This window comes from Coregonus clupeaformis, chromosome 7 (assembly GCF_020615455.1).
Source record: "Coregonus clupeaformis isolate EN_2021a chromosome 7, ASM2061545v1, whole genome shotgun sequence".
NCBI classification, from domain to species: domain Eukaryota; kingdom Metazoa; phylum Chordata; class Actinopteri; order Salmoniformes; family Salmonidae; genus Coregonus; species Coregonus clupeaformis.
In genome coordinates, this window is record NC_059198.1 from 42,375,686 (window position 1) to 42,519,864 (window position 144,179).

The 144,179-nt window shown below is 43.3% G+C and overlaps 3 protein-coding genes across 5 annotated transcripts in view; 2 read left to right on the plus strand and 1 right to left on the minus strand.

The window, feature by feature from the left end:
* Nucleotides 1-1,736: 1,736 nt before the first annotated feature.
* Nucleotides 1,737-71,254, plus strand: LOC121569203 (apoptosis regulator Bcl-2-like). Its single transcript, XM_041879963.2, has 2 exons — nucleotides 1,737-3,221; nucleotides 70,036-71,254. Exons 1-2 carry the CDS (start codon nucleotides 2,664-2,666, stop codon nucleotides 70,168-70,170), a joined length of 693 nt encoding a protein of 230 aa, XP_041735897.1. The 5' UTR covers nucleotides 1,737-2,663; the 3' UTR covers nucleotides 70,171-71,254.
* Nucleotides 71,255-89,336: 18,082 nt separating this feature from the next.
* Nucleotides 89,337-144,179, minus strand: part of LOC121569204 (5'-AMP-activated protein kinase subunit gamma-1) — a 59,587-nt gene continuing 4,744 nt past the window's right edge. The window contains exons 2-15 of one of the 3 annotated variants that reach the window (XM_045221417.1): nucleotides 126,206-126,423; nucleotides 124,000-124,051; nucleotides 120,699-120,808; nucleotides 117,074-117,155; nucleotides 112,564-112,622; nucleotides 110,242-110,287; nucleotides 110,063-110,117; nucleotides 108,747-108,873; nucleotides 107,096-107,261; nucleotides 105,721-105,758; nucleotides 105,432-105,578; nucleotides 105,086-105,179; nucleotides 101,672-101,814; nucleotides 89,337-90,515 (exon numbers count right to left, since the gene is read on the minus strand). In XM_045221417.1, coding sequence (XP_045077352.1) covers nucleotides 90,510-90,515; nucleotides 101,672-101,814; nucleotides 105,086-105,179; nucleotides 105,432-105,578; nucleotides 105,721-105,758; nucleotides 107,096-107,261; nucleotides 108,747-108,873; nucleotides 110,063-110,117; nucleotides 110,242-110,287; nucleotides 112,564-112,622; nucleotides 117,074-117,155; nucleotides 120,699-120,808; nucleotides 124,000-124,051; nucleotides 126,206-126,423 — 1,343 coding nt within the window. In that variant the 3' untranslated portion in view covers nucleotides 89,337-90,509. Of the gene's footprint in view, nucleotides 90,516-98,874; nucleotides 101,815-105,085; nucleotides 105,180-105,431; nucleotides 105,579-105,720; nucleotides 105,759-107,095; nucleotides 107,262-108,746; nucleotides 108,874-110,062; nucleotides 110,118-110,241; nucleotides 110,288-112,563; nucleotides 112,623-117,073; nucleotides 117,156-120,698; nucleotides 120,809-123,999; nucleotides 124,052-126,205; nucleotides 126,424-144,179 lie in introns of those variants that run through there. The other 2 variants (XM_045221416.1, XM_041879967.2) reach the window with 2 other exon arrangements.
* On the plus strand, nucleotides 118,877-120,070 carry LOC121569206 (complement C1q-like protein 2). The gene has a single exon (XM_041879969.1). The coding sequence runs from the start codon at nucleotides 119,005-119,007 to the stop codon at nucleotides 119,704-119,706; it is 702 nt and encodes a 233-aa protein (XP_041735903.1). The 5' UTR covers nucleotides 118,877-119,004; the 3' UTR covers nucleotides 119,707-120,070.

Below are 144,179 nucleotides of genomic sequence, written 5' to 3' on the forward strand. Positions count from 1 at the left end.
AATCTAAATTCGATGGCTTGTTCTCTTGGTCTCCTATATGAAGAATTCACATTCATGAAATAATCAAACCAGCACTTCAGAAATGCACTGTGGTGAAAAACTGACTAAAATGTATACACTATATTAGGACAATATGATTGTATCTGCAGTGAAATAATGAGTGTAAAGGAAATACAATCCATAATCATCTGATTTTAGGGGAAACTTGATTGATCAAAGTTTCATAATAACTGGTCAGAGTTTCACATACAGAGCTATTTTGACAGGTGTTATTATGACAAATCTAACATATCGAAACTTGCTTAACTTTTTTCTGAATACTTGTACACCACATTACCTAACATGACTACAAAGGATGCAGAGGAATACGCATACCATGTAAATCAACCCATTACTTCCTATCGTGAAGCATAACAAATTAACACAACAATGACTACTACAAACCATAATGGGTGCATGTCCATAGTAGCAGTAGTAGTGACAGCCATGCCTGCCTCAGTAAACATGTTTACCAGCTCCATTCCAGTGGGCCCCACTTGGCTCTCTGGTCACATTCAGTGCATTATTTTCCAGCATGCCAGCCGCGCACTTGGGACAAGATTGCCATTGTCTCAGAACCCCCCCACCAGCCACCGTCCACCCCCATTCCCACTCCAAGCTCCCTGCACACGTCAAGGAGAAATTAGGAGACTGTTGGTGATCTAAAGGTAACTGCCAGTGGAGAGAAGGCTTGGGCCTATTGTTTCAAGAAGTTGGATACATCACTATTGTAATGGCGCCCTCCAATGATTCATGTCATTGCGTTCACGTTCTCAAGTAGGACAGGGGTTCTCATCCAGCCGATGTTAGACATGCACACAATATCTTTGTTGTCTCATATTACATACAGTATTCTGCAACAGGACTATATTAGGTTTCTATAAGGCTTTCTAAGTCGCCATCCACTACTACATGATTGGAGAATAGGGAATGATGAGTCCCACACACACACACACACACATGCACACACACACATGCACGCACACACACACACACAAATGCACACACGCATGCGCACACAGACTCACACACAAATGCACACACACACACACACGCACGCACAAATGCACACACGCATGCACACACAGACTCACACACAAATGCACACACACACACACACCATCTCAATAGACTGTGTAGAATAGTGATGAATGTGTGTGGTGCAAGACTCTAAAAATTATGTTTGAGGGATTCTCTTTCATGCGAGGAGCTATAGCCCAAACCATGAACATGGATAGCTAGGAGAGGAGTCAGTGGTAGGGGGCTGTAGTTAGATATGGGTCAGTGAACTGGAGGCAGGGATTTTTATAGTATCCAATTCTCAGACCTTTGTAACCCTCATATTGATAATAAGTTTAAACATATTAGAGTCACCTTTAATTTAGCATATTAACCATACATGTTGATGTCTATTTCATCCATACATTTTGAGGTTTATAATGTCTTATCTTTGCTGAGGCAACACTTTACTTTATGAAGACATTAGGCTTATCCTGTAACTACATTATATAATGTATGTAGATCTACTTTCAATACTTATTCCACTTTGTAGGCTGGCTACTCTGTTATAACATCTGTAACGTGTTAACGTGTAATACGCAAGCAGATGACCATCATATCATTCTAAGGCCATATTCACTGCACATAATGACAAGAAAAGCTTGAATGGGAGTGACGTACCTAGAAGGAAGTAGCCAACCTCCCCGAAAGGGAGTGAGTGGCTCGCCTACGAGAGAAAGCAGAGAGCTTACAGACAACCCTTGGATAGGAAGACCCTACTGGAACCCTGCTGGAACTGATTGCATGACGGAGCGTCGGGTGAAATCGTCTGCAGAGAAGCCACAAAGTAACCTGCGCTGTTCTGTTCTTATAAATCTTCTTCCTTGTGGTTCTGTTACTGTTTTTGTGTAAGCTGTTTCTCTGAAATAAGAGTAGTCTATTTCGAGAGCTGCCTTGCAAATGAATTCTCTTCCGTCTTTCTGGGACTGTGTAGTAAATGTCAGAGGATTGAACCCCAGAACGCATAAGTACAACTAAATCCACAACTACGTTTTTCCAGATAAATACACAATATTGATTGATGCAACCGATTGAGACACTCAGACGCTCGTGTTCAAGTGAGGATCAGCTCAAAAGATATCCAAAACGTATTACTGTTCGGTCCTGTTCCAATGGATTCCTGAAAAGGGGCGTACCATAAGCAAGGAGAACCAGACCTTGCGCGCAGATCATGCTACTACATGGACGCATGCTGTACTGTAAAGTTGACTTGCTACTGGAACTCGAAATGCATGTGATAGAATAAGAATAGCATAATTTATTTGAACTAATTAGATATGTGTATGTGCATGTTTTAACCAATTTGTTAAAGAAAACAGCGTTTCCACTTTCTTTTATTTGAGGCTATATGCCATTCGGAAATACTGTTTGATTTCTTTGTATAATTTTTTTGCAGGGCTGGAACAAGCGTTGCTATGCAGGTAATGCGCTGTTGCAATATGTTAGAAATGCAATTTATCGTCTGATACCATATCTAATTTTAGGGGATATCTTGTAGGTCTTCTCAAACAACCATTGAAATGTATTTTGCGTAAAAAGCTTGCTGGATATTAGGCTATAGCACCATGATGGCAAACGAGAATCCTTATGAGAGTCGCTATATTGTTGAAAAATACATCCATCACAAATTGTTGAAGAAGGGATTTGTATGGGAATTTCAAGCAGAAAACGATTATCCAAATATTGGCTTTGGGGAGCCCTCTCCCCCTAACTCCGCCGAAGTTTTTGCACGGAGGTCCCAGCCCTCCGCCGCAGGCGTGGACACCGACTCTCCGCTCCCAAACAGGATCCCGCAACCGGACCGACATGCCCGGCTCCATAGGGTCCTGCGGGAGGCGGGGGACAAGATTGAAATAATGTATCAGCGGGACTTTGCAGAGATGTCGGGGCAGTTGCATTTTACGCCCAGTACGGCACAGATAAGGTTTACTGCTGTAATAGAGGAGCTCTTCAGCGACGGGGTAAACTGGGGTCGGATTGTGGCTTTCTTAGAGTTTGGAGGGACAATGTGCGTGGAGAGCGTCAACCGAGAGATGACGTCCCAGGTGGACAACATTGCCCATTGGATGACGGAGTACCTGAACGGACCCCTGCAGAACTGGATCCAGGAGAATGGTGACTGGGTATGTCTGTTAATAAATCATTCCACATTTGTTCAGCCTCTATCCACCTATCACACCTTTGCATCAGTTGCAAATATAATCACTTCTCATCAGTGGCAAGTGCATACATATACAGCTTATGAATCCCTTCAGGTCTGCATGCACCCTACCCTACTATACCAAAAATCTGGCTACTAGCACATGTCCACCACCACCATTGTCTAACATTTGGGACTATATTTCAGCCAACCCTGTTTTAATGACTAGGGCAGTAGCCTAGGCCTACATGGACAATGATTGATTTGTTGTCTGTTTCTGCTGTCCTTATATCTCCTGGCCAATATTTCAGTCAATCTAAGGAAACCCTACCCTACCCCTATTCTGACTGAAGGTCAAGCACACACTCAGAAAGCCCACACTTAATGAACTTGACTGCATTCTACTCTGTCATTTGGTCGCCAGATGTTTGGAAACGCTGACTTCCTTTCTCTCCCCCAACATCTGTGGTTTGAGTGGAACTGCTACACAGTATGATGTCTCCAAGGAGAAAATTGGCATGTTTCCGCAATTCAAGTTTGAATGAATGAACACAGCGTTTCCCTATTTAGCATCCACATCAAATGGAGAAAAAAAGCCTCCCCTGTTTTAGCCTCTCCTCTTAGTTCATTACATCCCGTCCGTCTGTTTTACCGCATCGCTCTAGCATTGAATAATTTACGTCTGAAATTGGAACAGGCACAGCATGCTTTCATACACTTCCATCTTGGTGCAATAGATGTCTAGGTTGTCATAATAACAACTACACTCCTTATTTTGATAATTCACTCCTCTTTCTCATTTATTTATATATTTGCAACATCCCAGATGAGCAAAGGAACTGCTCAAATAGGGAAACAGTGGTTACAGGGACTTAACATTTAATTTTGGGTGAAGTGAATTGAAATGTCATGATATTGATGGGGCAATTTTACTGGCTCTTCGTGCCCTCTTTACTTGACCATCACTTGACCTGTCATCGTGGTTAAGGTGGCATGCATAGTTCCCAAGACACAGGCAGATGTTGCCAGACAAGCAGATACTGTATGCATCGACTGCTGTATAAAGGGAGAGTGGAGGTGGTGGCTGTCTGGACTGAGCATCAACTGGAGCAGAATAAATAGTAGAGGCCATACGCTTCCACCACCAGCTCCAGGGCTGCTAGGGAAATCACATTTTCATTCTATAGTTGTGTGGTATAGTGTATAGTTGTGTATAGTTGTCCGCAGAAACAAGAAGAACTGTGTGTGTGTGTGTGTGTGTGTGCGTGTGTGCGTGCGTGCGTCTTTATGTATGTTTGTGTGTCTTTATAATATATTATTGCATAGCAGTGGTAATTTCTACTTGTTCCATCAGTAAACTATTAGGAAGCAATCAACACTGAGGTACTTTCCCAATCAAAGTTTATTGGTGGCGTATACAGATTTGCAGATGTTATCGCAGGTGCAGCGAAATACTTGTGTTTCTAGCTCCAATAGTGCATTAATACCTAGCAATAAAAAAGAAAAGAAAAGCAATACACACATAATACAGAAAAATAAAGAAATTAAGAAATATCAGAACGAGCAATGTCAGAGACTGGAATATATATATATATACACATATACAGTGCATTCGGAAAGTATTCAGATCCCTTGACTCTTTCCACATTTTGTTACGTTAAAGCCTTATTCTAAAATGGATTAAAATAACAAAAATCCTCATCAATACCTGATAATGACAAAGCAAAAACAGGTTTTTAGAGAAGAATGGGAGAAACACCCCAAATACAGGTGTGCCAAGCTTGTAGGATCATACCCAGGAAGACTCAAGGCTGTAATTGCTACCAAAGGTGCTTTAACAAAATACTGACTAAAGGGTCTGAATACTTATGTAAATGTGATATTTCAGTTTTTTATTTTTTATAGATGTGCAAAAATGTCTAAAAACCAGTTTTTGCTTTGCTATTATGGGGTATTGTGTGTAAATTGATGAGGAAAAAACCTATTTAATCCATTTTAGAATAAGGCTGTAACGTAACAAAATGTGGAAAAAGTAAAGGCACTGTATATATATATAATGTCTATAAATATAATGGTGTGCAAAGACAGTACGGACAGTATATGAATATAAAAGGTGTACAGCACTAGTTATATAGGATGAGCCATGATTGGAATACAGTTTATACACAAAGAGTATACAAAACATTAGGAGCACCTTCCTAAGATTGAGTTGCACCCCCCTTTGCCCTCAGAACAGCCTCAATTTGTCTGGGCATGGACTCTATAAGGTGTCAAAAGCGTTCCACAGGGATGCTGGCCCAGGTTGACTCCAATGCTGGCCCAGGTTGTCTCCAATGCTTCCCACCGTTGTGTCAAGTTAGCTGGATTTCCTTTGGGTGGTGGACCATTCTTGATACACACGGAAACTGTTGAGTGTGAAAAAGCCAGCAGCGTTGCAGTTCTTGACACAATCAAACCGGTGCGCCTGGCACCTACTACCATACCCCGTTCAAAGGCACTTAAATATTTTGTTTTGCCCATCCTCTGAATTGCTCACATACACAATCCATGTCTCAATTGTCTCAAGGCTTAAAAATCCTTCTTTAACCTGTCTCCTCCCCTTCATCTACACTGATTGAAGTGGATTTAACAGGTGCCATAAGGGATCATAGTTTTAACCTGGAGGAACTTTAATCTTTTGACCCTCTCCACTGCGGCCCCCTTGATGTGGATGGGGGTGTGCTTTCTCTGCTGTCTCCTGTAGTCCGCAATCAGCTCCTTAATTTTGTTGACATTGAGGGAGAGGTTATTTTCCTGGCACCACTCCGCCAGGGCTCTCACCTCGCTGTAGGCTGTCTCATCGTTGTTGGTAGTCAGGCCTACCACTGTTGCATCGTCAGCAAACTTGATGATTGAGTTGGAGACGTGCGCGGCCACGCAGTCATGGGTGAACAGGTAGCACAGGAGGGGGAAAAACATGCACCCCATGTTGAGGATCAGTGTGGCAGAGGTGTTGTTGCCTACCTTCACCACCTGTGGTCGGCCCGTTAGGATGTCCAGGAACCAGTTGCACAGGTAGGGGTTCAGACCCAGGGCCCTGAGCTTAGTGATGAGCTCGGAGGGCACTATGCTGTTGAAGGCTGAGCTGTAGTCAATGAACAGCATTCTTACATTGGCATTCCTCTTGTACAGGTGGTTGTGCAGTGCAATGGCGATTGCGTCGTTCGTGGATCTGTTGGGGCGATATGCAAATTGTAGTGGGTCTAGGGTGTCGGGTAAGGTGGAGGTGAAATTATCCTTAATTAGCCTCTCAAAGCACTTCATGATGACAGAAGTGAGTGCTACAGGACGATTGTCATTTAGTTCAGTTACCTTCACTTTCTTGGGTATGGGAACAATGGTGGACATCTTGAAGCAAGTGGAGATAACAGACTGGGATATGGAGAGATTGAATATGTTTGTAATCACTCCAGCCAGCTGGTCTGCGCATGCTGATAGGACACGGCTTGGTAGGCCTTGTGAGGATTAACACGCTTAAATGACTTACTCACATTGGTCACGGAGAACGAGAGCACACAGTCCTCGTAAGCGTCGGCTCGATGTTGTTTTCCTCGAAGCGGGCAAAGAAGGTGTTTGGCTCGTCTAGGAGCGACAAGCTAAACACGGCTTATATTATTCAGAAGGCTCCAGCACTCCCGCTTAGGGCCAATCAATGATTAATTTTTTTCATTTCGTCATCAAAGTAACATTTATCATTTGTATTAGAACTATATTCACAGAGGAAGTCAAGTTCCAGATAAAATTGCCCTTTGAATTTAGTCCATTACTTACTCTTTCCAATAGTCACTACAATAAGCATGTGTTCAAACTTTCCTAGTTTTATACGTATATATAATATAGTTATTACTAATGACTGTATGCAATATACTGTATGTTGTATTGTTGAGACAGATGGTTGTTATATTAAATGTTTCTATGTTTGACACCTGTTCATAATGGGTGAGTATTGTCTTCATCTGGTTGGTAAATCAATACACAATAAATTAAAGAAATCCGTCCAAATGGGCATCTGGCCACTGGCCTTAGTTATAGTTTTTGCCTGTTTGGTATCAATTACACTAACCTCAGATTCTACACATGCTGTACAGCTACAACTTGTTCTCATTCAATGATTGCATCATTCCAATAGTGTATGGATGTTGCGGTAAGACAACTGAGCTTTTCCCATGCTCACTTTCTGAAGCATTAAATACTTTCGTCCAATTGCGAGGACTGTATGTACAGGTAACGTTGTATAGAAAGTTTTTTACTATCATATTTTGAGCTGATCGTGGTCTTTCCCTCAATTTCTCTGTCCATCTGGCACAAAGAAATCTTGAAACGATGAGTTACAACCAAATAATGTCGATATCAGTCAGATGGACCCTCTAAATTGGTCAGATGGATTAGTTTAGCTGTCAAGAAGAATTGTCCTTTCCCCCTATGGTTAAGCTGTTTTACCAGCTATTTGTTATGAGGGGAAACTGCCCCATAGCATGAATTATAAAAGCACAAAGTAAATGGACTCTCCTTGGGCACTCTCAAATGTGCGCTCAGTCAGAACTTCTGGGTCTGCTCTAGGTCCCTCCCAATAAGTCTCTCGCGCCAGACTGCTTACTTCCACACGTGAGACTAGATCTTCTCTATCAGGTACAGATGGCGCTAAAGCAAAAATAAAATTAGAATTAACTTGCAAATAAATAATCATAATAGTCATGGGAGCCTGGGACCCGAAACCGGACATCTACATCCAACAAGAGTCGAAGGACAGAGGGATACACTAGCTAGAACCTTCTCATCGTGGATCTGGTAGGACAAAAAAGCATGACGGTGGCTGGCCAATTTGAGTTTGGTTGATAAAAATAAAAAAATCAGCTAGCTAGCTATAGCTTGCTAGCTAGTTAGCTCTCATGCCAATTTCAAGTCTTTCTAAACTAATATCTGACTAACTCTGAAATATGAAGTTATTTCAGAATGAAAGTTAACTGGCTAGCGCATCATGCTTTGTGACATTATGTTAGCTAGCTATCCCCAGTTATATAATGTGTTTTCAGTTATTGTATCTGCATGCCTGTTACGTTCTCCCTGGTGCACTCGTTCGTTCGTGAGCTGGTTGCTCATTCTAAATAGTATAATCTAATTTGTTCAAAACAGAAGCAGCATGTGCAGCAGTGGTCATTCCGTTTTTGACATGCAAAAGTGAAATAGGAGTATTTATCCTGTTGTGCAAATGCACAGATCGTTTTATATATTTTCTCAAAGAAATTATCGGTAGTTCGAAAACTTGGCATCCTATTTCCTACTCCAACCACCCCGCGCCCCGGGTATTCAGCCAATCAGTGACCACCACTGGCTGTACTTATTATCCTTTCTTTTGAATCCATGTGATTAATTAATCCTTGGATAAAGCCTGACTAATAATTGCACCGTCTGTGGAGAGTACATGATTCAGCTGCGCTACCCTGTGCTTTTTCAGTACTACTGTTATTCCAGATCCCCTGCTGGGACAACCCCAGTTTACCAGCATGTGATCAAGACCCTCGTCTTGTATTAACCCTCTTTGATTTCTGTTTCATTTTGAGTTTCTAAAGAATTTCCTCTAGACATGTATTTTTGTATTTAGTCAACAGTCAACTGTTTGTGGTGACTTAACAACACCTGTGAAATAACACAGCAAGACATGATATTTCGTTGTTTATTCCCTTGAAAATATTTTGCCTTTGAATGCGTTTTTATTTTGGTAGTCTGATCATCTGGGGGTGTCCAGCCCAAACAAATCAGTGCTGATGACATGTGTTGTAAATAAGGAGGAAAAAAATGATGATAATGTTTACAGGCAGGAAAAGGTCACTTGACATCATGGTAACGGGACCACTCTTTGCCTCATGGGTGTCTTGCAATCCAGTTTGGATATTTCTATGAACCCCTTTACTAAAAATAGCCCAGAGCTACATTGCAATTATCCTAACGACAGCTTAGGATAAAGACTTATGTATTGTACTAGTATAGGCCACAGCAGAGAACATCCCAATTATGAACTCTGATTCCCTATCTCTGTTATAGCAAAGTAGCCAGAGTATGCTCTGTGGGCCTATTATGGAACGCACTCTCGCTGTTTGTCCAGCTTCTTCTATGCTGGGAAGATTTGCCAGCAAATAACAATTTCTGCTTTGTGCGTCAGAAAAAGTTTTCATCACAACCAAAGAGCTGCATATAGTTGTCTTCAATTAGTTGGAAGAGTTTTGACGTTCTTTAGGTCTTGGATTCGAGCTTTGTTCTTTGTTGATGTGAGGGGGAAGAGAGACAACGTTGCTCTTTCATGTCTAAATGTAAAAAACTAATAAAAGGCTTCTCAAATTTAAAGTCACACCCTCTAGTATTCTGTAGTTGGGAATGTGTCAAGGTAAGACATGAATGGCATGATGATTTGTACTTGCCTGACGACTCAAACTAAATTCTTCCACTGCTCTATCATTCACTACATACTTCAGTCTGAGACTGCCATCTTTGAAGTCATTTGTGGTGACGTCAAAATTAGGGGTGTTGTACAAAACAAAGTCATCAGCGATTGGATCATCTCTAACCAATCAGAGTATCAAAGCCAATTACACATTTTCAAAACGCTGCTATACCCACATGTGTTCTGGCTCTGGCCCAATCCACCGGTTTCTGGGACCAATCAGACGGTCTAGAATGGATTTCCATTCTAGAAATCATTGGGGAGGTACTCAGCTCCAGACTCATTGCAGAGAAGAATCTTACGTCCGTGGGCGTGGCGTAGCGCTTGGCTGGAGCAAGGAGTTTGGGTAGCCAGGCAAGACGGTCCAATAATTAAAATCAGTAAACTGGAAATATCAGTATCACCAACCAGATAAAACAATTTACACTTTTTTTAACAAAGTTTAAAAAATAAACATTGGCAGGAAACTACTTGGCTATGCAAATGAGGACAGGTGAAGGGTGTCGATTTGCAAGTGGCTGATTGCAGCTTGCCCTACGAGGTTTCTCATTACATTCTTAGTGCTAGTCTCTAACTCATTTAATATGTGTGTTTTTACCGTGCTACAAATTCCTGACTGCCTATAATGTGGATGAGGGAGAAATTACATTAATTTGGTTGGAATGAGCTGCTTGTTAATGTACTCTTCGGCTCTTACCTTTTGGCTCAGTTTGAGATTTACATTTACATTTTAGTCATTTAGCAGACGCTCTTATCCAGAGCGACTTACAGTTAGTGAATACATCTTTTTTTTTTATATACTGGCCCCCCGTGGGAATCAAACCCACAACCCTGGCGTTGCAAACGCCATGCTCTATCAACTGAGCTACATCCCTGCCGGCCATTCCCTCCCCTACCCTGGACGACGCTGGGCCAATTGTGCGCCGCCCATGAGTCTCCCGGTCGCGGCCGGCTGCGACAGAGCCTGGATTCGAACCAGGATCTCTATGATTGCACTTAGCCTATTGCTATTAAAAGCATTGAAATAATGTCCATTCAGTTGTCTGGACAGGGCCTTTGAGCTCAATCAAAACTAATGAGGGATAGCAAACCATTAATTGTGTGAGTTGAGCATAATAATCTCTGCAAATTTAATAGCAAATTTATTTTGTATGCTCAATCACTCAGGGTGGGATGCTCATGAAGTTAACAACCTTTCAGCAGTTTGTTTGAGTAGACATTCAGGTGCTCAACCCACGCAGCGCATACCTGTGGCTCTTGGTATTAGTTTGTCTCGATGAAGGACGCTAATTAGTTACAGTTGAAGTAGGAAGTTTACTTTTTGCACCAAAGGACGTTCATCTCAAGGAGTCTCCTTCCTGAGCGGTATGACGGCTGCGTGGTCCCATGGTGTTTATACTTGCGTACTATTGTTTGTACAGATGAACGTGGTACCTTCAGGCGTTTGGAAATTGCTCCCAAGGATGAACCAGACTTGTGGAGGTCTACAATTTTTGTTCTGAGGTCTTGGCTGATTTCTTTTGATTTCTTCCATGATGTCAAGCAAGGAGGCACTGAGTTTGAAGGTAGGCCTTGAAATACATCCACAGGTACACCTCCAACTGACTCAAATGATATCAATTAGCCTATCAGAAGCTTCTAAAGCCATGACATAATTTCTGGAATTTTCCAAGCTGTTTAAAGGCACAGTCAACTTAGTGTATGTAAACTTCTGACCCACTGGAATTGTGATACCGTGAATTATAAGTGAAATAATCTGTCTGTAAACAATTGTTTGAAAAATTACTTGTGTCATGCACAAAGTAGATGTCCTAACCGACTTGCCAAAACTATAGTTTGTTAACAAGAAATTTGTGGAGTGGTTACAAAACGAGTTGTAATGACTCCAACCTAAGTGTATGTAAACTTCCGACTTCAACTGTATGTTTAGTGACAGGTGGAGCTCAATGAAGCATGTTTGACCTTGTTGATATTTCTGGGGTTTTAATAGTAGAAAGGCGTTCAAAGGAAGAAAAAAGCTAAAGTGCTTCAATCAGTGGAACGTTACTCAGGTATTAATTTCCCTGTGTATATGCTCCTTACCAAGCGCTTTCAAGTGACATTGTTTATGAAAGCGAACTGGACACAGAGTTGTATGTGAAAATCCCCAAAGATGAAGAAAAGAAAGACCAAGGGGGAGCTTTTCTCTTTCTGACGTTTCCTCCAAATAATGGCTTCAAACGAACCCACTGCATATCCTGAAGCCGCCGTACCTACCCTCACCACCTCAGGCTATGAAGGCAGAGGAGAGAGAAGAAGAGAGGAGAGAACAGAGGGACAGGTGAAGAGGAAAGACATAGGTAAGAAAGGGGTGTGGACAGAAGAGAAGAGAACCAGGAAGAGTTTGAAAGGAGAAGAAAGCCAAGCTGATTGTAGAGATACAGCTTCCAATTGGCTCATTCATCCCCCCTCCCCTCCCCTCTAACTATTCCCAAGGTTGTTGCTGTAAATGAGAATGTGACTCAGTCAACTTACCTGGTAAAATAATTGTAAAATCCAAAATGTATCACCCTGTTGCAGGATAACTTTTGAGGTTTAAAAAGGCTTCTGAAGTTTGTAATTTCCACTTTGAAATGTCAGACTTGATTTTCCATTACAAAAAATTCCATTAATTATATTCCACATAATAATTCATATTTCCTCTTTCTGCAGGATTATTTTTCTGCTGTAGCAAACTGGCTCAAATTAACCCTTTTACAGTCGTGGGGTTTGGCCTATATGGATGGGGCTAAATTGAAATGTTTCTTACAAAGCATAAGCATGGTAGCAATTGAAACGGAACATTTTGGAGATTATGGGGAAATTATTAGACCAAAGTTGAGGACACAACAGTTCACCTGACAAAATAATGAATCCAAACGTTACACTGTTGATTTTATGTGCATTTTACATTTACTGTACTTTCTGCCGCATTTGTTGATAACAAAAATACTCCGGATACATTCAGTAGGTGCAACATAAAACAAAAAAAATTACAAGGGTTTGAGTGAGAGGACTAATTGGTGTCTCCAAGTGCCCACACGCCTCTCCAAAGTGTGCACAGTTCCTAAGTAATTTCAATGCACTTTTATGACTCAAAGAAGAGTCTTCAACTATAAGGTGCTTTTTTGAGCTCTCCTAGCTGTGCGGTTGAGGAACTAGAGCAAGGACACTTGTAGTTGTTTTGTTGGAACACAACCCTGTATCCCCGCCTTTACACAATTACTGTTGTTGTTTACGCAATCCAAAAACGGCCCATTGCGCAATCTGGGTCAGGTGGGCATAATTTGAAAGCTTGTTCTATTGCCAACATGACTAGCTATGTTATAAAATACAATCTTACAGTGTTAGGCTTTCACAAGGCAATTCAGAGAAACAGATCATAATTTTGGTGGCATAGAAAGGAGTCATGAGTGCATTCAGGTACGTGTTCCGCAGCGAATTCTCTTCACAATAGACAAACATAAACTCGTTCTGTTCAGAACAACCCAGGGTATGACACCATGTCATCTTGTAATTAACTGTACATCAAACATAGTGATCATAAACATTGACACTGTACAGTATTTGATTTGGAAATGTAAAGTGTTTCTTGTTTGGCTTGCTTGTATGACATCAAAGTGGTATTTATTATAATCCTCAACGTCTCATCTTTCAAAATATATCGAGTACTCTTAATTTACAGCATTTCCCTCATTCAGAAAACAAACAATTAGCAAAAGTTGCCCAATTAGCGGGAGGGATGGGGGCAACTTCTTGTCGCTTGCGGTGGTCAAGTTCAGAAAGTCTGTCATCAAAACCCATACAGCGCTGTGAAGCGCAGAGCCTGAGCTCTGACGTCATTTATAGCATGTTACTTTACAGCCACTGCGTTCCCATTTAGGTGCTTATCAGTGCCCAAATCTGCCATTTTCAACCCATATACGGGTACGAGCTTAAAGGGCTACGATCCTATATCTGTATAGGGAGACGAGGAAAGAATGAGAAACAAAAATGAAGAAGGATGGAGGAGAGCCGTGGGTCGGCAGTTGCTGTGTGAGCAGCTTACGATCCAGGCTGCAATGGCCTGGACTTATTGGCCTGGATAATACCAGGATTTTAGTGGAATACAAGGAACAGACACCTGTTAAGTGGTTTTGGAGATGAAAAGCACAAATCACAAATATATGACATAATTAATCACAGTGAAGCTTAGATATTTTTCTAAAGAAAGCATTTTGAAAATAATTCTGAGCACCTATTTTTCAAGATCACAGAGAGGGAGGAACTGTGGAACTGCTACAGTGGGAGGGCTCAGTAGAAAGTGAAAACTATAGGGAAATTACCAACAGAGTTACATTGAACACACATCTACAGATCCCCAAAACAGTCTGTGGTGCTAACTTTCACTCGCTTTTTTGTTGTTGTTGCTTTGAGTCAGCCGGCTAACTGTAAATGTGGTCACATACGGTTTCAGAAAGTTGGGTGTCTGGCACAGGAAGTTGGTGGCACCTTAATTGGGGAGGACGGGCTCGTGGTAATGACTGGAGTGGAATGAGTAGAATGGTATCAAATACAGTGACTTCAGAAAGTATTCACACCCCTTTTTCCACATTTTGTTGTGTTACAGCCTACACACAATACCCCATAATGTCAAAGTGGAAGTATATTTTTCAAAATTTTTACAAATTAATTAAAAATGAAAAAATGAAATGTATTGAGTCAATAAGTATTACAGGCGTCCTTCCTAACTCAGTTGCCGGAGAGGAAGGAAACCGCTCAGGGATTTCACCATGAGGCCAATGGTAACTTTTAAACAGTTACAGAGTTTAATGGCTGTGATAGGAAAAAACTGAGGATGGATCAACAACATTGTAGTTACTCCACAATACTAACCTAATTGACAGAGTGAAAAAAGGAAGCTTGTACAGATAAAAATATTCCAAAACATGCATCCTCTTTGCAATTAGGCACTAAAGTAATACTGTGTTATGTTTGGGGCAAATACAATACAACACATTACTGAGTACAAAATGAAGCTAAGCACAGGCAAAATCCTAGAAGAAAACCTGGTTCAGTCTGCTTTCCACCAGACACTGGGAGATGAATTTACTTTTCAGCAGGAGAATAACTTAAAATACAAGGCCAAATCTACACTGGAGTTGCTTACCAAGAAGACAGTGAGTGTTCCTGAGTGGCCGAGTTACAGTTTTGACTTAAATCTGCTTGAAAATCTATGGCAAGACTTGAAAATGGTTGTCTAGCAATGATCAACAACCAATTTGACAGAGCTTGAAGAATTTTGAAAAGAATAATGGGCAAATATTGTACAATCCAGGTGTGCAAAACTCTTAGAGACTTACCCAGAAACACTCACAGCTGTAATCGCTGCCAAAGGTGATTCTAACATGTATTTACTCATGGGTGTGAATACTTATGTAAATTAGATTTCTGTATTTAATTTTCAATGCATTAGCAAACATTTCTAAAAACATGTTTTCACTTTGTCATTATGGGGTATTGTGTGTAGATGGGGGGGGGGGGGATCAATTTAATCAATTTTGAATTCGGACAGTAACACAGCAAAATGTGAAATAAGTCGAGGGGTATGAATACTTTCTGAAGGCACTGTACATCAAACACATGGTTTCCATGCAGGGCCGGTTCCAGTCATAAGCCACATAAGCAGCCACTAGATCTCCCGAGTGGCGCAGTGGTCTAAGGCACTGCATCGCAGTGCTAGCTGTGCCACTAGAGATCCTGGTTCGAATCCAGGCTCTGTTGTAGCCGGCTGCGACCGGGAGACCCATGGGGCGGTGCGCAATTGGCCCATCGTAGGGGGAGGGAATGGCCGGCAAGGATGTAGCTCAGTTGATAGAGCATGGCGTTTGCAACGCCAGGGTTGTGGGTTCGATTCCCACAGGGGGTATGAAAAAATAAATGCACTATGCACTAACTGTAAGTTGCTCTGGATAAGAGCGTCTGCTAAATGACGTAAATGTAATGAACTAGGGCCCCTGGAACTTTTTGGGGGGAACTCAGTCGGGAGCTCAACTTACTATTGAGAGTAAGAATAGTAGAATACACCAGGTACAATTTCGAAATTTGGTTGTGCATCAACAGTTTTTCTCTAGTTATGTGTTTGATGCAATTCCATTCGCTCAGTTCCGGCCATTATTATGAGCCGTCCTCCCCTCATCAACCTACTGTGGTGTCTGGGTAACTCCCTAACACATACAGATGTACATTGACCTCCACACACACACTTTCTAAGCACCACAAATTACTATTTATGTATATGCCAAGCAAACCTGGGTTCAAATAATATTTGAGCGTTTGTTTTACACTTTTGTATCGGTTCCATTTCACCAGGCAAGCTGAAACAAATCCAGCTAAAAATATTAGGAATTATTTCAAATAGCATATGAACCCAGATCCGATGCCAAGTACAGTAAAGGACTGTATAGAATACAGCCGGTTGGGGCCACCCCAGTCTCAGCTGCAGGCTGGCTTGGGGGATCCTTTGTTGACCAAAGCAGATGTGTCTTTTGTGAGGACTGTGGACATCTGTAATTTGATCGTAACTGATTTCTATCCCATTTTAAAGTAATGGGATACTCGTATGTGTGTTGCAAGACTTTTGTCCATCTGCTTTGGCTCACAGCTACCAGCTTCCAATTTGCTTCTTCTCAGTCAGTTATTATCAATACTCTGTCTGCCTGGTTGTGTAAGCTTGAATGACAAAGGGTGTCCACACAGCATGTGCTACATTCATACCAAAATAGAGAGAGAGAGAGAGAGAGAGAGAGAGAGAGAGACATAACTCAGGATTGCCAACATAAAAAGCCATAGGCTAATTCCAGTTGCAGGGACTGTGTTAGGCTGTAGCCCTTTACACTTCTACCCATATACAGTGAGGGAAAAAAGTATTTGATCCCCTGCTGATTTTGTACGTTTGCCCACTGACAAAGAAATTACCTGTCTATAATTTTAATGGTAGGTTTATTTGAACAGTGAGAGACAGAATAACAACAAAAAAATCCAGAAAAACGCATGTCAAAAATGTTATGAATTGATTTGCATTTTAATGAGGGAAATAAGTATTTGACCACTCTGCAAAACATGACTTAGTACTTGGTGGCAAAACCCTTGTTGGCAATCACAGAGGTCAGGCGTTTCTTGTAGTTGGCCACCAGGTTTGCACACATCTCAGGAGGGATTTTGTCCCACTCCTCTTTGCAGATCTTCTCCAAGTCATTAAGGTTTCGAGCCTGACGTTTGGCAACTCGAACCTTCAGCTCCCTCCACAGATTTTCTATGGGATTAAGGTCTGGAGACTGGCTAGGCCACTCCAGGACCTTAATGTGCTTCATCTTGAGCCACTCCTTTGTTGCCTTGGCAGTGTGTTTTGGGTCATTGTCATGCTGGAATACCCATCCACGACCCATTTTCAATGCCCTGGCTGAGGGAAGGAGGTTCTCACCCAAGATTTGACGGTGCATGGCCCCGTCCATCGTCCCTTTGATGCGGTGAAGTTGTCCTGTCCCCTTAGCAGAAAAACACCCCCAAAGAATAATGTTTCCACCTCCATGTTTGATGGTGGGGATGGTGTTCTTGAGGTCATAGGCAGCATTCCTCCTCCTCCAAACACGGCGAGTTGAGTTGATGCCAAAGAGCTTGATTTTGGTCTCATCTGACCACAACACTTTCACCCAGTTCTCCTCTGAATCATTCAGATGTTCATTGGCAAACTTCAGACGGGCATGTATATGTGCTTTCTTGAGCAGGGGGACCTTGCGGGCGCTGCAGGATTTCAGTCCTTCACGGCGTAGTGTGTTACCAATTGTTTTCTTGGTGACTATGGTCCCAGCTGCCTTGAGATCATTGACAAGATCCTCCCGTGTAGTTCTGGGCTGATTCCTCACCGTTCTTATGATCATTGCAACTCCACGAGGTGAGATCTTGCATGGAGCCCCAAGCCGAGGGAGATTGACAGTTATTTTGTGTTTCTTCCATTTGCGAATAATCGCACCAACCAGGGACCCTCTGCACACATCGACAACAGTCGGGTTAACAGCATCAATGTAACAGTGTTGCTTCCGTCCCTCTCCTCGCCCCTACCTGGGCTTGAACCAGGGACCCTCTGCACACATCGACAACAGTCACCCTCGAAGCACCGTTAACCGTCGCTCCACAAAAGGGAAACAACTACTTCAAGGTCTCAGAGCGAGTGACGTCACCGATTGAAACGCTACTAGTGCGCACCGCTAACTAGCTAGCCATTTCACACCGGTTACATAGGTCTACAATCTTGTCCCTGACATCCTTGGAGAGCTCTTTGGTCTTGGCCATGGTGGAGAGTTTGGAATCTGATTGATTGCTTGCTTCTGTGGACAGGTGTCTTTTATACAGGTAACAAGCTGAGATTAGGAGCACTCCCATTAAGAGTGTGCTCCTAATCTCAGCTCGTTACCTGTATAAAAGACACCTGGGAGCCAGAAATCTTTCTGATTGAGAGGGGGTCAAATACTTATTTCCCTCATTAAAATGCAAATCAATTTATAACATTTTTGACATTCGTTTTCCTGGATTTTGTTGTTGTTATTCTGTCTCTCACTGTTCAAATAAACCTACCATTAAAATTATAGACTGATCATTTCTTTGTCAGTGGGCAAACGTACAAAATCAGCAGGGGATCAAATACTTTTTTCCCTCACTGTACGGGTTGAAAATGGCAGATTTGGGCACTAATAAGATCCTAAATTGGAACAAAGTGGCTGTAAAGTAACATGCTATAGATGACGTCAGAGCTCAGGCTCTGCGCTTCACAGCGCTGTATGGGTTTTGACTGACAGACATTCTGAACTTGAGCACTGTGCGCGACAAGAAGTTACCCCCATCCCTCCCGGTAATTGGGCAACTTTTGCACATTTTGCTGTCCGAGTGAAGGAAATTCTGTAAATTAAGATGACTCTATGTATTTTGAAAGATCAGATGTTGAGGATTATAATACATACCGCTTTGATGTCATACAAGCAAGCCAAACACCCATCAGTCCAAAATGTGCACTTCACGTTTCCAAATCATAAAACTTGTGTCATACATTATACAGTGTCAACATTTATGATCACTATGTTTGATGTACAGTTACAAGATGACATGTCGTCATACCCTGGGTTGTTCTGAGAAGAATGAGCAATTCGGGTCAGCACATGCACCTGAATGCACTCATGACTCCTTTCTATGCGCACCAAAATTACGATCTGTTTCTCTGAATTGCCTTGTGAAAGCCTAACTCTGTAAGATCGTATTTTATAACTTAGCTGGTCATGTTGGCAATAGAACAAGTTTTCAAATCATGGCCACCTAGCGTACGATATTACCACTCCTATTTGCCATATCTTCAATCAAAGCCTACTAGAAAGTGTGTGCCTTCAGGACTGGAGAGAAGCAAAAGTAATTCCACTACCCAAGAATAGTAAAGCCCCCTTTACTGGCTCAAATAGCCGACCAAGGAGCCTATTACCAACCCTTAGTAAACTTGGAAAAAATTGTGTTTGACCAGATACAATGCTATTTTACTGTAAACAAACTGACAACAGACTTTCAGCACGCTTATAGGAAAGGACATTAAACAAGCACGGCACTTACGCAAATGACTGAAGATTGGCTGAGAGAAATTGATAATAAAATGATTATGGGAGCTGTTTTGTTAAACTTCAGTGCGGCTTTTGACATTATCGATCATAATCTGCTGATGGAAAAACGTATGTGTTATGGCTTTACAACCCCTGCTATATTGTGGATAAAGAGTTACCTGTCTAACAGAACACAGAGGGTGTTCTTTAATGGAAGCCTCTCCAACATAGTCCAGGTAGAATCAGGAATTTCCCAGGGCAGCTGTCTAGGCCCTTTACTTTTTTCAATCTTTACTAATGACATGCCACTGGCCTAGAGTAAAGCCAGTGTGTCTATGTATGCGGGTGACTCAACACTATACACGTCAGCTACTACATCGAGTGATATCACTGCAACACTTAACAAATAGCTAAAGTTAGTTTCAGAATGGGTGGCAAGGAATAAGTTAGTCCTAAATATTTCAAAAACTAAAAGCATTGTATTTGGGACCAATCATTCACTAAACCCTAAACCTCAACTAAATCTTGTAATAAATAATGTGGAGATTGAGCAAGTTGAGGTGACTAAACTGCTTGGAGTAAACCAGGATTTTTAACTGTTATCGTCAAAACATGTTGATACAAAAGTAGCTAAGATGGGGAGAAGTCTGTCCCTAATAAAGCACAACTCTGCCTTTTTAACAACGCTATCAACAACGCAGGACCTACAGGCTCTAGTTTTGTCGCACCTGGACTACTGTTTAGTCGTGTGGTCAGGTGCCACAAAGAGGGACCTCGGAAAATTACAATTGACTCAGAACAGGGCAGCATGGCTGGCCCTTAAATGTACAAAGAGAGCTAACATTAATAATATGCATGTAAATCTCTCATGGCTCAAAGTAGAGGAGAGATTGATTTCATCAATACTTGTTTTTTTAAGAAGTGTTAACATGCTGAATGCACCGAGGTGTCTGTTTAAACTACTAGCACACAGCTCAGACACCCTGCATACCCCACAAGACATGCCACCAAAGGTCTCTTCACAATCCCCAAGTCAAAAACAGACTATGGGAGGCACACAGTACTACATAGAGCCATGGCTACATGGAACTCTATTCCACGTCAGGTAACTGATGCAAGCAGCAGAATCAGATTTTAAAAAACAGATAAAAAGACACCTTATGGAACAGCGGGGACTATGAAGAGACACACACACAGGCACAGACACACATACACATGATAAAACATGCACTCTACACACACGTACACATGGATGTTGTATTGTAAATATGTGATAGTGAAGTAGTGGCCTGAGGGAACACACTATATGTATTGGGTAAAGTGCTATGAAATGTAATGTCATGTCATGTAATATTTTACATTTTATGTAACTTCCTTAATGTTGCTGGACCCCAGGAAGTGTAGCTGCTGCCTTGGCAGCAGCTAATGGGGATCCTTAATAAATACAAATACAAATACCTGACCCAGATTGCGATTTATAATGGACCGTTTTTGGATTGCGTAAACAACAACAGTAATTGTGTGATGGCGGTGAAACAGGGTTGTGTTCCAAAGAAAACAACCACAAGTATGCTTGCTCTAGTTCCTCAATGGCACAGCTAGGAGAAGAAAAAAAAAAAGTACCTTATAGTTGAAGACTCTTTGTGTCATAAAAGTGCATTGAAATTACATAGGAACTGTGCACACTTTGGAGAGGTGTGTCGCCACTTGGAGACACCAGTTAGTCTTCTCACTCAAACCCTTGTAATTTTTTTGTCTTATGTTGCACCTATCCCACATTTTCCAGTAATAGTCTTATCATGTTACTCAATGTATCCAGAGTATTTTCAGATTTCGTTATCAACAAATGCTGCAAAAAGCACAGTAAATGTAAAATGCACATAAAATCAACAATGTAATGTTTGGAATTAGTGTTGTCAGGTCAAATCAAATCAAATCAAATCAAATTTTATTGGCCACATGCGCCGAATACAGTCTGTGGTGCAGACATTACAGTGAAATGCTTACTTACAGCCCTTAACCAACAGTGCATTTATTTTTAACAAAAAAGTAAAAATAAAACAACAACAAAAAAAGTGTTGAGAAAAAAAGAGCAGAAGTAAAATAAAATAACAGTAGGGAGGCTATATATACAGGGGGGTACCGGTGCAGAGTCAATGTGCGGGGGCACCGGCTAGTTGAGGTAGTTGAAGTAATATGTACATGTGGGTAGAGTTAAAGTGACTATGCATAAATAATTAACAGAGTAGCAGCAGCGTAAAACGATGGGGTGGGGGGGCAGTGCAAATAGTCCGGGTAGCCATGATTAGCTGTTCAGGAGTCTTATGGCTTGGGGGTAGAAGCTGTTGAGAAGTCTTTTGGACCTAGATTTGGCACTCCGGTACCGCTTGCCGTGCGGTAGCAGAGAGAACAGTCTATGACTAGGGTGGCTGGAGTCTTTGACAATTTTGAGGGCCTTCCTCTGACACCGCCTGGTATAGAGGTCCTGGATGGCAGGAAGCTTGGCCCCAGTGATGTACTGGGCTGTACGCACTACCCTCTGTAGTGCCTTGCGGTCGGAGGCCAAGCAGTTGCCATACTAGGCGGTGATGCAACCAGTCAGGATGCTCTCGATGGTGCAGCTGTAGAAATTTTTTGAGGATCTGAGGACCCATGCCAAATCTTTTCAGTCTCCTGAGGGGAATAGGCTTTGTCGTGCCCTCTTCACGACTGTCTTGGTGTGTTTGGACCATGATAGTTCGTTGGTGATGTGGACACCAAGGAACTTGAAGCTCTCAACCTGTTCCACCACAGCCCCGTCGATGAGAATGGGGGCGTGCTGAGTCCTCTTTTTTTTCCTGTAGTCCACAATCATCTCCTTTGTCTTGGTCACGTTGAGGGAGAGGTTGTTATCCTGGCACCACACGGCCAGGTCTCTGACCTCCTCCCTATAGACTGTCTAATCGTTGTCGGTGATCAGGCCTACCACTGTTGTGTCGTCGGCAAACTTAATGATGGTGTTGGAGTCGTCCCTGGCCATGCAGTCATGGGTGAACAGGGAGTACAGGAGGGGACTGAGCACGCACCCCTGAGCGTGTTGAGGATCAGCGTGGCAGATTTGTTGTTACCTACCCTTACCACCTGGGGGCGGCCCGTCAGGAAGTCCAGGATCCAGTTGCAGAGGGAGGTGTTTAGTCCCAGGATCCTTAGCTTAGTGATGAGCTTTGAGGGCACTATGGTGTTGAAGGCTGAGCTGTAGTCAATTAATAGCATTCTCACGTAGGTGTTCCTCTTGTCCAGGTGGGAAAGGGCAGTGTGGCGTGCAATAGAGATTGCATCATCTGTGGATCTGTTGGGGCGGTATGCAAATTGGAGTGGGTCTAGGGTTCCTGGGATAATGGTGTTGATGTGAGCCATGACCAGCCTTTCAAAGCACTTCATGGCTACAGACGTCAGTGCTACGGGTCAGTAGTCATTTAGGCAGGTTATCTTAGTGTCCTTGGGCACGGGGACTATAGTGGTCTGCTTGAAACATGTTGGTATTACAGACTCAGTCAGGGACATGTTGAAAATGTCGGTGAAGACAGTTGCCAGTTGGTCAGCACATGCTCTGAGTACACGTCCTGGTCAACATCAAACCCTTTGCCCAACAACGTCTAGTGTTTGGAATGTAGCCTGAAGATAAGCATGTTTAAGTGAAAACGTCAGTTTCGTTTCGTACAGTAGTATGTATTTTGGCAGCGCTAAGGTATCCGATGACTGTCCTGATCTTACACAGAGATGGGACAAAGCAACCTGTCAAGTCTAAAAAAAGGGAGGCTTTTTTTCCCCCTCCTGTAGCTGTGGAGTCATCTGTCCCCCGCACAAAGGGAAATCCGATTTTGTTTGACAAAAAAAACCTGCCGGTACCGTGCAAGCCATCCCCCTCCCCTTCAAAACACGGCTGATTCAACCACCCACACAAAAGTTGTCAGCCCTGACGGCTGGCACAAAGGGACACTTAACTGTAAATCCATGTCTCCCGCTCAAAGCGGGCACAGACACATACTGTACACATAAACAAACAAGTACAAAGACGCAACAGACTGCTATTTGCACAAAAGGACATACCGTACACACATGAAAATGATTCAGACTGGCATAGAACATAATACTGAATACACACACACACAGAGAATACACACACACACAGGGTTGAACGAGAAATGGGAAAAAGACACACATTCAGATCAATATAAATACTATGTATTTGGTGTGCTGTTTGCACCACGGGTCTTACGTGTGGGAGGGTGTGTGGGCAGGTTTGGGGGGCTTGCTAATGGAATTAGTCTGGGAGCAGGGTACGGATTGCTTTGTTCCCTTAGATGTGTTGCTTTTAAACAGTCTGTTCTGCAATTGCCTCAGTCTCAATTCTGTGATTTCCTCAATATACAACCAATATAAAAGTATTTTGGGTGTTCATGTAAATACTTGTTTGTGTGTTGTGCTTGTCTTAATGTTGTGCTGCAGTGCTGTGTGCTTCCTATGTCTCTCTGTTTCACTCTGTGTACAAGGACTAGTTTTATTGTCCATTTCTATCCTGTCTTTGGGTCTATTAAAACACAAGTAGGTGCGCTAGTTGTTAAAAGTTGAATGATTTTACATGCAATTATGAAAATATATGAGCATTTCTCTCTGCACTGATCTGGAATCAGGAAGGAATAACAAACTGTCCCTCTAAATCTAAGGGCTCGATTTAATCCGTATCGCAGAAGATCTGCGATGTAGCGCGATTGAAATTAAAAGGTCATTTCCGATTGAGCCGACATATAGTATGCAGTGTTTACCTTGAAGGCATTCTCCGCGAACACGGGAACATTGCCTTTAAATTTGTGTCACGCTAACTAACTAGTGTTTTCATTAACATGCCATTACAGACCAATTTGTCTCAGTGGAGGTTTGTCAAAAGTGTGGCACAGCACATGCGTCCATTCCAAGTTGTTTCTTCCCTTGGCTCGCCTTGTCTGGTTTCCCTTAAAGCAGTGAAGAGGGGCTGAAGCAAAGTGTTCCCCCTCTCCGGTACCTCCGGGTTCTGGCTCTGTCGCTCGCCATCTGCTGCACTGTTTGCACCCTTCTTCGCAGGGCCTGTAATCCCGAAAAAGCGCACACACAAAAAACTATCCAACGGTCCAAATGGAACTCAGTACACGAAAACATGAATACCCTTCTTTCATATGTCCACAGTAAGCTTCTCCCTCGGGACTAGAGATTGCCAGAAGACCAACAACCCAGCTCCCATTCATAACTGCAATGATTTTGGACAATATTAGCTTCCTTAGTTTCCTCACTGTGGTTTTAACATAATATATTCTGAGTTTTTTGTGTGCGCTTTACGCTGTTGTGCCCTCTGTTAAACAAAATGAGGAGGGCGATACTCCTAAAAAACAATGTTCCACCCAGGAGCCGTTGCTCCCTGCCATTGTTGAATGCTAATAAGCCGTTATTAAGAGGATTCAGCAAAGTTTAGGCAGCACTGATGTCAGATGTGACAGAATCAAAGTTTGGATAAGTCAACCCGTAATTATGTATTTTAGGTTCCTCCGATGTGCAATGAATTATTAATCATGCTGGGGAAGAAGGCAGTCTTGTTATGTTAACATTAAACATACTGACCTTCTGAAAATTGAAGTCGCTCATTAGCTAGCAATGAGCAAAATTCTGCTTCCCCTTGATCAAGTCTCTCTTGACTGGGTAATGCCTCTGGTCAGCCAATAGGCCTGAGATATTACTCAGTGCTTCAGTGGTGCTTTGAGTTGGGTCCATTTAAAGCTCACATTTAGGTTGTGTCGCAAACTCGAAGACATCTCCTATTAGAATATGTTTTATTAAGATTGTCTTAAAATTAACACTTGTGCTTGGGAGACTAAACTCATCCATGTTCCACTGAACTGCTCATAGGCACATGGCTGCATCGATTATGATTATATTAGCTGCATGTTATCAGTAATTTAATCAAATGAATGACGCTAAGGTTTCCATAGAAGCTAGTGGAAGTGCAAGATCATTGGCAGGCTTCGGTCTTATAAATAAATATTGCATCACTGCTCTCTTGTGCTCTGTCTGTCTCCCCCCGCCCTTTTTCCCTCCCTCCACCCTTTCCTGTAGCCAATTTTGTGTGTAAATTAATAATTAATGGTGATGTTAGTATCCAACCCTAAATGGACCGCCCTCACAACAAGAGGGCCATGTCCTCCTCTCTGCCGCCCAGTCATGTTCTTGCATGTGGACGCAGCTGGAAGCGAGGATGTGTCCACACCTCACAGATGCGTGTCGTGTCGTCACAAGACGTCATGGGGGAGGGTTGACAGCAAGCTAAACATAGAAACCCCTGCAGTGCAGTGTACACATCATGCACATCACATTTATGAATTTATTAACATGCAATGTACAGAACGCTTCCTGCTTTCCTCACATTGTCCTCCATTACTGACTGTAAATATAGGCTATATGAGAAAGCATCTAGTAATGCTCCGTTGATGTGCTAGTGTTATAGCGCTTAAGGAGCTAGGTTGAACACTTTGACTCTATGAATCAATTGTATCGTCCATAGGAATCACAATTGGAAAATACACTACTATTGTGAATCCTGGCTTGAGACTTCCATTTGTTGCTCAACCTCAGCGACCATCAAGCTCTATCACACGTGTCAAACTTAAGGCCTGCGAGCCCATTCAATCCGTCCTGCGGGTGGTTTGAGTAAAAAAATATTGACATGACTAAAACCAAATCGAAACTGTATAACAACCCTACATTTACAACCCTACATTTATAGTATCTTCTCTCTGTCCAAGAGTCATCGAAACAAAAGCTAGATAGTCATGTAGCATAGAAAATTCCATGAGCGATGGATAGAGAACAATTTTTTTTGCAAATGTTGATAGCGAGGAAATATTATACATTTTAAGTACGGCCCTCTGGACCTCAGTGAAGACTGAATTTGGCCCGCCTGGAAAATGAGTTTGATGCCGCTTCTCTATCAGAAGGGATTGTCCACTCATAAGACTGAGGACATACAGTACCAATTCCAACCCAACCCTACCTCACCCTACCCTCAATCTTCATTGTGTCCGGGGATTGTAGGGGGATTTCCTGGATCACACAGAAGCCATGGTCAGTGCAGCTAGATTAGTGAGAGGCACGCGCGCCAGGGTTGTCAGTTGTCCCCATGCCTCATTCACAAACCACCATGGGTATTATCCCAACAATTCGTAAACTGTGTCGTAATGGGATCGAGCCGTGGCCACAAGCAGAGTGAAACAGGAAGTTTTTGTGTGGGGCGCCATCATGTCTTCCTCCTATAGCCTCCGGGTTACCCCTGCCTTGGCAACACATTTTCACCATCCATGCCACAGCTGAGGCTTCAGAAAGGGCAACAGCTACATAGTAGGCCTTTTCAAAATATATATAACTACCTTAAGTTCAAGTGTATCCCCCTCTCTTGGGTATATTTTTTAACATCACATCATCAGCAAGAGACAAGTGACTTCATAAATATGCTGATAAGATCAAATTCAAATTAAGATCAAGATTCATTATGGCTACTAAAAAAGACCATTCTCATTCACTGCCTCTCCCAAATAAGAGCGTGAAGCAAAACATTGTCCATCTGATATTTCTTCTGCAAGGAGGACATAATTGACAGTTGCGGTATTGTAGTCTGTATTCAGTCAGACAAGGGCTTTCTTCAGAGAGAGGAGGAAGGCAGGACCATAGTGATTGGGGAAAAATCAATACAGTTACATATCAGGATATTATCTTTGACAATATCGCAATATTATTTTTGCGCTAGTTGGCTGCACCTGCACCAAAACTCCAGTATTTTTCCTTCATGGCTTGTTCTCCATCTTCTTTTAAATAGTGAGCCAATATGATTTCAGCACTTTTATTTCCATGACTGATCAAAACTAGGCTCTCTCTTGTCTCTCTGCAGCAGACATATGGAGAGCAATATGTTTGGAACATCGAATCGCAATAAAAAATCACAGTATCGAATCGCAATACATATAGAATCGTGAGAATCGTGAAAACCGCAATGCATATCGTATCGGCACCTAAGTATAGTGATAATATCGTATCGTGAGGTCCCTGGCAATTCCCAGCCATACAGGACTGCATCATGATTGATAAGCATCTAAACTCCTTTTAAGTTGGCAAATAGTTCAGGTGGTGCTGTTGGTGGTGGCAGCAGATTGGAGTCCTCTCAGAGGCTGACTCGGGCTCCTCCCACGGCTCAGCGTTCACCTTTGATGAGAGCTGATGGGGTTTGAAGTGCCCGGGAGGGGTGGAGAGGGGGATGGCGAGGAGGAGGCATACCTGAGTGATGAAGGGAGATGAAAGTGAAGGAACTGTCACATTCCAATGTAGTGGGATGTAGTCGAGTGAAGACACTTTCTCACAGATTTGCATGAGCACACACACACACACAAACATACACACACACATGCACCCAAATACAAATATAGATGCTAGTGCTTATAACAACATTAATGTACAGTATATTGTATGTACTCACACATACACACACACATTTGTACTTTGCTGCTAAGAGGACGCCTCACAACCATCCTTGTGTTTGTTTGGCAGAGAACACTCTTGGGAAGGTTGAGAAATGAATTCCTCCTACTAGCTGCTTTGTGGTTGTTCTGCCCAGCTTAGCTTCAGAAACAGAATCTGTCCATGGATAAACTTCACCATCCCTGATGTTATTGGGCTTCTAGTGAGCTGTCTCTACCCCAGTCAGCTGTCTCTACCCCAGTGAGCTGTCTCTACTCTAGTGAGCTGTCTCTACCCCAGTGAGTTGTCTCTACCCCAGTGAGCTGTCTCTACTCTAGTGAGCTGTCTCTACCCCAGTGAGCTGTCTCTACCCCAGTGAGCTGTCTCTACCCCAGTGAGCTGTCTCTGTATTATGAAAGTAGCAATAGCTTTTATGTATTTCATGGATTGTCATAATGCACAGATGGGCCGAATCCTAACTGGAAATGAGTGTGTGTAACTCAGACTAAATCATGCAGTGATTTCATTGGTAGACCTGAGCGATTTATGCACAAATCTCAGTTAGGACTCAGGCCCAAGAGTATATAATAGGTTACCCATATTCTTCTTGTTTAAATGCCAATCCATTTGAGCTGAAAAGTATACAGTGACTACAAGAGTGAGCCAAACTATAGTGGCTAGTTCAACATATTGAAGTGTCATTATTTTTATGGAGGGACACGCCTTCAATCTGAAGATGTAACTCTCATATGGCTTGTTTCGGTTCACTTCCTGTTTTGGCGATTTTCCTCAATCAAGTGCAGCCATGATTCCATGGTACAATAAAGACCATGGCGAGGCGAAATTCAAACTTGAACCATTGCCGTTTTAACATTGCGACCTATAAAGTTCTGAAATGTAACCCTTTGTTCAATTGTCAAAGTATTTAGGGGGAGTAGTGAAAATCCTAATGAAGGAAGAAGAACAAGGTTGTCTCATGTTTCTCGTCTTGTCGCTAGGTAACGTTATAGCAGTAACTTCACCGTGTGGGATGGATCTGCAGAGGAGTATTAACCAGAGACTGTGTGGTGGAGACAATTTGTGTGGAACTGTTTCTGTTTGTTTTGATAGTCTGTTAATTTCACTGGCATAACACACACAGTCATTAAACCCATTAAGGAAGTTTAACACCTTTGTGATAGTGATGGAGAGTAACTGTCAATCACAAGTGGCTAGAACAACACAAGGCGGGCATATACAGTGAGGGAAAAAAGTATTTGATTCCCTGCTGATTTTGTACGTTTGCCCACTGACAAAGAAATTATCAGTCTATAATTTTAATGGTAGGTTTATTTGAACAGTGAGAGACAGAATAACAACAAAAAAATCCAGAAAAATGCATGTCAAAAATGTTATAAATTGATTTGCATTTTAATGAGGGAAATAAGTATTTGACCCCCTCTCAATCAGAAAGATTTCTGGCTCCCAGGTGTCTTTTATACAGGTAACGAGCTGAGATTAGGAGCACACTCTTAAAGGGAGTGCTCCTAATCTCAGCTTGTTACCTGTATAAAAGACACCTGTCCACAGAAGCAATCAATCAATCAGATTCCAAACTCTCCACCATGGCCAAGACCAAAGAGCTCTCCAAGGATGTCAGGGACAAGATTGTAGACCTACACAAGGCTGGAATGGGCTACAAGACCATCGCCAAGCAGCTTGGTGAGAAGGTGACAACAGTTGGTGCGATTATTCGCAAATGGAAGAAACACAAAATAACTGTTAATCTCCCTCGGCCTGGGGCTCCATGCAAGATCTCACCTCGTGGAGTTGCAATGATCATGAGAACGGTGAGGAATCAGCCCAAAACTACACAGGAGGATCTTGTCAATGATATTAAGGCAGCTGGGAACATAGTCACCAAGAAAACAATTGGTAACACACTACGCCGTGAAGGACTGAAATCCTGCAGCACCCGCAAGGTCCCCCTGCTCAGGAAAGCACATATACAGGCCCGTCTGAAGTTTGCCAATGAACATCTGAATGATTCAGAGGAGAACTGGGTGAAAGTGTTGTGGTCAGATAAGACCAAAATCGAGCTTTTTGGCATCAACTCAACTCGCCGTGTTTGGAGGAGGTGGAATGCTGCCTATGACCCCAAGAACACCATCCCCATCGTCAAACATGGAGGTGTAAACATTATGCTTTCGGGGTGTTTTTCTGCTAAGGGGACAGGACAACTTCACCGCATCAAAGGGACGATGGACAGGGCCATGTACCGTCAAATATTGTGTGAGAACCTCCTTCCCTCAGCCAGGGCATTGAAAATGGGTCATGGATGGGTATTCCAGCATGACAATGACCCAAAACACATGGCCAAGGCAACAAAGGAGTGACTCAAGAAGAAGCACATTAAGGTCCTGGAGTGGCCTAGCCAGTCTCCAGACCTTAATCCCATAGAAAATCTGTGGAGGGAGCTGAAGGTTCGAGTTGGCAAACGTTAGGCCTGACTTGGAGAAGATCTGCAAAGAGGAGTGGGACAAAATCCCTCCTGAGATGTGTGCAAACCTGGTGGCCAACTACAAGAAACGTCTGACCTCTGTGATTGCCAACAAGGGTTTTGCCACCAAGTACTAAGTCATGTTTTGCAGAGGGGTCAAATACTTATTTCCCTCATTAAAATGCAAATTAATTTATAACATTTTTGACATGCATTTTTCTGGATTTTTTTGTTGTTATTCTGTCTCTCACTGTTCAAATAAACCTACCATTAAAATTATAGACTGATCATGTCTTTGTCAGTGGGCAAACGTACAAAATCAGCAGGGGATCAAATACTTTTGTCCCTCACTGTATGCCCACGCACACACAAAATATCAGTGCACACATTACTGCCACTGCCACACATATTATGATTACACTTCCTCTCGCTCATGCAAACAGACTTGCATTATTCAAACTTAAACATGGACTGCTATTACACTCAGACACTCTACCACACACACATTCTGAAGCGGGAGATTGTATCTCCACAGGGGCAAGGGGGCGGGTGTAAGGGGAACACAGTGGCAGATGGGTGATTTAGCATTCTGAGAGCCCAGAGGGGCGCCCCACAACTTCAGACTGGGGGGGCACAAGGTGGGGAGGGGGGCAAGATGAGACTCACAGCAACACACACTCTCCTTTCTGCTCAACACAAATGTATGTACCATCGTCTGTGTATTTGTTTGTATTCCTTTCAAGGTTGTTGTTATCACATTGCTCTGTGCCCCACTCGTCCTGGAGGCTCAATCTGTCATACTACGCTTTGGAATATGTGCTTTTTAAGATCTCTGGGGTTGATTTAGAAGGCTGCTCTTTAGGGGCTCCAATAGAGAGCTGGGTAGTTGGGGGGTGATGCTATGGTTCAGAGAGGAGAGAGAGTGTGGAGTGTGGCTGTCTGAGTAATGAGCGTTAGCACTTTGACTCGATGCCCCTAGGGGTGCCACTGAAGAAGACCAGACTGAATGGTTAACAACGCAAAAGGGACGATTGATTTGAAGACAGGCTAGAGGTTGCATTTTCACTATGGCTTCAGTGACAGTGCTATAAAGACAGAGATGGATAGTGAGGCCTTGAGAATGGAGAGCTGACATCAGTTTGGTAACCTTGACCCCTCAGACGTTACTGGGACCGGTGGTTCCACCCTGTCCTCACCCTGCTTCCTTGTATTGAAAACACCAGAGGGACTATTGTGGCTTTGGCAGGACATTTGTCACCTGCTGTCATCATTTGACTATTTCCACCGTTTTTGGACAATGCACTTGGCTGGACCGCATTGTCCATGTCAACCTTTCCTAGCAGAGGTACAATGTGTTGTGAATGAGAGGTCATCAAATGCTAACTTAATATTAGTATGGTACAATGCGACAGAGATGGTTGGGATTGTTTTTTTGTTTAATTGGCTCCATTTGCTCAGTTTGAAAGAACGTTGGCTCTTGCAGTGATTAGAAGTTTTGAGTCTCAAACTGTTTCGAAATTGAAACACAGAGAAAGGGCCCAACTACTGTTTTGACACAAATGCAAATATATGCAAAGGAGAAAAATCCCCATTTCAGCAGGCATTATCTCTGTTCTGTTTACCATCTTGTTCCCCTGACAGAAATTGAAAGTCCCCTCGGTATTCCCCCCTGCAAAAGGAGAACAAACTCAAACTTCATAACAAAACCCCTGGGGGTTTAGATGCTTAGATGTAAGTACCATAAGACTGGCAATAGGTAATAAAGCCACTATAAAGTTATAAGACATACGTGATGAATTATGCTATTTTGAATATGAATTACATATTTTCAAATCAAATGTTTATTAGTCACATCCGCCAAATACAACAGGTGTGTAGACCTTACAGTGAAATGCTTACAAGCCCTTAACCAACAATGCAATTTTAAGAAAGAATACATATTTTATGACATGACTGATGAAGTGTGACAATATTTTTGCATGAAAATACATAATTACATTGTGAAATGCCTTTTTTGTTGGGTCTTGATACAATGTGTGTCTTTGAACGCAGCAAGGAACAGTCATTCAAACATATACACCTCTCCTAAATCTAAGAAATAATAGCCCCATCTGAGAAGTCATGTTTTCACGGCAAGGATGGAAAAAAACCTCTAGCTGATTTAACACCAGACAGTAATCATAGGGGAACATTTGTGTTACACACTTTTATCTGGTGATGAGGTCACTGGCTCCAGCGTCGCTCTTTGTGTTTTGCAAAAAGCCACTTTATGGAGGATTATGCCCGGAGACGATTACAAGACTAGGCCTCGCAGCAGAAAGATGTAACAGGAGCGTGGGTCGACCTGAACCGCTATTCCTCATTGTTCTGTTTGGAAAGAGATCATTCTGGAAAAAAATATATATATATTTCTGTGCTAATTGGTAACCCTTGCTTTCTGTCAATTTTTGTTTGAAGGTCCAGATGGATGTGAAGCCAATGCTGGCCATGTATTCACAGTGCTTAATACTGTATTGATAGAGAAGGTCTTACTGGAGTAATTAAATCAGTCTGTTGGTTTTATGAGAAATTTGATACCATGAATACTGATTAATAATCACTACCTGACATGTTACAGCAGAGACCAGCAAAGTTGTGATGGCATTGTGTCACGACTTCCTCCGAAGCTGCCTCCTCTCCTTGTTCGGGCAGGCTTCGGCGTTCGTCATCACCGGTCTTCTAGCCACTGCCGCTCCTCATCTCATCGTTCCATTTGTTTTGTCTTGTTTATTACACACACCTGGTTCATATCCCCTCATCAGTACCTGTATAAGTGCTCTCTCTGCCCCCGTGTCTTTGTGTGTGATTGTTTATTGTGGAGGTTAGTTTATCTCGGTGGAGCTCTTGTATTTTGTATCGCCGGGATATTCACCCGTGTGCCTTGTTGTTTCCAGTGCGCTGTACATTTCCGCACTGGAGTGTTTGACGCATTGCTGCGTACCGCTGTATCAATGGAATAAACCTGTTATTCTGTGATTTACCCTCCTGCTCCTGACTTACATTTACATTTACATCATTTAGCAGACACCTTATCCAGAGCGACTTACAAATTGGTGCATTCAACTTATGATAGCCAGTGGGACAACCACTTTTTTTTTATAGGGGGGGGGGGGGAGCGGGGGGGTAGAAGGATTACTGTTATACTATTCCAGGTATTCCTTAAAGGGGTAGGGTTTCAAGTGTCTCCGGAAGGTGGTCAGTGACTCCGCTGTCCTGGCGTCGTGGGGGAGCTTGTTCCACCATTGGGGTGCCAGAGCAGCGAATAGCTTTGACTGGGCTGAGCGGGAACTGTGCTTCCGTAGAGGTAGGGGGGCTAGCAGGCCAGAGGTGGATGAACGTAGTGCCCTCGTTTGGGTGTAGTATCTGATCAGAGCCTGAAGGTAAGGAGGTGCCGTTCCCCTCACAGCTCCGTAGGCAAGCACCATGGTCTTGTAGTAGATGCAAGCCTCAACTGGAAGCCAGTGGAGTGTGCGGAGGAGCGGGGTGACATGAGAGAACTTGGGAAGGTTGAACACCAGACGGCCTGCAGCGTTCTGGATAAGTTGTAGGGGTTTAATGGCACAGGCAGGGAGCCCAGCCAACAGTGAGTTGCAGTAATCCAAACGGGAGATGACAAGTGCCTGGATTAGGACCTGTGCCGACTTCTTCAAATCACATCACCACACATTGACCTTGCATTTGGAGTATGCAAGCGTAGCTTTCCAAGAAGAGACACTTATTTAAGGCATTGAAGATCACGTGTTCCTTAAAAGTTCAATAACACATTCTCAAGAATCCTAAAGTTCTACATTTCGTAAAGTTCGAAGCAATAGTTTGTTTTTGATAAGTTAAGGTGTCGGAAAAAACTCAGCGTTCGACAGTGACAGCATTTTGGTGGCTGATTTCCCATTGATATGTCTGTCGTGTTGACTGTGTTGACTGTTGCTCTTTTGGTGCGATAATGGATGGCCCCTGTTTCAGGTATCCATTGTTCCGTTGATCAGGGAAGCCTCTTGTGTACTTAGAAGAGATTTGGCGCTGAAGAGCTTTAGGAGAGGATGAAGTAGTAGAAGAGGATCATCTCCCATTTTCTTCTTTCTCTCGCTGTCGTTGGCTAGTTTGCTAGCTACTTCCAGACACAAATGAGATAACACCTCACTCTGACCATTTTACTCGCCCTAGCAGAGCTGGTTAGGCTGTTTTCATGTTATTGGTGACTGTAACTGTGCTGCTGGCAACAATTTAATTACGCTTTTTGGCCGACATTTACTGACACCGGCCATATTCAACGGGTGTTGAGCGTTTTAAAATTAATCAGTTATTCTGCGCTCTGGCACACTCAGACGAGAGTGCTCTGAAATTGGAGTAAATAGCCAGAGCGAATTTATGAACGCACCCACGGTCTTCCTCTCTCTCTGTGGCTACCCAAGCCTATTAGTCTGGGTGCCTGTCTGTTTAGCTATCATTCCACTCCTTACCAGTCCTGTCATGGTATAATGAGACAGAGTACAAGGAGTGGAATGTTAGCTAAACAAACTGGTACCCAGGCTACAAGCCTATTGCACAGAGCAAAACAAAGCCAGATTGTCTTACTCACCCCTACATTAATGCTTTCCTCTCATTCATTTTCCTGGCCAGGGTGAGATCAGCTGATACCCAAATACACACAGAACGAATGAGAGAGAGGTAAAGAGAGGTAATTGAACTTTTCCCTGGTTTCCAGCCCCAGACAGAGGAAAGGGGGAGGCATGCGTGGGTGTTGAACGAGAGGGGGAGTCAGTCAGGGGTAGGCGTGCGTGGGTGTCAGGGGAAGTTGGGGGTGGCGTGGGTGGAAGAGGCTGGCGGTGAGCTAATGCTTACAGCGTGGTTGGGGGAATACATGAGAGGCCCCAGCTTGAAGCATTTCCAGCAGCAGCCCCTAAACAACCCCCCCTTCACCTATGAGCTGAACAAATGTTTTCTCTTACTGCTCCCCTCTCTTTTGTCTGGTCGAACTTTTCATCTGGGCCTCCACGTGGTCTGGTCACCACCCACAAAGCTTCTGTGGCCTGAAGAGAGAGAAGAGTTGGCGGAAGGACTTTCTTTCTTTCTTACTTGTTCTTTCTAGTTGTCTCTTTCCATCTCTTGTTCTGTCTTCATGTCTCCTTCTATCTACCTCTTTCTTTCTTTCTTTCTTTACTATCCTTCATGTCTTTTTGTATTTTTCCTCCTCTCCCCCGCAGTCTGGAAGTTGCTGTTTACCACAGATATCAAATCAGATGAATGTGAAACAACATGAAAGAATGTAACCCTGTGCAGGCGTGTGCATTCCCAGGCTTGGGGAAAAGACTATGCTGGTGAGTGTAGGCAGGAAATGGACTTTCCCTGCTTGTAAAAGCAAAATTAGCTTTTTTGTTTTCAACATACCAGTCTGTCTTCATTTAGTTATTTTGTGGTGATATGTATCCTTGATTCCCCTCTGTATGGAATGGACTGCTGAGAGAAAATGCTTTTTTCAATGCATTTGGTATCCTCTTCACTAACTGAAATGGCTGTGAAGTAACAGAAGGTGATTATATGATCATAGCTGTTGTTAATTGAGATGTATGAGGCAATTGTATTGAAATATTGGTCCTTGTAAAAAAATGTCCACACTGTTCAATAAGTGCATTTCGATGTTTGATCTGATGTTCACTAACCTTGAAAACCACAATAATATTCCCCTGCAGTGTTTCCCTCAGCAGTCATATAAAGCTATTTATGTAATCCCCTCCTTTTCCACCCAACAACGAATGGGACAGAAATACACTCATCCTACATAGCTGGCTATTACATAAATCTCTGTATGATGAAAATAGGTTGAACCAGGGGGTAAAAACCATTAAGCTGTCTGGGCCCCACCGGACGTGTGTGTCTTTTGTCAGGGGTCCCAGCATTACGCAATAGTCTGCCCCACGTGCGTGCGTATGCGTGAGAAAAAACAACCCTAGAGAGATGCATTAGTGTGTCACATGGTATGAAACTGGATGTCCCAGCACTGCAATGTGTTCAAGCGTCAAGATAACATAAACATTCACTTAAGGACACTTCCATTCTTAGAATGGACTGGTTGACATTCTTTACATGCCTGGTTGCAGTCAGTGGTGACTCATTCCTACCACTAAAATAAACCTTCCTCTTTAAGATGAAATAACATGTCTCTATGATGTAGCTCATGAAGGGGACATTACCCTTATTTGCACCGGATGACTCATAGCCAGACACTAGGGGATTGGGTTGCCATTTCTGGACCATAATGATTTAAAGGGAGGGGGGAAGCGGAAGCCATATGTTTTCGAGCGCACATGGGCATGTTTGTGTTTTGGTCTCTTTTCCCTCCTACTAAGCATAATGGTCTATCATTATAACTCAGTCTTCATCACTGTAGGCTGTCAACTTTACATAATACTGCAATGCTAACTCTGAATTTTCCTCAGTGGGGTTACCCGTTCTAGTGAATCTAAAACTGGTTTATTCAAGCAAAATTACATGAATGAGAAAACACCTCCTTTCGAGCCAAGATGTAAAAAGTGATGATAATGTATCTTGGCTGAGCTAGCGCAGCACGCATTATATTGTTGGTGTAAAGTCTGGGCAGATCCGGAATACTTTGTTGCACCTGCTGCTCACGCTGTGAAAATATGTATTTTGGAGTGCATCAGCTCTACCCACATCAAAGTCAGGTCCATAGCTCTCCTGAAACACATAATTGTTACCTCTCCCATTAACGGCTATGGGAGTTTTGCAAATATCTCAACCACAGTGTTTTAAACTGCTTACCACCTCCATTTGCAACTTTGTAATTTGCTAAGATCTCAATGTGAGCAAATCAAACATCAAAAGGCTGTTGAAATAATGTGTTCTACATCAAGAATACATTGATGCAAGGGTGAAGACTAGACTGTTTTGAAATTGTTAGATGTTGTACAGTAGCAAGAAGGGAAGCTGATCTGGTTGTCGTGTCGTGTCTTTTTAAAAATATTATTGCCAACTAACATGACGGAAAAGTAAAGTTATTTGTTAATTTGGCCATTTTCTCACAGCAGGAAAATAATCCTGCATCAACAGGAAATGGGAATTAATGTATGGATTATGATTAATGGACATTTTTGTAGGGGGTGATACATTTTTAGTTAGGGCAAATCAAGTCTGACCTTTTTAAGTGGACATTACAAACTTTAGAAGCCTTTTTAAACCTTGAATACATTACAAGTTTGCATTTTCTGCTGTGCAGGACATTTCCTGCAACAACAGGGTGATCAAATGAAGACCCTACATCTGTAAGCATACAACAGATCATATTCATATTGTTTTGAAATTATTTCATTTCTGGACGTGGATGTGTCACATTTAAATAACAGTTGAGCTAAAGTAGTAGTTGATTTAGCGACCTGAAATAAAATGTTACTTAGTTAAACCCTATGTGGATAGGGCTAAATTTAAATGTTTCGTACAGAAGAAATATGGAATGCAAATACATAACCATAGTAGCAATTAAAAGGGAACCGTTTGGAGATTATATGAAAATTATTAGACTAAAGGTGAGGACATAACAATTCACGTGACACAATACTGAATCCAAACATTACACTGTTGATTTTATGTGCATTTTACATTTACTGCACTTTTCGCTGCATTTGTTGATAACGAAATCTGAAAATACTCTGGATACATTCAGTAACATGATAAGAATATTCCTGGAAAATGTGGGATAGGTGCAACATAAGACAATGTGTCCACACACCTCTCCAAAGTGTTCAAAGTTCCTAAGTAATTTCAATGCACTTTTATGACTCAAAGAAGAGTCTTCATCTATAAGGTGCTTTTTTGAGCTCTCCTAGCTGTGCCGTGAGGAACTAGAGCAAGGACACTTGTAGTTGTTTTGTTTGGAACACAGCCCTGCATCCCCGCCTTTACACAATTACTGTTGTTGTTTACACAATCCATAAACGGTCCATTATAAATCACAATCTGGGTCAGGTAGGCATCATTTGAAGGTCTGTTCTATTGCCAGCATGACTAGCTAAATTATATAATATGATCTTACAGTGTTAGGCTTTCACAAGGCAATTCAGAGAAGCAGATTGTAATTTTGGTGCGTATAGAATGAAACCATGAGTGCATTCAGTTGGGTGGTCCGCGGCAAATTTTCTTCACAATACAACAAACATAGGCTCATTCTGTTCAGAACAACCCAGGGTATAAAGCCATGTTATCTTGTAACTGTACATCAAACATAGTGATCATAAATGTTGACACTGTATATGACATTACCTTTATGATATGGAAATGTGAAGTGCACATTTGGACTCACGGGTGTTTGGCTTGCTTGTATGACGTCAAAGTGGTATTTATTATAATCCTCAACGTCTCATTTTTCAAAATACATTGAGTCATCATAATTTACAGCATTTCCCGATACTCAGATATTTTGCCCAATTACCGGGAGGGATGGGCGCAACTTCTTGTCGCGCACAGTGCTCAAGTTCAGAATGTCTGTCAGTCAAAACCCATACAGCGCTGTGAAGCGCAGAGCCTGAGCTCTGACGTCATCTATAGCATGTTACTGTACAGCCACTGCGTTCCAATTTAGGTGGTTATCAGTGTCCAAATCTGCAATTTTCAGCCCGTATACGGGTACTAGTGTAAAGGGCTACCTCAACCATGGGATCACTTTGCAGACCAAATGGAACAGCTGTATAGAACATATTGAGTTAACAGGAAGCTGAAAACGTTTGCTTTCTTTTTATCTCTGTGTGCGTGTGTGTGTTTGTACATGTGTGTGTATGTGTGAGAGAGAGAGAGAGAGAGAGAGAGAGAGAGAGAGAGAGCGCGCGAGAGAGAGAGAGAGAGAGAGAGAGAGAGAGAGAGAGACAGAGTGAGAGAGAGAGAGCTTTTATTATTACTTTAAACGCCGCCAACCTCAGACACCTCTACTAGAGAGTTTCTTAACAAATGATTATGACACTTCAGCTAATTATGTACAGTATGGCCACACCTACTTGGCTTGTAGGGCAATAAAGGCACAATCTTCAGGGTACATGGTATGGAATGCCACTCTGCATCTCTCTGCTACGCAAGAGATAGACATAGCAGAAAGAAAGTAGTGCAGAGAGATTGTGAGCACTGCATTCCAAATTTAGACCGAGCGATATATAGATTAGGCCTTTACATTTGCCCTAACTCTAAGAATACCGGTTGTGGTGAATCTCTTCCATTCTCAGAACTAGTGAGGCTTTCTAGAGATAACAGGAGGATGGAATTTGTGAAGATTAAAGAGAGATCTAAAGCAAAGGGAGTTGACATGTTAATGGAGTGGTGCAATGTCAAACAAGAAAGAAAGGAAACAAACCTTCCAGACTCACACATCTATTTGGGGGAAATGGCAGCTTCTGTACAATTGACCTTTTTTTTTACAGACTTTTTTTTTTTCACTGAACAAAAATATAAACACAACATGTAAAGTGTTGGTCCCATGTTTCATGAGCTGAAATAAAATATCCCAGGAATGTTCCATATGCACAAAAAGCTTATTTCTCTCAAATGTTGTGCACACATTTGTTTACATCCCTGTTAGTGAGCATTTCTCCTTTGCCAAGATAATCCATCTGACAGGTGTGGCATATCAAGAAGCTGATTAAACAGAATGATCACTACACAGGTGCACCTTGTGCTGGGGACAGTAAAAGGCCACTCTAAAATGTGCAGTTTTGTCACACAAAACAATGCAACAGATGTCTCAAGTTTTGAGGGAGCATGCAATTGGCATGCTGACAGCAGGAATGTCCACCAGAGCTGTTGCCAGAGAATTGAATGTTCATTTCTCTACCATAAACCACCTCCAAAACCACATTAAATAATTTGGCAGTACGTCCAACCGGCCTCACAACCGCAGACCACTTGTAACCATGCCAGCCCAGGACCTCCACATCAGGCTTCTTCATCTGCGGGATCGTCTGAGATCAGCCACCCGGACAGCTGATGAAACTGTGGGTTTGCACAACCCAAGAATGTCTGCACATACTGTCAGAAACCGTGTCAGGGAAGCTCATCTGCATGCTCGTCGTCCTCACCAGGGTCTTGACCTGACTGCAGTTCAGCGTCGTAACCGACTTCAGTGGGCAAATGCTCACCTTCGATGGCCATTGGCACGCTGGAGAAGTGTGCTCTTCATGGGTGAATCCCGGATTCAATTGTACCGGGCAGATGGCAGACAGCGTGTATGGCGTCGTGTGGGCGAGCGGTTTGCTGATGTCAACGTTGTGAACAGAGTGCCCCATGGGGGTGGTGGGGTTATAGTATGGGCAGTCATAAGCTACGGACAATGAACACAATTGTATTTTATCGATGGGAATTTGAATGCACAGAGATACCGTGATGAGATTTTGAGGCCCATTGTCATGCCATTCATCCACCGCCATCACCTCATGTCTCTCTCTCTCTCTCTCTCTCTCTCTCTCTCTCTCTCTCTCTCTCTCTCTCTCTCTCTCTCTCTCTCTCTCTCTCTCTCTCTCTCTCTCTCTCTCTCTCTCTCTCTCTCTCTCTCTCTCTCTTCCAAATGAAGCATTTCCCACACAAAGACCCTTCTTTTATCATCGCCATCTTCATCTATTTTGGTCTGGCTCTGACTTTGAAGGTATAGAACTTTGATCCAAGAAAGCCTGTTGGTGGAATGTTGTAAACTAAACTTGAGGCCTCATTTTGAAATATTCTCCTATGTAAGCTACATTTCTTATTGAACTGCAGTCATTATAACGGTTCCGCGGGTAATATAAGTACTTTCCCTCAGACTATGTTTTGGCTAGTTGGCAGGCACTTAGTGCCTCAGAAAACACACAGCTGCTTCTATGTCATGGTCTCAAAAGATATGTACTTAAAGAGTAATCCTGCTCTACAAATTCAATGTTTTTAACTTGCCTGGATGCCTTTCCTTTTTTCCATCAGGACAGTCAATAGTCTTAAAGCAGATCGCAGAGGTAACAATACCTCCGACCTAAGCAGGTTAAAGGAAACATTCCATCTTTCACAGATTAAGCTCAGTCTACCATTTCAATAACATCATATTGTTCTAGGAAGAGATTGCAGAAAAATGTGAATTTACATACTTCTGTCATAACAACACGGGTAAATGTGTAGTAACATCTCAAGATCACCCCAACCCATCTTTCACAAAGAAAGCGTCTCAATAAAGAAGCGTCTCAATAAAGAAGCGTCTCAATAAATGTTTTTATAAAATGGATAGATTCACACTTCCATGTGTCATGACCTAGAAAACAGTTATGTTGGACCATAGTATTTTATAACAATTGTTATTACATACAGTGGGGAAAAAAAGTATTTAGTCAGCCACCAATTGTGCAAGCTCCCACTTAAAAAGATGAGAGAGGCCTGTAATTTTCATCATAGGTACACGTCAACTATGACAGACAAATTGAGGAAAAAAAATCCAGAAAATCACATTGTAGGATTTTTAATGAATTTATTTGCAAATTATGGTATTTGCAAATCCACTGTATCTCAATGTTTTGAGAGCAAAGTGGTATGTTAAAGCACATATGTGAAAATGGCACGTTTCTATGTTTTGTATTAAAAAAGTGTTTCCAATGACATCATCAACCTACTCATTATTGGTTAAAATCAAACGATGCACACCAATGATGTCATTGCAAACACATATCTTCCTCTATCTTTTTTTACTACAAAACATAGGAGCGTGCCATTTTCACATACAGTATGTTGATTGTTGGGGTGGTGGAGATGATTAATATGAAGTAGAACATTTTTTGAAATGTCCCTTTAAGTGTCATCACTCTTTCTTGATATTGAAACATGTAGCCTTGGGACTAAGCTTGATAACTCTCACCATATGCCACACCGAAGGGCTTTTTAAAAGATTAAATCTCCTAACTATGACCCTGGGGCCTGAGCTAGTTGGCTGTTGCTAACGCTGTTCAACTTCGGTGCAATGGCTTCTCCCCTTTGAATATGTGGGATCTTCAGTCGCCCACTGGTTCCCCCTCTTCTTCTTTAGCAATGGTTTCCTCCCAGCCTGGGTTGCCTGTGGAGATTCTGAGCTAAAGTAACGCAAAAGCTTTCACTGGTTTCAGAGGCTAAATGGTTAGCTTGGCCCTTAGCCTGCAGGGTCCTCACATTGCATTATTTATTCCTCATCTATTATTGCGCATTCTCACTTCAAAGTGGACATTTCGCCCTTCAATTAGTTGTTGAATTCAATATAATTTACTTGGGATTCAAATGGAACAAGATCAAGGGCAGAGAGACCAGTCAAAGTGTGGGCTCTATTCTATCAGTATTGCGGAAGTTCAGCTTTACAGCGTGATTGAAATTTAAAGGCAATGTTCAAGCGTTAGCGGAGACTGCATTCACGGTCAACACTGCATATGTCGGCTCAATCAGAAATTACCTTTACATTTTCTTGCGCGCAATCTGTAATGCTTCAACCATACAGATCGAATAGAGCCCTTTGTGTGGTAGAGACCTTTCTTCCTAACAGGTTGTAACAAGTCTCAGTAAAGGCCATTGTATTTTTTGTGGGGGATGGGAGGTGGGGGGTAAACTGGTTTATACCGTTAAGGCCATTGTATTTTTTGGGGGGGGAGTTAAACTGGTTTATACCTTTAAAGCACTGAGAAGGAATACCAACAGGAACTGCTGATGTAGACTTCTTCTGGGAGAGAGATTCATTTGGAAGAGCACATCATGCCTCTCAGGATAGAGGCAAAGCACTTGTTTCCTTCCCCCAGTCCATGAGAGATCTGTGCCAATCCCAATCTCAGATAGACTGCAGCCAAAATCGCCCTCGCACTACCGCCTCTTACCACCATCACGCCTCTCTCTCACGCATTCCAATAGCGCACATCGACCGCACATTCAAAACCGTTAGCATTGTAGAAAGTAGAGATGAGCAAATGTATACTGAACAAAACTATAAATGCAACATGTAAAGTGTTGGTCCCATGTTTCATGAGCTGAAATAAAATATCCCAGAAATATTCCATATGCACAAAAAGCTTATTTCTCTCAAATATTGTGCAGAAATGTGTTTACATCCCTGTTAGTGAGCATTTCTCCTTTGCCAAGATAATCCATCCACCTGACGGGTATGGCATATCAAGAATCTGATTAAACTGCATGATCATTACACAGGTGCACCTTGTGCTGGGGACAATAAAAGGCCACTCTAAAATGTGCAGTTTTGTCACACAACACAATGCCACAGATGTCTCAAGTTTTGAAGGAGCGTGCAATTGGCATGCTGACTGCAGGAATGTCCACCAGAGCTGTTGCCAGAGCATTTAATGTTAATTTCTCTACCATAAGCCGCCTCCAACGTTGTTTTTGAGAATTTGGCAGTAGTACGTCCAACCGGCCTCACAACCGCAGACCACATGTAACCACGCCAGCCCAGGACCTCCACATCCGGCTTCTTCACCTTTGGGATGGTCTGAGACCAGCCACCCAGACAGCTGATGAAACTGAGGAGTATTTCTGTCTGTAATAAAGCCCTTTTGTGGTGAAAAACTCATTCTGAATGGCTGGGCTTGGCTCCCCAGTGGGTGGGTCTATGCTCTCCCAGGCCCACCCATGGCTGCGCCCCTGCCCAGTCATGTGAAATCCATAGATTAAGGCCTAATGAATTTATTTCAATTGACAGATTTCTTTATATGAACTGTAACTCAGTAAAGTCGTTGACATTGTTGCGTTAATATTTTTATTCACTATAGCATCCCCATCTTTAGAAATCATTCAACTTTGTAGCCTGAATGTTTCAGAACAATAGCCAAGTTCTATCTTTAAGTTAATTGTCTGTTTGTTAGAAGCAAACAGACCTGGGTTCAAATACATATGTATTTGAGTATCTAGTATTTAAAATACCTATTTGAGTATTTTCAAATATACAGCCCAAAACAAGTACTTTTATTTGCGTAGTTGAATGGTTATTTATAAAACCCAAATAGCCTACCAAATTGTATTTGAGAGTATTTTCAAATACTTATTTCAAATACTATTTTAAAATACCTGGGGTGTATTTGAGTCAGTGTCTTTTAGTATTTTCAAAGACTTTCCAAGTGTATTTCCAAATACATTGAAATATTAAACGTCATCATATGTAGCCCTCCTGTAGCTCAGTTGGTAGAGCATGGCGCTTGCAACGCCAGGGTTGTGGGTTCGATTCCCACGGTGGGCCAGTATGAAAAATGTATGCACTCACTAACTGTAAGTCGCTCTGGATAAGAGCGTCTGCTAAATTACTAAAATGTAAATGTGTTTGTAAAACCAATTCACGAGTTTAAGGACCAGACTTTGAAATAGGTTTAGAATATTTATTGAGGAAATGGAAAAAATGTGAGAATGAGGATTCAGGAGGTGAATGAGAATGAACCGGATGAAGCCAAGGGCTGCAGATGAAGGGTCCAGGGGTGTGGACTCAGTAGCGTTTGGCTTGGAGTCTCAGGTAGACATCATCGTCAGGCCAGTTAGGCTGCTGTGGTGGTGGCAATCCCCCCAGGAGATCCTTGGAAGAACCTAAGAGATACTAGATAGAAGGGGAGGGATGCAAAACTTGATAAGGCTAGTAATGCACAGTGTCATGCAATGCAACGTGCACTGCAAAACAAAGAGGAGAATGTTAGTTTGGTCAGGTTTAAGTAGGGTTGCAGTGGTGATTAAGGAGAGTGAGGACAGGTGTGGAGGCTGATTAACAATGAGTTGCAGCTGATGCTTGTTGAGGTGCTGCGTTCAAGGCAACTAGTTAGTGGTTGTATTCAAGTCTGGTCCTCTCCTGATTTTTTTAAAATTAATTAACTTAACTAACTTAAAGAGAAGATGATATGTTATCGATGGGGATATTTTTTTTCCTCAGAAGAAGATGAAGTAGATGAAGTCTGGATGGAAATGTTACCTCAATTACCTCAACTACTTCGTACCCCTGCACATTGACTTGGTACCGGTACTCCTTGTATATAGCCTCGTTATGGTTATTGTATTGTGTTACTATTTCCTTTTTATATTTAGCACATTTATCTTATTTTTTAACTATTCATTATTATTTATTTACTATTATATTTAACTATTTTTTTACTCTGCATTGTTGGGAAAGGGCTCGTAAGTAAGCATTTCATGGTAAAATCTACACCTGTTGTATTCGCCGCAGGTGACAAATAACATTGGATTTGATTTTGATTTGAAATGTCATACTAGAGTGTGTCATGTACAGTCAACCAGCTACTGCTGTTGTTGTCTCTTGCCCTTATAACTCTGTCTATGTAATAACCAAGGGCAGTTTATCTGTGTGTAACTGTAAGCCCTTCTGTGTTTGGCTCTCCCCCTCGCTCTCAATTCTGGGCAGTCCTCACAAAAACAGGGCGTCACATAAGCTATCTCTGATTCATCATTTCAGGGAAACGCGAACCAGGACTTAATTTATATTTTGTGCAGTTTTATGGTGTTATTTGTTACAATAGAGACATTTGTTTAGCATTATTTCAATTTGGGAAATGAGTTGATGCTAGATACCTTAATCACTGACATGTTAAATTGATACTGTTGTTTTGCTCTAGCAAGCACATCTAAGTATTGTACAAATGACTGTAATGACAGTAAATGGACCATTAGATAAAAAGCCCTTGTCTTTTGTTGAGTAAATATGTCAACGTGCTGATAACTGATTTCCTCCACTGTTTAAGCAATGCTACGCCATTAGAGTTAGTAGGCCTAATTCAATTAACATTACCAATTTCCTCGAAATTAGCATTAGCAGTGCTAATAACACACTAATGTCCTTTTCCCTAGAAAGCCCCTTCCTTCCATGCATACCAGCTGGGATGTTTTAGCAGAAGATGGGTGGGTAGTATAGGGAGGGATAGTGGTTAGGTGACTAATCGTAACTCTGATATTGCCGGGCTGCTGGGGTAGAATTTACCAGCACATGTTGTCAGCTGGTGCCAGTCATCGAGTGATGACTCAGTGTGCCAGTCCATTTTCCTCTTAATGCGCCAGCTCTGCTTTCAGATGAAAGAGTTTTATAGAGCGCTACACACTGCCATGCGTCTGTTTATTTTTAGCATTCGCATTAGCATTAGCAGCACCTATAGGACAGTAGTGCTCTCTGATAGCACTGAAGACCCAGAGACTGTCTTCTGAAGGTTTTCACAATGTTAAATAATTGTACTGTAGTGTAATGATTGTAATAAAGTATCCACATCCTATTTGGTGAGGTTGTTGACCCTTTAAATATAATCATACCTGCAAAATGTGAAAGAAGCATTCTCCCTCTCACTCTATTTCATCTCCCACAATCAGAATGCTACTCCTTTCTGGGAGTCCATTGAACATTTCCAAGGTCATTATCTGTACATTGATTTTAGTTAATTAATAATGTTTTTTTAATTTCCACATAATGGATCACTGTCTGGAAGAATATTCATATTTCTTCATTTAGAAAGTGTTCGTCCTTACCGGAAGCCAAGCCTTAAGGGGGTTCCGCCTGACACATATGATGTATTGCATGTAACACCATCTTAATCCCTTGCTGGATGAATATTTTATGCCCCGGTCGTAATAAGGGAGTATGTATTTACAACAGGCATCAAGCTGCTAAATTATGTATAAACGTTGAGTTGATAGACATCAGGTATGAGACCGCTACTCATCCAGTGAAAACTTTGGAGGATGATTCTTTCTCCACTTCTCTACAAGATGGAAGTTTGTTTATGGCAGATATTGAATTGGATGTTTGATTATTCCTACCAAACCGTCAAGGTTATGATACCGTGGAGCATCTGGAAAGTGAGCCAGGATACTGCTATGTCTATCCTAATGTGGAAACAGAATTGATGGATAGGTGAAGGGGTCATTGCGTTTGTGTGTGTACGCGCACGCATGCGCATGTGTGGAGGGATAATGTTCCCTCAGACACACTCCAATTGTAATTATGAAGAGCGATGAGACAAAATCCTTCAACAAAGAATTTAAAAGTTTTCAGCAAAGCCTTAAACAAATATTTGTAGGTAAATGTTACCTCATACCTGCCGCAGTAGGCCCACCTCTTTAACTACCCAAGTTTTCACTCTCTGTAATAAACTACTAATACTAATAATGCTCAAGGTAACAGATGGTAATAAACTGTTGTTTGTAATGGGATAACGGAAACCAGGGATGTACAAATCTATGCAAAAGCTGGATATTCAATAATTAAATTGTTCAGTCAAGTCATAAAAGGCCCCGGTTTAAAAGGCTGAATGGGTGTTGGGTTTCAAAGAAACCTCTATAAAAGTGCCCAACATGATATGGAGCCAGCCATTCAAACAGAACATTGGACCAAAGCTTTATCATGGTGAGCCAGGCTTTTACTAAACAGAAAATAGATACAGTATATGAATAAAAGGTATCTTGAAATTCATCAAAACTTGACAGTGTCAAGTGAGAATACATTTTGTGCTTTCTCTCTAACTGAATGAACAACGTTTTATTTCGCTTTGCTATTTCGATGCAAATACTTAGTGTTTGTTGGCACTTTGCTTGTTAAGACACTTGAAAGTGCAGAGCAGGGTTATTCTTCAGTCAGAATAATTTTTTCCCTGGCCTCTATTTTTGGCAAGGCAGTCTTGTGAAGAAAATGTTTCTTGTTCCCTTTGATAGTAACATTTTGTAAGAACTTTGAACATCCTCTGACCCTGAAGGATTCACATGCTATCAGTGCTTAAAAAATCCAACCACTACACTCAACCTATAGATGCCTCATCAAGCAACACTGTCATTGAAAATATTCTCATGTGGCTTTAGGAGCATAGTAATAAGAGCTGGTAGAGCACGGCGCTTGTAACGCCAAGGTAGTGGGTTCGATCCCCGGGACCACCCATACACAAAAAAATTTATGCACGCATGACTGTAAGTCGCTTTGGATAAAAGCGTCTGCTAAATGGCATATTATTATTATTATTATTATTACACTATACCTCACCAAATAGTTTGGGGTTTTGTTTTTGTTTATTTTAATCTCTTTTTGCCTCTGCTTTCGGGGAGAGATCGAGTTGCGGCTCGAACTTGAGCTGCCATGGGAACGCAGGGTATGGGTGAAGCCTGGGGACTAGATTATGTGGCTCCAACATCAAACGACCTCGATGCCATTGTGTGACTAGCCACACACACAGTCACACACTGCTGCTGCTGCTCTTAAATTATTATTATTTTTTATATTTTTCTTCTTCTTTTATTTTTACTTATCTATTTTTAACTTAACACTTGTTTTTTTTGTTTTTTACTGCATTGTTGGTTAAGGGCTTGTAAGTAAGCATTTCACTGTAAGGTCTACACCTGTTGTATTCGGCGCATGTGACAAATACAATTTGATTTGATTTGAACACACGCAAGGTATGTGGTTGACATGAAGGAGAGATTGAACAAGAGAGAATTGAATGAGGAAGGGAGGCGCATGCGCGTAACGATAGGACACATGGGGTGTGAGTAGCTCCGTTTTGTACAAAACTATGGTTATATGTAGAAACCAGACAACAAAGTTTAAATCAATCCTCTAAACTTGATAAATCAATATATTCCGTTTGCTTCTGTTTAATAAACGTTTTACTAAAGAATCGGCGGAATGAATACACCCCTGATCATGTGTAAACAGAGTTCACTCTCATAACAGCCACATTGTATTCTTTCTCTTCCCTTCGCTTGTGGACTTCAATGCACAACAAATCAGCTGTATGTGACCAGGCGAAAAAACCTTTCCAAGCCAAACCTCTACAGACAGCCTACATCGTTGTCACCATATTAGCTAAAGTAACAGCATAGCTAATAGAACTAACGCGTTAGTAAACCCGCTACAATCATGCAGTAACATGAGTGTACAGTCACTAAGCAGTTACACCGGCGGGCCCCGGTGGCAATACATTTGTAATTCCAAAAGTTTACCTTGACTTGGAAGAGTTCCAGTGTTGTGTTGGAAAGTCATAGCCAGCTAGCTAATATAGCATCCCTCTGTTTGAGCAGGGTGTTTCAGTAGGTTAAACTAGCTAGCTGCATTTGCTAGCTAAGTAAGTGAAACTGAAATTGAAAAAAATGACTGTCTCTCTCTCGCTCTATTTCTGTCTTGCTTCTCCTTCATTTTGGAAGAAATGAATTTGTTCAAAACTGTTCAACTATTGTCTTTCGCTCTATTTGAGTCAACTACTCACCACATTTGATGCACTGCAGTACTATCTAGCTGTAGCGTATGCTTTCAGTACTAGATTAATTGTTTGAACCTTTGATTGGGTGGACAACATGTCAGTTCATGCTGCAAGAGCTCTGATAGGCTGGAGGACGTCCTCCGGAAGTTGTCATAATTACTGTGTAAGTCTATGAAAGGGGGTGAGAACCATGAGCCTCCTAGGTTTTGTATTGAAGTCCAGAGGAGGACGGAAGCTAGCTGTCCTCCGGCTACACCATGGTGCTACCCTACAGAGTGCTGTTGATGCTACTGTGCAAAATAGTGTGTTTTAATCAGTTATTTGGTGACGTGATTATAATTAGTATAGTTTTATCTAAAAAGGATAACTTTTTTTAATGTTTTACGATTTTAATTTTTATGAAATTCACTGAGGAGGATGGTCCTCGCCTTCCTCCTCTGAGGAGCCTCCACTGGTTGGAATTTAACTAACAAAATTATAGTTAACGAAAATGTATGCTTAATCCAGTATAATCTAATGTACAGAATGTATTATACAAGAGACAAAATTCACTCATTCTATAGCACAACAGCAGAGTCATGTCTTAAGTGTAAAACTGACAGTGACTCAATGTTTCATGCCTTCTGGGAGTTCTATAAAGTCCAAAAGTTACCGGCGGAATTAGAAGTTTTACAATATAAATGTACTTTTAATCCGTCTATCTGCATATTTCAAGACATAGCATATGAGGGTGCGGTGAGATACCCAATGGGTTGGACCGTACTTTTCTCGTCAATCATTTTAAAAAAACGTAAAAACTGGAAATCAAATAACTCTCCATTGTTAAGACAGTGGTGGATGAATCAATGGGTACATCCCATTGAGATACAATGTCTCTTTCACGGGAGACACCTGTTCCAAAAAGGCACCAAATAAGTCAGAGGTTAAATGGCGTTATTGAGGAATGCTATACAGATGTAGGATCTTAATTTGATCACCCTTCCTGCAATGCAAGACATTTACATTTTACATTTACATTTTAGTCATTTTAGCAGACACTCTTATCCAGAGCGACTTACAGTAGTGAGTACATACATTTTCGTATGTATCAACACCAACAAAAATGTCCAATAATTATAATCAACATCATATAATTAACATTTCAAGAGCTCGGGACGATAAGGTTCTATCTGCATTTTTGTCAAAATTGAGTTATTGACATAGCCTTGTTCTGTTCAATGTTCTCTACCTATATAGCACTCCATATACCCCAATTAATGTTGTTAAGTTCAAAATAATGCAAGATAAAAAAAATTGCTGACACCATTCAAACCAATGAAGATTCAAAATGTAAAGCCAATTATCTCAGAATCATCTTTTTGCAGATATAACCTTATAGTCCCAAGCTCTCAATTTCCTGTTGCTGCAGGGTTATTTTCCTGCTGTAGCAAACTGGTTCAAATTAAGATCCTACATCTGTACTGTACTGTGCAGTGGACAGGGCAAGTATACTGATGGATACTCTTCAAATTGTCCATTTTCCTTGTCTCTTTTCCTTCACAACAACTCAAATGACTAGATAGGTGTGAGATGGTGGAAATATGGGTTGTTGACTAGCTGAACCTATGAACATACATTCTTAGACAATAAGGTGCTGCCTAAAACCATAATGGGTTCTTACATAGGAGAACTCTCTGAAAATAACTATTTTTCTTTTCAAGTGGAACCATTTCACTAATACAAGGTTCTAAGTAGAACCTTTTTCACCACCAAAGGGTTCTACCTGGAACCAAAAAGGGTTCTCCTATGGGGACAATCAAATAATCATTTTTTTTCAAAAATGTTAACACCATTATTTAATGTATTCAGTATACTTTAAAATGACTAAAACCAAATGGAAACTGTAGAAATGATAATGGTCCTACATTTATACCGTTTTTTTAATGTGTCCAGCTCGCTAATAATCACCCAAATTAAAGCTACACAGTCAGAGTATTGAAAATACCAAAAACAATGGATATAGGACTATCTTTTGCTAATTTTGACGGCGAGGAAATGTAACCAATTTTCAGAGCAGCCTTCGGACCTCGTTGAAGATAGAATTCAGCCCCTACGGCAAAATGGGTTTGACACCCCTGATCTAGGCAGTCAATCCATTATCTGTCAGACTAGTGAGAACTTGAAAAACCTGACCTTGGCAGTGTGTCTCAGTCTCTGAGGCAGCTCTTGACATCTCGCCCCATGACGGAGAGAATGCCATCCCGTCGATTCTTGTTGGAATGCTGTGGTTGTTCACGGGTTTGCAGGTGCTGGGCGGTCGTGTCTCTCTATCCTGCTTCTAGACACGAGCGGGTGTCCGACACTGCAGGGATTGCACCCCATGCAAATTAGTAGCAAGCCATGGATGTGAGTCAGATTCTCTACAGCTGTGGCTTTTTACACACGCACATGCACACACACAGGCACACACGCACACATATACAGGAACATTCAAGCACCCAAATCATACTTCAGCTTCATATGGCTTCCTGTGATTTTGTATTGTTGTCTACAATATGCAGCACCTGTTCATCCTGCAAAATATCATGCCTAAGTTACCAAGCCAAAACAACCTCAAGTCTCACTCAACAGTGTAGCCAAGCTCAAGGAATGTCTCACAAGGCTCCTCCATCCAATCATGAGGAAACATGCCTCTGTGTCTGTTTTTTTCCTCTGTGATGGTTTAAACATTCAGAGCAGATGAATTAGCCAGCCACATAACAATAGCTAACGGTGCCAACCACAGACACTAAAGGCCAAGCAGGTCTTCACTGCTCTCTGGTGTAGTGGTTCCAAACCCACAGAACAGCCAGTAAAGCTGGCCTGGCTCTGTGGTGGAAGAGGCCAACGGCTCCTTTGGCTATTAATACATCAGATTATAAATAACCCCCAGCACCTTTTAGAGAAGAGGGAAAGAGAGTCCTGGTGAATTGGGAGACTCAATGCCTCCAGAGACTTTGTGAATGGCCTCCTGACTCTGTTGTGGTAAGTGTGTTCCATCCTTATAAGGATGGTGACAGTTGTCAGTGACACACGGTTGGATTTCAGACAGACAGAGTGATAGTTTCCTCAGATTTCCTGGCCAGGCTGGCTTGGCGCTAAGCCAAGAGATGACCTAACCTAACCTCCCCCCACAGAGTTAACAGCATAGACACAGCAACTCTAGACTAGGACCTAAGAAACTCTTCTTCCTTTGTCGTATTTTAAATTTTCCACTAAAAGAGAGAACGGTTTATATTGGGGCAAGGGTGTGCGTCTTCTCAGTGAAGGTTCTATTTTGATGCGTTGCTTTGTTTCATCAAAGTACACCGGCGACATCCTTTCTCTGATCTCAACGAACACCTTGTTTCATACATTTTAGATGTGCCCACCCAACCTATCTGCCTTTGCTTCCTACCTCATACATCATTCACTTTGACTAGCTTATACACACACAGTAACGGTCCATGTCCCTCACACAGTAATAGTCCATGCAATGTTGAGCATTAGGGCTCTATTTTCGGCTGGCGTTAGTTTGCAATTTTGTCATGTAAAAACTGGTGCACTGGCATTTTCCAGCCCTAACGCCGGCAATTTACCTATCCAACATCAGCACGCTTGCGCTCAGATGGGAGGGGTGGAAATATTTGAGGCGTGTCCTTAAAAAATGATCCAAAGTGCTAATTTCAGGCAGCGCTGGTAGGGATATTTAAGACCAACCAAAAGCTGGTTTTAGCAGTAATGCAGTTGGTTATGGCATGAATTTTGACAGCGGAAACGTAGCCTATCCAGCCGTGATGCACACTGCCCATATGTGCATGGAACAAGATGCGATTTGGTGCCTGTATACTTCCTATTTAGAAACATAAAACACTAATGTTTTTTTCCCCATTTCGTAATTTTTTTTAAAAACCCAAGCATCCCCTCCTCTCAATGAAGTCTGTTTTCTTTTTGTCCTGACCAATGTAGCTAATCAAGTAGGCTAGTCAAGTCCGTCAATAAAGTGTTTGGCTCGTGAGACCTCTTGGAAATAAATCTTAATCACCAAAGCTTTATGAAAATATCAAGTTTGAGAGGAGTAAAACAGTGAGCTGACATTCCCTTTTTATCTATGTATTGTAGGAAGGCCCACATTATTTTAGCCATGCTTTGGACGTGCCTAAAACCCCTCCATGATGTAGGCTACATGTATCCATTGTTTTTCGTTGAATTTTATTAAAACCAAACGTATTAAAATGATTCACTGTCCAATGCAACTTCTGGAGAAGTGTGAATGCGATCTGTAAGATGGTTCCAATATGTACACTACCAGTCAAAAATTTTGACACACCTACTCATTCAAGGGTTTTTATTTATTTTTACTATTTTTTACATTGTAGAATAATAGTGAAGACATCAGAACTATGAAATAACACATATGGAATCATGTAGGAACCAAGGCAAAGGGTGGCTATTTGAAGAATCTCAAATATTAAATATATTTTGATTTGTTTAACACTTTTTTGGTTACTACATGATTCCATGTGTTCTTTAATAGTTTTGATGTCTTCACTATTATTCTACAATGTAAAAAATAATAAAAATAAATAAAAACCCTTGAATGAGTAGGTGGGTCCAAACTTTTGACTGGTACTGTATGTAAAACATTATATTTGGGAGCAGTATAAGGGGGAGTGGACATTCTCCCTTTCTCTTTGGATCTTTGTCCAGCTACTGTGAAACGTTTGGATGTGTGTAACACCGTCCATAGTCTGTGTTTTAATATTATATGCCCAGGGGAAGAAATTATGGTGCCTGTAAGTGTGACATAGCCTATTTAAAACAAGTTGTTGTTTTGTTTAGAATTTGATTCAAATGATTCACTCCCTTTTCAGGCCTTGTCAATAATTTATTTAATCTTGCTGATTGACAACATTTGCCATGTCCATGCTCAGCTATAATGCAATTTACAGTAGGACTAGCCCCTATATACAGTGGGGGAAAAAAAGTATTTAGTCAGCCACCAATTGTGCAAGTTCTCCCACTTAAAAAGATGAGAGAGGCCTGTAATTTTCATCATAGGTACATGTCAACTATGACAGACAAAATGAGAAAAAAAAATCCAGAAAATCACATTGTAGGATTTTTTATGAATTTATTTGCAAATTATGGTGGAAAATAAGTATTTGGTCAATAACAAAAGTTTCTCAATACTTTGTTATATACCCCTTGTTGGCAATGACACAGGTCAAACGTTTTCTGTAAGTCTTCACAAGGTTTTCACACACTGTTGCTGGTATTTTGGCCCATTCCTCCATGCAGATCTCCTCTAGAGCAGTGATGTTTTGGGGCTGTCGCTGGGCAACACGGACTTTCAACTCCCTCCAAAGATTTTCTATGGGGTTGAGATCTGGAGACTGGCTAGGCCACTCCAGGACCTTGAAATGCTTCTTACGAAGCCACTCCTTCGTTGCCCGGGAGGTGTGTTTGGGATCATTGTCATGCTAAAAGACCCAGCCACGTTTCATCTTCAATGCCCTTGCTGATGGAAGGAGGTTTTCACTCAAAATCTCACGATACATGGCCCCATTCATTCTTTCCTTTACACGGATCAGTCGTCCTGGTCCCTTTGCAGAAAAACAGCCCCAAAGCATGAAGTTTCCACCCCCATGCTTCACAGTAGGTATGGTGTTCTTTGGATGCAACTCAGCATTCTTTGTCCTCCAAACACGATGAGTTGAGTTTTTACCAAAAAGTTATATTTTGGTTTCATCTGACCATATGACATTCTCCCAATCCTCTTCTGGATCATCCAAATGCACTCTAGCAAACTTCAGACGGGCCTGGACATGTATTGGCTTAAGCAGGGGGACACGTCTGGCAATGCAGGATTTGAGTCCCTGGCGGAGTAGTGTGTTACTGATGGTAGGCTTTGTTACTTTGGTCCCAGCTCTCTGCAGGTCATTCACTAGGTCCCCCCGTGTGGTTCTGGGATTTTTGCTCACCGTTCTTGTGATCATTTTGACCCCACGGGGTGAGATCTTGCGTGGAGCCCCAGATCGAGGGAAATTATCAGTGGTCTTGTATGTCTTCCATTTCCTAATAATTGCTCCTACAGTTGATTTCTTCAAACCAAGCTGCTTACCTATTGCAGATTCAGTCTTCCCAGCCTGGTGCAGGTCTACAATTTTGTTTCTGGTGTCCTTTGACAGCTCTTTGGTCTTGACCATAGTGGAGTTTGGAGTGTGACTGTTTGAGGTTGTGGACAGGTGTCTTTTATACTGATAACAAGTTCAAACAGGTGCCATTAATACATGTAACGAGTGGAGGACAGAGGAGCCTCTTAAAGAAGAAGTTACAGGTCTGTGAGAGCCAGAAATCTTGCTTGTTTGTAGGTGACCAAATACTTATTTTCCACCATAATTTGCAAATAAATTCATTAAAAATCCTACAATGTGATTTTCTGGATTTTTTTTCTCAATTTGTCTGTCATAGTTGACGTGTACCTATGATGAAAATGACAGGCCTCTCTCATCTTTTTAAGTGGGAGAACTTGCACATTTGGTGGCTGACTAAATACTTTTTTCCCCCACTGTAAGTGTGATAGCTATGTATATATTTCAACATTGAAGCCATGCAATTACTTAGAACAATGTGGACTACAAACAGGTTAAAGTTAACATATTTAGCCAAGATGGGATAGGTTTACATTTTGTTTTAACAAACTTTAACAGACTAACACTGGAATTGGAGATGATTCCAAGGCAATACATCAAAGAATGTAAATACACAACTTGAAGCAACCACATATTTAGTCATGGAGCACATTCTGATTGGCCAGAGAGGGGCCAAGCATCGACACACCCACAACTTGTTTATTCATTAAAAACCCAGACCTTTCGCACCAACGCCAGCAACTGCGCCAATAATTGAGGTTGTGAAAATAGCAAAAATATTTCTGACACACTGAACCTATAGCGCTGCCGCCAGCGCTTAGATTGACCATTGCGTTAGGTTTGTTAAAATAGAGCCATTAAGGTTAGCTAAAGTTCTTACAGCTTTTAACTCCATGCAATGTGTTTGTTTTCACTTTATTTGCTGATGTTCAAGGACAATGATTTTGTCACCGATACTAAATTATAAACTCTGAGCTTTTTCCATTGGCTAATATCAGCATTGGACCAGTAACTGAAAGGTATCTAGTTCGAATACCCGAGCTGACAAGGTGAAAAATCTGTTAATGTGCCTTTGAGCAAGGCACTTAACCCTAATTTGCTCCAGGGGTGCTGTACTACTATGAATGACCCTGTAAAACAACATATTTCACTCCACCTATCCGGTGTATGTAACAATTAAAAAGTTTGCGTGTGACACATTTGATACTTTGTGGGGGTAAGGGATTTTCGCGGAAGTCCCTGTTGCCTTCACTACATTTTGGGCACATGTATATGGGGACAGGGAAACGGGGAGACAGCTGGATTGGCTCTCTTGGATCTTTTGGCAGAATGGTGAATGAAACCAGATCGGTGGACCCCATTGGCTGGGACTAGATTGACCCCATCTCTCTATTTCCACTTTCTGTCCAGTGCACACTCAAATTACCAATGTGACTCTCAATGACCCAAAGCATGCTTTGAGGAGTAACACATGCAACATGTCTGTTTATAGCAGAAACAAACAAGCATACACTATGTGACAGATGGGAAATATAAATATTTATTTTTAATCTTCATTACAAATTAGGTTATCGGTTACTAGGGATGTTTACATTTGAGTCATTTAGCAGATGCTCTTATCCAAAGCAACTTACAGGAGCAATTAGGGTTAAGTGCCTTGCTCAAGGGCAGATCGACAGATTTTTCACCTAGTCGGCTCGGGGATTCAAACCAGTAACCTTTCGGTTACTGGCCAACGCTCTTAACCGCTAGGCTACCTGCCACTCATGTGTGATACCATGCACTGTAAAACTATCCTAAGAGACCATTGTAAGCAGATCTAAGTCTCCAAAACATCAACAAAGACTACTGTATCCGGAGACGAACCAAAACAGGACCAGCAGAAGTGAGATTCAAGAGGAAGAGAGAGCAAGGGGATGAAATAAAACCCCATTAAGTAAAGTGGAGATGGGAGGGGACATGCCCCCACCCCCCCAAGATAGAGGGCCTGCCACGTGGGCCAATCTCATTACCCATAAGGCTCTCCTGAAAAAGCAACAGTCTGACCCTCCTCTAGGTTCAGTGTCTGGTGTTCTGTTTCAACTCTCTGAGCCCTACTAACCCACAATCCTCTCATATCAGTGTGGGGCTGCCCTCCCCCGGTAGCAGGGGTCAATGCTCCCCCAAAAAATACAAGCCGAGAAGGGGAGACATAGGAGGGAGGAGGGATTGCACCTTGACCCAGTAATACAATGCATCCTAAAAAGGTAATTGCTTGCAGATTAATCTCCTGACTCCGGTACAGTGCAACAGACAAAAGACAAATCTCTCTCTCCCTCTGGGCATTGTACATTTAACAGCATTATTCATGTCTTACTCTTATTTATGCCAATAGCATTGTTAGGCCTTAAAGCACAACAGTCAAACTGTGTTTCATCATTCAATTAAGGATATTCTCAGAGGTATAAAGTGTGAGGAAAGAATCATATAACATCTTGACTAAGCTGCTGCTCTATGTGTGCTACCGCAAGTTAGCTACAGCTCCTTGAGAATGTCTCAGTATCAGTTTTTGCATTAAACACAAGATAATATAATACCAAAATAAAACATATGAAACTGGGTCGACAAGACGCTAAGAGACAGTGAACATGTTAATCTTTCCTCTATGGAAAATGTAAAAAACATCACACAGGGACAACATTGCATCTGCCCCAAACTACTTCATCTAGACAAAATCATTTCCTGCTTCCTGCGTTGCACTCACCCGGCCGTGGGGTGCATACAGATGGAGGTGCACATTCAGGCCCTGTGGCTACTACATCAAAGCGAACAAAACCCCCCTCCCCACCCCTACTCTCTCTCTCTCTACCACACACGCATGCACACGCTCACATGCTATGGCCTACACACTGATTTGATAGGACTGGGAGGATGTGTGCTTTTTAATTCCCTAATGCGTTTTTATCTGTGAGGGAGGGCACCCTGGGAAGGGCCACAGGGGCCCCTGAAGTCAGGGATGGGTCAACCTGTGCACAGCAGGGAGGTCCGTCTTCACCTCCGCTACATTGCCTTAATGAATCTTGTTATCTCAAAGAGAAAAAACTGCTTTTAAGACCTCATTAGTGCCCGGGGCTCCATGATAGTGAGCTGTAAGAAGAGGAACTGTTGCTAGGGTAAAGTTATATGAAATGAACAAATATAATTTCAATGTCGTGGTCAGGGGCACTTAGGGCATAGTTTGTTTGTGTGCTTGTGTCGCATGTTAATTTCTCCAGGTAGTCACACTATGCTGTTTTATTACAAATATTTAGCATCAGTGTATCTGTGACAAGATATACAAAAGGTACTATGCATAAATCCCAAGTTGACGTGATTTACTGCACTGTACATGCATAACACAACATGTGTGTAGCTATTTCTGTGTTTGAAGTGTATGAATCATTCTAAAACATTGAACCATTCTTACACAGTGGTCCTTTTAATTAGATTAATGCACTAATTGTAAGTCTCTCTGGATACGTCTCCCGAGTGGTGCAGTGGTCTAAGGCACTGCATTGCAGTGCTAGCTGTGCCACTAGAGATCCTGGTTTGAATCCAGGCTCTGTCGTAGCTGGCCGTGACCGGGAGACCCATGGGGCGGCGCACAATTGGCCCAGCGTCGTCCAGGGTATGGGAGGGAATGGCCGGCAGGGATGTAGCTCAGTTGGTAGAGCATGGCGTTTGCAACGCCAGGGTTGTGGGTTCGATTCTCACGGGGGGCCAGTATGAACAAAAATTACAAAAAATAATAATAATGTAAGTCGCTCTGGATAAGAGCGTCTGCTAAATGACTAAAATGTAAATGTATAAGAGCATCTGCTAAATGACTCAAATGTAATTGTTGTTTGTATATATCCCAGCATGCATCTATTCCAATGGTAAACACTCCTCTTCTTAGGCAGCTCAGTATAGTGTGAACCGTGCTCTGTTCCCTTTCCCATGGTGCATTTATATCTATGACCAGCTAATTCATCTGCTCAGCTGAAAACATGATGGGGGGGGGGAACAGACCCAGAGGCATGCTCCAACGTGATTGGATGAAGACATTGTGAGACATTCCTCCTGTTCAGCTCAGGGGTTGTGTGAGACTTGAGGTCTTTTTGGCTGTATGATACAGTTGTCGGATGTTACGGGTTAGCTCAGGTTAACAGCTGTGTGAAAGGATGTCATAATGTGTTAGGATATGGCTCGTAGGAGGCCTGTGGGCCAAACACACAGTATATCATGGGATAGGCAGCAAGTCAATCAGCAAATTGTCACATGCTTGAACTCAGGAGTGTGTGAGTGTGTATCTGAGCTCATCATGGGACAACTCACACACTTCTTAACTCAGACTCCACAAAGACACACATAATACCACCCACATCTGAATACAGTATACACGCACTCACTCAGACAAACACACACAGCACACACACATACACACACAAACATTGTTAAATCTCATCACATCACTCTGTCAAGTTGTCTTTTCCAGGCCTGGCTACATTTGACATGTGACGTGACAAAGCCAGAGACCTGGAGGCCATAACATGAACTAAGACCCTAATTTCTCCGTAAGAGACACAGTTTAACAGAAACACACACACACACATTGTCAACTTTGGCAAAACGACTTACTATATTTCCTTGAACTTACAACAATGAATCAAAGGGCCCAGCTATTGAAGCAGATAACAGGTCAACTGTCATCTGACAGAGTGGGTGGGCCTGGATTGGAAGCCTCCCCATTTTCAGAGAGTTTTGCTTCCTTTCTCCTCTATTGCTATATCCCTCTAAAACTGTTAAACTCTTATTTTTTTATGCCTGCCAGGAAAGAGGCCCTCACACTAAAATATGTGTGTCTGCCAAGTCAGGGGAGGAGGTTGGAGGGGGGGGGGGTCAGCACAAATGAGAGACAGGGACGTGTTGTTGCCAATGTGTGACAGGTGCCTGAGCAGGGCAAAGCCCTCAACGTTCCTATTCTCATTCTCAACTCCCTGTTTAGCCTGACAAGAGTCCAAGAGGAGCCCTTTTCTCACGAGGAGAGTGCTTTGTTGGAGCTTTGAGAATCTCTTCCATAATTTATTTGCAAATTATGGTGGAAAATAAGTATTTGGTCAATAACAAAAGTTTCTCAATACTTTGTTATATACCCTTTGTTGGCAATGACACAGGTCAAACGTTTTCTGTAAGTCTTCACAAGGTTTTCACACACTGTTGCTGGTATTTTGGCCCATTCCTCCATGCAGATCTCCTCTAGAGCAGTGATGTTTTGGGGCTGTCGCTGGGCAACACGGACTTTCAACTCCCTCCAAAGATTTTCTATGGGGTTGAGATCTGGAGACTGGCTAGGCCACTCCAGGACCTTGAAATGCTTCTTACGAAGCCACTCCTTCGTTGCCCGGGCGGTGTGTTTGGGATCATTGTCATGCTGAAAGACCCAGTTTTCACTCAAAATCTCACGATACATGGCCCCATTCATTCTTTCCTTTACACAGATCAGTCGTCCTGGTCCCTTTGCAGAAAAACAGCCCCAAAGCATGATGTTTCCACCCCCATGCTTCACAGTAGGTATGGTGTTCTTTGGATGCAACTCAGCATTCTTTGTCCTCCAAACACGACAAGTTGAGTTTTTACCAAAAAGTTATATTTTGGTTTCATCTGACCATATGACATTCTCCCAATCCTCTTCTGGATCATCCAAATGCACTCTAGCAAACTTCAGATGGGCCTGGACATGTACTGGCTTAAGCAGGGGGACACGTCTGGCACTGCAGGATTGAGTCCCTGGCGGCGTAGTGTGTTACTGATGGTAGGCTTTGTTACTTTGGTCCCAGCTCTCTGCAGGTCATTCACTAGGTCCCCCCGTGTGGTTCTGGGATTTTTGCTCACCGTTCTTGTGATCATTTTGACCCCACGGGGTGAGATCTCAGATCGAGGGAGATTATCAGTGGTGTTGTATGTCTTCCATTTCCTAATAATTGCTCCCACAGTTGATTTCTTCAAACCAAGCTGCTTACCTATTGCAGATTCAGTCTTCCCAGCCTGGTGCAGGTCTACAATTTTGTTTCTGGTGTCCTTTGACAGCTCTTTGGTCTTGGCCATAGTGGAGTTTGGAGTGAGACTGTTTGAGGTTGTGGACAGGTGTCTTTTATACTGATAACAAGTTCAAACAGGTGCCATTAATACAGGTAACGAGTGGAGGACAGAGGAGCCTCTTAAAGAAGAAGTTACAGGTCTGTGAGAGGCAGAAATCTTGCTTGTTTGTAGGTGACCAAATACTTATTTTCCACCATAATTTGCAAATAAATTCATTAAAAATCCTACAATGTGATTTCCTGAGAGAGACAGAAGACAGACAGACAGACAGACAGACAGACAGACAGACAGACAGACAGACAGACAGACAGACAGACAGACAGAGAGAAAGGAATGAGAGAGATGGAAATTAGAAAGAGAGCGAAAAAAAGAGAGTGCACTTATCAGTTTGATTGTCTCTCCACGATGAGCCATCCCATCATGCTGACCCTCCAATGAACCAAGAGAGGAAACTCCCCAGACGACGAATTCCCCCATTACCCAGTCTGATGCCCTAATCAGCATCAAATGCAAATGAGTCTAAATCCCATCTATTTGGCTAATCCCCTGGATTAAACAACCTAATCAAGCCCCTATTAACCCATGTGTGGGTACAGTGAGTCACATTTGGCAGGCTATGTTACAGTACCTGGGCTTCGATCCAAGCCATTAGGGAAAACTTGGTTGACTTCTTAGGATGCATACAAAGCAAAGTCTGTATAACAAAGAATGACACCTGTTTATCTAGCAATTATCAGATGTAGCATTCACAACTTAGTTTAACCCTTTTTACTCATATTTACTGAGATTTTTACAAAGGTAAGTGAATAGCCATCTTTTTTTATTCACCTAGGGAAGATCTCAATTGAATATTCCTCACGTCCAGATGAAGTGGACCTGCGGTGTATATTTCATTATGACACACAAGCAAGGGCTATTATGTGTTTACACCTGCAACAACAGCTGCCTTGTTGGTCACCTGATACACACACACAAACTCCCCCTGTCTCTCTCTCTACCCTCTCTCTCTCCCCCCTCCCCTCTCTCTCTCTCCCCCCCTCACTCTCTCCCCTCTCTCTCTCTCCCCCCCTCTCTCCCTGACCTTCTCTTCCAATGGGTTTTGAGAAGGATACGAGGATGCGAGGAGTATGCAATTGAGATCTTCCCCTAGACACTGTTAGCATTAGCAAAACAACCCACTCGGGCACACACTGGTTGAATCAACGTTGTTTCCAGATCATTTCAATGAAAATACGTTGAACCAACTTCGACTAGACGTTGAATTTACGTCTGTGCCCAGTGGGAAGTAGGCTAGTATATCCTGGTGACCATGACAGCACTGGTAAAACCTGCTGGGATCCGGCTCTGTTAGCTCAGTTAGCTAGCTCAGCTCCTCCAGCTGGTCAGAGTTGCGTTCAGAGGCCATTAGTGCTGGCCTTGGGCAAACCTAGCCGGCCGGAAGCTCACCTAATGACATGTTTGCCGAGGTGGGAAAAAAAACGTAAAGCAAACAGAGATGGTAACATTTTGGAAATCCAAGGACCCTTTTTTCACCGACCCTCTGGCTAGTGAACAGGATAGACGCCAAGAAAGTTTTAACCCAAATTAAAGGACTAGTTAAAGTCAATACATTCCTTGGGGATCTGCCCTTGTATTTGCGAGAGCAAAACATTAGAGACGAGGAAGAATGGGAGCCATTTGGAGAGAGAGAGATACAGTTGAAGTCGGAAGTTTACATACACCTTAGCCAAATACATTTAAACTCAATTTTTCACAATTCTTGACATTTTCTCCTAGAAAAAATTCCCTGTTTTAGGTCAGTTAGGATCACCACTTTATTTTAAGAATGTGAAATGTCAGAATAATAGTAGAGAGAATGATTTAGTTCAGCTTTTATTTATTTCATCACATTCCCAGTGGGTCAGAAGTTTACATACACTCAATTAGTATTTGGTAGCATTGCCTTTAAATTGTTTAACTTGGGTCAAACGTTTCGGGTAGCCTTCCACAAGCTTCCCACAATAAGTTGGGTGAATTTTGGCCCATTCCTCCTGACAGAGCTGGTGTAACTGAGTCAGGTTTGTAGGCCTCCTTGCTCGCACACGCTTTTTCAGTTCTGCCCACACATTTTCTATAGGATTGAGGTCAGGGCTTTGTGATGGCCACTCCGATACCTTGACTTTGTTGTCCTTAAGCCATTTTGCCACAACTTTGGAAGTATGCTTGGGGTCATTGTCCATTTGGAAGACCCATTTGCGACCAAGCTTTAACTTCCTGACTGATGTCTTGAGATGTTGCTTCAATATATCCACATAATTTTCCTTCCTCATGATGCCATCTATTTTGTGAAGTACACCAGCCCCTCCTGCAGCAAAGCACCCCCACAGCATGATGCTGCCACCCCCGTGCTTCACGGTTGGGATGGTGTTCTTCGGCTTGCAAGCAAACCCCTTTTTCCTCCAAACATAACAATGGTCATTGTGGCCAAGCAGTTCTATTTTTGTTTCATCAGACCAGAGAACATTTCTCCAAAAAGTACGATCCCATGTGCAGTTGCAAAACGTAGTCTGGCTTTTTTATGGCGGTTTTGGAGCAATGGCTTCTTCCTTGCTGAGCTGCCATTCAGGTTATGTCGATATAGGACTCGTTTTAGTGTGGATATAGATACTTTTGTACCTGTTTCCTCCAGCATCTTCACAAGGTCCTTTGCTGTTGTTGTGGGATTGATTTGCACTTTTCGCACCAAAGTACGTTCATCTCTGAAGAACAGAACACGTCTCCTTCCTGAGCGGCTGTGTGGTCCCATGGTGTTTATACTTGCGTACTATTGTTTGTACAGATGAACGTGGTACCTTTAGGCGTTTGGAAATTTCTCCCAAGGATGAACCAGACTTGTGGAGGTCTACAATTTCTTTTCTGAGGTCTTGGCTGATTTCTTTAGATTTTCCCATGATGTCAAGCAAAGAGGCACTGAGTTTGAAGGTAGGCCTTGAAATACATCCACAGGTACACCTCCAATTGACTCAAATGATGTCAATTAGCCTATCAGAAGCTTCTAAAGCCATGACATCATTTTCTGGAATTTTCCAAGCTGTTTAAAGGCACAGTCAACTTAGTGAATGTAAACTTCTGACCCACTGGAATTGTGATACAGTGAATTATAAGTGAAATAATCTGTCTGTAAACAATTGTTGCAAAAACTACTTGTGTCATGCACAAAGTAGATGTCCTAACCGACTTGCCAAAACTATAGTTTGTTAACAAGAAATTTGTGGAGTGTTTGAAAAACGGGTTTCAATGACTCCAACCTAAATGTATGTAAACCTCCGACTTCAACTGTATTAGGACAGCACCATAGAGCAACTTGAAAAGAGAGAGAGGAGAAAGAAGGGAGAGAGAGAGGGGGGAGTGAGAGAGAGAGGGAGAGAGACAGAGAGAGAGGGAGAGCAAGGGGAGAAGAGAGAGGGGGGAGAGAGGGGGAGGGAGAGAGAGGGGAGGGTGGGAAGGAGAGATAGGGGGAGGGAGAGATAGAGGGGAGGGAGAGAGAGGGGGAGGGAGGGAGAGGGGAGAAGAGAGAGGGGGAGGGAGAGAGAGTGGGAGAGAGGAGGGGAGGGAGAGGGGGGTGAGAGAGAGACAGGGGGGAGAGAGGGCGGGGGGGGAGAGAGTTTGTGTGTGTGTATCAGGTGATCAACAAGGCAGCTGTTGTTGCAGGTGTAAACACCTAATAGCCCTTGCTTGTGTGTCATAATGAAATACAGTGAGGGAAAAAAGTATTTGATCCCCTGTTGATTTTGTACGTTTGCCCACTGACAAAGACATGATCAGTCTATAATGTTAATGGTATGTTTATTTGAACAGTGAGAGACAGAATAACAACAACAAAATCCAGAAAAACGCATGTCAAAAATGTTATAAATTGATTTGCATTTTAATGAGGGAAATAACTATTTGACCCCTCTGCAAAACATGACTTAGTACTTGGTGGCAAAACCCTTGTTGGCAATCACAGAGGTCAGACGTTTCTTGTAGTTGGCCACCAGGTTTGCACACATCTCAGGAGGAATTTTGTCCCACTCCTCTTTGCAGATCTTCTCCAAGTCATTAAGGTTTCGAGCCTGACGTTTGGCAACTCAAACCTTCAGCTCCCTCCACAGATTTTCTATGGTATTAAGGTCTGGAGACTGGCTAGGCCACTCCAGGACCTTAATGTGCTTCTTCTTGAGTCACTCCTTTGTTGCCTTGGCTGTGTGTTTTGGGTCATTGTCATGCTGGAATACCCATCCACGACCCATTTTCAATGCCCTGGCTGAGGGAAGGAGGTTCTCACCCAAGATTTGACGGTACATGGCGCTGTCCATCGTCCCTTTGATGCGGTGAAGTTGTCCTGTCCCCTTAGCAGAAAAACACCCCCAAAGCATAATGTTTCCACCTCCATGTTTGACGGTGAGGATGGTGTTCTTGGGGTCATAGGCAGCATTCCTCCTCCTCCTAACACGGCGAGTTGAGTTGATGCCAAAGAGCTCGATTTTGGTCTCATCTGACCACAACACTTTCACCCAGTTCTCCTCTGAATCATTCAGATGTTTATTGGCAAACTTCAGACGGGCCTGTATATGTGCTTTCTTGAGCAGGGGGACCTTGCGGGTGCTGCAGGATTTCAGTCCTTCAAGGCGTTGTGTGTTACCAATTGTTTTCTTGGTGACTATGGTCCCAGCTGCCTTGAGATCATTGACAAGATCCTCCCGTGTAGTTCTGGGCTGATTCCTCACCGTTCTCATGATCATTGCAACTCCACGAGGTGAGATCTTGCATGGAGCCCCAGGCCGAGGGAGAATGACAGTTATTTTGTGTTTCTTCCATTTGCGAATAATCGCACCAACTGTTGTCACCTTCTCACCAAGCTGCTTGGCGATGATCTTGTAGCCCATTCCAGCCTTGTGTAGGTCTACAATCTTGTCCCTGACATCCTTGGAGAGCTCTTTGGTCTTGGCCATGGTGGAGAGTTTGGAATCTGATTGATTGATTGCTTCTGTGGACAGGTGTCTTTTATACAGGTAACAAGTTGAGATTTAGAGCACTCCCTTTAAGAGTGTGCTCCTAATCTCAGCTCGTTACCTGTATAAAAGACACCTGGGAGCCAGAAATCTATCTGATTGAGCGGGGGTCAAATACTTATTTCCCTCATTAAAATGCAAATCAACATTTTTGACATGCGTTTTTCTGGATTTTTTTGTTGTTATTCTGTCTCTCACTGTTCAAATTAACCTACCATTAAAATTATAGACTGATAATTTCTTTGTCAGTGGGCAAAATCAGCAGGGGATCAAATACTTTTTTCCCTCACTGTATACACCGGTCCACTTCATCTGGCCAAAGGGGGAACAAACGAGACGAGAGAATGGAATAAACCATGACATCAAACCAGCGTTGATGATTTAGGACTGACGTATCTCCATGTTATGGACAGCTCTCTTATCACAGCGCTAGTGCGTAGCCCCATACTGTAGAAGCATGACAGTGGAAACAACCGTGACAGCAGAGAGCCAGTGTGACATTTATGGTTTGCAGTACATGCACGAGGTTGCTTTGTTGACACTGGATATGCATGATCAACTGTACTCTCCTGGACACCTGTTCCCCTCGCTGGAATCGATTAATGGAATTACCCGTGATATGATGTTTATTAATATGCTAAAGAGGCAAGTATGCTAATGATACAGTTACTATGGTGATGCTGATGTGTCTCAGTGTGACCAGACTGAGCCAATCTAGGAATTTCCCACGATGTCATCAATCTCTTTTTGTTTAATGGTGGAAATTGAGAGACCTCATGCTTAATGTGTGTTCTCGTAATTGGAAACTTTGAATGATGCATCACTCGATTTCCCACTTTTATTACAGTAATCCTTGGTGGATATTGGAAGTGTTAAGGATGGCTATGTACATCATATTGCTGGAAGAGAGGGGATTTTGTACATGATGCGGTGCTCTTCATGCTCCAAAACGAGGATATCGACCTGGCTGTTTGATTGGCTGTCAGAGAAATGATCGAAGACGTGCACTTTTCTCATTGACATATAGTGTAAAATTAGGGAAAGTACATGTGTACGGGAAATTGGGAAGATTTCAGACTTTTTATCCTATCCATTGTAACTAGAGGATTATTCTAGGTTATTAAGGCTACACTAATGGATCGATGGTGCTGAATATTATAATATTGCATCAGCACTATTGAGCTCGGAAGAGATGTGAACTCTAGCCAGAGTACTCAGCAGAACATTTCCTCTCTCTCTCTCCTCTTCTACTCTGAGTCATTTTGATGTACAGCAGTTGTGGGTTAACCTCCTACCAGCACCAGCAGCATACCTTTACCGTTCCTTCTCTTTCCACCCTTCCCTCTCTGTCTCTCCTCTTCACGTCTCGTCATCTGCTCTATCTGGTTTTGATGTGCAGCGGTTGTGGGTTAACCTCCTCCCAGGCAGCACATTGGGGAAGCTTCCTTCCTGCAAGCTTTGTAGAGCTAAGAAGCGAAAAAACGGGTCTGCCCTGCAGATATTCTCTCCACTGACAAGATGCTGGAACCAGTGGGAAGGGGAATCATACAATCCAAACATTTGCGCACGAGCCGGCCCCTCACTGGGCTAGAACACTGGGGCCTGAACGCAGCCTACGGGCTTGAGCTGCAGATGAGAGTCTGTGCCAAGTGTAATGTGGTACAAGCACGCTGCAATAAAAACACGGCTTTACTTATTAAGCAGTCTACTCCACTGTGTATGGGGTCTGGGGAGGGGAGAAGGAGGCACACTAGTATTCAGTCTACCAACCACACACACACATACTGGGATCTAGGGTTCTGGAGCTTAAAGCTACAATATGTAACTGTTTGTTTGACCAGACCAAATTCATATAGAAATATGAGTTATAGATCTTTCTTTCTCCTTGAAAGCAAGTCTAAGAAGCGGTAAATCTTGTTCTATGTGCGCTATTTCTATGCTGCCTGTTCTTAAGTTTAGTTTTTGCGTCTTTTACTTTCGGTTTTGTACACCAGCTTCAAACAGCTGAAAACACAATATTTTTGGTTATGGAAAATATATTTCACAGCGGTTTAGATTGTATAATGATTCTCTACACAATGACTGCTTGTTTTGTCACATCAACTGAAATTAGGCGAACTATTCGAATTTTAGCAACTAGGAAATGGTGGAGGGATTTCTGCATAGTGCATCTTTAAGGCCATAAAAAAGACACACACACACACAGATTTCAGAAGGTCTGGGAATACAGTTACATATCCAGCTCTTAGTATACAACCTGGGTCACATACACACACAGGAATACAGTTTACAGTGCTAAACAACCTTCAATATCGACCAAAATATGTCAAACCCTGGAGGCAGTCCAGTACTTGAGGCAGTATTGTATGCTCTAACTTTGTAAAGATTCAATCTGAAGACGCTGTACTGTGTAATGTTATATTGCATCAGAAACACGTTATCATTTTTCCATCCAGTTTTTAAAAAGCAACAAATTACCAGGAACAGCTATTCATTAGGGTTATCCCCTTGCATGTCATATTAGTATTACACTCTATTACAATCCACTGAACATCCTGGGGGAAGAACCTGATCGTTTCCTTGTAACTGGACCAGTGAACACATTTGGGGAAGAACCTGAATGTGGTTTGTAGTTGTGTAGGATTGGATGTTTTAGTCTTACTTACTGTATGTCTGGTATGCAAAGAAGCTCTGTGTGTGTGTGTGTGTGTGTATGTGTGTGTGTGTGTGTGTGTGCGTGTGCGTGTGAGTATGTGGCGTCTATAGCAATTGAGAATGTTGCGTGTCTGTGTGTGTAGGAGGCGTGATGCTAAGGAGCTTTCTTGCTGAGATGCTGGCTGTGAGACATCGTCTGTTCATCTGGCTTTTGTCCCTGTGTGTACCACATACAGAGGAGGCTCACAGAGATCTGGGCCCCATGTAGCCATTGTCATTGAGACGTTTTCCTTGCTGGACCAAGGCCCAGGGAGATTTGGGTTTACTGATGCGTAGTGTCTATAGATCTATGAAAATTACATTGAGGGCTTGATGGGGCACAAACTGATATTATAACAAACTCACATACACAGCAAGGGAATGTTCAGTAATTAGAATATAATAAAGAATAGTTGTAATGATGATACTAACCTAATCTCTCTCTCTCTCTCTCTCTCTCTCTCTCTCTCTCTCTCTCTCTCAGGACGCCTTTGTGGAGATATATGGGCAGCAGAGGATCTCTGTCTTCCACTCCTGGCCCTACCTAAAGACAGTGTTCGGCCTGGCCGCCCTGGGTGCAGCCGGAGTCACCATCGGAGCCTTGTTCACCCAGAAGTGATATAGAAGACCCCAGAGGACCATTCCCCTCCCCCTCGCCTATCCTACCAGCCCAAAAAAGAAAGGCCCACAGCACTTTCTTCCCTTGAAAAACTGCCGACCTATAACTTTGCTGTGCTACAAGATAGACCGGACTACAAAATAGACCGGACTACAAGATAGACCGGACTACAAGATTTCGTCTCTCGTTCCTCACTCTTTCATTTCTCCAGATGTATCTTTGAAAGCACCTCACAGCTCAGCACTGCCCAGCCCGGGCCTGTAGCCCGGTTCAATCCCAGAGCTCCCAGCTCTTCAAAGGAGATCGCACCGCTCTGTTGCTCCCCAACTGCCAACAGAGCAGTCATTTCATACTCCATAACCGTCCTCCTGCGGAATGAAAAGATGAAAAAGAAAAACAAGTACACAAATCAAACACACGGAACACAACATGTTTTTTCTGACAACTGCAGCCTTGTATATTCATACAGACTTACAGATGGATGCACCCATGCGAACTGTATACTAGACAGCTACCAACAGGGAGTATCCTTGGAAAGATTGCATACACACTTTCTTGATCATTTTATACTAATGCATAAACACATACCAACAGATAGATACTGAATATTGCAGGCAAACATATTCACACAAACTCAAGTGTGTGTTCTAACAATTAAACAAATTACTTTTATGATGTATCGTTAATGAACATAAGACAAGTGATTGTTTATCCATAAACTGAAAAACAACCAGATTTTCTTTCTTTTTTATAACTATTTTCAGCATGATTCTGTGGTACATGTAACATTTTAACATGTAACATTGACAGAATTTTTTTCTATAATAATAAAAATAATAACATCCCAAATGTACAGTACACACAGCTTCCATCACCAGCATGTGTGGTGAAAGTGGTCGTTTTTGCTTGAGTGACCATTTATGCATGATGACTTTTGATGACATGGAGCAGGAATTATTGGTTTGTTTTTCTTTATGAGGAGGTATGTTTGGGTGGTGAAGGCTCACTGTGCACAAACCCCCAAGGGAACTTCAATCAAACCCAACAGATGTTGAGAATTTCCTATTAAAGCTCTTGTCTCTGATTCGTCCCCCGAGTTTCTTTGTTTGTGGAACACAAGAGCACGACAAAATGTTGAGAAGGAATATTCTCAGGAGTTTCTCTCATTTACTGTATATTCTAAGGGTCGAAAGCCATTTTCAAGCACACCTGAATGTATTTTAGCTAGTCCCAATTTGCCACCTACCCCTTCCCCTTGGCCCAAACCATTCGATGGGCCGTGTGTCCTATGTCTGTGTAAGCAGGTGTTGAGAGAGACTTCATAAGGGTCAAATTGGAGGATCATAACTTTCGCTGACCCACCTGGTAAAGGCCTTTCTCCCATTGGATGCTCCACAGAGATAAAACAGTTAAGCACAAGCAGCTGCACCGGGCCAGGTGTGGGGAGAAACCTGTGTGTGTGTCTCTGTGTGTGTGTGTGTTTGGTTTTACTATCCTTGTGGGGACCAGAAGTCCTCACAAGGATAGTAAAACAAGGAAAATTCGGACAAGTGGGGACATTTCGCCAGTCTCCACAAGGAAAAAGGCTATTTTAGGCTTAGGGGTTAGGTTTATGGTTGGGGTTGCAATTAGGGTTAGGGTTAGAAATAGGGTTAGGGTTAGGGTTAGAATTAGGGTTAGGGTTACAAGCTGACTACAGCGGCCATGCGCGTGCGTCCACGTGCGCATGTTGATTTCGTCCATCCACACCAGACGCGATCATGACACGCAGGTTAAAATATTAAAACCAACTGTGAACCAACTATATTAATTTGGGGGCAAGTTGAAACACACATGAAACCTTCATGGACATTTAGCTAGCTAGCTAGCTGTTGCTAGTTTGTCCTGGGAGATGAGCATTGGGTTGTTATTTTATCCTCTTTTTAGCTGTTTCTTTGTTGAATTTTGACCCGGAGTCATACAAAATTGTGTGTTTCTCTACTCCAAAGATTAATCCACAGATAAAAAGGGAAACCTAGTTAGTTATCTTTAATTAATCTCTCTTCGTTAGTCTTTCAAGAATCCATGTACGTAGGTTTGTATCTTCCGGATATCAAATAAGGAGGGGACTTGCAGCGCATCTCAAATAGAACTAAGTTCTGTTTTATCGCTTGGCTACGCAGATGCTCGTTCACTGGCACAACCAGTATGGGTGAAATGATTGAATAACATGTATGTGCACATTTATTTTGCAACGCTCATGCACGCAATGTGGCTTGCATATTAGGTTTAGGGAAGGGGATACCTATTCCGTTCTGAATCGGAGAGGTGTGGGTGGCTGCCTTAATCAACATCATCAGCTCCCAGCGATTTTTCCACCTTGCTGCCTCGGGATTCAAACCAGCGACCTTTCGGTTACTGTCCCAACACTCTTCACTGCTAGGCTACCTGCCGCCCCAGGAGTAAGGGAAAATAGGATATTAAGTGGAAATCAATTGTTTGGTCCCCACAAGGATAGTACACTGAACAAGATTTGTTTACATCCCTGTTGGTGAGCATTTCTCCTTTGCCAAGATAGTTCATCCACCTGACAGGTGTGGCATATCAAGAAGCTGATTAAACAGCATGATCATTACACAGGTGCACCTTGTGCTGGGCACAATAAAAGGCCACTAGAAAATGTGCAGTTTTGTCACACAGCACAATCCCACAGATGTCTCAAGTTTTGAGGGAGTATGCAATTAGCATGCTGACTGCAGGAATGTCCACCAGAGCTATTGCCAGAGAACTGAATGTTCTGAAACTAAGTTGAAAATGTCCCAGTTATTTCATGGCCTGCATACTCACCAGACAAGTCACCCATTGAGCATGTTTGGGATGCTCTGGATCGACGTGTATGACAGTGTGCTCCAGTTACCACCAATATCCAGCAAGGAGTGCGACAACATGTCGCGCTGCATGAGGCAAATGGTGGTCACACCAGATACTGACTGGTTTTCTGATACACACTCCTACCTTTTTTTAAAGGTATCTGTGACCAACAGATGCATATCTGTTTTCCCAGTCATGTGAAATCCATAGATTAGTGCCTAATGAATTTATTTCAATTGACTGATTTCCTTATATGAACTGTAACTCAGTAAAATCTTTGAAATTGTTGCATGTTAGTTTATACTTTTGTTCAGTATAAAACAAACGTGTGCGTGTGCTCTAGAGAACAGAAGGACTATTGAAACTGCTATGGGAAATAAGGTTGATAGGGCTATGGTTTGGTGACGGTCCAGAATCCCCTCCACCTCCCTACCAAGGTCACATAACGGTTCGTTCCACAGGTGTGCTTCTGCTATTACGCTCCCTTTTAGGTATCTGCTCCCTTTTCTTCAGTTTTACTCTGTCTCTCCCCCAACCCCCCTTTCTGTCACTCTCACTTGCACACGCACACACATGCATAGACACACGCACACGCACACGCACACACACGTGCCGACAGACACGGTCGTCCTGTTTCCAGCTCCTAGCTAACTTTGCAGTATTCTTTGGAGTGTGTGTGTTATTTCTTACATTATTTGCTTAGAATGTTTCTAGGACTATTACCTACAGCCGAAAATAACTTTGGGATATTAGACCAGCGCTCACTCATCAGAAATTTGACTTGGACCTGGAACCTGCATCCTTTGTTTGAACTGCTCGTGGCAGACCCATTCATCCCGGGTGGTACGTCGCTGACGGAGAAGAGGGAGGAGGAGTGGGGTCCTAGTCAGATTCAGGAAGCGTGCATACCATCCACCGCTTCTGAGTATATTACTCGCTAATGTTCAGTCCCTGGACAATAAAATAGATGAGCTCAGGGCGAGGATCTCCTTCCAGAGAGACCTAACATAACTGTAACGTAACATGGCTCTCTCCAGATATGTCCATGTCCATACAACAAGCGGGGTTCTCCGTTCATCACGTGGACAAGAACAAATAACTCTCCGGGAAACACAGAGGTAGAGGGGTAACAATGATTAACTACTCATGGTGTGATTGTGGTAATGAACAGGAACTCATGTCTGATTCAGACGGTTTGGGTTAAATGCGGAAGACACATGTCGGTTGAATGCATTCAGTTGTGCAACTGACTAGGTATCCCCTTTCCCTTTTGTTCTCCCGATCTGGAATACCTCACCATCAAATGCTGACCTCATTATCGCCCAAGGTAATTTTCTTCGGTTATAGTCACTGCTGTGTACATTCTCCCACAAGCCGTCACTACGACGTCTCTCAAGGAACTACACTGGACTTTGTGCTAACTGGAAACCGCATATCCTGAGGCCGCATTTATTGTAGCTGGGGACATTAATAAAGGAAATCTGAAGAAAACGCTTCCGAAATTCTATCAACACATTTCCTTTGCTACTCGCAACGTGAACATTCTTGACCATTGCAACTCTCCCTTCCGGAACGTCTAAAAGGCCCTGCCCTGCTTCCATCCTGCTCCTCCCTGCCTATATGCAGAAACTTAAGCAGGAAGCACCCGTGGTAAAGACTGTTCAACGTTGGTCTGACCAATCGGAATCTATGATTTAGATTTTATTTATTAGGATCCCCATTAGCCGACGCCAATGGCGACAGCTAGTCTTACTGGGGTCCAATACATAACAAATAAGACATTGCAGACAAAATACTTTACAATTTACATACATCTGTGTTTCAAGATTGTTTTGATGAAGCGGACTGGGTTATGTTCCGGGTCGCCTCAGGGAATAATATAAATGTATACGCTGACTCGGTGACTGGGTTCATCAGGAAGTGCATAGGGGAGGTTGTTCCTACTGTGACGATTATAACTTATCCAAACCAGAAACTGTGGATAGACGGCAACTGAAAGAGTGAACTATCGCATTTAACCACAGCAAAGTGACTGGGAACATGGATGTGTACAAAGAGACCAGCTATGCCCTCCGTAATGCAATCAAACAGGCAAACTGGAGTCGCTTCGCCGATTAAGTGGAGTCGCAATTCAATGGCTCAGACACGAGACGCATGTGGCGGAGACTCCAGACAATCTCGGATAATAAAGGGAAAGCCAGCCACGTCGCAGACACCGACGCCTCGCTTTCGAACAAGCTAAACAGCTTTGTCTCCCGCTTCAAAAACACAGAGCTGCCGACGTGGGCCCCCTGCCGCTCACGAGGACTGTGTGCTCCCGATCTCCGTGGCTGACGTGAGTAAGGCATTTAAGCGTGTTAACTCTTGCAAGGCTGACGGCCCTCAGAGCTTGCGAGTGTTTACGGACATCCCAGTCTGTTGTCCCCACTTGCTTCAAGATGTCCACCATCGTTCCACCATCATTCTTGTACCCAAGAAACTGAACTAAATATCTATCGCCCCGTAGCACTCACTTCTATAATCATGAAATGCTTTGAGAGGCTAGTTAAGGATCATATCACCTCCATCTTACCTGACACTCTAGACCCACTACAATTTGCATACCACCCCAACAGATCCACAGATGACACAATCACCATTGCACCGCACACTGCCCTATCCCACATGGACAAGAGGAATACCTATGTAAGAATGCTGTTCATCAACTACAGCTCAGCCTTCAACACCATAGTGCCCTCCAAGCTCAGGGCCCTGGGTCTAAACCTCTCCCTGTGCAACTAGGTACTGGACTTCCTGACGGGCCAACCCCAGGTGGTGAAGGTAGGCAATAACACCTCTGCCACGCTGATCCTCAGCATGGGGGCCCCACAGGGGTGCATGCTCAGCTTCCTCCTGTACTCCCTGTTCACCCATGACTGTGTGGCCACGCACGTCTTCAACTCAATCATTAAGTTTGCTGACGATACAACAGTGGTAGACCTGATTACCAATGACGACGAGATGGCCTACAGGGAGGAGGTGAGTGCCTTGGTGGAGTGGTGCCAGGAAAATAACCTCTCCATCAACAAACGAAGGAGCTGATCGTGGACTACAGAAGACAGTAGAGAGAGTACGCCCCCATCCACATCGACGGGGCCATAATGGAGAGTGTTAAAAAGCTTCAAGTTCCTCGGAATGCACATCACTGATGACCTGAAATGGTCCATTCACACTGACAGTGTGGTGAAGAAGGAGGCTGAAGAAATTTGTCTTGGCCCCTAAAACCCTCATGAACTTCTAAAGGTGCACCATTGAGAGAATCCTGTCTGGCTGTATCACCACCTGGTACGGCAATTGCAGTGTCTGCAACCACAGGGCTCTCCAGAGGGTGGTGCGGTCAGCCCAACGCACCATCGGGGGCACACTGCCTGCCCTCCAGGACATCTACAGCACCCGATGTCACAGGAAGGCCAAGAAGATCATCAAGGACCTCAGCCACCCGAGCCACGGCCTGTTCACCCCACTACCATCTAGAAGGCGGAGACAGTACATGTGCATCATAGCTGAGACTGAGAGACTATCCCCAGGCCATCAGGCTGTTAAATAGCCACCATTAGACGGCCTCCGCACAGTACCCTGCCCTCTGCCCAGTACCCTACTCGGCCCCTTAGTCACTGTCACTAGCCAGCTACCACCGAGTACTCTACCAGGCACCTTAGGGACTGCTGCCCTATGTACATAGTCATTGAACACTGGTCACTTTAATAAATCAAATCAAAGTTTATTGGATGTTTACATATCTACTGCTGTACAAATGTTTTAATACTTTTTTATTACAGTGTGCTTGTTTGACATGTACTGCATTGATTGATAGGAACTAGGAACGTTAGCATTTCGCTGCACCTGCAATAACACCTGCTAAACTGTGTGCGAGACCAATACAATTTTATTTGCATACGTCTTTGCATACATACATCTTTGTCACTATCTTTATCCCACTCTGTTTCACCCCTTCTTTTCCTGGCTTGTATTTCTTAATTGGCTAAAGCTAAGCCCAGACAGACATATGGTACAGCATAGAGAATGGGGGTTGAACAAAAAAACTGAGACATTAAATCTGTCTGCTGCTGCTTCCGCCCAAGAGAGACATGCATCGATCACCTGGTATCAGATAACGGCCCAAGTCTACTCCGATGGGAGGGTTGATTTCCGATCAGCATAGACAGACACTGAGGCATGACTCTATCTGTCAGGGAGACACATGAGGGCGTCGCTGATATTTTTAAGGTTCTTATTGGATAGAGCTGGTTTTCCATGGTCTCTGGTTGGTTCCTCCTGATGTCTAACTACTCTCATGGTACCTCCTGATTAGCTATGTCCATAGAAAAGCAGCGGTCTGTTCAGGAGGTTACAAGGTTAGGATTAAGATATCAATTTATTGTGAGTTGAGATTAATTAGACTGCAACTTCTAGTCGCATAGAAGCCAAAAGGAAGCCATGGAGTTTGCATATAGTATCTTAACTAAGGGTTGTAGGATCCACCAAATAAATCTATTCTGTTTCTGACGATTGTGTGATAAGACTGTTAAAGTTGAACATACAAAGGAAGCTCCAAAAAAAATGTTGGTTGGCAGCTTTTTTATTTTCCCACAGCTCTTATCAGGCTAAACAGATCAGGTCATTCTCTTTTCAACTTCCATCCTCTTGAACTTATAGTCTTTTTTTCTATCTAAAAATAGAAATCCTATATGCAATAATCATAGCTACATACTGTATTAATTTGCTTTTACTCATTAGAGCACAGGTCCATGAGATGTCTTCCTAAAGCTGCGGATTGAAATGAAAATAGCAAATGTAACACATAACAAATGGAAGAATCATTATTTCCATATGGAAAAATAAAACGTTTTACTGCACTTAATACAATAAATACTCAAATACTTCTCAAGTATGGCAATGTCAGTGACAACAATACTGTAATTTGGTACTTTGCCCTGTATCATCAAGAAAATGTCTGATCAAACCCAGACGCCCCATGCAGAGCAGACTTGTGTGTGATGTTTCTGGAATTAACATCTATCACGTTCTTTGACTGCAATGAAGATCCCAAATATTTTATAAACTAACGGTTTTCTCTATCCAGAAGGAAGTGAAGGCAGTTTTGAACAGCACATACAGATTGTATGGATTAGTAACTGTATATTGACCTAAACAAAAACCACGAAGAGGTGATAGCCTACCAATCTTGCTAATATATGGGTGAGGGCTAGCTCCATAAACCACAGTTTGTTCACAAAACTGATATCAATTACAGTTGAAGTCAGAAGTTTACATACACTTAGGTTGGAGTCATTAAAACTTGTTTTTCAACCACTCCACAAAGTTCTTGGTAACAAACTATAGTTTTGGCAAGTCGGTTAGGACATCTACTTTGTGCATGACAAAAGTAATTTTTCCAACAATTGTTTACAGACAGATCATTTCACTTACAATTCACTGTATCACAATTCCAGTGGGTCAGAAGTTTAAATACACTAAGTTGACTGTGCCTTTAAACAGCTTGGAAAATTCCAGAAAATGATGTCATGGCTTTAGAAGCTTCTGGTAGGCTAATTGACATCATTTGAGTCAATTGGAGGTGTACCTGTGGATGTATTTCAAGGCCTACCTTCAAACCCAGTGCCTCTTCATCATGGGAAAATCTAAAGAAATCAGCCAAGACCTCAGAAAAAAATTGTAGACCTCCACAAGTCTGGTTCATCCTTGGGAGCAATTTCCAAACGCCTGAAGGTACCACGTTCATCTGTACAAACAATAGTACGCAAGTATAATCACCATGGGACCACGCAGCCGTCACACCGCTCAGGAAGGAGACTCCTAGAGATGACCGTACTTTGGTGCGAAAAGTGCAAATCAATCCCAGAACAACAGCAAAGGACCTTGTGAAGATGCTGGAGGAAACAGGTACAAAAGTATCTATATCCACAGTAAAACAAGTCCTATATCGACATAACCTGAAAGCACGCTCAGCAAGGAAGAAGCCACTGCTCCAAAACCGCCATAAAAAAGCCAGACTACAGTTTGCAACTGCACATGGGGACAAAGATCATACTTTTTGGAGAAATGTTCTCTGGTCTGATGAAACAAAAATAGAACTGTTTGGCCATAATGACCATCGTTATTTTTGGACTCAGTTACACCAGCTCTGTCAGGAGGAATGAGCCAAAATTCACCCAACTTATTGTGGGAAGCTTGTGGAAGGCTACCTGAAACGTTTGACCCAAGTTAAACAATTTGAAGGCAATGCTACCAAATACTAATTGAGTGTATGTAAACTTCTGACCCACTGAGAATGTGATGAAATAAATAAAAGCTGAAATAAATTATTCTCTCTACTATTATTCTGACATTTCACATTCTTAAAATAAAGTGGTGATCCTAACTGACCTAAGACAGAGAATTTCTACTAGGATTAAATGTCAGGAATTGTGAAAAACTGAGTTTAAATGTATTTGGCTAAGTTGTATGTAAACTTTCGACTTCAACTGCATATGAAGTTACTTTGAGATGACTTGGGCATGAAATGTAAAACATGCTAATATTAGGTACATTGACTTCCATTGGTTGTTGGTTAGAAAATCCTAACATTAGCGGGATGGTGGCATTGGCAACGTAAACAAACCCAAAAAGCACTTTGTCCTTAGATTGCTAACAAGGAAATAAAACAAATATGTACATGTGTAATTTGGGTGTACTATCCCTTTAACATGCTGTATAAAACGAGAGTGGTTTACTTAGCATACTATGAGTGCTATTCATCGAGTCTATCTCCAAACTGCACAGTATAGTATGGAAGACAACAAGAGCTCCATACACTCAAGTGCAGTAAGGTGTGTGCGTGTGTGTGCGTGCGCGCGTGTGTTGAATACACTGGATACTACACACACACATCAGTGGTATTTATCATGGCTTCCCATTGCAGTATTACAGTAATAATTACCTAGGAAAAGGAACAAAGCTGTGAAGTGTGACAGTGACTCAGTTGGAGGTCGCTAGCGTCAAAGCGCACCCTGGTGTATGCCTGTAGCCAATGGCAATCCCTCCTCTCTATTCTACCTGCCTATCTGCTGCTGTTACAGCTGCTACATAGGACGATGATAATGATCATCATCATCAGGTAGTCATCATATCACTGATAACGATGATCACCGCTATTGATCAAGATAATGATCTGGATTAATCCAACGCCAACAGTCTAATTACTACTGTATATCTCCCTGGACAACCAGCGCTGGTTCCAAATTATGCTGCAATAACCCCTCTCAGCATCCTACACCCGCAGGATTTAGCCCCAGTCCACAGAATCCCAACATACTGTATCAACATGATACATGGGAGGGAAACAGTGTGGGAGATACATCCCGCATGGAACTGTGAAATTAGTTTAATTTGTGTCCAGTGCTCTCACTGTTGAAAAGAATACCACACACTCAATGTATGAAATACTAGAGCTGCAGAGAAGAAGAAGGAGAATTTTAAATCATGTGGAAAAAAATATGTGGTGTTTTTTAGTTGGCAGTTTTGCTTGTGGGGTTGGTAGATGTGTGGATAGCTAGATAATTGCTGGCATCGAGGGCTGTTTGGGGCACTCACGGGTATCGAAAACTGATGACTGTGACATAATTTAAGACAGGGTTAGAAATGGAAGTGGAGAACAGGAGTACGTTTAGTTTTGCTTTTTGTACAGACAAAAATTAATACAATTTCAGAAACTTGTGCTTAAAAATTCATAAATATTGCTGCAGCTAATCATCAGTTAACCGATTTTGCAGGATGAACAACATTTTTCCTTTATAGGAATTGAACCACAATTAACGTTGGTCACAGTATGTTTTTATTTGGTTTATAAAAATAATCCATTTTAAAATAAGGCTCCAAAACAAGAATAGATTCTCAGTCCTGAAAGTGAGAGCAATGTTAAAAAGAAGTGAGAGCAATGTTAGCCGTTTGTGTCGCGTTAAAGGGGTAGTTTACTCGAAATACAAATGAACACAGCCAAGGTGGGCCCCGTGTAGCTCAGTTGGTAGAGCATGGCGTTTGCAACGCCAGGGTTGTGGGTTCGATTCCCACGGGGGGCCAGTATGGAAGAAATAAAAATGTATGCACTCACTGTAAGTCGCTCTGGAGAAGAGCGTCTGCTGAATGACTAAAATGTAACTGGCAAAATCATAATAATTTGTATTTCAAGTAAACTATCCCTTTAACGTGACACAAAGGCCTCACATACACTCGGGCTGACCGATTAGTGCTTTTTGAGGTCAGTTTGGTTTCGGTTCCATCATAAAACAATAATCACGGATTTCGGTTTTGATTATTTGGGTTGAATACTGTAAAAACACAGAATAAAACAATTAATAAAAGTCCCATGATGGTAGTGACTGCTCATTACTGCTCATCACTTATTAACCATAATGTATTCACATTACTTTCATAAAATATTTCAGTTATGTATATTACATTTGTTTTCTCTGATGACTATTATTTCATTCCAAGCCATCATCTCATCTCTATAGAGCTGCTTCATATTATGCTGTCTTACAAAATCACTATTTTGTAGTTCTTCAAAATAAATAAGGCATACTTTTATGACTTCTGAATAACAACTATCAATCACATAGGTAATGTATTTTCAGGTAGAGATGCCTTGCGAAGCAACAGCTGCGCTCTATATCCCTTCACGATCGCGCATTCTTCTGCCTCTTCCATTGCAGGCATGAAAGGTTCTGCATGGTCAATAGGACTTCTGCAGTGGCCATACAGCATTTACTGCAATGCGGCCTCTGCAGAAGTCAGAGAATTCATACTTCTTGCGCTTTGGGCAGCTGTCGTACGCATCCAATACATTGGTCTGCACCGTTCCAGTCATACTGATTCAGGGCTAATCTCTATAGCCATCCAGCTAATTACAAGCAACTGGCTAAACAAAAAGAGATGTTGGTGTCCGTTTCCCGGTGCTTGACATAGGAGCTCAACCAAGATAGCCTGAAGTAAAAAGTCTGCACCGTTTTTCCACCTGCATCTCCATCCCGAATCTCCCCATTGTCCCCCAGCAAAATTAGCCTACATTTAAAATCAAATCAAATTTTATTTGCCACATGCTCCGAATACAACAGGTGTAGACACTACAGTGAAATGCTTACTTACAAGCCCTTAACCAACAATGCATTTTTTAAAGAATAATACAAAAAAAAGTGTTAAGTAAAAAAAATTAAAGCAAATAACTAAAGAGCAGCAGTAAAATAAAATAACTGTAGGGAGGCTATATACAGGGGGGTATCGGTGCAGAGTCAATGTGTGGGGGCACCGGCTAGTCAAGGTAATTGAGGTAATATGTACATGTGGGTAGAGTTAAAGTGACTATGCATAAATAATAAACAGAGTAGCAGCAGCGTAAAATATGGGGGTGGGGGTTGGGGGGCAGTGCAAATAGTCCGGGTAGCAATGATTAGCTGTTCAGGAGTCTTATGGCTTGGGGGTAGAAGCTGTTGAGAAGCCCTTTGGACCTAGACTTGGCGCTCCGGTACCGCTTGCCGTGCGGTAGCAGAGAGAACAGTCTATGACTAGGGTGGCTGGAGTCTGACAATTTTGAGGGACTTCCTCTGACACCGCCTGGTATAGAGGTCCTGGATGGCAGGAAGCTTGGCCCCAGTGATGTACTGGGCCGTACGCACTACCCTCTGTAGTGCCTTGCAGTCGGAGGCCAAGCAGTTGCCATACCAGGCGGTGATGCAACCAGTCAGGATGCTCTCGATAGTGCAGCTGTATAACTTTTTGAGGATCTGAGAACCCATGCCAAATCTTTTCAGTCTCCTAAGGGGGAATGTAGGCTATTGTTTATAATGTATGTGTATTTCACACTATGTTGAAGTACAAATCGGAGTATAATGCTTGTATGGATGTCAACCCCAATACATGCTCATGTCATCATCATCAATCAACTGCATTACAGTTAAAAACGACTTTGACTACCAACACCAACTTCTGTATGCTAGCTATGCTACCAGCTTATACAAATGGGAGTTAGCATTTATCAGTCACTTTTTCTAAACCAGAAAAGGGACAGCTTCTAAATGTTATGCAGCGAAAACAACCAAATATATCCAAATCTGATTTTAGTAACCACATTGTGGGCCTGTTACATTACATCAATCATGACGGATTTGAGAAATATCCACTTTGCTGTTAGAACAGATTTGTTCAATGTGCACCAATCCAGGGTCCTATCCCCCATGGTCTGCATTCCATTGACCTCTTTACCGCATCTATCCCCATTAACTCCTCGATATCTTTCTAGGAGCTCAAACTCATTTTTGTGTCTTTGAAATCCCTACACGAGGTACAGTATCATAAATATGTTTTTTATTTGTGAACTTGTTCTGATAGCCTTTTATCAAAGTTCTCCATGTTTGTTGTCAAGGAAGTGAGTTTGTGTCTATACAGGATGTACCGCCCCCACCTACCGTCAACCAATCATGTCAATGCGGAGCTATAAGGAGCCCTCCGCATTGTTACAACATTTGGGAGGCGCACGGCAATGCAGCACGGAGCTTGATTTGGCCTCTGCAAGCCTCCGGAGGCTCCGCAATTGCGTCATACCCTCAGTACGGAGCCTCAGAACCACACTCCCAGATCAAGTATAAATTGGCTTTAAAAGAAACACGCTGGACAAGTAGATGCACAATGGATTATGGTCATTGTAGTTAATTACAGCGTTTTATGCGCTAAACTATGTAGAAAATTGGCCTGTTGGAAACTACAACTCCCTACTAAATCGCAGTTAAGGCTGGATATGATTTATCTGTAGAGAAACTGTGCAATGTGCACATTGTGTCACGATCGTTATAAGCAACAGACCAAGGCGCAGCGTGATATGCGTACATCTTTTAATGAGTACTTTACAAAATTACAAAAAGATACGTGAAGTCCTAAGGTTAACAAAACACAAACCTCTCCGGAACAAGATCCCACAAATGACAAGTGCAAAACAGGCTGCCGAAGTATGGTGTCCCAATCAGAGACAACGAGCCACAGCTGTCTCTAATTGGGAACCACCCTGGCCAACATAGAAATAAACGATCTAGAAAGAAACACATAGAAAACAAAACATAGACACTACACACCCTGGCTCAACATTTAAGAGTCCCCAGAGCCAGGGCGTGACAGTACCCCCCCCCCCCCAAAGGCGCGGACTGCGACCGCGCCACACAAACTCAAGAGGGTAGGGGCTGGGTGGGCATTCCGCCTCGGAGGCGGATCCGGCTCCGGGCGTGACCACCACTCTCTAGCTACCCCCCCGTAGCACCCCTGGTCTGGTCTGGCCCTGCTGGCTGGAGCTGGACATCGGTGGAGCGGATTGCTTAGGCTCCGGTGTGGAGCAGCTGACCGGTACCTGACCAGGCACCGGTGGAACAGGCACGGGCTGTGCCGGACTGACGACGCGCACCACTGGCTTGGTGCGGGGAGCAGGAATGGGCCGGACCGGGCTGACGACGCGCACCACTGGCTTGGTGCGGGGAGCAGGAACGGGCCGGACTGACGACGCGCACCACTGGCTTGGTGCGGGAGCAGGAACAGGCCTGACCGGGCTGACGACGCCGCACCACTGGCTTGGTGCGGGGAGCAGGAACAGGCCGGACCGGGCTGGCGACGCGCACCACTGCCTTGGTGCGGGGAGCAGGAACAGGCCGGGCCGGGCTGGCGACGCGCACCACTGGCTTGGTGCGGGGAGCAGGAACAGGCCGGGCTGGCGACGTGCACCACAGGCTTGGTGCGAGGGGCAGGAACAGGCCGGGCCGGGCTGGCGACGCGCACCACAGCCTTAGTGCGAGGGGCAGGATCAGGCTGGGCCGGGCTGGCGACGCGCACCACAGGCTTGGTGCGAGGGGCAGGAACAGGCCGGGCCGGGCTGGCGACGCGCACCACTGGCTTGGTGTGAGGGGCAGGAACAGGCCGGGCCGGGCTGGCGACGCGCACCACAGGCTTGGTGCGAGGGGCAGGAACAGGCCGGGCCGTACTGGGAACACGCACCACTAACTTAGTGCGGGGAGCAGGAACGGGTTGGGCCGGACTGGGAACACGCACCACTAACTTAGTGCGGGGAGCAGGAACGGGTTGGGCCGTACTGGGAACACGCACCCCTAACTTAGTGCGGGGAGCAGGAACGGGTTGGGCCGTACTGGGAACACGCACCACTAACTTAGTGCGGGGAGCAGGAACGGGCCGGACCGTACTGGGAACACACACCACTGGCCTTGTGCGGGAAGCAGGAACGGGTCGGGCCGTACTGGGAACACGCACCACTAACTTAGTGCGGGGATCAGGAACGGGCCGGACCGGACTGGTGACACACACCACTTGCTTGGTGCGAGGAGCGGGACTGGGTTTCCTCATAAACCTCCGCTCCCTCTGCTGCCTAACCAGTTCCTCTCGCCGTGCCTCTACACTCTCCTTCTCCCTTATCGCCTCCAGTAGTTCCTCCCTCTGACCAACTAACTCCTGCTCCCTCACGACCAATAGCCCCCGTAACCTGGTGGCCTCCTCTCCTATTCTGCAGATTCGCCCTGTAGCTGCCTCCTGCTGCCCCGTCGTCCAAGCCGTGTGCCCCCCCCAAAAAATGTATTGGGGTTGCCTCTTGCGTGTCCGACGTCGGCACGGTTGGCGCCGCTGCTCCTCTCTATGGCGCACCTCCACAGTCTCCTCCCATGGACGGCGATCCATTCCGGCCTGGATTTCCTCCCAAGTCCAGGATCCCTTCCCGTCCAGGATCTCCTCCCAAGTCCAGGCTGTCTGCTCCTGGACACGCTGCTTGGTCCTGTTTTGGTGGGATCTTCTGTCACGATCGTTATAAGCAACGGACCAAGGCGCAGCGTGATCTGCGTACATCTTTTAATGAGTACTTTACAAAATTACAAAAACAACAAAACAATACGTGAAGTCCTAAGGTTAACAAAACACAAACCTCTCCGGAACAAGATCCCACAAATGACAAGTGCAAAACAGGCTGCCTAAGTATGGTTCCCAATCAGAGACAACGAGCCACAGCTGTCTCTAATTGGGAACCACCCTGGCCAACATAGAAATAAACGATCTAGAAAGAAACACATAGAAAACAAAACATAGACACTACACAAAACTGTGTTAACTGTTTTTGTGGATCATATGGAAACCTTTTATAAAAATTATTTATTTCTTGTTTTAAGAATCTTTCAGGACACTCTTGTAAGAGCATTGTCAAACTGAGCCAAACTGTTTGGACCTGTTTCCTGGACAGAGATTAAGCCTAGTCCTGGGCTAAAAAACGACTCTCAATGGAGGATCTCCACTGAAAACACTTTTTAGCCCAGGACTAGGCTTAAACTGTGTCGGGGAAAACCGGTCCTCAGAGTCAGGTGTTGTGTGTTGTTTTCATTAGTGCATGACATTGGATGAGACCAAAGAGACGTTAGGGTCTGAGTTTCCTTAGAAACCGTTGATGTCACTTTCCGTGTATTGATAGTCATGAAGTAGTTCGTATTGAGTCTCAGGCGATGGTCACCAGTAAATGCAAAAGCGGAAGGGAGCTCAGCCACACTTGAGCTGAAAAAAATAGTATCTTCCTTTAGGCTATGAAGTCATTTTGCTGACTTGAAAAACAGTGATTCAACCGATTCGACCAAATCAGTGGGCACATTGTCTCTGTTCAAATGTTCACAATAGCATTAGATTGAAGCTATGTATTGGATATGCATTGTAAGTGGTTTGCTATTATAGATATTGTAACTTTGCCATTATTTAATAAATGGCTATATTTCTTTACCTAAAAAAAATGATCATTTTATTCAATAACTACTCTCATGAACTCTCACTCAGCCACAAGACAGTTAACTTCACACATCAAATAATAATCTAAACAAATGCTAAATAGTTGAAGAAAAAAAACGATATTATTTTAACCGTCGATACACTGGAGAAAAAGGGAAGGTAGCAATTAATCATGGCACCAGAGCGTACAGCAGACAGAAAAGTGCCAAATGCCCTTCTGCCGTGTTATCTTCAGGGGTAGAAGTGAGAGCACAACAAGGTAATGAGAGTGAGTGAATTCCAGGGGCAGTATACTGTCTGAGAGTCAACCCAGAGAGAGTACACAACATGCAACCAACAATTAATAGATCATTCTGTTATGAAACAGCTTCTCAATATTAACTGTTCACAATGGTACTGTAATACACTACACAGTGAGGAGAAGAAGGGTACTACTATGCCAACTGAGAAGTAAAGGGCCTATACCCGTGGGGAAATTTCAACCGTCAATGTTCCAGTCCTTAGAGAGCTACTCTAACATCACAACTTTCAACTCCAATATCAAAACCAACCTTTGTGGCAAAGGGATGCTATTGCGCTGAACCACTCAAAGGCAGGCAAAATATTTAAACTACAAGGAATACCAAACATTCTTCAAGGAAGCGTTCCCGAAATGGGAATTTTGTGGGAACGGTGAAAGTCACTTGTATGTCGGAATGCGCCGGAGGCGGAGGCTCGGAGTGAACCTGTATCCTGAAGGGATTGGGAAAATCACTTTATCCGTCCTCTTAGTAGCGTGGCAACGTATATCCTGGGAGGAACTATTTTTCTGCCTTTCCTAATTAGGTTGAGGGAGTCCCTCAGCATTGCACGCAACCTGCTTTTCAAGTCCTAACTCGAGCTCCAAACTGTGGGAAATACCCAATCCTCAACTGAAATGGCTTTATCTGTCTATCTGGGTCTTTCTCTCCCTCTGTCTTTCTCTCCCTCTGTCTTTCTCTCTCTCCCGCTCTCTTTCTCTCTCTGTATCTGTCTATCTCTTTCTCTCTCTCTATCTGTATCTGTCTTTTTCTAACTCTTTCGTTCAATTTCCTTTATATCATTGACACATTTCACATCAACCTATTTATTTTTTGCACTCTCCTTTCATTTCTACATCTCACTTGCCATTTGTCTCCCTTTATTTGCTTCTACTCCATCTCTTCCCCTCTCCCTCCCTTTTCCCCTCTCTTTCCCTGTCTGTCTTTTCTCTCTCTCTGTGTTGTGGTCCTATTCATTTCCTGGCTGGCTATAGGGTTGCTATAGGGTTTCTCAAGGATGGGAGATGGAGAGAGAGAGTTTGTGCTACTTCCGACACAAACATGCACAGCCAGGTGCTTATTCCCATCATTGTTAACAGTGTGTGTCTGGGGGGATTCCTCAACTGAAGCCCTGGCTCAAACTCCTCAGCTCTCTCTCTCTCAGGGTGCGGGTGCTGCAGGTGAAAAGGTTGTGTCTGCAGCAAGTCTGAAACACAATATCACAGCAGTGTGAATCTGAGATCTGGTGGAGCTGGTCAGATTAGAGTGGGTGTGGGGATTTTTTTTCTGATAGAAAGAGGAAAAATGGTTTTGTGAAATGATTTAGAATCTAACATTGTACTGTATCCATTTTATATAGGGTGTAAATCCAATGTGTAGGCTAGTGGAATACCAGAATTGACTATTTTTGTCCTGGTTGAATACTTACTTAATACCATTCAGCCAAGCAATACTATATGTTTTTACATCTTCAGCATTATGGCCTATCGGTCTATAAAAAAATATATATATATTGTGATACAATGCTAATGTTATGATAATTAAATCAGAATCACTTATACCGAGACTGTGCACTGTAAGGGCCTGGAGTAAGAATTAGTACAGCCCAACATTGCACCAAACTGTGGTAACACTTTACTTGAGCCCACCATCACAACATTGTAGTTCCACTGCACTAGTTGTACAGTATTAGTGTGGTAGTGTATGTCACAAGAAGTCATGATAGCAAATGTATAAAATGACAGAACTCTATCATGTTACATACATCAGTGTGCAATCTAACCGTGCCTTACTTTTTAGCTAGCTAACCATTAAACCAAGTGTTAAGTCAGTTGGCAAAATCTGATATCAGTCATATTCATGCTTATTACATGTAATGTCATGCTAATGACAGTCAAAATACTATTTTTAATACATTAATAAAAGAAGACTGGTCTAGCAATATTTATTTATTCACGCTCAAGTGAGTACCTTTATCAACTGACCTAGGTTCAGCTCTCCAGACCACTCTCCTAGCCTTACCCACTACTACTACACCACACAAACTGTACACTATCAGACAACGAACGAACAAGAAAGAGAGAGAATAACATGTTTACATATCAATGTTGAAATCATCTTTAGTAACCATTCTATCTGATCAAAATTTAAGAGGGTTTGAAACACTAGATTATTCAAAGTATTTCATTGCATTATTGCTTAATCCATTTCATATTTAATTGGGAACCAAATTCAGGAGTAAGCCAGCTTATCACAGACTTGATTGTGAGTAGGCAATATTACATTATATACAATATTATTATTATTGTATACAATAAATCTTTGAGTTGTAATTTCTCATTTGGGGAGGTTGGAATTTGTAAAGAACGAATCACCATTCAAACAATGTGAAATAAACCTTTCATAGAGTGAGTTTATATTGCCACCTTGTGTTTGAACTATAATATTGGCAATATTCAGTTCAAGAAAAACAGGTATATGTCATGTTAATGTACATTCAACAGTAACAGTGTGATCTTTCACCTATTTATGAACATCCTGGTCAGTATTACACCTTCACACAGAACATCCTAATCCTATGAAGAAAAAAAATGGACATTCAACATCTAATCAAACTAATGTAGTCATAAAACAAGAGGAAAGTTGGGCCACATGTATACTGCAGAGATTTTCCGTAACGTTCAAAGTTTGGACTGAACCTATTGAGAGCTGCCTCTATTGAGAGCTGAATCTACTGAGAGCTGAATCTATTGTGCCTTTGGAGCACATACAGAACATGTTTTTGAATTCAATATTCCACCTGCTATAAATGCAGTGTAGCCCAGTACACCATATTTGTGTCACTGAACTCAAGCCACGCCATTACCCAGTGAGCATTTCTGAAATACTGTATATACCCTTTTCCAAAGGGAGCACTTTCTTATCATTTACCAAACACCTGGTCCTGGGGCCAAAGTCCCTTGTTGTATTGCTTGAAGGAAATGTGACTGTACATTTTTGATAGGTCTATTTGGCTTAGGTGAGGTGATTCCATGCACCTTAAAGCAATACATCTAGCCATGTATGTAATAGTTTGACATCTGTCAAATTATTAGAAATAGTTAAATTCAGTTACAATTTTACGTTACAAAACAATTGTAAAAATGTTTTTATTGTGTGTCCTGATGAACATGATCCAGTTGTGATTGTGATTTGATCACTAGGATTTACATGCAATTTTCTGCTCTTTGGTGAGCTTAGTTCAGGGCCCTTTCTCCTTCTCCTTGACCTGCTTCTGCTCTGTGTTGAGGTTCCAAACAAATGGAATGTCAGTGAGAGGAGTGTCCAGGTTGTTGTTGTACTGGGGCATTGAGCAGTCAAGCACCTCAGAGCTCATATCTATATCCGGACACAAAAACAGAGACAGACAGGGTATGAAACAAGGAGAGGGTTAATTAACACATACAGTGGGGAGAACAAGTATTTGATACACTGCCGATTTTGCAGGTTTTCCTACTTACAAAGCATGTAGAGGTCTGTAATTTTTATCATAGGTACACTTCAACTGTGAGAGACGGAATCTAAAACAAAAATCCAGAAAATCACATTGTATGATTTTTAAGTAATTAATTTGCATTTTATTGCATGACATAAGTATTTGATACATCAGAAAAGCAGAACTTAATATTTGGTACAGAAACCTTTGTTTGCAATTACAGAGATCATACGTTTCCTGTAGGTCTTGACCAGGTTTGCACACACTGCAGCAGGGATTTTGGCCCACTCCTCCATACAGACCTTCTCCAGATCCTTCAGGTTTCGGGGCTGTCGCTGGGCAATACGGACTTTCAGCTCCCTCCAAAGATTTTCTATTGGGTTCAGGTCTGGAGACTGGCTAGGCCACTCCAGGACCTTGAGATGCTTCTTACGGAGCCACTCCTTAGTTGCCCTGGCTGTGTGTTTCGGGTCGTTGTCATGCTGGAAGACCCAGCCACGACCCATCTTCAATGCTCTTACTGAGGGAAGGAGGTTGTTGGCCAAGATCTCGCGATACATGGCCCCATCCATCCTCCCCTCAATACGGTGCAGTCGTCCTGTCCCCTTTGCAGAAAAGCATCCCCAAAGAATGATGTTTCCACCTCCATGCTTCACGGTTGGGATGGTGTTCTTGGGGTTGTACTCATCCTTCTTCTTCCTCCAAACACGGCGAGTGGAGTTTAGACCAAAAAGCTCTATTTTTGTCTCATCAGACCACATGACCTTCTCCCATTCCTCCTCTGAATCATCCAGATGGTCATTGGCAAACTTCAGACGGGCCTGGACATGCGCTGGCTTGAGCAGGGGGACCTTGCGTGCGCTGCAGGATTTTAATCCATGACGGCATAGTGTGTTACTAATGGTTTTCTTTGAGACTGTGGTCCCAGCTCTCTTCAGGTCATTGACCAGGTCCTGCCGTGTAGTTCTGGGCTGATCCCTCACCATCCTCATGATCATTGATGCCCCACGAGGTGAGATCTTGCATGGAGCCCCAGACCGAGGGTGATTGACCGTCATCTTGAACGTCTTCCATTTTCTAATAATTGCACCAACAGTTGTTGCCTTCTCACCAAGCTGATTGCCTATTGTCCTGTAGCCCATCCCAGCCTTGTGCAGGTCTACAATTTTATCCCTGATGTCCTTACACAGCACTCTGGTCTTGGCCATTGTGGAGAGGTTGGAGTCTGTTTGATTGAGTGTGTGGACAGGTGTCTTTTATACAGGTAACGAGTTCAAACAGGTGCAGTTAATACAGGTAATGAGTGGAGAACAGGAGGGCTTCTTAAAGAAAAACTAACAGGTCTGTGAGAGCCGGAACTCTTACTGGTTGGTAGGTGATCAAATGCTTATGTCATGCAATAAAATGCAAATTAATTACTTAAAAATCATACAATGTGATTTTCTGGATTTTTGTTTTAGATTCCGTCTCTCACAGTTGAAGTGTACCTATGATAAAAATGACAGACCTCTACATGCTTTGTAAGTAGGAAAACCTGCAAAATCGGCAGTGTATCAAATACTTGTTCTCCCCACTGTATATACACTGAACAAAAATATAAACGAAACATGTAAAGTGTTGGTCCCATGTTTCATGAGCTGAAATAAAATATCCCAGAAATGTTTCATACGCACAAAAAAGCTTTTTTCTCAAAGATTGTGAGCACAAATTTGTTTACATCCCTGTTTGTGAGCATTTCTCCTTTGCCAAGATAATCCATCCACCTGACAGGTGTGGCATATCAAGAAGCTGATTAAACAGCATGATCATTACACAGGTGCACCTTGTATTGGGGACAATAAAAGGTTACTCTAAAATGTGCAGTTTTGTCACCCAACACAATGCCACAGATGTCAGAAGTTTTGAGGGAGCGTGAAATTGGCATGCTGACTGCAGGAATGTCCACCAGAGCTGTAGCCAGAGAATTGAATATAAATACATCTTCTATAAGCTGTCTCCAAGTCGTTTTTAGAGAATTTGGCAGTATGTCCAACTGGCCTCATAACCGCAGACCACGTGTATGGCATAATTTTACATTTTAGTCATTTAGCAAATGCTCTACTCCAGAGCGATTTACAGTTAGTGAGTGCATACATTTTCATACTGGTCCCCCGTGGGAATCGAACCCACAACCCTGGCGTTGCAAGCGCCATGCTCTACCAACTGAGCTACACATGTGGGCGAGTGGTTTGCCGAACAGAGTGCCCCACGTTGGCGGTGGGGATATGGTGTGGGCAGGCATAAGCTACAGACAACGAACACAAATTAATTTTATTGATGGCAATTTGAATGCACAGAGATACCGCGACGAGATCTTGAGGCCCATTCTCATGCCATTCATCCACCGCCATCACCTCATGTTTCAGCATGATAACTGAGGGATGTAGCTCAGTTGGTAGAGCATGGCGTTTGCAACTCCAGGGTTCTGGGTTCGATTCCCACAGGGGGTATAAAAAATAAATAAATAAAAATAATAATGCACTCACTAACTGTAAGTCGCTCTGGATAAGAGCATCTGCTAAAATGACAAAAAATAAATAAATAAAATAATGCACGGCCCCATGTCGCAAGGGTCTGTCCACAATTCCTGGAAGCTGAAAATGTCCCAGTTCTTCCATGGCCTGCATAGTCACCCATTGAGCGCATTTGGGATGCTCTGGATCAATGTGTACGACAGCATGTTCCAGTTCACATCAATATCCAGAAACTTCGCAAAGCCATTGAAGAGTGGGATAACAATCAACAGCCTGATCAACTCTATGCCAAGGAGATGTGTTGCGCTGCATGAGGTAAATGGTGGTCACAACAGATATGGAATGGTTTTCTGATCCACGTATCTGTGACCAACAGATGCATATCTGTATTCCCAGTCATGTGAAATCCATAGATTAGGGCCTAATTGATTTCAATTGACTGATTTCCTTATATGAACCGTAACTCAGTTACATCTTTGAAATTGTTGCATGTTGTGTTTATATTTTTGTTCAGTATATAATGGCTTGGCGTCATCTAGAAAACATATAGGATCTGATTGGAAACGTTCTTGACTTTTAATATAATGTATTTCAAAAAGCCAATCATATTTAGCTACATTAAGGAGTCAATGACGTTATCACTCCCTCTACTAGCTGAAGAGTGTGTAGTCTGAGTCAGCACGCTTCACCCTACTGACTCTAATCCAACGGCTCCAGCGCCACACAGCACTCCCAATGACCTTGTGCCATGGTTGGCACGAAGCCCAGACCATGTGGCATGTGATACCCATATTTTCTGCCTTAACTGTCTCTGAGTGGCTCCAAAGCAGTGGCTTGACAGCTTAATCATTCTTAGCTAAAGGCCTGCCATGCCAGCGTTGTGCAAGATCGCGCTTTGTGCAAGATGGCGCTGCAGTGGATAGCAGCAGTCTGACCAATTCTGCTATTTTGTGTTTTTTTTACACTGATCTTAACTTTATTTGTACATAATGTCCCCGCCATCATTTCCTACGACCGAAAATGTTGACTTCAACGAGTTGGCAGCTCTGGACATTCTGCTTACTCTGGACCAGGCCCTAATCTCTGGGATTCGAAAGACGAAGCGATGGCGAAAGAGAGGCAGGTGAGCCGGCATCCTGACGAGACTACGTCAGCGAGCAAATAAACTGCCATTGCCCTCTGTTCTATTGGCGAACGTGCAATCACTAGAGAACAAACTGGATGAGCTCCGTTCGAAACTATCCTATCAATGGGACCTGAAAAACTGTAACATCCTATATTTCTCAGAGTCATGGCTGAACGAGGAAATGGATATACATCTCGCTGGTTTTACCTCATTTTTACCAGCATGTCACCTGTGCAACTAGAGGCGACAAAACTGTACATCACTTTTACTCCATTCACAGAAATGCATACAAGGCCCTCCCTCACCCTCCATTTGGCAAATCAGACCATAACTCTATCCTCCTGCTCCCTTCTTACAAGCAAAAACTCAAACAGAAAATACCATTGCTCAATACGGAAGTATGAAGCGAATGCTAAGCTACAGGACTATTTTGCCAGCTCAGACTGGAATATGTTCCGGGATTCATCTGATAACATTGAGTAGTTTACCACATCAGTCTCCGGATTCATTAATAAGTTAATCGACAACGACACCCCCAGTGACCACACGTACATACCCCAACCAAAAGCTATGGATTACAGGCAACATCCGCACTGAGCTAAAAGGCCAGAGCTGCTGCTTTCAAGGAGCTGGACACTAATCCGGACACTTCCCGCTACGCCCTCTGATAAACCATCAAACAGGCAAAGCGTCAATACAGGACTAAGATCGAATCCTACTAGAACAGCTCTGACGCTCTACGAATGTGGCAGGGCTTGCAAACTATCATGGATTACAAAGGGAAACCCAGCCGCGAGCTTCCCAGCGACGCGAATCTACCAGATGAGCTAAATGCCTTCTATTCTCGTTGAGACAAGCAACATTGAACCATGAAAGACAGCACCAGCTGTTCTGGACGACTGTGTGACCTCGCGCTCCATAGCCAATGTAAGACCTTTAAACAGGTTAAGATTCTACAGTGCATTCGGAAAGTGTTCAGACCCCTTGACCTTTTCCACATTTTGTTACATTACAGCCTTATTTAAAAATGGATGAAATTATTTTTTTTCCTCATCAATCTACACATAATGACAAAACGAAAACAGAAATACCTTATTTACGTAAGTATTCAGACCCTTTGCTATGAGACTTGAAATTTAGCTCAGGTGCATCCTGTTTCCATTGACCATCCTTGAAATGTTTCTACAACTTGATTGGAGTCCACTTTTGGTTAATTCAATTGATTGGACAGGATTTGGAAAGGCACACACCTGTCTATATAAGGTCCCACAGTTGACTGTGTATGTCAGAGCAGAAACCAAGCCACGAGGTTGTAGGAATTGTCCGTAGAGCTCTGAGACAGGATTGTGTCGAGGCACAGATCTTGGGAAGGGTACCAAAACATTTTGGCAGCATTGAAGTTCCCCAAGAACACAGTGGCCTCCATCATTCTTAAATGGAAGAAGTTTGGAACTTATTAGCCAGCCCTACTCTGTTGTTCTTGATTTTGTTGTCATGGAGGACTGATTGGGCTCAAAAATAAATACTGCACTCATGGAATGGCATGCTTTAAAGACTACTGAAAAGGGCTATTTACATGTGGAAAAAGGAATGCCATATGCTGCAATTGCTATAGGCCTATTGTTTACCTTTTTGTTGGTGACACTTTGACATTTTGATAACATGCAGCTGTTTAAAGGGCAAATCCACAGACGAAACAATAACAAAACGGTGCCCCACCTCTGTTTTGGTAAAAAGCTGAGGGATGGGCCTGGCGAAATGCAACCACTCTCAGATTAATAGACAGAGCTATGGATGCAAGGACTGACCATCCATGATATAAAAATGATTGTTTTAACCATGTTATGAGGCTACACAGTGTTCGTTTACATTTACAATGTTTACAAACATTGGAGAAAGCTTTATTTTGGGTTCTCATGGAGAGTGACAGTTGAACTAAGCTCATGAGGCATTTAAGTGATATTCATATATAGATATATATATATATAGATATATATACATACATACATACATACATACAGTGGGGGGGAAAAGTATTTAGTCAGCCACCAATTGTGCAAGTTCTCCCACTTAAAAAGATGAGAGAGCCTGTAATTTTCATCATAGGTACACGTGAACTATGACAGACAAAATTAGAAAAAAAAATCCAGAAAATCACATTGTAGGATTTTTTATGAATTTATTTGCAAATTATGGTGGAAAATAAGTATTTGGTCACCTACAAACAAGCAAGATTTCTGGCTCTCACAGACCTGTAACTTCTTTAAGAGGCTCCTCTGTCCTCCACTCGTTACCTGTATTAATGGCACCTGTTTGAACTTGTTATCAGTATAAAAGGCACCTGTCCACAACCTCAAACAGACACTCCAAACTCCACTATGGCCAAGACCAAAGAGCTGTCAAAGGACACCAGAAACAAAATTGTAGACCTGCACCAGGCTGGGAAGACTGAATCTGCAATAGGTAAGCAGCTTGGTTTGAAAAAAATCAACTTTGGGAGCAATTATTAGGAAATGGAAGACATACAAGACCACTGATAATCTCCCTCGATCTGGGGCTCCACGCAAGATCTCACCCCGTGGGGTCAAAATGATCACAAGAACGGTGAGCAAAAATCCCAGAACCACACGGGGGGACCTGGGGCACTACGCCGCCAGGGACTCAAATCCTGCAGTGCCAGACGTGTCCCCCTGCTTAAGCCAATAAATGTCCAGGCCCGTCTGAAGTTTGCTAGAGTGCATTTGGATGATCCAGAAGAGGATTGGGAGAATGTCATATGGTCAGATGAAACCAAAATAGAACTTTTTGGTAAAAACTCAACTCGTCGTGTTTGGAGGACAAAGAATGCTGAGTTGCATCCAAAGAACACCATACCTACTGTGAAGCATGGGAGTGGAAACATCATGCTTTGGGGTTGTTTTTCTGCAAAGGGACCAGGACGACTGATCCGTGTAAAGGAAAGAATGAATGGGGCCATGTATCGTGAGATTTTGAGTGAAAACCTCCTTCCATCAGCAAGGGCATTGAAGATGAAACATGGCTGGGTCTTTCAGCATGACAATGATCCCAAACACACCGCCCGGGCAACGAAGGAGTGGCTTCGTAAGAAGCATTTCAAGGTCCTGGAGTGGCCTAGCCAGTCTCCAGATCTCAACCCCATAGAAAATCTTTGGAGGGAGTTGAAAGTCCGTGTTGCCCAGCGACAGACCCAAAACTTCACTGCTCTAGAGGAGATCTGCATGGAGGAATGGGCCAAAATACCAGCAACAGTGTGTGAAAACCTTGTGAAGACTTACAGAAAACATTTGACCTGTGTCATTGCCAACAAAGGGTATATAACAAAGTATTGAGAAACTTTTGTTATTGACCAAATACTTATTTTCCAAATAAATTCATTAAAAATCCTACAATGTGATTTTCTGGAGGAAAAAAAATCTCCTTTTGTCTGACATAGTTGACGTGTACCTATGATGAAAATTACAGGCCTCTCTCATCTTTTTAAGTGGGAGAACTTGCACAATTGGTGGCTGACTAAATACTTTTTTCCCCCCACTGTATCTTGGACTGTAGCCTATAAAAGCCTATTCCTGCTCTTTTCCCGCGATCCATCAAACACATTTGGTGTGTCATCATAGTGGTCTCTGACTTGTGGTCAGAATCGTTCAGGTGGAACAAACTTAAACTTGCACCTTTTTTCAATGCTGATTTGAATGTCATTGAGAAAACAGAGAAGTGTCAAATAATTTAAAAGTAATCCTCAAAGAAATCTAGTTTTTCAAAAGTATCTGTAATCTGATTACAATATTTTTGCTGGTAATGTAACGGATTACAGTTACCGGTTTTTTGTAATCCCTTACATGTAACGGATTACACGTAATCTGATTACATGTAATCCGTTACTCCCCAACCCTGATGACCCTAAGCACACAGCCAAGACAACGCAGGAGTGGCTTCGGGACAAGTCTCTGAATGTCCTTGAGTGGCCCAGCCAGAGCCCGGACTTGAACCCGATCTAACATCTTTTGTGAACTGAAAATAGCTGTGCAGCGACGCCCCCCATCCAACCTGACAGAGATTGAGAGGATCTGCAGAGAAGAATGGGAGAACCTCCCCAAATACAGGTGTGCCAAGCTTGTAGCATCATACCCAAGAAGACTCGAGGCTGTAATCGCTGCCAAAGGTGCTTCAACAAAGTACTGAGTAAAGGGTCTGCATACTTTTGTAAATGTGATATTTCACATTCTAAAAACCTGTTTTTGCTTTGTCATTATGGGGTATTGTGTGTAGATTGATGAGGAAAAAAAACAATTAATCTATTTTAGAATAAGCCTGTAACGTAACAAAATGTGGAAAAAGTCAAGGGGTCTGAATACTTTCCAAATGCACTGTAGGTTAGGCCTAGTTGTCTCCCTCTTTCTTATTATTTGAGCTCTTCAAAGTTTGCTGGGATTTTCTATTTGTTGCAGTCAGGCAGACTAAAAATGGCATATTTGAAAATGCATCAACTTCCATGATCTGGGTCGGTCCTTCGTGTAGCCTAGTTCAAGGCAACATTTGCACCATTGTGCCACTAGGTGGTGCCATTATGTTAGAACATTAAATACCACAATCATACACACCAGATAAAAAGATTCAGTAGTACGTTTTATTACTTTTTCAAACAGCAAAGTAAAAAATAAAATAACTGAAATGTACAATATGTATTACCATTATATTGTCGTACTCATCCAGTTCTATACATTTTCAATGGATAAACCCCTTATCGAGACTATCAACAATATACTCCACAACCTAAACCACAAGAAAAAAAAATCTGTAAATGACAGAACATGATCTTACGGCATTGTATACACAGAAAAAAAAGTCCCCTCAGTACGAAGGTTTCTCTATATTTACAGTATGATCAATACAGAGTACAATATATCTTGCATGCCTCCAAGTAACTGGAGAAGTAAAGAGAACTGTTGGATATATTGGATATAGGCAGCTGCTGCTTCTTCAAAAGCATTGAACAACAAAGTCATCATACTATCACCTCACTTTCATGCTCTTCCACCTAAAATAGTTGTTAAGCACAGAGACAATACTATTTAATAAATAAATAAAAGCTTTGACTATCTTTACAGCATAATTTCAAAATTAACTTTTCAGGAATATAAACAGACAAACTTTGATTCTAGAAAATGATCTCAACATCAGCTAGTTGTGATATATCATCCATGTTTTTGGTTTTGGATACGCTCACATTCAGTTTTAACACGTTCTCCCGCTCTCTCTCAGCCAATAGCTGGTGGGGACGAAAGGCACCAATGACGTTAAAGACAGGACAGCGAGCTCCGCCCACTGTCATAGGGACATCATAAGTAGCAGGGGGGATTGGTATAGTTTTCAGAGAGCCTGTGTTAAGTTCACAAAACCTTGTGCAAATAAAGCAAAAAACAACAACTCAAAGCTCCCTGAAGGAGGAGAGCAGACATAATCATGATAAAGATGTAGAAGAAGTACCCTGGAACTAAAAATAAGCTTAAAATACTAATATTCAAACAATTTGTGTGCTCATGGTTGAGACCATGACCCTGTCCAGGCTCTGCAATAGAACAATATAGGAAGCATGGCTTTGTGTTGGTGGTAGCATCTTTACAATGCAGAAAACCAATCATCTCTAACCCAAACGGTTCAAAACGAATGACCTATTTCACCATTTCTTTTTTTCTTTCTAGCATGGATTCACTGGGCACTCTTAGGTACACACAAATTAATCATCATGAGTAAGGAACTATGATGAACCCTATTTAATCTATAAAAAAACATTTGTCACAGAAAATAGCAGTTTGGATGAGATGGAGGTGATTTCCACTAAATCAATTAATAGGGACATTTTAGGTGTGCCACAGAATTTCCAGAGGTAAAAGTATAAGGGTGTGATAGTCCACAATCTTAAGAAACGGGTGGCCGTTGGGGGGAGGGAGAGAGGGGAGGCACAACCGCCTCCCCAGACCTTCTAGTAAAGTGATCCCTGGTTAGTCAGCCCGAGTCAGTCACCCATGTGACCACGTCTTTCCATCACAGAAAACTACCAGAGTGCCACACTTCTACTATACCACCCATCCCACCAATTAGATCCAACCTCTTCCTCAGCCCGGCCAATGACGCGCCTCCTCCTGAGTCAACTTCCTCTCACAGCAGCGTCACGTGTCATGGCAGGTCAGTCATGCACGGCGTGTAGAGACTGCCACGGATGTCACTCTGCCTCTCCTTCCCCAGCATCCTTGGGTACAGCTTCAGTCTCTACTTCCACTACTGCCTCAGCATTCCCCACCTCAGCCTCAGTTTCATCCTTAACCTCCACCACCTTTGCTTCAGCCTCTGCCATCACCACCTCAGCTTCAGCCTTAACCTCCACCTCAGCCTCAGCCTTAACCTCCACCACCACCTTTGCTTCAGCCTCTGCCATCACCACCTCAGCCTCAGCCTTAACCTCCACCACCATCTCTGCTTCAGCCTCTGCCATCACCACCTCAGCCTTGGTTTCAGTTTTAACCTCCACCTCGGTTTCATCCTTAAACCCCATCACCTCTACCTCTGCCATCACCACCTCAGCCTCGGTTTCAGCCTTAACCTCCACCTCAGCCTCCATCTCTGTCTCAGTTTCAGCCTTAACCTCCACTACCTTGGTCTTGATTTCAGCTTCTACCACCACCACCTCAGCCTTACCCTCTACCTCAGCATCAGCTTTCGCCACCTCCTCTACCTCAGCATCAGATTTCGCCACCTCCTCTACCTCAGCATCAGATTTCGCCACCTCCTCTACCTCAGCATCAGATTTCGCCACCTCCTCTACCTCAGCATCAGATTTCGCCACCTCCTCTACCTCAGCATCAGATTTCGCCACCTCCTCTACCTCAGCATCAGCTTTCACCACCTCCTTTACCTCAGCATCAGCTTTTGCCACCTCCTCTACCTCAGCATCAGCTTTCGCCACCTCCTCTACCTCAGCATCAGCTTTCGCCACCTCCTCTACCTCAGCATCAGCTTTCGCCACCTCCTTTACCTCAGCATCAGCTTTCGCCACCTCCTCTACCTCAGCATCAGCTTTCGCCACCTCCTCTACCTCAGCATCAGCTTTCGCCACCTCCTCTACCTCAGCATCAGCTTTCGCCACCTCCTCTACCTCAGCATCAGCTTTCGCCACCTCCTCTACCTCAGCATCAGCTTTCGCCACCTCCTCTACCTCAGCATCAGCTTTCGCCACCTCCTCTACCTCAGCATCAGCTTTCGCCACCTCCTCTACCTCAGCATCAGCTTTCGCCACCACCTCTACCTCAGCATCAGCTTTCACCACCTCCTCTACCTCAGTCGCTGGTTCAGCCACCACTGCCTCAGCCTCTAGTTCTGTCTCTACCAATGTTTCTGGTGGTACCTCCGTCTCTGGTTCTGCCACTACCAATGTCTCTGGTGGTGCCTCTGCCTCTTCCTGTAGTTCTGTATCTGCCGCTCCCTCTACCTCTGGTTCTGCCTCCGACTCTACTTCTGGTTGTGGTTGACTGTTCTTCCTGCAGATACCTGGAGAGAGAGAGAGAAAGAAAGAGAAGAGTGTCTCAGAGGCTCTTGTCCATGCTCATGCAGATGCATTCAGAGATGTGTGCATGACCAATTAGCAGTGGAAATCTATTTTTGTTGCTCTCATCAAGTGTAATTAGCATTCCCATGCTAAATTAAGACATGGGTGTTCCCTGAGTAATGCAATTGGATAAGATAATCTCAATTAAGCATGAGGCTATATCTATTTGGCCGTAATTGGCGGTGATCTCTCATCATGTCTACCCAAATCAAAATCTTTGTGATTATAATTTTGCTGCTGCTCAGGAGAGACCTACAGTTGGATTGTTGGCGGCATCTCTGTGTTCCTCTTTAAAATGTCTCATGCAATTGTCTTAACTCAGATGTGAGGTTTTGCCTTGCTGTTGAATACCATGTATACCATGTATAGGGCGGCAGGTAGCTTAGTGGTTAAGAGCGTTGTGCCAGTAACCGAAAGGTCGCTGGTTCTAATCCCCGAGCCGACTAGGTGAAAAATCTGTCGATGTGCCCTTGAGCAAGGCACTTAACCCTAATTGCTCCTGTAAGTCGCTCTGGATAAGAGCGTCTGCTAAATGACAAAATGTAAATGTAAAAATGTATACACACGTTATAATTAAGCAATTAGGCCCGAGGGGGTGTGGTATATGGCCAATATACCACAGTTAAGGGCTGTTCTAACGCACGACGCAACGCGGAGTGCCTGGATACAGCCCTTAGCCGTGGTATATTGGCCATATACCACAAACCCCCGAGGTGCCTTATTGCTATTATAAACTGGTTATCAACGTAATTAGAGCAGTAAAAATACATGTCATACCCGTGGTATATGGTCTGTTATACCATGGCATTGTTGAATACTTGTTTCTGATTGGCTTGAACGTCATTAGAGTGTGCATTATTTCCCTATAACGCACTGTATATTTGCACGGTAGAATTCAATAATTTTAGTTTATTCTTATATGTTCTATGCTTGAGCTTCTTTTGAAAGCAAAAGTCAAATTGAAAACATTATTGGCATTGTTGAATTGGATTTTCATAATAGCAAGCCAGGACTGATGGTTTGGTTAGCTAAACTAGCAAGTCTGGTTGTTTGGTTACCATGGCAACTACTGTAGCCATCTAGTAAACTTGATAGCAACTTCAGTGGATGTTGAACACATTTGTACTGGCAAATTAACAAATTGCTAGTGGCAAATGTGTTCAATTATAGCCATGGTATAAAAGGGATAATCAACTTGGGGCTCTATGCGTTCTCTGGAAAATAATGCTAGCGCGTCGTGGAACACACCTACGTCGTTCATTATTTTCCATAGAACTCATAGCCCCTCGTTGATTACCCTTACATATACCACAGCTGTCAGCCAAATCAGCATTCAGGGCTCAAACCACCCAGTTTATAGTTCCCAACATTAAACCCAACACATTGTGCGTGTTAATATTACCCACACTTCCCCAAGCAGATCATTAATATGCAGTGTTCTACATCTAGCTATACAGCGGCAGCAGTCAACCCAATGCCTGCACAACTCCCTCATCTCTCTGACAGGCTGAAAACCGGGGTTGTGTTTATTAGGTGACGCAGCAGAATTTTGCAATAGAAAATGAGGGTTTGTTATTGGACAAGTCCAGGTGTTGTGGCTTTTCTGACAGTTTGCTCAGAGATAGGAAAAGCTCTGAGTGCCAAATGGGCAGACTTCAAATACAGATCTTTATTAGGAGAAGTATAGAGAGAGAGAGAGAATTCTGCTTTGTGTTAGATTCTAGACCTCAGCAACATTGGATGTTACTTCTTGCCATTTGAGATGAATCACAATGTTTACTGATACAGCTCTCCAAATAATCCCAAGGGCCAAATAAAACTAGCTTAAATGTTAACATGAACATAATGAGGCACCAGCTAAACGAACTGAAAGTGTAGAGTCTGTGTAAAGAGAAATGTTTTGACAATTTGATTAAGCGTGTCTGAAGTGCACCAGGCAAGCTCAATCATGCGAAGCTGAAGTTTTTGAAAGAAAATTACTATTTGAACTCATGTCTGGTTGGCTGTAGCAGGGGGGAAATGTGTTGACATGTAGAGATGAGTCTCTCTGATGTATAGAGACTGGGAACGGACAGTGGGGCTGGAGGGAAAGAGGGAAAGAGGGATGGAGGGGAGGAGGGATGGAGGGGAGGAGGGATGGAGGGATGAAGGGGAGGAGGGAAAGAGGGATGGAGGGGAGGAGGGAAAGAGGGATGGAGGGAGGAGGGATGGAGGGGAGGAGGGATGGAGGGGAGGAGGGAAAGAGGGGAGGAGGGAAAGAGGGATGGAGGGGAGGAGGGAAAGAGGGATGAGGGGAGGAGGGAAAGAGGGATGAGGGGAGGAGGGATGAAGGGGAGGAGGGAAAGAGGGATGAGGGGAGGAGGGATGAAGGGGAGGAGGGAAAGAGGGATGAGGGGACGAGGGATGAAGGGGAGGAGGGAAAGAGGGATGAAGGGGAGGAGGGAAAGAGGGATGGAGGGGAGGAGGGAAAGAGGGATGAGGGGAGGAGGGATGGAGGGGAGGAGGAAAAGAGGGATGGAGGGGAGGAGGGAAAGAGGGATGGAGGGGAGGAGGGAAAGAGGGATGAGGAGGGAAAGAGGGATGAGGAGAGGAGGGAAAGAGGGATGGAGAGGAGGGGAAGTAGTAGCAACGCGATCCATCAGGGAGGAGATAGAGAACAGAAGGAGAGGAGAGGGTGGGGCATGGAGAGATAAATGGTAGGGCCTGCTACTCGTTCATCACTCAGCCTTCATGACATGGGGCGCGAGAACACACACTCACGCGCACTGAAGGAACATTCTCACTCATGCTAGAACATATAATTGTACACAGCACAAAAACAGACACACCCTTGGCCACAAACACTAAAAACACACAAGCTTGATTATGTGTGAGCAAGCACACCCTGTGTATTCCATGTAGCGTGGTCCCCTTGTCAGTACCTTCATCCAGCATGCTCCAATACCCCAGAGAGAAACCACAGTCACATCCCACAGCCTCAGTCAACCCAGACTAGACCTGGGTTAAACACATGAGTCAAATACTTTACACATTTGAGGTGCAGCTCAAGTATCTGAAAGCATTCAACATACAGCATGTATTGACACAAGGCTGGTTCATACCATTCCGGTGATGGGAGCCAGCCCCATCGTGGGGGGGTGGAGACAGGACGGGACAGGACAGGACAGGGTGGCGTTAAAAAAAAAGATTAGGAGGAACGCTGGGTGTTTATACCTGCGGGGGTGAGCACCAGGGCCTGTAGGATGTCCGACAGGGACACAATGCCCACGATCCGGGCATTCTCATCCACCACCACCAGTCTGTGCACCTGGGGACGAGAGAGGAGGCGAGGGGGAAAAGGGGGGGGAAAAGGAGCAGGAGGGGAAGAGAAAGGGGAAGAGGACAAGTGAAAAGGAGGCGAGGGGGGAAAAGGGGGAGCAAACAAAAGAAAAGGAGAGGGTGCTTATTATTAGTATTAGTAGTATTATTAGGCTACCATATCTGAGACTGTGACAGGAGAGGGTTTTGAAGGTCAGTTGTGTGTGTGTGTGTGTGTGTGTGTGGTGTCAGTCAATCTCACCTCTGCTTTGACTATCCTGTCCACGATGGTCTCCAGTGTCTCGAGCCGGTTGCACTTCATGACGCCCTCAAAGTACTGCGAGCGATGCCTCAGAGCCTGGGTCACTGTGATGTCCAGGTTGTTGTAGGTCTTCTCAGCAGCAAGGTTCTACACACAGCAAAGACAAACAACTGAATGTTCACTTATGATAATAAATATTAATCAACAACTTAATCAACTTTTTAAACAGGTGTTTGATGAAGTGTTAAGGAAAGGGATACAAAAAAGAAAGAAAAAAGGGATTACTTACAATGACATCAAACTTGGAATAGATATCCACTACTTTTCCTGAAAAGATCAAAACCAAAAGAGATTCAGAATCCAACTTCACTAAAACCATACACTCAACATGTACAGCACTTACATAAATGACTGATAAGGCTGAAATAAATTGATAATAGTCAGCTTGTGGAAGCTGTTTTGTTAGACTCCAGTGCAGCTTTTGATATTATCGATCGTAATCTGCTGCTGGAAAAACTTGGGTTATGGCTTTACATCCCCTGCTATATTGTGGATCGAGAGTTATCCGTCTAACAAAACACAGAGGGTGTTCTTTAATGGAAGCCTCTCCAACATAGTCCAGGTAGAATCAGGAATTTCCCAGGGCAGCTGTCTAGGCCCTTTACTTTTTTCAATCTTTACTAATGACCTGCCACTGAGTAAAGCCTGTGTCTATGTATGCTGATGACTCAATATTAGCTACCACAGCAAGTGAAATCACTGCAACACTTAAAGTAATAAGCTAGTACTAATATTTCAAAAACTAAAAGCATTCTAGTTGGGACAAACCATTCCCTAAACCTCAACTAAATCTTGTAATGAATAATGTGGAAATTGAGCAGGTTGAGACTAAACTGCTTGGTGTGACCCTGGATTGTAAACGGACATGGTCAAAACATATTGATGCAACGGTAGCGAACATGAGGAGAGGTCTGTCCGTAATAAAGTGTTGCTCTGCTTTCTTGACATTGCTATCAACAAAACAAGTCCTACAGGCCCTAGTTTTGTCGGACCTGGACTATAGCCCAGTCATATGGTCAAGTGCAAAAATGAGGGACATAGGCAAATTACAGTTGGCCCAGAACAGAGCAGCACAGCTGGCCCTTAAATGTACATGGAGAGCTAACATCAATGACATGCAGAGACCCATGCATACCCCACAAGACGTCTCTTCACAGTCCCCAAGTCCAGAACAGACTCCAGGAAACGCATAGTACTACATAGAGCCATGACTACATGGAATTCTATTCCACATCAAGTAACTCATGCAAGCAGTAAAATCAGATAAAAACTACACTTTTTGGAACAACGCGGACTGTGGAGACACACACACGCTAGCACACGCACTCTACACACACACGTACATTGTAATATTGTTGTATGGTGGTATTATAAATGTTGTATTGTCGATATGTAGTGGTGTAATAATGTTATATGATATAATGTTTTATATTTTATTTTATGTGTGATGTAAGTGCCTTAATGTGTTTGGAACCCAGGAAGAGTAGCTGCTGCTTTGGCAGGAACTAATGGGGATCCCTAATAAATACAAATACACTACCACGTTTGCTCAGCCTGAAGCGCGCGCACGCACACACACACTCACTCTGCCTTTCCACACACACCTGACTCATCCACCACAGGCAGTGCGGACACCCTCCGGTCCACAAAGATATTGAGGGCCTTGATGATGGGTGTGTCAGGGTGGATGAAGGCGATGTTGTGGTAGGTCCCAATGGTTAGTTCCTCCAAGGTCTGCTTCATAAAGGCAGGCTTAGGCATCTCACACACCTGGGAGAAAACGTTTGGAAATGTTAGAAAACAGACAAACCTGGCAGAACTACCTGGACATGTCCAATGAGAAACACTTTTCGAAATGTGGTAATAGGTTTTTCGTTGCGTGACCTAATGAACATGAACTTGAGATACAGGACACTTTAGGACTAAACTGGTTTCACCTCCATTTGACTGTCTAATGTAGTGTGTCAGCACTGTCTTTCTATCAGTCTACCGGTCCCATTTTTGATATGTCTGTCTGGTTTGTCTGACCTTCGTGCGTGCCCTGCTCATATTACCATGAATGTCTGTCTTTTTTTCAGTCCATCTGTCTCATATTATCTATGTCCGTCTGTCGGTCTTGTATTCTGTCTGTCTATTCCTGTGTGTGTGCAATCACCTCTGGTCTATCACTTCTTAGTGCGGCAGGTTGCCTAGCAGTTAAGAGCGTTAGGTCAGTAACCAAAAGGTCACTGGTTCGAATCCCCGAGCCGGCAAGGTGGGAAAAAAATCTGCCTTTCTGCCCTTGAGCAGGGTAATTAACCCCCAACAACAACTGCTCCTTGGTCACCGATGACGTGCATGTCGATTAAGGCTGCCAACCGCACCGCTCTGATTCAGAGGGGTTGGGTTAAACGCGGAAGACACATTTTTGTTGAATGCATTCAGTTGTGCAACTGACTAGGTATCTCCTTTCACCTTCTCCTAACCCGCGACAGACGGATGTCAAGTAGGTTCATATTTCCTAACGTCTTTCCTGTGGTCTACTTTATTATGCAGAGATGGTTTACATTTCACACTCACTTCTACAGGTCAGACACCTTCACCTAGACAAGACTGCTTCTCTATCCAGCAACCTGCTTCAGTACTACCTTAACGCAACCAATTCAGTCATTTCAACTAAATTGAATTAAATTCATAGGAATTTAAGGAATCCTCCTTGAATTCCAGCAGTCGAACCGATTGAATGAATTTAAAATCATTTCCTGAATAAATGGATTTGAAACTGGTAACTACATTATATAGTCGTTACATTCTCATCGCTAGACTTGAGATCATCCCAGGCAAGTCAGATAGAATAAACCACGTGTCAAACTCATTCCACAGAGGGCCGAGTGTCTGCGGGTTTTCGCTCCTCCATTGTACTTGACTGATGAATTAAGGTCACTAATTAGTAAGGAACTCCCCTCACCTGGTCGTCTAGGTCTTAATTGAAAGACACTAGGGCCTCCATGGAATGAGTTTGACACCCCTGGATTAAACTAATCCTCTCCTGAATCAGATAAGGACAGCCTCTCTATCCTTTCCTCATCCTGCCTTTGTAGGTTTCCTCCTTTTCTTTCTCTCATCACATCCTTCCCCTCGATTTTCCCGCTTCCAGAGTGTGTTACCTTCAATCCCGCAGAGATCCAACAGGGGGCAGCATGCTCTTAAGTTCCCACCCACTGTGTGTTTATTGCTATAAGAGAGCCCATGCTTCATCCATCCAGATTTACTTACAAAGAGCTGGAGGAACTTGAGGATCCTCTTGTGCGTGAGGATATAAAGTGCGTTGCCGCTGACTGGGTCGATGACGGGCAGCCGGTGGATCTTGTTCTTGATGAGCGAGTACACCGCATCGAATATGCTGAGAGGGGGGGGGATCAAGAGAAGATTGGGTTAAAATAACACAGACAACCTGTCTTTGCCAATAAAGCACTCAAGACAGAGGGTGTTGATACATTGACTCTCTCTCCATCAATCGTCTCCATCTTTAAAACAGCACGTTGTGGTCGAGTCTCCAGAAAAACAGGTTCACAGTCTAGGCTACCTTTTTAAGTACTGCATTGAAATGCTACAGTACCTAACAGAGGCGCCATAAAACCTGATTCAGCGAAAGTGGACCTGATTCAGCGAAAGTCTCAAGCAAATTGACCAGATGATGTGCAAACACAAAGTATCCATACGCATTAGACCAGGAATCACACAGGAAGTCATCAGAATCAAGGGGCTAACTAGGAAGGCAAAAAGTTGTGCTCTCATTCTCTCTCCCCGTTGCTCTCCTTCCATCTCTCCTTCACAGACTCAAACCAAATACTCTATCAGAAAACCAAACCATGAAGACAGCTGAATCAGTCATTAAGCAATTAAATGACGCTGGTGTTCTCCAAAAAAGGAGCCAGAACCCAAACCAGAGGCATTTGTTGGTTAACCTGAGATGATGCAGTAGTCGAGTACCCTAGGTGGTATTTTAAGCAGAGGGGTTTTTAAGAGTCTGGCCCGTATGTCTTTTCACAAAATGGACCTTGAATTATTCAGAGTGAAGGAAATAAACGATGGGAAAGTCTCTGTGTCGCAGAGCAGGGAACAACAATACGAGGGGAAAGCACCAGACCTTTTCCCAGAAATCTAGGGAACGTACGGCATACATGAAACTCCACCTGGGAGAGCATATTGACAGTAAATTACTACCTACAACGCTACCTGTAAATTCTAAACTGAGTGAGGAAGCCAGGCTAATTTGCAGTGCTTATATAAAAAAAAAAAGAAGACAAATTAGATTTCACATTAGATTACTCAATCAACTGAGATGAATATGGACTGTTCGTATAATGGACTGATTAAACCCAATGGAAGTCCCTCTATGTAATGATGAGCAAAGCGCTCCCAATGGGCTGTATACTGTAAGTTAATCATGAACGGATCATTGCTATCCTGTTCATAGATCTGCAGGTTAATTTCACCCCAACATAAATGTGTTTTATTTGAACTTCCATCATAAAATAAAGACATATGAAATGCAGGTGACATGTATAAGAAATGCGGAACAGGCTCACCTTGCATCGGGTGATATGTTCACTAACGGCTTAAAGGTTTCTTGTAGGTAGAGCTCTACAGGACAGAAACAGGAAGAACAAAAAGCATCAAACTATCAAATCAATTTCTTTATCATCTGTTGAACAACTGATAAAATGGGTTGTTTTGAAACTGGAAAGTTGCTGGAAAGTCCCCATACCTCTCCATGTTTCAATCTTATGTTCCTCCAGCTCATAGATTTGTACCTATAAGACAGAACATTCAACAATTAGTGATGTTTAACATTCTTTCCATGATTTAAACGTGGCAGATAGTATTACATTTAGAATGTTTTTGTTAGAATTATAACTTAATAAATATATAAATCACAGCAATTCTCTCAAGAGAAAAAAAACACATGACGTCATGAAAAATCAAACAGGTGGGAAAGTTACCAAAATTTGGCACCGCTATCTCCGAGTTATCGCTCAGCCAAAGACAGAGGCACTGACTATTTCCTCATCAATATGCATAAGTCTGATATGGAAGGTTCCCTAGAGGGGTCTCAAATCGGGTCCACCTCAGAACTCTCTGATGTAAAACAAGACAGTTATGAGAACCGCTGCTAATGAATAACAACAGCAAAGAAAGGAAGGGGGAGGGAGGGAGAGAGTAGCAGGTCCTCAATGACTTCATTACAAAAACAAAGGTTTTTTCTATGGTACCCATGGCTACATTGAGCCCATGAGGCGAATATGAACAGCTGGGGATTTGCTAGGTAATGCGTGTCGTTGAAGCTTTTTTTCTTTAGAGTGGTTGTGTGACAGACTAGCGAGGTGGATGGAGGACAGACCAAATGGCCTATGAGCTCTATCGGCTCTTTAAGTACCCTTAGGCAGACGAAGTAGAGAGAATTAGAATACAATAGTCGAAGGCCTTTTCTGTTCTTCTGTAAACAACAGCCACATCGCATTCACAATCATAAAATTACTGATCCAGGACTTGGAGTGTGTGTGTGTGTGTGTGTGTGTGTGTGTGCGTGTGCGTGTGTGCGTGTCAGCTTGACCACAAACTCACTCCAAAAGTCCACAAACAAACTAAAGGCCGTTGGGCAGCCCACTCGTCTGTCAGTCCAGACTAGAGGAACAGTGACTCATCTCTGAGTAGGGTTGCAAAATTCATTCCGGTATCTTTTACAAAATTCCCAGGTTTTCCATAAATCCCAGTTGGAGGATACCTGGGATTTATGGAAAACCTGGCAATTTTTGGAAAGATACCGGAATTTGGCAACACTATCTCTGAGTGATCTCTCAGTCTTAGCCAATAACAGAGGCACTAACTAGTTCCTCATGAATATGATATGGAAGGATTGACAAACGCTTCACTGCATTGGTTGTTCTTGACTATGGATTATCTCTAATAATAGCCATTAGGGTGACGACACACTATGTCACCGTCTCCTGGCCTAATAAATACCAATGAGTATTTGGGCCAGAGAATATCCCAAGAGAGCTAGCCTCACTAGCTGGGCTTTCTATAATGTGTGTAATATGCAGGAGTGACCACTCAGGTAACACTGGAGCACCGAAACTCCCTACTCTCACCACTGACAATGCTTCCATTGAGTCAAATTACATTATGACCGACACATTTAATTTTTTACTATTAATTCATGCTATGTCAAATGTATTTTCCAACTGAAAATCATTGGTCATTGTCCGTAACTGTTTGTGCTGCTATTTTGACCAGGCCTCTCTTGAAAAAAATATGATAATACTGCACTCTGCTGTTATGGAGTTAAGCTTTAGCTGTACCAGGGAGGACTCCTAGAAAACAGCTACACAGAAGTGGCTCTCATTACACAACACAGCTGAGCTGAGCAATGCAGGCTATTTACACTACCGCCTACTGCAGTCAGCTGGTTGGCACATCTGCTGTAGTGAGTGTGAGAGAGTTCAGTGTGTGTGTGTGCTATACTTGACTATAATCAGTGTGGGTGGGGAAGTGTGGGTGAGCTGGTTTGAGAGACAGTAAAGAGCGAGTGAGAGGGAGTGTGTGTGTGTGTGTATGTGTGAAATATGTACAGGGCAAAATGTGTGTGTGTGTGTGTGTGTGTGTGTGTGTGTAAGCCCTGGGTCAGAACAGAGAGACAGCGCTGCAAAAGCACCAACTTCTCGTGACCTGATGATTAATGATGACGTCTCTCTCCACTCTGCCTGTAAAGCTCCATGACACAGAACATACAGTGCCTGAGATGGAGGCGTTGTTTAAGCTCCCAGCCTCCCACTGCATCACTGCTGTCCAGTCAGTTCACATCGCTGGCTGTGGTGACAATAGGAAGCCGAAGCCATACAGTCAAACCATTTCAAACCACAGTCGTGTTCAGTAGTATGGACTGAAACAGGGAGGGACTACCTGGACTTGCTCAATGAGAAAACACTCATTTTGGTTTTCCGTCTGAAAATATTTGTACATTATTTCTATTGCCCTAATGAACATGACCCAGAAGTCATTCGGATCTGTCTGATGAGGGGTCACGTACCATGGGAGACTTGTAGTATCTGTGGAGGATGTTGATGAAGTCTGTGATGGTTAACATTCCTGAAGAGAGAGAGCGGGAGAGATGAGGGAGAGAGGGAAAAAGGAGGAGTGGTCTTGTTAATTGCAGTGATTATTCACGTTGCACAGGTGTTGGATTTGTCCAAGCACATACACTCACTGGTACTGACAGAGAGAGACAGAGGAAAGAAGAGAGGAGCAGCGGAGAGGGAGGGAGGGACAGGTGGAACCGAAGAGCAATGTGTGAGATAGGGAGAGGGAGATAGGGAGAGGATAGGGGACAGGGAGAGGGGGATAGGGAGAGGATAGGGGAGGGGATAAGGGATAGGGAGAGGATAGGGAGGGGATAAGGGATAGGGAGGGGATAAGGGATAGGGAGAGGATAGGGAGAGGATAAGGGATAAGGAGAGGATAAGGGATAGGGAGGGGATAAGGGATAGGGAGAGGATAGGGAGGGGATAAGGGATAGGTAGAGGATAAGGGATAGGGAGAGGATAAGGGATAAGGAGAGGATAGGATAAGGGATAGGGAGAAGATAGGGAGAAAGAGAGAGTGAAATAGATGGGCTTATTTCTGGGACATTCTCTCTCTACACACCACACACCCTCCTCATTGAGGTCAGTACAGCCTAGGGGTGAGACGGAACAGTGGAGTGGAACAGAGAGGGCTTGATTCTTAGTAAAGCCCATCTGTGCGTGTCATACACTCACACAGTCTTTCTCTCTCGCTCTCTCAGTTGAGTGGACAAGTGGGCTTGATTTTTTATGTAAAAAATAATTAAAAACAGGTTCAGCCCCTGGTTCGACGTGATCTGGCAGAGTTACTCCACCTCAAGAATTCCATTTGGCGAAAGGCTTGGCACACGCTTACGCAGGCTGACGTTCAGGCAAATGAGAAATAAGTGCACTCAGGCTATCCGGAAGGCTAAAGCTAGTTACTTTAAGGAGCAGTTCTCTCTCTGTGGGTCTAACCCCAAGAAGTTCTGGAAAACGGTTAAAAACCTGGAGAATAAACCCTCCTCCTCACAGCTGTTAATGCTCATTAATGTTGATGATGTGGTTGTTACTGACAAAGAGCACATGGCTGAGCTCTTTAATCACCACTTCATTAAGTCAGGACTGACTCAGCCATGCCTCCTTGCCCGTCCAACATTTCCTCATCTCCCAGTCCTTCTAATGCGACCAGCCCCGATGCTCCTCCCTCTTTTTCCCCTACAAAGTTTCTCCCTGCAGGCGTTCAGAGTACGAGGTGCTAAAGGAGCTCCTTAAACTTGACACCAAAAAAACTATCTGGGTCAGATCGTTTAGACCCTTTCTTCTTTAAGGTTGCAGCCCCTATCATCGCCAAGCCTGTCTCTGACCTTTTTAACCTGTCTCTCCTCTCTGGGGAGGTTCCCATTGCTTGGAAGGCAGCCACAGTGCATCCTTTATTTAAAAGGGGAAGATCAAGCTGATCCTAACTGTTATTGGCCCTGTTTATCAAAAGTGTTGGAAAAACGTGTCAATAATCAACTGACTGGCTTTTTTGATGTCTATAGTATTCTCTCTGGTATGCAATTTGGTTTCCGCTCAGGTTATGGATGTGTCACTGAAACCTTAAAAGTCCTAAACGATGTCACCATTGCCCTTGATTCTAAGTAATGTTGTGCTGCTATTTTTATTGACTTGGCCAAAGCTTTTGATACGGTACACCATTCCATCCTTGTCGGCCGGCTAAGGAGTATTGGTGTCTCTGAGGGGTCTTTGGCCTGGTTTGCTAACTACCTCTCTCAAAGAGTGCAGTGTATAAAGTCCGAACATCTGCTGTCTCAGCCACTGCCTGTCACCAAGGCAGTACCCCAAGGCTCGATCCTAGGCCCCACGCTCTTCTCACTTTACATCAACAACATACCTCAGGCAGTAGGAAGCTCTCTCATCCATTTATATGCAGATGATACAGTCTTATACTCAGCTGGCCCCTCCCCGGATTTTGTGTTAAACGCTCTACAACAAAGCTTTCTTAGTGTCCAACAAGCTTTCTCTGCCCTTAACCTTGTTTGGAACACCTCCAAAACAAAGGTAATGTGGTTTGGTAAGAAGAATGCCCCTCTCCCCACCGGTGTGATTACTACCTCTGAGGGTTTAGGGCTTGAGGTAGTCGCCTTATACATGTACTTGGGAGTATGGCTAGACGGTACACTGTCCTTCTCTCAGCACATATCAAAGCTACAGGCTAAGGTTAAATCTAGATTTGGTTTCCTCTATCGTAATCACTCCTCTTTCACCCCAGCTGCCAAACTAACCCTGATTCAGATAACCATTCTACCCATGCTAGATTACGGAGACGTAATTTATAGATCGGCAGGTAAGGGTGCTCTCGAGCGGCTAGATGTTCTTTATCATTCAGCCATCAGATTTGCCACCAATGCTCCTTATAGGACACATCACTGCACTCTATACTCCTCTGTAAACTGGTCATCTCTGTATACCCGGCGCAAGACCCACTGGTTGATGCTTATTTACAAAACCCTCTTAGGCCTCACTCCCACCTATCTGAGATACCGATTGCAGCCCTCATCCTCCATATACAACACCCGTTCTGCCAGTCACATTCTGTTAAAGGTCCCCAAAGCACACACATCCCTGTGTCGCTTCTCTTTCCAGTTCGCTGCAGATAGCGACTGGAATGAGCAGCAAAAAACACTCAAACTGGACAGTTTTAACTCCATCTCTTCATTCAAAGACTCAATCATGGACACTCTTACTGACAGTTGTGGCTGCTTCGCGTGATGTATTGTTGTCTCTACCTTCTTGCCCTTTGTGCTGTTGTCTGCGCCCAATAATGTTTGTACCATGGCTTGTGCTGCTGCCATGTTGTGTTGCTACCATGTTGTTTTCATGTTGGGTTGCTACCATGCTGTGTTGTCATGTGTTGCTGCCATGCTATGTTGTTGTCTTAGGTCTCTCTTTATGTAGTGTTGTCTCGCTTGTTGTGATGTGTGTTTGGTCCTATATTTATATATATTTATTTGTTTAATCCCAGCCCCCGTCCCAGCAGGAGGCCTTTTGGTAGGCCGTCATTATAAATAAGAATTTGTTCTTAACTGACTTACCTAGTTAAATAAAAAAAATGTGTGTGTGAGGCTCCAGGGAGACATCAGGCTCTACAGTCACATCCTAGTGATGCAGCCGGGACAGTTACACAATATGGATGTCCCCTAACCATAGGTGGGCACATAGCATTATTGTTCAATGTATCCTTGATTCAATTGTTGAAAAACATATAGACCAATACGGTAAGAATACACTATTGTGTCAATTGCTGCCATCTCAAATTAGCACTAGTGAATGGTAGCCCATGGCTCATTATAAATGGTCTGCCTGTCTGTGTCTGCTCTCAGAGCCGGCTAGAGAGGAGAGAGAACAGTATTTATAGCAGTCTCCATGACGCTGGCCCAGATACAAGGAGAGGAGAGGAGACGAGAGGAGCCCGCCTCTTGAGGGGAAGGAGAGGGGATGAGGAGTCAAAATGGAGGGAAGAGAGAGCCGACTGAAAGGATGGAGAGAAATGGAGCAAAGCGTAATTTAAAGGTTAAGGAGGCAGAGGAGAGGAGGAGAGGAACAAGTGCATGAGGGAGAGAGAGAAAAGATGGATAGAGCAGAGACAGAAAGGGGGGAGGGGGATGAGGAGAGGGACGTACAGTGCAAAGATGGAAGCGTTACTAAGAGGATGGGTAGAAGGGAGGGATAGCATAGACATAAAAGTGGGGTGGGGGGGGGGGGTCTAAGGACGAGGGGACTGGGGATTTTATGGGGAAAAAGAGACGAGGCAATGATTATATTAGGGGGGAGGGTATTATGGATGTTGCTTGCCATGATGTCTGAGTGATCCAACAGATTTAGGCTAGAGAGAGATTCCTGTGTTACATAATTTTCAGTGCATCTCCTGGATGTACTGGATGTGTGTGACTGATTTCAATATGTGTGTGAACACAGGTCACCAGTGCCCTCCCGCAGTGGAAAGTGAAACCGTTGGACACAGTGTTCCCTGTGCTGTGTCCTCCTGCACAACTCTTCCACTGTACTGCCCGTGTTCCTTTAAGACTGACTGAGTTCTCCTCAGTGCTCCTGAGACAGACTGGTGAGTCACAGGAACCCTGTGCTGCTGTGGGAGGGAACAGGCCAGCCCAGCAGGACGTCTTTGTGAAGGAACACGACTGTCATAACAGGTTTTTAAAAAGCCAAGGAGGCAGGGCTCCGTTTCAGAGGGGACGACTATGGCGGGGACACCCACATTTTCTATTTTGGACAGAGTATATAATTTGATCTACTTTCCTCATCACCTCTCAGTTTCTATACCTCCCCGCTTCTTTATAGTTGTGATACCCTCATCTTTCCCTCTTCCCAGACTGACAATTTCTCCCTAAGAAGTTGATTTGGTTCCATTCTGTTCACTATGTATGGAAAATAATACAGTAACCTTCGACTGGAAAAAACTAAACTTTTTCCACTTACCAACAAAGCTCTGCTTCTTAGTCTCCCATAGTGGGGCTGCCCGCACCCCGTTGGCAACCAAGGCGAAGAAGGCCTTTTTTACCTACAGGCAAGAAGAACAAACAACAATATTTTTACAATACTTTCTAAACAGGTATTTTATAATGTGGGTGGAATAGAGCAGCGTTTTCCACCACTTCCCAGCCCCCTCTGCCTACCTAGCTCCCAGTAGGTGGGTCAGTCAACACAGCATATCCCCCCTAAAGAGTGTGTTTCTGGGCAGGGCAGGGTTTCATCACACCTCCCTGGCTGTGTCTGTCTGTCAGTTAGCACTCACGGCTTCCTCCCCATTACCGCTAGCCACTGTGTGGTTAGACGTAGGCTACCAAGGACCTGTTAACTGGGGGCAGGTACACAGTACTGTGGCGTTTCTTCACAAAAAAAGAATACTGCTGTGTGTTGTTCTGGTGGTTTGACTTTTGTTCTCTGTAACCAACAGGCAGCGGAAACAATTTCCCTCTCAGGACCATTGAGTATCTAATCTTTCCATCTATCTACTTTCATTATGAGAATAATGCCCCCTGGGCCCAGTTTTTCAAAGGTTATCTATCCGGAATTCAGCTATCGGATAGAATTAAATGCAAAGAAATAGAATGAATAGAACAGGAGTCCTCATTCAAGATGGTATATAATCAAAGATTCTAGTTTAGATCTTTGTATATCTAAGCCAGAGTCACATCTACCTGACTGACTGGATGCATACTGTACCATGACTCCATTCACCTCAGCTGGGGGTAAAATAACTACGTAAAGTCGTAAGGGGCTTGTGTAGACATGCTGAACAGATACCATTTCCTCATTAGAATGAATTCCCATGGGCATTCATTGTGAAGAGCTCAACCGGGGAAGCAGGTAACTGACAATATCGTAATCCTTCTGATATCATATCATTGTACTGCACATCCCAAGACACTAAATGACTTAAAACCATGACACCGCAAAGTGAAACCACAGATGATAATATCCCACTACAAAGACAAATGCATGGTTGTCTCTCAAATTGAATTTTTAAAAGGCTGTGAGGCATTCATCTCCAATGCTAACTGTCTGGAAATGAACACACAAGCATGCTATTGAACCCCATTGTCTCCAGGCAATGTAAAACATTTATGAGAGCGTCACTGCTTTTCTTTTGGCATTTGTAAAAGCGTAATCTTAAGACATTAAAGTTTAATGAGGCCGTGGAGCCATAATGAGAAGGTTTCTTTAGCCTTCACATGGAAACTTTAATCTTCCATTGTTCTGGGCTGCTGGTCTGGACAAGCATTCAATGAAAGATTGGGAATCGGATAAGCAACTACTAGCAGTCACAACTTGGATGTGATCAGAGCTATAGGGCTGACCTATTTTCCAATCATTAATTTTTTTTATATTCCAGTAAGGGGGAGGGACGGCCTGTTTTCCTATCTTAGTTGCCTAATCCACATGTCAAAGTCAACTGTATACTGTGTGTACAGTGGACTGTATAGTCACGTTTTTTTGTTCTTGATAAAATAGCCTAATAAAGTTGTCCTCCAGAAAAACATTAAATAATGAATTCACAATGTTTTCCATCAATTTACGGGAAACATTGTTTTTGACAATTCTGGAACTTCGGCAAAGTTTCTGATATTTCTCAACCCTGGCAAGGACTGACCACTTATGCAACCAATAATAAAAGTATATTCCAGTAAGGGGGAGGGACGGCCTATTTTCCCATCTTAGTTTCCTTATCCACATGCCAAATACATTCCCTATATAAAGAAAAATAACCCCCTCATTGGCTGCAGAGAGTTCCTGAAGACTTCAACTTTTCCTGCCAAACCCTCTATAAAACTTGACATATAAAGAGAACTACGCAAGCTAAAAGACTACACAGAACTGACCTGTCTTGACAAGAAAAGGTTTTAAGAATGAAGGGAGTTGTCGTCCTACTAATACTGTCTCTGTGCCTCACACTGTCTGGGGCACAAGGTGAGGGGGACCAGGCGGGGACCAGTTTGTCTTACTGTGTGCCTGACACCTGCTCCTTTATCAGAGAGCTGGCTGTCCTGAAGGAGAAACTAGGAACCATGGACCAGAAACTAGTAGCTGTGGAGACCAGGCTACAAGCCAGCGTGAGCCAGGTGGATGAACTGAAAAGTACAAACAAAGCTCAGGAAGAAGAACTGAAGACATTAAAGAAGGACATAGCAGCTGGTCAGCCAAAGGTGGCCTTCTCTGCAGCACTAAGAACGTCTGGTTCTGGGAACATCGGACCCTTCACCACTGACATACCCTTACAGTACAAAAGAGTCTTCTCCAACTTCGGCAGTGGATACAACCCTGCTACAGGTGTCTTCACAGCCATGGTCAAAGGAGTGTACTATTTCCGCTACACCATGTTCTACAGTGGAAACGCCAATGCTGTCGTGTCTTTGAGGAAGAACAGCCAGATGCTTGTGTCCTCGTGGGACGTTGGTTCCGGACCTGCACAAGACTTCGCCAGCAATGCAGCCGTAGTGGAGCTGGAGGTGGGAGACAGTGTCTACGCCCAGCTCAGTGCTAACAGGGAAGTCTTTGAAGATGGCGGAAACTACAACACCTTCAGTGGGTTTTTACTCTTTCCCATGTAATATCAGTAACACGTTTACAGTTCATTTGGCTGTACATAAGAGAAGGGTTTTGGGAAAATACATCACAACAGTATGAAAGTCAAACAAAATAAAAAGTTTACAAAAATACAAAGTTGCGCTCTGATTGAACTGTGATGTCGAGACAGGGCCTGGTGTACTAGACAAATATATATATATATTGCATTGTTGTGACTGGCGCACTGATCAAAGGTCACTGTCTGCTGTAATAGTTGTGGTTTGATGTTTAATGAAGAACAGGTTCAAGCTGGTTGACTGAGGTGTTGGGGACGGTTGTGTTTGTTGATCTTCTCCATTGTTGTGACTGCTGGACTGTAGCCGTTTCATTAAAGCCTTCTTACTGCTTCCTTGTTTTCACTGACATCTCTGTAGACTGAAGTGTAGTGTGTTCTAACCATGGAGGGATCAGACCCCCAAGAGACATGGTGGATCAGAGATAACACTTCTCTGGATTAAAATATAGAGCATTTTAATTGCAGATGCCTATCGAGTCACAAGGTCGCACATTTTTCTAGCTGGTGCTTTTGAAGATAAAACAGTGGGAGAGATTACTAGGGGTTTTAATGTGTGACAATCTTCAAGAAAGAGGAACTGAAATAGACTTAAGATGCCTTCCAATCACAGAGAGGATATCATAATAGTCTATTCTGGCCAGAGGAGTAAGTCTCCAGCTCATTTTTGTGCTGCAGTTAAATACTCCATAAAGACATTTGTACCACTTTCCAACACAAGACCATAACGGAGATTACATGTTTAACAAAGCAGATCAATTAGTAACCAGAGACATAGTATCATGGCTCAAGCCATGACGCAATTGCGTTTAAAGTTACTACAGTCGATAAAACAACAAATACAAAATGTTGCTATTGACCACCTGTCTAGATAGAACATTATTAGCAGGCGGGACTACAGAACAATGTTTTGCGACAGAAGTCTTTATACAGTATGAGATGTTCAATAGACAGAGCACTTACCTGCAGAGTAGTGTCAAAAACCACAAGCTTAGAGCTGGTAGGAACAATGTCGTAGCACTTGTGTGACTTCATAAAGCGCATGTAGATATCACTTTCGGATTCTTCAACAGCTGAAAGTAAAGCACATATATGCACAAGCATTAATTCAATGTTCTACCTGGAAATCATTAATAAACAAAATACTAGGAATGGAACAACAATGGACATCCTGATGCCTTGACCAGTAATGAGAAGGTCAAAGGGATGCACCGATTCATGGTTTGCCCTATGCACATCCCAGTTCCATATTCTCTTTGAAGAAGACATGGAGAAAATGACTTCCCAGGCATTTTCATTTGGCTACAAAATATAATCTCTCAAAACCACTACATTGTTGTGTGAGATATCCTCGGTGTCTGATATCGCCTTTCTTCTGAAAGGACCTGAATTTAAAGGGTATATTCAATGAACTAAGAGACTGGAAGTTTTTTAATTGCTGACTAGTCTGACTCAATCTCCAGGGCAGGTTGCCATGGTAATTCTCACTGTACTATTCAGATACACTAAACATATATTTTTTGTTAAGCTCTCGAGACAACAGGGCAGTCGATTGTTCTGTGGTTGGAAGGAGCAGCCATGCTCCCCACTCACCCTCCCAAAAATGTCTCCTCAAGGAGTCTAGACGATTTGGCCTACTTCGTCTGGACGTTGCCAGACATTCTGCCCGTGATTTGTACCGACGCTGCCGTCTAACTGCTGTGCCGTCTGTACACCTGCGTCTGCTGCTGTGGCGGCTCGCTGTCTGTGTCGGTGTATCAGGTCAATGCGTAAGACCGACAGCTCCACTCCCATGGCTTTCGCCCTGTCGGTTCTAATGACGGGTGAAGGAGCTGTGTCGACACCTCTGCCGATGGTCACAGCCCAGGACCATACATATCACAACCTGGGGATCCGAGCCCGATGCCGCATGTAGCATTGCTAAACCACAGTCAACGCCTAAAAAGGAATGTGAATCAACTGTATATCCATGTACGTTTTGCCACTTGAAATGAATCTAATAATAATCATGATAATCTCTCTTCCATCTGCTTTGTCCTAGATGTTCACAACCCAACAATCCCTAAATAGCTCTGTTAAACTTTGCTCCTTTGCTATGCAGAGCAGCAGGAGAATGCAGCCTTACAAACCTGAGAGGAACGAGATGTATTTGATTGAGACTACCTCAACCTGGTTTAAGACAACCCTACTGTAGTCAGAATGGCCTCGCAAAAAATTTAGCATTTATATGTATTGTGTTATCAATAAAATATAGAGAGTGTGTTCTCTGGGAAACCTCGGAACTTAAACCACTATAGGTTAGGGTATCAAACAGAGAGCTTTTATAGAGCGCACAATGCACATACCAACTTCCAAAATCCCTTAACACAATGGCTATGGCTGCTGCCCAAAGCTATTGCCTCACGATCACACCCCCACCTAAACAGCCCCAATAATCTCCTAGTAAGACTGCTCTGAGCGTCTGAGTATTTCGATTTACCCGAGCACAGGCTTGACACTCTGGCAAGCAGCCATGTTGGCTATGCTGAGAATTGAATTACTGTAGAATGGTCCGTTTGTTGTTTTGAAGAGCCTTGATGATTCACATTTTACCAACATTGAAAGAAGGCAGCAGTAGCCTGCCATCTCACAGCCTACTGAATGATGATTGTCTCATATTTGTGGCTTAACTTAAAAAACAAAATGGGGGAAAAAACCCACAAATGGTGTAAATAGGATTTAGTGAAAACCCAGATGTCTGGTGTTGATCCCTTTATGTAAACCTCTACAGAGTATATCTAGGCTATTTCCATTAGAATGGAATGTTATGTAATAATGGTACAATGATGATAATTTCACAAGTATTTTCTGTAATTAAAGGTATAGTAACATTATAGTGTTCAGGTCTGTGCAGTTCTACCCATCCAAAGGTAATTACATTTTTACATTTAGTCATTTAGCAGACGCTCTTACCCAGAGCGACTTACAGTTAGTGAGTGCATACATTTTCATACTGGCCCCCCGTGGGAAACGAACCCACAACCCTGGCGTTGCAAGCGCCATGCTCTACCAACTGAGCTACAGGGGACTATTAAGTAATCAACCACTAGATAGCACCTCTATGAATGGGCATAGCCAGCATAGCTTTCATCTAATCATTTCTTATTTGACAACCTGTCAACTCAATAGGCTACTGATTAAACATGAAAATGTTGCCCAATGTGTTGAAGACCGTGTCAAGTGACCTGAACTCACTGTACTATAAGTCACTTTGGATAAGTGCGTCTGATAAGTGGCATACATATTATATTTCAGTCCCATGTAAAGTTTAGGGTAGCTGCCTAGGTGGGTAGATGATGGCTGTTTTTTCTAGTTCTACTTTTAATGTAATTGGTATTTCATTTAACGTCAGATGGTAAACACATCTGGTGAAGTCAGTCATATTCACAAACATCTAGATGAAGCTCCCTTATTCAAGGCAGAATAGCACTGCCCTGTCAGTATCCACCATCATATCTCCTTGTTCAAGCTCTTCTGTAGTGCATTTCAGATTTTATCAGGTATTTACAGCGAAGCTGAGATGCTATTTGGTATAAACACTAGGATTCAGCATTCTAAACTCATTAACATACCACTGTCAAGCTATGGGGTAACACTATCCATGCTGCAGCTGTACTGTCTCTGGGACAGCTGCCAAGCTGCAACATCACATTGTGGCTGGACTGAGGGAGGCAGCCAACAGGTTAGCAGGGATAACAGCAAACAAGTTCCCCCCTAACATATCCCTTTCACATTCACAATGACATTCGTCCCCATCCACTAAAGCTTCTATACATTGACATGATGGGCTACAGAGACGGTATATAGTTCGGTTCCACCTATGATATATTCACAATGCAGTACATGTATGCACTAAAAAGTTTTTTTGTTTGTTTAAATGCCATATTTTGATTATCAGGCTACACCACTAGAATAATGGGAATATGATCCATTAGATGGGTGGGATTGGTTAGCCAAAAATAAAATGACCACTAAATGCGTTGATGGCATGACATATGACTTGAAGGCATCATGTACTTTCCAGAGATCTCAATTGACCAATAATCAACGGGCTACATCGCCTTCGTGAACTGTAGCTTAGGCTAATTACATAGATATCATAGATCATTCACAGATCAATTTGGCTGACGCATTACCTTGTCAATTGGCATAATAAAGGTTATGAATGGGTTTGCGGATCTACTAGTTGAAAATAAATGTCCAAAAAGTTTGCAAAGAGGCTTACCTTCATCTTCTAGATCAAGTTTCTCCAGCATGCCTTCAGTTAAACCGTGGACCTGTGGACAAGAAGTAGAGGTAGTCAATTGACCGACTGACTCCTCCCGCTCCCTCTCCTCTTTCACTCCACAACCCTGCACAGGCAACGCGGGCAGCAGCGACCGGGGCGCAGTCTGTTATGAAATACTAGTAGGTCGTAGAAAAAGTAACGGTTGTCAACTACAATGTGGATACAATGTAACAAGCAGAAAGCTTCGCTAATAAAATGTAGCCTTCCCGAGTTGCAACTAGCCTTCCGAACTGCTACTGATTTGACAGTCGCCGGGCATGAGAAACTCCTCTCTTCTTGTGCGGTGCCAACACGAAAACGAGAAACACAGTCCAACCGTTTCGCGCATAAAAGGCTCCGGTGATTTTCATGGACGCATGTCTTTTCTTTCTTGCTCGGTGTTGGTAAAAAGGGTAGAGTAACCGTATTTTAGTAGACTAGAGAGCGTTCACAGGTAGCCTACATCCCGTAATTTCGTGCCGACGCTTGACGTAAAACAGGATGCATGCTACCAATCTCCTGTTCAAGTAAAAGTGGAACATTCCAGTTTGCTGCAGTCGCAGTGAAAGATACAATGGGCGCGCTCCTCTGCCCAGGCGTTGCCGACGCCTGCCAGAACCTACAACGCCTGGATAGGTATTGAACATATCAGCTAACCACATCATATGTTTTAGCAATCTGTCAGTCGATGACGCGGCACGCAACCATTGGTTGATGCAAGCGACATCTAAGCAGAGGAAGGCATTGTTTAACATTTTTCACATATTCTTGATTAGCCTAATTTCAAGACAAAACTGAACTGAGTGTCCTCCGATTACAAATTAAGATACCAGGCAGACAATGTTAATTCAGTGATTCATGAAATTGTATGCAAATGACAAGACACATTCTTCGGAGTTACACTTCACAATTTATAATGTGCCATGCTCAATCAAAACTTTGGTGCTGGACCTATCGATGTAATATTTAAACTGTGAAGTATGGAATGTGCAAAGTTATGCATGAGAGAGAGATACAGAGATGAGACCTTTGAGATTTCTCTAGATATAAGTTGTTTACTATTGTGGTTGTTATACAGTGGCTCTCTAGCCTCATCCAGCCATCTTGCCAACTCCTCTGATCATTGCCATGCCAAACAGCATGCCAATGACCATAGAAGTTTGCAAGACAGTACAAACAGATCAGGGACCAGGCTAGTGTCTCTCCACTAGCTGAGTGAAACCGGTGCATCACCTGGCAGCGACAGAGAGGGATCCCACTTCGCAAAAACGGGTTGGATCAACTTTGTTTCCACATCATTTCAACCCCCCAATATCTATGTGATGACATTGAATCAACATGGAAAACTGATTGGATTTGCAAAAAGTCATCAACATAAGGGCATTTCGTTTTTTGTTTTTTACTCAACTTTTAACCTAAATCCAGTGACATTGTGAAATGTATTGTTGATTTCACTTTGAATTCACATTAGTTGACAACTCAAACTAGACATTGAACTGATGTCTGTGCCCAGCGGGATAGGATGCACAGTAAGGGCAGAGATTCCAGCAGCATACTGTTGTAGTTCTCATGGGTCACAGAGACAAAACAGACTCTAAATTCACTATCAAACAATGCATCTCCTTGGTATTCTATGTTAGTTAGATAAATATAAAATTAGATGGACGTTAAAGGGATGACAATATAATTTGCATGAAGCGACAAAATATGTAAATGTAAATGCATATGTTAATGTGCCTAGCTGTGGTGTGGACCACCCAACCATGCATAACGGGAGGAGCCAGCCACCAGAACTGACTTTATAGGTGAATCTCAATAGTCTGAAGTGGCCAGCCACCAGAACTGACTTTATAGGTGAATCTCAATAGTCTGAAGTGGCCAGCCACCAGAACTGACTTTATAGGTGAATCTCAATAGGCTGAAGTGGCCAGCCACCAGAACTGACTTAATAGGTGAATCTCAATAGGCTGAAGTGGCTTCCTCTCCTTTTCTCTTTTCCTTCATCTGCACTGATCTGAAAGGAGAGGTGAAAACCAACCATTGCAGTATTGCTTTTGCCTATCCTGTGTGGTCAGATCAGTGCAGTTGTGGAAGAGGAATCTGCTTTAGACTATTGAGATGCACCCTATTTCAACTAGTGTTTTAGCAGTGGGGTAGTACTCACTGGTTGTGATCGTGAGTTAGCGATGGGGGCGGAGGGAGTCATGGGTGGTTTGGAGCAGCGTAGACTGAAGCGCTGCCCGGTGTCCGGCGGGGAAGAGTAGGAGCGCATCCGTGCCTCCAGCCTCTCCGGCTCGCTCCGATAGGCCTCCAGCGGGAACGCCGGCGGCTGCTTTGCGGCCTGCGTCGGAGGAGTCAAGGGGGGCGAGGAGATCCCGGAGGCTATGGAGAAACGGAGAACGGGTACAAGAGGTTGATTAGACTTTCAGTATAAAAAACACCTGAGGCTCTTTCTGCTGTAATCTAACATGTCTGAGGGGCGATGGGCATCCTTGGGCTGAAAATACAGTGTGCCACTAGGCAAGAAGCCACAGATAGGGTGTTATCTGATTGAACATTCAGCAAGGATTGAGAATAAGATAGATAGGGAATAAACCTGTAGTGCTGCCTTTTTGCCAGTTGAGACATTCTTTTGGTGATGTGGACAGAGCTTGGAGGTGTGAGACAGATGCTGTATCTCATGTTAATCAGATTCTCCTGTCAATTCTATATATTTTTTTGTATGCAATATTCTGGTATGTGCAACACGACTGTGAACTCATTCAACCAATACAGTCAAAGTCATCCTGTAGGTTATTCAGAAGATTAAGAGAAGATTATGTAACTCTGCATCAGCACTAATGGAGTTTCGTGGCGAAAAATAGCTGGAAAGTTATTTTTTTTAAACACAGAGAGGATCATTTATTGCTGTAGCAAGCATTTGAACACTATAACAAAGCCAGGAGGGACGATCACCTTTCAACTTCGAATTCAAAAGGACAGAGCTAGATCAAAAGACATCTTAATTTATAACAACATAGTCCTTAGAGATATTCAAGAAGACGTTTCAAAAGAAATGACAGGCACACCATTTAAACAGTCAAGTGCGATGAGAAAGTCCATATTATACTAATGAGCTACTGTTATACTAGTTACCTTTTCATCAAATTCATGGCATACACACATCCTCCTTTCTGGCTATCCAACAAAACAGGAATATTACAGGGAGTAGATACCACTAATCAACTCTTACTCCCAGCGGTTCTAATCTAACAGGACCTTATTGACATGCAGATGATGCAGTACATCTTCCTTGATGAGCCCAAGCAGAATCAATACAGTCCTCTCTAGGCACTTAACCAGACTTTCAACCCCTTACACTCGTGGGAATTGGCCTACATGGATAGGGCTAAATTGAAATGTTTCTTACAGAAGAAATATGGAAAACATATGCATAACTATGGTAGCAATCAAAATGGAACAGTTTGGAGATTATGGGAAAATTATTAGACTAAAGGTGAGGACAAAACATTTAATCTGACACAAGACTGAATCCAAAAATTACACTATTGATTTTATGTGCATTTTACATTTACTGTACTTTGCCGCATTTGTTGATAATGGTCCCCTGTAGCTCAGTTACATTAACATTTACATTTTAGTCATTTAGCAGACGCTCTTATCCAGAGCGACTTACAGTTAGTGAACCCACAACCCTGGCGTTGCAAACAACATGCTCTATCAACTGAGCTACATCCCTGCCGGCCATTTCCTCCCCTACCCTGGACGACCAGTTGGTAGAGCATGGTGCTTGCAACACCAGGGTTGTGGGTTCGTTTCCCACGGGGGGCCAGTATGAAAAATGTATGCACTCACTAACTGTAAGTCGCGCTGGATAAGAGCGTCTGCTAAATGACTCAAATGTACATGTAAATAATGAAATCTGGAAATACTCTGGATACATTCAGTAACATAAGAATATTCATGGGAAAATCTGGGGTAGGTGCAACATACAGTAAGACAAAAAAATTTGAGTGAAAGGTCTAACTGTTGTCTCCAAGTGGCCACGTACCTCTCCAAAGTGTGCACAGTTCCTACGTAATTTCAATGCACTTTTATGACTCAAAGAAGAGTCTTGAACTGTAAGGTGCTATTTTGCGTGTTCCCTGCCAAATTTATTCTCAATACAACAAACTTTTGACTGGTAGTGTATATATATACACTACCGGTCAAAGGTTTTAGAACACCTTCTCATTCAAGGGTTTTTCTTTATTTTTACTATTTTCTACATTGTAGAATAATAGTGAAGACATAAACTATGAAATAACACATATGGAATCATGAAGTAACCAAAAAAGTGTTAAACAAATCAAAATATATTTGAGATTCTTCAAATAGCCACCCTTTGCCTTGATGACAGCTTTGCACACTCTTGGCATTCTCTCAACCAGCTTCATAAGATAGTCACCTGGAATGCATTTCAATTAACAGGTGTGCCTTCTTAAAATTTAATTTGTGGAATTTATTTCCTTCATAATGTGCTTGAGCCATTCAGTTGTGTTGTGACAAGGTAGGGGGGTATACAGAAGATGGCCCTATTTGGTAAAAGACCAAGTCCATATTATGGCAAGAACAGCTCAAATAAGCAAAGAGAAACGAAAGTCCATCATTACTTGAAGACATGGTCAGTCAATCCAGAAAATGTCAAGAACTTTGAAAGTTTCTTCAAGTGCAGTTGCAAAAACCATCAAGCACTATGATGAAACTGGCTCTCATGAGGACCGCCACAGGAATGGAATACCCAGAGTTACCTCTTCTGCAGAGGATAAGTTCATTAGAGTTACCAGCCTCAGAAATTGCAGCCCAAATAAATGCTTCACAGAGTTCAAGTAACAGACACATCTCAACATCAACTGTTCAGACGAGACTGTGTGAAATCAGGCCTTCATGGTCAAATGTCTGCAAAGAAACCACTACTAAAGGACACCAATAAGAAGAAGAGACTTGCTTGGACATTAGAAAAATTTGTCCATTGGAAATTTGTCCTTTGGTCTGGAGTCCAAATTGGAGATTTTTGGTTCCAACCGCCGTGTCTTTGTGAGACACGGTGTGGGTGAACGGATGATCTCCGCATGTGTATTTCCCACTGTAAAGCATGGAGGAGGAGGTGTTATGGTGTGGGGGTGCTTTGCTAGTGACACTGTCTGTGATTTATTTAGAATTCAAGGCACAATTAACCCGCATGGTTACCACAGCATTCTGCATTGATACGCCATCCCATCTGGTTTGGGCTTAGTGGGACTATCATTTGTTTTTCAACAGGACAATGACCCAACACACCTCCAGGCTGTGTAAGGGCTATTTTACCAAGAAGGAAAGTGATGGAGTGCTGCATCAGATGACCTGGCCTCCACAATCCCCAGGCCTCCACAATCCCCCGACCTCCACCCAGTTGAGATGGTTTGGGATGAGTCGGACCGCAGAGTGAAGGAAAAGCAGCCAACAAGTGCTCAGCATATGTGGGAACTCCTTCAAGACTGTTGGAAAAGCATCCAGGTGAAGCTGGTTGAGAGAATGCCAAGAGTGTGCAAAGCTGTCATCAAGGCAAAAGGTGGCTATTTGAAGAATCTGAAATATAAAATATATTTTGATTTGTTTTACACTTTTTTTTGCTTACTACATGTTTCCATATGTGTTTTCATAGTTATTCTACAATGTAAGAAATAGTAAAAATAAAGAAAAACCCTTGAATGAGTAGGTGTGTCAAAACTTTTGACAGTACCAGTCAAAAGTTTGGACACACCTACTCATTCAAGGGTTTTTCTTTATTTTTACTATTTCTTACATTGTAGAATAAAAGCCCTATTTGGTAAAAGACCAAGTCCATATTATGGCAAGAACAGCTCAAATAAGCAAAGAGAAACGTCAGTCAATACAGAACATTTCAAGAACTTTGAACGTTTATTCAAGTGCAGTCGCAAAAACCATCAAGCGCTATGATGAAACTGGCTCTCATGAGGACCGCCACAGGAGAGGAAGACCCAGAGTGTATATACACTATACTTGTTTGTTTTGCCACATAAACTAAAATTAAGCAAACTATTACAATTTCAGCATCCAGAAAATGACGGAGCGATTTCTGCATAGTGCATCTTTAAACTTGTAGTGTATTTGAGGTTTAAAAAGGCTACTGAAGTTTGTAATTCCCACTTCGAATTTTCCCTTACAAAAAATGAAATCAACCCCTACAAAAAAGTCAATTAATTATATTCCACATAATAATTCAAATTTCCTTTTGCTGCAGGATTCGTTGGGGAGGCGTCAAGCCGACCACTTTACCAGAGTGCAAAGGCTTTATCTGCCTCGTTTCATACCCAATGCTTTTTTATACTGCCATTCCCTGGGTCGTGTTTATTGGGCTCCAAGCGAAAGAGAACGGACAAGACTACCTGGTCTTGTCCAATAAGAAACGCTTGTTTTCCTTTTCTGTTGCAAAACATTTTCCATTGCGTGCGCTTACAGGCTTCTCTGGGAAAAAATGCAAGCCCTGCACATCTGGCACTCGTCACTGAATATTTGACAGTAAATGATAATACCGCTCCATTCCACACTCTACTTGCCTTGGATTAGTAGATTCATATTCATGTTTTATTATAAATGATAGGATTAGGATCTGGTTTGTTCATTGGAACACAGAATTGGGGTCACAAGGCCAAACTCCAGGAGTGACACTTCCATCTACCCCCCCAAAAAATGCTCTCGAAACAAACTGCCTGAAACCATCGTAACAAACAAAAACAAAACAAATTGACCAAATCAGAGTTCCCAAACGGGTAGGTACTGTAGGGTGAAATACGGGTAGGTTCTGTAGGGTGAAATACGGCTAGGTACTGTAGGGTGAAATACGGCAAGGTACTGTAGGGTCAAATACGGCTAGGTACTGTAGGGTGAAATACGGCTAGTTACTGTGGGGTGAAATACGGCTAGTTACTGTAGGGTGAAATACGGCTAGGTACTGCAGGGTGAAATACGGCTAGGTACTGCAGGGTGAAATACGGCTAGGTACTACAGGGTGAAATACGGCTAGGTACTGCAGGGTGAAATACGGCTAGGTACTGCAGGGTGAAATACGGCTAGTTACTGCAGGGTGAAATACGGCTAGGTACTGCAGGGTGAAATACGGCTAGTTACTGCAGGGTGAAATACGGCTAGTTACTGCAGGGTGAAATACGGCTAGTTACTGCAGGGTGAAATACGGCTAGTTACTGCAGGGTGAAATACTGTTAGTTACTGCAGGGTGAAATACGGCTAGGTATTGCAGGGTGAAATACGTCTAGGTACTGCAGGGTGAAATACGGGTAGGTATTGTAGGGTGAAAAATACGGCTAGGTACTGTAGGGTGAAAAATACGGCTAGGTACTGTAGGGTGAAAAATACGGCTAGGTACTGTAGGGTGAAATACGGCTAGGTACTGTAGGGTGAAATACAGCTAGGTACTGTAGGGTGAAATACAGCTAGGTACTGTAGGGTGAAATACAGCTAGGTACTGTAGGGTGAAATACAGCTAGGTACTGTAGGGTGAAATACAGCTAGCTACTGTAGGGTGAAATACAGCTAGGTACTGTAAGGTGAAATGTAGTCCTCCCCAGTGGAAGACGTGAACGGCATGACAATGAGGTCTAATGTGAAACCTGTAAGAGTGTGTGTGTGTGTATGATCTTGCGTCAATGAATAAATAAATATGTAATTTCCTACATACTATTTAAGCCATGCCATTAGCTTTCCAAACATCTGCTGGAACCCTAGAGATTGATTCACAGAGCTGTCTGAGCTCTATGGAGAATGCATTAGTAGTAAACTCCATTGGTGAGCAGGAAGGCATTAAAACCCCATTAACACAGCAGACTGGACATCACTTTGTCCTACACCAAGCCATTCATTCTCTCGGTCAGTGCTACACACAACTGCAAGAGGAACAGGAGAGGTTCCTTTTAAAGCCAATAGGCTGTGGACCAGTATACACAGCTTCCCAGGCTGGAAGCAAGCATTATGAGGAGAGGGATGGAGGGAGGGAGACACACCAAAATCAAATGTTTGTCTACCCACATTTTAGCTATGTAACTAATGATATTTTGGAATACTCTTAAGGTCATAATAGCCTTCTCCATAAAGTCAGGAGTGTAACTATTTCAAAGAGTTTTGGATAAACTGCATGAATCATGTAAATGAGAACTTCTTGTGATGTATTAAAGGAAAATTCCAGCAAAAAACTATCTTTTGGTATTTGTTTCATTAGTCCTCTAAAATATATTTTTTGAGTGGTATTTTCCTTTAAGTGTAAATGATCTCTTAGAAGTCAAAATCAATATTCTGAACAATATTCTGGCCGGATGAACAATATTCTTCTAAAGCAGATTCTGCTTTGTCCTCTGCAAGACAATACATCATCCAAATCTCATTTAAAAAGGCTGAACCACTTTTGGCAAATATGATGTCTCTCACAGTCCTTTGAGCTCACAGTAAGATCACTCTCAGCTAACTAGGTTAGAGATGCATGCATCAGACCAGCGCTAAATTATATATTTTTCTACAGTGAGGGAAAAAAGTATTTGATCCCCTGCTGATTTTGTACATTTGACCACTGACAAAGAAATGATCAGTCTATAATTTTAATGGTAGGTTTATTTGAACAGTGAGAGACAGAATAACAACAAAAAAATCCAGAAAAACGCATGTCAAAAATGTTATAAATTGATTTGCATTTTCATGAGGGAAATAAGTATTTGACCCCCTCTCAATCAGAAAGATTTCTGACTCCCAGGTGTCTTTTATACAGGTAACGAGCTGAGATTAGGAGCACACTCTTAAAGGGAGTGCTCCTAATCTCAGCTTGTTACCTGTATAAAAGACACCTGTCCACAGAAGCAATCAATCAATCAGATTCCAAACTCTCCACCATGGCCAAGACCAAAGAGCTCTCCAAGGATGTCAGGGACAAGATTGTAGACCTACACAAGGCTGGAATGGGCTACAAGACCATCGCCAAGCAGCTTGGTGAGAAGGTGACAACAGTTGGTGCGATTATTCGCAAATGGAAGAAACACAAAATAACTGTCAATCTCCCTCGGCTTGGGGCTCCATGCAAGATCTCACCTCGTGGAGTTGCAATGATCATGAGAACAGTGAGGAATCAACCCAGAACTACACGGGAGGATCTTGTCAATTGGTAACACACCAAGCCGTGAAGAACTGAAATCCTGCAGCGCCCGCAAGGTCCCCCTGCTCAAGAAAGCACATATACAGGCCCGTCTGAAGTTTGCCAATGAACATCTGAATGATTCAGAGGAGAACTGGGTGAAAGTGTTGTGGTCAGATGAGACCAAAATCGAGCTCTTTGGCATCAACTCAACTTGCCGTGTTTGGAGGAGGAGGAATGCTGCCTATGACCCCAAGAACACCATCCCCACCATCAAAAATGGAGGTGGAAACATTATGCTTTGGGGGTGTTTTTCTGCTAAGGGGACAGGACAACTTCACCACATCAAAGGGACGATGGACGGGGCCATGTACCGTCAAATCTTGGGTGAGAACCTTCTTCCCTCAGCCAGGGCATTGAAAATGGGTCGTGGATGGGTATTCCAGCATGACAATGACCCAAAACACAAGGCCAAGGCAACAAAGGAGTGGCTCAAGAAGAAGCACATTAAGGTCCTGGAGTGGCCTAGCCAGTCTCCAGACCTTAATCCCATAGAAAATCTGTGGAGGGAGCTGAAGGTTCGAGTTGCCAAACGTCAGCCTCAAAACCTTAATGACTTGGAGAAGATCTGCAAAGAGGAGTGGGACAAAATCCCTCCTGAGATGTGTGCAAACCTGGTGGCCAACTACAAGAAACGTCTGACCTCTGTGATTGCCAACAAGGGTTTTTCCACCAAGTACTAAGTCATGTTTTGCAGAGAGGTCAAATACTTATTTCCCTCATTAAAATGCAAATAATTTTATAACATTTTTTACATGCGTTTTTCTGGATTTTTGTTGTTGTTATTCTGTCTCTCACTGTTCAAATAAACCTACCATTAAAATTATAGACTGATCATGTCTTTGTCAGTGGGCAAACGTACAAAATCAGCAGGGGATCAAATACTTTTTTCCCTCACTGTAATTAAATCAAATCAAATTTTATTGGCCACATGCGCCGAATACAACAGGTGCAGACATTACAGTGAAATGCTTACTTACAGCCCTTAACCAACAGTGCATTTATTTTTTAACAAAAAAGTAAGTGTTGAGAAAAAAAGAGCAGATGTAAAATAAAATAACAGTAGGGAGGGTATATATACAGGGGGGTACCGGTGCAGAGTCAATGTGCGGGGGCACCGGGTAGTTGAAGTAATATGTACATGTGGGTAGAGTTAAAGTGACTATGCATAAATAATTAACAGAGTAGCAGCAGCGTAAAAGGATGGGGTGGGGGGGCAGTGCAAATAGTCCGGGTAGCCATGATTAGCTGTTCAGGAGTCTTATGGACCTAGACTTGGCACTCCGGTACCGCTTGCCGTGCGGTAGCAGAGAGGACAGTCTATGACTAGGGTGGCTGGAGTCTTTGACAATTTTGAGGGCCTTCCTCTGACACCCCCTGGTATAGAGGTCCTGGATGGCAGGAAGCTTGGCCCCAGTGATGTACTGGGCCGTACGCACTACCCTCTGTAGTGCCTTGCGGTCGGAGGCCAAGCAGTTGCCATACCAGGCGGTGATGCAACCAGTCAGGATGCTCTCGATGGTGCAGCTGTAGAATTTTTTGAGGATCTGAGGACCCATGCCAAATATTTTCAGTCTCCTGTGGGGGAATAGGCTTTGTCGTGCCCTCTTCACGACTGTCTTGGTGTGTTTGGACCATGATAGTTCGTTGGTGATGTGGACACCAAGGAACTTGAAGCTCTCAACCTGTTCCACTACAGCCCCGTCGATGAGAATGGGGGCGTGCTCAGTCCTCTTTTTTTTTCCTGTAGTCCACAATCATCTCCTTTGTCTTGGTCACGTTGAGGGAGAGGTTGTTATCCTGGCACCACACGGCCAGGTCTCTGACCTCCTCCCTATAGGCTGTCTCATCGTTGTCGGTGATCAGGCCTACCACTGTTGTGTCGTCGGCAAATTTAATGATGGTGTTGGAGTCGTGCCTGGCCATGCAGTCATGGGTGAACAGGGAGTACAGGAGGGGACTGAGCACGCACCCCTGAGGGGCCCCCGTGTTGAGGATCAGTGTGGCAGATGTGTTGTTACCTACCCTTACCACCTGGGGGCGGCCCGTCAGGAAGTCCAGGATCCAGTTGCAGAGGGAGGTGTTTAGTCCCAGGATCCTTAGCTTAGTGATGAGCTTTGAGGGCACTATGGTGTTGAATGCTGAGCCGTAGTCAATGAATAGCATTCTCACGTAGGTGTTACATCAACAATACAAGCCAAGGGGGTAACTCGATGATTACTTTTGCTCGGATTACAGTTTTGGTTAACGCTCACTGTCAACACAGAAAACTCCCCCTGAATGGATGCCAATAAAGTATTAATGTGTGATGGTAGGATGTGGGGGAAAAGCTATATGTTCAAATGCTCACTCGAACAGAAACATTGTTGTTTGTGAGTTTGAACAGATTGAGCATAGCCAGCAGGCTGCGTTGAGTAAAGGGAATTCCATATACAATGTTTCACATAGAAAGGAAAACAGGATTGCGGACTCACTCTTTATCTTTCTCAACTGTCTTTCTGAAGCCTTCCGTCTAGTGAGAGCGCTCGCGACCTTTGCACGCCCTCATGTCAGATCTATTAACCTTCCCCCTCGCCTCCCCTTGCACCACTTTGAACCTCATCAACAAGGCCTATTGGTTCCAGTCAGCAACCATTACTTCACAGCCTGTCTATCTGTCTGACTGTTTGTCTGTCTGTTTGTCTGTCTGTCTGTCTGCCTGCCTGCATGCCTGTCTGCATGTACAGTGAGGGAAAAAAGTATTTGATCCCTTGCTGATTTTGTACGTTTGCCCACTGACAAAGACATGATCAGTCTATAATTTTAATGGTAGGTTTATTTGAACAGTGAGAGACAGAATAACAACAAAACAATCCAGAAAAACATGTCAAAAATGTTATAAATTGATTTGCATTTTAATGAGGGAAATAAGTATTTGACCCCTCTGCAAAACATGACTTAGTACTTGGTGGCAAAACCCTTGTTGGCAATCACAGAGGTCAGACGTTTCTTGTAGTTGGCCACCAGATTTGCACACATCTCAGGAGGGATTTTGTCCCACACCTCTTTGCAGATCTTCTCCAAGTCATTAAGGTTTCGAGGCTGACATTTGGCAACTCGAACCTTCAGCTCCCTCCACAGATTTTCTATGGGATTAAGGTCTGGAGACTGGCTAGGCCACTCCAGGACCTTAATGTGCTTCTTCTTGAGCCACTCCTTTGTTGCCTTGGCCGTGTGTTTTGGATCATTGTCATGCTGGAATACCCACCCACGACCCATTTTCAATGCCCTGGCTGAGGGAAGGAGGTTCTCACCCAAGATTTGACGGTACATGGTCCCGTCCATCGTCCCTTTGATGCGGTGAGGTTGTCCTGTCCCCTTAGCAGAAAAACACCCCCAAAGCATAATGTTTCCACCTCCATGTTTGACGGTGGGGATGGGGTCATAGGCAGCATTCCTCCTCCTCCAAACACAGCGAGTTGAGTTGATGCCAAAGAGCTCGATTTTGGTCTCATCTGACCACAACACTTTCACCCAGTTCTCCTCTGAATCATTCAGATGTTGGGGCGGCAGGTAGCTTAGTGGTTAAGAGCTTTGTGCCAGTAACCGAAAGGTCGCTGGTTCTAATCCCCGAGCCGACTAGGTGAAAAATCTGTCGATGTGCCCTTGAGCAAGGCACTTAACCATAATTGCTCCTGTAAGTCGCTCTGGATAAGAGCGTCTGCTAAATGACTAAAATGTAAAATGTAAATGTAATGTTCATTGGCAAACTTCAGACGGGCCTGTATATGTGCTTTCTTGAGCAGGGGGACTTTGCGGGCGCTGCAGGATTTCAGTCCTTCACGGCGTAGTGTGTTACCAATTGTTTTCTTGGTGACTATGGTCCCAGCTGCCTTGAGATCATTGAAAATATCCTCCCGTGTAGTTCTGGGCTGATTCCTCACCGTTCTCATGATCATTGCAACTCCACAAGGTGAGATCTTGCATGGGGCCCCAGGCCGAGGGACATTGACAGTTATTTTGTGTGTCTTCCATTTGCGAATAATCGCACCAACTGTTGTCACCTTCTCACCAAGCTGCTTGGCGATGGTCTTGTAGCCCATTCCAGCCTTGTGCAGGTCTACAATTTTGTCCCTGAAATCACTGGAGAGCTCTTTGGTCTTGGCCATGGTGGAGAGTTTGGAATCTGATTGAATGATTGCTTCTGTGGACAGGTGTCTTTTATACAGGTAACCAGCTGAGATTAGGAGCACTCCCTTTAAGAGTGTGCTCCTAATCTCAGCTCGTTACCTGTATAAAAGACACCTGGGAGGCAGAAATCTTTCTGATTGAGAGTGGGTCAAATACCTATTTCCCTCATTAAAATGCAAATCAATTTATAACATTTTTGACATGCGTTTTTCTGGATTTTTTTGTTGTTATTCTGTCTCTCACTGTTCAAATAAACCTACCATTAAAATTATAGACTGATAATTTCTTTGTCAGTGGGCAAACGTACAAAATCAGTAGGGGATCAAATACTTTTTTCCCTCTGTGTGTGTGTGTATATATATATATATATATTGTGACGTCACGAGAGGCTACACAGCTTTCAGCGGGATTGCTCAAGTAGTGCAAGGAGACAAGGTTCAAACAAAACAAGGATTTTATTATAGGTCTTGGGAAATTAACGAAAATATAACAATTCTGTTCTCTTGTGGCTCTTTAAGGGTTAACAGTTCAGGGATGTCTCTTCCACATCCAAAATCATAATTCTCACTCGCTCAGATAACTTTTCCCCAGCCTTACTGTAGTCCACGTTGCAGCTAGTGGCCAACCCAGCAAAAAGTCCTTCCAAATGTCTCTCACGTATTTCCACAGGTGCATATATCCAAAGGTGAGTATTTCCCAAAGGTAAGTATCTCCAAATCCTTATATTCCTCATGGAAGTGGACGTGCAGCACTCTTGTCCTCCAGAGAGCCCAGGTTGGAGACTGTGTCTCTTCCCTTCCCAAACCTTCAGCTCATCAGCTCCTCATTTGTTTCAGCTGCGTGGGAAGATTGGCCATAGAGGGGTGGAGTTCCCGACCATACCAGCAGATGGAGCCATAGCTGTCTGGGTTTGCAGCCACCTCAGGGGGATGTAACGTCCCTCCAGGACACAGCCTCTCGTGACATCACACATCCCCCCTCCTCGGGACCGACGTCCTCGTCGGGGTAAAGGCAGCGAAGAAGGCATCACGCCGGGAGAGGGCGTCCGCATTGCCGTGGTGCTTGCCAGCCTGCTCTCTCTTCAACTCCTCCACCTCTAGGACCAGGGACTCAGCCTCCTGTTGTCTCTCCTTGAGTTTCTTACTGAACGCATCAGCCTTGGTTTTAGCAGAGTTTAGCTTCTGTTGAGCAGCTTTCAGTTCCTTCTCTCTCTCTGCCTCCGCATTCTTCATCTTGTTCTCCAACACCTTGTACTTCTCCTCTGCCTTCTTCTGGACCTCCTTACTACTGCGCAGGGTCTCCTCACACTCCTCGATGGTCCTGCGCAGCCTCTCCAGCTCCTCCTGTTGCTTATGGAAGGAGCTCTGTTGGAGTTTAGCCTGGAGGATATCTAACTCTTCTGTCTTCATGTCTAACTGTTGCTTTAACAAACGATACCTCTCAGCGGTCCCCTTCAGACCAGACAGTTCTTTGTCCAGATTCTGTAGCTCCGTCTCTGTGTCGGTCTGGGCACCTGCCATCCCTATCAGAGCCCGGGCGGGAGTGAGTAATTCGGAGGATTGCACCGGAGCCTTCCCAGCATGAGTCTTGCCTCTCCGTTTCCGAGGTACTCGGGTTATCCTCTCCTGAGACTCTCTCCAGAGTGGGTAAAAGGCTGGGCAGTCTCGTCCAATTAGGACAGGGACGGGGAGGGAATCAACCACCCCCGCCGTCGTGTGTATGGTTCCCCGTGTGCTGGTCATTGTAAGTTCAGTAATGGGGTATTCTCTGGTGTCCCCATGGACACAGGAAACTGGGATGACTTTCCCCGGGGTCAGACACGTTGGGCCCACCAAATCCTTACGCACCAGGGTGGCCCGGCTACCAGAATCCAGTAAGGCCTCCACATCATGGTGATTCACAGTTACCGGGCAGGTGGGGGGTCGATCTGGGCCGCCATCTACGACTCCCAAGAGCGAGGCAAAACGGTGTGTGGGTGCTGAGCTGGAGGACTCCGCAGTGGGCATAGGTTCCTCGGCTGGTTTCCCACACTGCCAGGAGATATGTCCCATCTCCCCACACCGGTAACACTGTCGAGTTTCCCCCTCCTGGTGTACTCTTCTTGGACCCGCCTGGTTTCTGGCTCCCCCTGGAGCCGGGATAAGTCCTGACGTGGCTGGGTTCGAGACCTTGGGGTCCTTTGGACGGGGTTCTTCCCATTTGTGGTGGGGCCGCACTCCTGGGGTCTTTTCGGGAAGCATTCAGCATCTCCGCTGTGGCCTGGTACTTTTCCACAGCTTCCAGAGTCAGATCAGCCGTGGTCAAGGCCTGTTGACTGAGGAACCGTTTTGCCTCATAAGGCAGGGCGCGTAGGTAACGATCCACCACAACGGCCTCCACCACCGCCGCTGCTGTATTCCTCTGCGGATCCAGCCATTTCCTTGCGATTCGGACAAGTTCATGCATCTGCGCCCGAGGAGGTTGGTCTGGTTGGAAGGTCCAGCTGTGAAAGCGCTGGGCCATACCAAACTTTGTGAGTCCATATCTGCTGAGGATCTCAGACTTCAGGGCATCATAGTCAGTAACCTGGTCAGGGCCCAGGTCCCGGACAGCATTCAGCGATTCCCCGGTTAGAAAGGGGGCTAACAGACCAACCCACTGTTGCTTGGGCCAGGCTTCCCTAGTGGCCGTGGCCTCAAATGCATGCAGGTATGCCTCAATGTCATCGGTAGCTCCCATCTTAGATATAAAGTCACTTGCCTTTATTGGGCGGGTATTTTGGACCACCCTCTGTCTCTGCAACTGCAATTCCTCTGCCTTCAGAAGGTTGGCTTTCTTTTGCTCCTCCAAGAGAGCCACGTTTGCTTGCATCTGGGCTTGCTGGCCAGCAACAAGGGCTTTCAATATGTCCTCCATTTCAGTCGGCGGGGAGCCTACGGCCAACTTGGAAAACTGGGTGATCAAACCTTCGGTATCCTCCTCTGACATGCACTATTAACGCTTGAGCGTGCCCGTATTCTCCACCATCTGTGACGTCACGAGAGGCTACACAGCTTTCAGCGGGATTGCTCAAGTAGTGCAAGGAGACAAGGTTCAAACAAAACAAGGATTTTATTATAGGTCTTGGGAAATTAACGAAAATATAACAATTCTGTTCTCTTGTGGCTCTTTAAGGGTTAACAGTTCAGGGATGTCTCTTCCACATCCAAAATCATAATTCTCACTCGCTCAGATAACTTTTCCCCAGCCTTACTGTAGTCCACGTTGCAGCTAGTGGCCAACCCAGCAAAAAGTCCTTCCAAATGTCTCTCACGTATTTCCACAGGTGCATATATCCAAAGGTGAGTATTTCCCAAAGGTAAGTATCTCCAAATCCTTATATTCCTCATGGAAGTGGACGTGCAGCACTCTTGTCCTCCAGAGAGCCCAGGTTGGAGACTGTGTCTCTTCCCTTCCCAAACCTTCAGCTCATCAGCTCCTCATTTGTTTCAGCTGCGTGGGAAGATTGGCCATAGAGGGGTGGAGTTCCCGACCATACCAGCAGATGGAGCCATAGCTGTCTGGGTTTGCAGCCACCTCAGGGGATGTAACGTCCCTCCAGGACACAGCCTCTCGTGACATCACAAAATATATATATATATATATATATATATATATATATATATATATATATATATATATATACACATTTTACATTTACATTTTAGTCATTTAGCAGACGCTCTTATCCAGAGCGACTTACAGTTAGTGAATACATATTTTTTTTATACTGGCCCCCCGTGGGAATCAAACCCACAACCCTGGCGTTGCAAACGCCATGCTCTATCAACTGAGCTACATCCCTGCCGGCCATTCCCTCCCCTACCCTGGACGACGCTGGGCCAATTGTGCGCCGCCCATGAGTCTCCCGGTCGTGGCAGAGCCTGGATTCGAACCAGGATCTCTAGTGGCACAGTTAGCACTGCGATGCAGTGCCTTAGACCACTGCGCCACTCAGGCGCAGTGGTTTATTGGCATCCATACACACACATATACATACATACATACACACATACATACACATATATATATATACATACAACACATACATACATATATACATACATACATATCCTTTAAAATATATATATTTCCCTTTATTACTTTCCAACCCCACCTTCCCCTCCCTAATTGGAGTAAACTAGTGAACAACAATGCTTAGGCCTCTACTTCATGCTTATACATACTATATACATTTTATGGACACAGTCACTAATTATATTTTGTTTGTTTTTACTCCTGAACTTCCTCCGATCATTTCCATGATGTCCATCTGGTATGCTTCTATATGCCATATCTTTCTAACTGTGCTCTTTCACAAAAGCTCACAATATATAACCTATATACTTATTATGGACACAGCATGTCTTACACTAGTTATCTTATTGTTATTAGCTGTTGTTATTAGTCCCATCCTTCAGCTCCATTCAACACCTCCCATCTACAGTGAGGGAAAAAAGTATTTGACCCCTCTGCAAAACATGACCTAGTACTTGGTGGCAAAACCCTTGTTGGCAATCACAGAGGTCAGACGTTTCTTGTAGTTAGCCACCAGGTTTGCACACATCTCAGGAGGGATTTTGTCCCACTCCTCTTTGCAGATCTTCTCCAAGTCATTAAGGTTTCGAGGCTGACGTTTGGCAACTCGAACCTTCAGCTCCCTCCACAGATTTTCTATGGGATTAAGGTCTGAAGAGTGGCTAGGCCACTCCAGGACCTTAATGTGCTACTTTTTGAGCCACTCCTTTGTTGCCTTGGCCGTGTGTTTTGGGTCATTGTCATGCTGGAATACCCATCCACGACCCATTTTCAATGCCCTGGCTGAGGGAAGGAGGTTCTCACCCAAGATTTGATGGTACATGTCCCATCCATCGTCCCTTTGATGCGGTGAAGTTGTCCTGTCCCCTTAGCAGAAAAACACCCCCAAAGCATAATGTTTCCACCTCCATGTTTGACGGTGGGGATGGTGTTCTTGGGGTCATAGGCAGCATTCCTCCTCCTCCAAACACGGCGAGTTGAGTTGATGCCAAAGAGCTCGATTTTGGTCTCATCTGACCACAACACTTTCACCCAGTTCTCCTTTGAATCATTCAGATGTTCATTGGCAAACTTCAGACAGGCATGCATATGTGCTTTCTTGAGCAGGGGGACCTTGCGGGCGCTGCAGTCCTTCACAGCGTAGTGTGTTACCAATTGTTTTCTTGGTGACTATGGTCCCAGTTGCCTTGAGATCATTGACAAGATCCTCCCGTGTAGTTCTGGGCTGATTCCTCACCGTTCTCATGATCATTGCAACTCCACGAGGTGAGATCTTGCATGGGCCCCAGGCCGAGGGAGATTAACAGTTATTTTGTGTTTCTTCCATTTGCAAATAATCGCACCAACTGTTGTCACCTTCTCACCAAGCTGCTTGGCGATGGTCTTGTAGCTCTTTCCAGCCTTGTGTAGGTCTACAATCTTGTCCCTGACATCCTTGGAGAACTCTTTGGTCTTGGCCATGGTGGAGAGTTTGGAATCTGATTGATTGATTGCTTCTGTGGACAGGTGTCTTTTATACAGGTAGCAAGCTGAGATTAGGAGCACTCCCTTTAAGAGTGTGCTCCTAATCTCATTTCGTTACTTGTATAAAAGATAACTGGGAGCCAGAAATCTTTCTGATTGAGAGGGGGTCAAATACTTATTTCCCTCATTAAAATGCAAATCAATTTATAAAATTTTTGACATGCGTTTTTCTGGATTTTTTTGTTGTTATTCTGTCTCTCACTGTTCAAATAAACCTACCATTACAATTATAGACTGATCATTTCTTTGTCAGTGGGCAAACGTACAAAATCAGCAGGGGATCAAATACTTTTTCCCTCACTGTATCTCTTAACACCATCCATATTGGATTTCTATTTGCCATATATTTTTCAACTGTACTGTGATGTTTTACAAAAGTATTTCTATTCTCATTGTTTCTACAATTTGTGAATTGAAAATAAACATCTTTGCTAAAAGTATTATTATATTATTGATCGATTGACTATGACTTTTCAGATCACCCAGTAGTGCTATCTGCAGGGTCAGCTCCATGCAAATATTGCAATCCTTCAGCCATTCGTGGACCTGTGTCCAGAAACAAGCTACAAATGGACAGTACCAAAACAAATGATCTAATGATTCTGTCTCTTCACAGCCAAATCTGCAGAGCTGGGAAGATTGTATCCCCCATACAAATAACATTCTATTGGTAGCAAGAGTTTTATATAATAATTAAAATTGAAAAAATATACGTTTTGAATCCGGCGTCGTTTTGCGTATCAGTTCATAAACACTATGCCATGGAATCGGTACGTCAAAAATCTCTTCCCAACTATTTTGCAATCTATATGGGACGGCTGTCAATCTTTTGGTCCTTAAATGAAACTGGTATACTTTTTTATTTATCACAATTTTCTTTAACCAATTATGTTCTTTAATGCAAGGCCGACAGACAAGTTCCTTACTTTTTCCTCCTTCCACTTTCCTCTTCCATTTTTGCGGTAATGCTGCAATTATTTGGTTGTAATTTTGGGTAGAGCAGACATTTCCATATGTTTTTGTTAGCTGCAGAATATGCATATCCTTGCTTCAGGTCCTGAGCTACAGGCAGTTAGATTTGGGTATGTCATTTTAGGCGAAAATTGAAGAAAAGGGTCCGATCCTTGAGGTTAATTGCACAGTTGAAATTACA

Bases quoted from the DNA above. Each gene is read 5' to 3' on its own strand.
- LOC121569206 (XM_041879969.1), top strand. From the start codon at position 119,005: ATGAAGGGAGTTGTCGTCCTACTAATACTGTCTCTGTGCCTCACACTG.
- LOC121569203 (XM_041879963.2), top strand. From the start codon at position 2,664: ATGATGGCAAACGAGAATCCTTATGAGAGTCGCTATATTGTTGAAAAA. The intron at 3,222-70,035 runs GTATGTCTGTTA...TCTCTCTCTCAG, and splicing joins TCCAGGAGAATGGTGACTGG to GACGCCTTTGTGGAGATATA.